At 39.7% G+C, this 135784-nt stretch overlaps 1 protein-coding gene across 1 annotated transcript; it reads left to right on the plus strand.

The window, feature by feature from the left end:
* Positions 1 to 37354: 37354 nt before the first annotated feature.
* NOX3 (NADPH oxidase 3) lies at positions 37355 to 114390 on the plus strand. The gene is made up of 13 exons (XM_060755074.2): positions 37355 to 37429; positions 77253 to 77348; positions 78394 to 78504; positions 79860 to 79944; positions 86596 to 86741; positions 88228 to 88409; positions 90937 to 91066; positions 96505 to 96597; positions 98593 to 98846; positions 102643 to 102805; positions 106357 to 106503; positions 110548 to 110672; positions 113032 to 114390. The coding sequence occupies exons 1-13, from the start codon at positions 37421 to 37423 to the stop codon at positions 113156 to 113158; spliced, it is 1668 nt and encodes a 555-aa protein (XP_060611057.2). The 5' UTR covers positions 37355 to 37420; the 3' UTR covers positions 113159 to 114390.
* The last annotated feature ends 21394 nt before the right edge of the window (positions 114391 to 135784 follow it).

Below are 135784 nucleotides of genomic sequence, written 5' to 3' on the forward strand. Positions count from 1 at the left end.
ACTCAATATATCCCAAATGCATGGGGGTATTGGGGGGACTCAGCCCCCCTGAAACTCAGCCCCCCCCCCCGAACCCACCCCCTGAAAAAAATTCACACACCCCCCAAATTAAATCCTGGTTACGGGCCTGCCTATCAGCATATCTAGAATTGTGTAATTCTACCATGCTCCAGTGGAGGCGTCTTTTATTCCAAAAATTAATTTAGTTTTCTACAGAAATCAAGAGAACATCCAAACAAGTCAAGAGAGGCCTGTGTTATCACTCCAGCCTGTGGTGGACTCTCCCAGCTGCCAGCATCATTGAGCTTATGGCCCAGGAAGTAATAGATTGCAAACCAGGTTGCCTGATGATTGAACTAATATTCTGTGCAAATCTAAAACTCTAGTCAATACCAGTTATGACCAATTTAACTAACTAAGGGTTAATTGTTTCTCCCTTCTGCTTGCAAAGAAAGTGAAAGTGCAAACTGAGATGTCTATCTGTACTCACTTTTTTCTCTTTCACCCCATTCTTCTCAGACGGTCTTTAACTGACTCACTGTCTTGGAATTTTCCTGTCAGTTACAAACACCTTCTCACCAACTTTCTAAGTCATTACATACACTGAAAATATCTTAAGCATACATTTTAAAACACAAAGAGGCCCTCATTTTTCTGGCTTTATTTCAGAGACCTGTTATATCCCCCCCCCCCCCCCCGCCGCCTTTGCATCAGATCAAGCTCATAGAATTTTAAAACTACTAATCCATCAGGGCATTTCTGACATATTCTTTCCTTCGATGAAACTAATTAGGAAAATTAAGCACCTGCATACTAAAAGCCCTGCTTCAATAAAATTGAAGTCTTATATTCCATCTCCTCCAGATGAATACTAAGGAAACCTTTAGCACAACGCTCTTGGAAATACGTCAGCTCCACTAACTACTTCAGTAAACTTGGAGCTACCAGCTCTGGTGATTAATCAGATGTTGCTCTAAATGAGATTAATTCAGGTGTATCCACCAGGAAAAAACGGGTTACAGCATACATCCCTCTTCTCATCTGTTACGGGCTCTTTTTTATTTTCATTTCTTTTTTCTTTGTGAATATAAAATGATGCTTCAGCTATAATCTTGCATGAAAATGGATGCCAGATATTGGATAATTCCTTTGATAAACATCTAAAATGCAAATGAAGCTGGGCTGTAGTTCTTAAACAGTGAAACAAATGGTTTGACAAAACCTCGAGTCTTTTCTTTAAAAGGGGAACCTTAGAATCTGAAACCATTGAAACAATATTATATTGGGGAAAGATTATATATATATATATATATATATATATATATATATATATATATATATATGCTGTGCCCAGAAGCAGGATGGGAAAAAATCCTACCACATCAAAATGCGAGAGCATGAAAAACTGATGAGCTTTCAAATTGTCCTCTTTTGCATGCAAATCATATCAGAGTTCTCATTAGCATAAATGCATGAGCAACTCTAAATGCTTTTAATTTCCAATCTCAGCCAGCAGAGGAGTAATTTGTCACTGTCAGGGTGAAAATCTAAAAAGAAAAAGAGGGAGAGAGAGAGAGGACTCCATGCTAAATTGGAATCATATAAATTTTTGATTTGCTAATTGACTGATGCTGCAGTTCAATCAACTGCCTTCAAGGTGTAAATAATTCAATGTACAGTCAAAAAAATAAAGGCATAATGTGCTACTGCTGAAGGCATATTAGTATTCTCTGCAGAAGGACATACCTGACCACATTTTCTCCCCTTCAACATCCCTTTAGACAAATTATAGTTTTAAGTTGGCAAGTGCATTTACACTAACAAACACAACAACTACTCAGCAAACTGTAACCTTTTAAATGAATATATATTTTGTCCTGGAAACAAGATTTATAATTTACTTTACATCAAACATTCTAGGAAAATGTGCATAGTATTCTGCTCCCCCACCCCGCCACACACACACACACCTCGCTTCACAAATGGTGTGTACTTGTAGCCATCTAATGCAATTAGAAAATCGAGAAAGTGCTCAAATTGAAATCTAACATTTATATTGAGTTTTAATTAGCCTTTTCCCGTAATCAACAGATTCAAATGTCATATGCAAAATGTATTTAATGCAAAAATGCTGCTCCTCAGTGTGCATATGCAAAAAGGGTGATCTTAGCAACTAGGTAAGTAAATGCAGTCATTTCACATACACAATGTTTGTATAGCAGGTAACAGTTTAAATTTTACTTTATGCATTTTACTTTGTTACCAATTCAGTGCTGTTTGATGGAAAGCTGGGACACAAATTTAGCAAAGATAATCAAGGGACTGGGATGAGGAAATATTACACTGTTAGGAAAATAGGTTAGCAATTAGAGGCATGATATAAACTAAAACATGATATCGAGAAAGCAGGTATTTATTTAGTGATCGTGACAAAAGCAAGTTGAGGGTACAGTTAAAATGCATTTAAAAACACAAGCAAAGTTTTTAAAACTTGGGAATTATGGTAAATGTCCTTTGACCAGAGGCTGGCCACTTGGAGTACTCTGGTGTCACTGTGAGAATGTCCTCCATTGTGCATGTGGCAGGGCTCAGGCTGCATTGTAGTAGGTGGTCTGTGGTTTGCTGTTCTCCATACTCACATGTTGTGAACTCCACTTTGTAGTTCCATTTCTTAAGGTTAGCTCTGCATCATGTGGTGCCAGAGCGCAGACTGCTGAGCACCTTCCAGGTCACCCAATCTTCTGTGTGCCCAGGAGGGAGTTTCTCATCCGGTCTCAGCCACTGAATAAGGTGCTAGGTTTTAGCCTGCCACTTTTGGATTCTCACTTGTTGAGGTGTTCCTGCAAGTATTTCTGTAGATCTTAGAAAACTATTTCTTGATTTAAGGCGTTGGCATGCTGGCTGATATCCGAACAGAGGATGGGCCAGAGATGTCACTGCCTTGGTCCTTTCATTATTGACGGATGTCAGGTGGTGCGATACCAGTTAAACAGTGTAATTTCTCCAGTAGTTTGGGGTGTAGACATCCTGTGATAATGCGGCATGTCTCATTAAGAGCCACATCCACTTTTTTAACATGATGCGATGTATTCCACACCAGGCATGTGTACTCAGCAGCAGAGTAGCAAAGTGCAAGGGCAGATGTCTTCACTTTATCTGGTTATGAGCCCCAAGTTGTGCCAGTCAGCATTTGTACGATATTACTTTTTGCTTGGTATTCAAGCAGTGCTTCTTATAAGTCAGAGCATGGTCCAGAGTGACTCCCAGGTATGTGGGTGTGCTGCAATGCTCCAGTGGGATTCCTTCCCAGAAAATCCTCAGAGCTCGAGGTGCTTGTCTGTTCGTAAGAGGAAAAGCACACGTCTGCATTTTAGACGGATTAGGAATCAGATGGTTTTCCTAAAATAGGCAGTAAGAGCACCTAAAGCTTCAGAGAGCTTCTGTTCCACCATTTCATGGAAGGGGTATTTAGATTTCTCTATCAAAGAACCACAAACTACAAATTCCAGGATGCCATAGGGCAGAATCATGGCAGTTCAGCGAACATTAGTGCTATAATCTTCTCTGCCAAAAGTGTTGGTGTCTCACCAAATGACAACTCCCAGATTCCAGGACACCTTCAGGGCCCAGGTCAATGTAAAATGGCTGGTGGCTGAATCTTCAAGAACTTTGGGATCTTTAAGAACTTTGAACTGGTCACTCAAGAGTTTTGTGGTCCCAAATCCATGAAGATCTACATTATCGATACCTTACTATTGGAACCACTCAGCCAAGTTATCCCTTTAATATATCCATAATTCAAAATGGTAGAAAGGCATTTTTAAAAGCTTAACAGTAAAGAGTACTGTATGGCACACATAATTCATTAAAAGACTCCTGCCCTCACCATGTGATCACTAACTTATTTCAATGAAAAAAATCTTTACCTCAAAATACAAGGTGCACCAAGAGGTTTGTAGTTCTTTTAAAAAAAACTCAAAGTGAACTTGTGGAACTCACTGCTAGAAGATAAATCAATAGCTGTCAGATTGGCATGCTTTAAGGGGGATTTGGTTGTGTAATCAATACTGCTAATCAGGTTGTCTAATCACAGGCATCCTGCATATCTGTTGCATAAGATCGAGTTGAAGTTCTGCTTTTGTTTTGCTGGCAGACTTCCCACAAAAAGCCAAATTAAGTAGGATCCTATTATTCCATGTGGCTCTTTTTATATTCTAAGAACATTTCATAATCATCCGAGGAAGGAGGATTCCTGCACTTCAGGGCTGGGCATGCTATGAGCTCAAAGGACCAGGGTGTCACATTTTGGGGCTCCTCTGTTGCTCCACAGAACCACACTGTACCAATACAGTGACAATTTGGAGTAACTGAAAGGGATGTCAAACTACTTGACTTTTGGGGCTCTGGGTTTTGTTTTTGCTTTTATTTACATTTTTTATTGTTTCAACTTTACAGTATCTTGCTTACAGTTAGTTTCCATTGGTGCTCATATTTATACACACTATTGCTTTTATCCGTACCATCTCTTTTTATACTTCCTTCTCTTTAAAAAAAGAGAAAAATAAAAATAGGGGGGAGGGGAAGGGGGAAGATAGGTGACCTCTGGTCTATTCCAATCTAGTCACAAAAAAGCTAATATCATATGCTTCACCCCTTAGACCTCTCTTTATTAACTCTTTTCTCTGGGTTTTTGTTTTGTTTTGTTTTTCTTTGTCAGAGCAGGAACATTAGAAATACATATTTCCAACAGACCTCACAACCTCTGAGGATGCCTGCCATAGAGGCAGGTGAAATATCAGGAGAAAATGCTTCTGGAACATGGGCATACAGCCTGGAAAACTCACAACAACCCATTTGAAATATACTCTTAAAAGTATTTTATATAAGCAAAAATAGAGACTTTTGGCACAATTTTGGGGAGACAGCAAAAAAAGTATACATATATAGAAGCAATGTGCAGGGGGGAAATAATGGAAAAGGCTGGATTGAAGTCCAAAGGGCCATCCTAGCTCTCCTGAAGAGCTGCTGAGAGTGTGGTGTAGTGGAGTGAGCATTAAATTGCTGAATTCAAGTACTCAAATCCACATTCAGCCACAGAAATTCCAGAAATAGAGGGAAAACATACAATTGATTATACAATGATTGTGCAGTTTATAGAATTTGAATGTGATTGGGTTTTTAAAAAAATAGGAATTGGACAATGAGGTTCTGAGAGCAATTGGACAATTGGAGGAAAATAGAAGACTCAGTTGGAAAAGTATTTTTTATGAAAGAGTTGTAAGAAATTTAAGAAAAAAAATATTCTTGTAACTCTTCAAACACTTTCTCTCTGTACACACCATTTTAAAGCATCAAATAGCTTTTCAAACCATTTGTCCAGGATCCCAGAAGTTACTTTAGCCATTAAGGCTGTCATTGAACAGTGAAGATGGAGTGGTTGGAAGTGTGAGATTTGCTATAAAGGAGCGATGTCACATTGAGGCTGTGTAGTCTGAAGGTGTAAAGTCTATTTATCCAGAAATCCTCTCTTGTTCTAAATGTTCTTGGATCAGATGGTATGTCTGCAGCAAGAAGTGACAAATCAGAAATGCTGTGGTTTTCTTAGTTGAAGTGTTTGACATCTAGTTTAGTGAGGAAAAGGTGGGATTGTGTGTTTATGGATACTAAAATATGGGCCGAGTTTAATTTTTTTAAAGCTATAATATTGGGCCCCCTGGTGGCGTAGAGAGTTTAAACTGCTGAGCTCCTGAACTTGCTGACTGAAAGGTTAGTGGTTTGAATCCAGGGAGCGGGGTGAGCTCTTGTTGTTAGCCCCAGCTTCTGACAAACTAGCAGTTCGAAAATATGTAAATGTGATTAGATCAATAGGTACCACTTCTGTGGGAAGGTAACAGCACTTCATGCAGTCATGCCAGCCATATGGCCTTGGAGGTGTCTACGGACAACGCTGGTTCTTCAGCTTAGAAATAGAGATAAGCACCAACCCCCAGAGTTGGACACCACTAAACTTAATGTCAGGGGAAACCTTTTTTAAAAAAACCTAATTATGAATATAATGTTTGAATTTAATGATACATCTTACACTGAATGCAATGAAGAATCAAAGCCTGCTGTTTTTTGTATTCTTGATCTGCAGGAGGTTGGACTGGATGGCACATGTGGTCTCTTCCAACTCTATCATTGGAATGCTATCTTTCTGATACTGCCTAATGGATTTTGCAATAGCTTTAAGCTATGGTTTAGTTTCAGCACAATGGAAATTACAGTCCTTGAAGCTATGCTTAGTTTCTTGAAAAGCTCTGAATACTTTCTATTATTTGTTCTGGGAACTCTGCCATGAAAATGTACTCACACTGATAAGAAGTAACATTTTTGAAACAATGCCTCGTAGGAGATTATTCAGCATGCAGTACACCAGCAAGGGAGGGATGAGGAAATGCGGCAGGCACTTCACCACTTTCTCTTCCTACCTATACAGGTGTTTTACGCCAACCAATTGTAGACAAAATAAAGTGCTTAAAGTTATAAAAGGTTTTTCATTTGTTTGTTTTGCAGGGTCTGCTGTCCTTTTGGTTTTGGTGCACCTAAATGCATATTTGTTCAAAATCAAAGTTCCTTGCTCATGAGATTTTCTGTCCATCTTACTTTCTCATGCCAAGAGGGAACTTCCCAACTACAAGTGATGTTTTCTTAGATACAGTAAGTTCTTCCAGTCACAGTGCGCTTGTCTTATCCCTAAAATAAACATAGGCAATCCTATGAGTTCAGTCCTGGGAGTTCAAACCCCCATTCAGTTGTAAAACCCATTTGTTTATTTTGGTAAAGCCACACTCTCTTAGCCTCAGAAGAAGGCAAAAGTAAACCATCTCTGGACAAATTTTGCCATGAAGAAATTGAGAATGTTTCACTTCACAGAGCCTCTACAGTAGCACAGAAACAAACTAACAACAGGTAATACCTGAGAACCTGGCATATATGGAGCTCAGGTATAGCAGCTTGTTGCTGGAAGCAATGCCAGTGTTTGGAGCTGTGACCTCAGACTTTTGATTATCTTGGATTCATAATCTCTGGATTTACTCAGATTTTGGATTGACCTTGGACTCCAGATTATCTTGGCTTCAAATTCTCTAGTGTGTTTACCTGTTTACCTGTTGTTGTTGCCTCTCCACTGGATTATTTGGCTTGAATTTGAACTGTTTGTTAACTTTCCACTTGTAAATAGTGTTTTTCTTCGTGGTCTCTGCGAATGCACACTTGTGGAGAGACTGCGCCTGCGCGGGCTCCAACGGAAACTTCTACATTTTAAACTTTTCAAGTTTTGGTGGTAACCCCGCCCAGCCCCAGCGCACACCGATCCAATTCCTTTTTTTCCCCCGCACGGCTCGCTTCGGTACTTCTATTGTTGGATAGAGATATTGTTGGATAGAGATTTTTTGATAGAACTTTCTTCGAGTTGTTCGACAGCATTATGTCAACAACTCGCTTCAAAAGATGCGCGAATTGTCCGAGGAAGATTCCTGATTCGGACAAGCACGCTCTTTGTCTTTTGTGTCTCGGAGAGGCACATATCACCTCCTCATGTCGTCATTGTCAATCGTTGACGGCACAGTCCCGTAAAAACCGGGTTCATCGGCTTCGATACCTCCTGTACCAGCAGACGTTGGCTCCGGTACCTTCAACATCGACATCGGCGTCGACGTCGGCTGTGGTATCCAGGCCTTCGACATCAACATCGACGTCGAAGGAGACATCAACATCAAAATCTGTCGATCCCTCGACGGAGGCCGAGCCTCGCCAGACAAGGGCAAAAAAGATAGCACAGAAGAGACCGAGAGCAACTATGTCGACGGCTTCCAAGACCTCGGTGTCGACAGCTTCCAAGGCCGCAAAGCCTACGAAGCAAAAAGCTCCATGCACGGTCACGACTGAGACCGTACGCATCCGACACTCCTCAACTAGCTCGGTGGCGTTGGTGAGATCGATGAGGTCCACGAGGTCGACATCGGCGACTCCGCCATCTTCCACGGCGGTTCACATTGCCTTTCGCCGATCTCAAGAAGAATCTCGACGTGCTTCCACCTCATCCTCTGTCCCACCCACCCCGGGCAAGTCTCTGTCGAAGACGGCTCAGCCACCGGCGAAAAAGAGGAAGACGATGCCGCCTCCATCCTCGCCTTCTTCTTCTTCCCGAAAGCAGACCACCGCCTCCTCGGCCACCTCGTCGACGAGGTCATCGCCTGTGCAATCTGCTCAGCCCCAGCCGGCCTCTCAACCTGCTCGGGAGCCACAGCCGTTGCCAGAGATTCCTTTGGAACAGCCCGCGTCCCCAGTGATCTCGGTGGACACGGTGATCGAGGCACCAGCTCGACATGTGACAGCCAGACAGGAGCTCTTCCCATCTGTGACAACCTTGACAACTGTGACGGCAAGACAGGAGACTTCTCCGGTGATGGAGACTCCAGAAAGGGGCAGGCAGACTATGAGACTGGCCCGTGCCATTCAGGCTTCGGCCTCCAAGGCCCCCCCCAGCGGCTCCACCTCAGCAACCGAGTCGGGATGTTTCCTCATCCCCTCCTCCCCAATCCGTGGCTGCCGATGACGAGGAGGAAGATGGCGAGTTACCGGGATCGGTACACTCAGGGTCCGTGTTATCTCTTGGGATCGAGAGATCACCCACTCATGACGCATATGAAGTGGACCCACCGTCTCCTACGGACAATGTCCGAGCGTTTGCGGATCAAATGGCTCGCATGGCTGACGCTCTAGGCTTAGAGGTCAAGCAGACTTCCAAGGCAGTACAGGACCCGGTGTTCAAGAGGGTGCAATCAGAGTCTCCACCTGCTCCTCTTCTACCCTTCCTCCCTTACCTCCTTGAAGTGATCCAGGGCTCTTGGAAAACCCCCTCCTCCATCCCTCCAACCTCAAAAAAGATTGAATCATGGTACAGAACGGACGATGAGGGCTTGGAATGGCTGAAACATCACCCCGATCCTAACTCGGTGGTCGTGAAGGTGGCTCAGGCGTTCGGGAGGCAATCGTCGGCGCCGTCTGACCGGGAGGGGAAGAGATTTGACACAGTAGGCAGGAAGCTCTACTCCGGTGCCCTTCTACTGGCCCGCATGGCCAACTATGGTGCTTGCATGGGCGCATACCAGAAAATTCTCTGGGAAAAAGCAACTCCATTCTTTCAGAGAATGTCTGATGAAGATCGCACTGCTCTTTCCACCCTGGCTCAAGAGGCAAATTCTCTGGCGCATCACCAGATGCAGATGGCCAAGCATACGGGGGACACTGCGGGCAAGATGATCGCCCACGCCGTGGCAATCAGGAGGCATGCCTGGCTCAGATCCTCTGGCCTCTCTACATCATCGAGGCAGGTGATCGAGGACCTCCCATTTGATGCCTTGGGGCTTTTCAACGCCGGGACGGACGACAAGTTGAAGTCAAACCACGACTTCAAGACTCTGGCTGCTAAGTGTGGGTTCGAAAATCAGAACCAGGCACAGAGAACCAGATGGTTCCAGTACAAGCGTCGGCACACGGTCCCGTACCGCACCATACAGTACCGCCAGCCAGCCCGTCCCCTGCATACCTCCCAGCAGACCCACACTCAACAACCCCAACAGCGACGGAGGCAGCACCAGCAGCAGCGTTCACGATCCCGCCAAGCTTCAGGAGGCAATCAGGCCAGGCGCCGCATTTGACGCCCTAATGGACGATACCGTTTACAGTTCCATTACAGATGTTGCTCCCATGTCCCTCCCAATGGTACCCGCCCTCATCCTTCCATCCGGCTCGACACCGTTCGGGGATCGCCTGACGAACTTTCTCCCTGCTTGGGAAAATATCACCTCAGATGCATGGGTTTTAAAGATTGTCGACGAAGGCTATGCACTGGAGTTCAAAGAGCTCCCACCAACGGGGCAAATTGTCGATACCGAACCATCTTCGGCAATTCTGACAGAAGTCGAGACCTTGCTTCTGAAAGGGGCCATTTCCCCTCTTCCGGACTCTCAAAACCATCGAGCCTTCTTCTCCAGATACTTTACTGTCCCAAAGCCGGATGGCTCCCTCCGCCCAATCCTCGATCTCAGAGACTTAAACTCCTTCATCGAACCCCAAAAGTTCCGGATGGTGACGGTATCGTCCATACTCCCTCTCCTCAGGTACGGAGACTACTTCGCGTCCGTCGATCTCCGGGACGCTTACTTCCATCTCTCAGTCAGAAAACACAACAGGCGCTTCCTGGCCTTCAGGGTAGCGGGACAGACGTATGCCTTCAACGTGCTTCCGTTCGGGCTCGTAACGGCACCGAGAACTTTCACAAAATGCATGTCGGTGGTCGCGGCAGCCCTCAGAAGAGAAAAAATCCGCATTTTCCCATACCTAGATGACTGGTTGTTGGCAGCACGTTCCCCGGACCTCCTGCGGATTCAGGAGGGACGCTTTCCCTCCTCGAGGACCTGGGCCTTCAGCTGAAAGAGGAGAAATCTCATCTCGAGCCCACCACTTACATAAAGTTCATAGGCGCCATGTTCGATTCTCTCTCCCAGTCGGTGTTCCTCCCGGAAGAGAGATTCAGGGCTCTTCGAACCGAGGCGCTCAAGGTTCGTCGATCCCGAGTAGTTCCAGCAAAGCAAATACAGATCCTCCTCGGGCATATGGCCTCCACGGTGATGGTGACCCCGTTGGCGAGGCTCCGCTTCCGTCCCCTCCAGAGATGGTTCTTGGACCATTTCAATCCCATGCGGGACAGTGCCGTGAAACGTCTGCTGGTGCCGAGGCCGGTGAAGGACTCTCTAAGCTGGTGGATGGACCACCAGCATGTCTGCAGGGGCATTCCGTTTCACTCAGAGCCCCCAGCCGTCACGATCACGACGGACGCCTCGATGTTTGCATGGGGATGCCATACAGGAGACCTCTCAGTTCACGACCTCTGGTCCCCACAAGAAAGACAGTGCCACATAAATTACTTGGAGTTGCTGGCGATCTTCAAAGCCCTGAGGGCATTTGCCCTCCTGGTCACCGGGAAGTCTGTCCAAATCCTTACGGACAACATGGTGGCAATGTTCTATGTGAATAAGCAGGGCGGAACGGGCTCGAGAAAACTTCTCAAGCTGTCACTGGAACTGTGGGAGTGGTGTGTAGCCAGGTCGGTGTTGATAACAGCTCTACACCTTCCGGGCGAGACCAATGTCGAGGCGGATGCACTCAGCAGAAACAAGTCAACCTCTCACGAATGGAGGTTGAACCCCGACGAATTAGCCAAGATCTTCAAGGATTGGGGCCTCCCAGTTGCAGACCTCTTTGCGTCACCGCAAAACGCTCAGCTCCCGCAGTTCGGTGCTCGGCTTGCTCCGAACACGGTACCGGGATGTCTCGGAGACGCATTCCTCCTAGATTGGTCGAGACATCTGCTCTACCTCTTCCCACCCTTCCCGCTCATCCCGAGGGTGATCGAGAGGATCCAGTCGGCGCAAACGAACTGCATCTTGATAGCGCCGGAATGGCCACGGCAACCGTGGTTCTCGGTCCTCCTCCAGTTGTCCGAGGGACGGATGAGACGCCTTCCACTTCGGCAGGATCTGCTTTCTCGGGAAGAGGGTCTACTGCTCCACCCCAACCTCGTTTCTCTTCATCTTTCGGCGTGGAGGATCCGGTTCTGAAGTCCCAGTGCCCGGAAGTTCTGCCGATCCTGGCTGCAGCTCATAAGCCTGCTACCAAGAGATGCTATTCGGCGTGCCTTAATCGTTTCCAGGCCTTCCTCTACGAGAAAGGGTTGGACGATTGTCGACCTTCGGTACCGTCGATCCTCCTGTTCTTGCTGCACCTTACAGAACGGGGCTTGTCGCTGTCGTCGCTCAAATCTCACCTGGCGGCCATCTCCTGGCAGCTGCAACGCGCAGGGGAAGCTTCCTTGTTCAAGGATATCTCCGTGAAGTCCTTCCTGCGGGGTTTCAATAACCTACATCCCCCAGTCCGCTCCCCAACTCCAAGTTGGGACCTCGACCTCGTGCTGGCTCGGCTCGCACAAGCTCCCTTCGAACCTTTGGCGTCGATTGATCTTCGGCTTCTGTCATGGAAGGTGGCCTTTCTGGTCGCGATCACCTCGGCCCGTAGGCCGTCGGAACTCGCAGCACTGCGTGTGGACGAACCATACTTTGTTGTCCACGAGGACAGGGCAGTTCTCCGCACAGATGTGACGTTCCTCCCTAAAGTTGTGTCCCCCTTCCATGTTTTGTCAATCCCCCTCTACCCCGATGGAGAAAAGACTCCATATGCTCGATGTGCAGAGAGCATTACTGTGTTACAGGGACAGAACTGCTCAGTATCGTAGGACTCAACGATTGTTTGTTGCATATGCCCATGATAAAGTGGGCTTGCCGATTACGGCGCAACCTTTGTCTCATTGGATCACCTCGACCATCGAGCTTTGTTACCAGCTGGCTCGACAACAACCCCCCTCGGTTGTCCGGGCTCGGTCAACCAGGGCTATGGCGACATCGACGGCCTTCCTTAAAGGGATTCCCTTGGACGCTATTTGTAAAGCGGCCATTTGGAAGAATCCACAGACATTTGTTGCACATTATAGACTAAACACCAGGTATACACCTGATATGGTCTTTGGGAGGGCGATTCTAGGATCGTGTCCGCCTTAGAACTTTGCAAGTTTTTTCTTGTGTGTTTATCGGTACCATGGATCTCTTCGGTACCGTATATGGTTGTGACTGTTATTTACCTGTTTTTTACTTAAATACAACTGTTTGCCGGTGATGGTGAATGTAATTGCACCTATATACTTGATACCCTTGCTGCCTGGGGCGCAGGCAACCTTGCACTATAGCCTCGTGGAGGCTCATTACGGGTACTATTTTGTGTCGCTATCGGCGACTTTGCATTACAAATGTGTTTTGCACTTGTTGACAAAACTGTTTTTGTGTAACTACTTAATGTGCCCTCATTGCAATGAGTGTCTTCAGCAATGTGTTTTTTTCCAAGGGTCAAAAGTTTATTTGATTGTTCAAGAATGCCCTCATTTGTTGAGTGTCTTTCACTGTAAATTGGTCACCTTCACGTGACCGGGAGGATCACGTACTCCCATAAGCTTTATGCACTGTGCCCTTCTTCGGAAGTGATTGCAACCTCTTGTTTGGTAACTGTTTGCACTTTATAAAATTGTTTGGCCTTTGACTTCAATAGTCAGTTTGCCTTCTTCCCACCTCCGGGACCTAAGCTTGCTAGTCTCCACAAGTGTGCATTCGCAGAGACCACGAAGAAAAATGGTAGGTTACATACCTGTGACCATCTTTCTTCGAGTAGTGCTCTGCGAATTCACACTAACCCGCCCAGCCTCCCCTCAAGCAAACCTCCAATTTCTCGCTACCGTAGCGGCGTAGGAATTGGATCGGTGTGCGCGGGGCACCCTTTTATCCCCTGCCGGGGCTGGGCGGAGTTACCGCCAAAACTTGAAAAGTTTAAAATGTAGAAGTTTCCGTTGGAGCCCGCGCAGGCGCAGTCTCTCCACAAGTGTGAATTCGCAGAGCACCACTCGAAGAAAGATGGTCACAGGTATGTAACCTACCATTAAGGCTGGTGACATAAACAGGTACAAGTAAAAGCTTTTATCAGTAAAAATAACCTTAGAAGGATACTATGGAGGCAACCAGATTAGTCTGTTTTGGAAACTACTGAAAAACCAATCTCTTCTATGTTTCTATTAGTGATCATGAAAGAAGGACTTCTCCTGAAGATTTCAAAACCCAGTCAGGTCCAGAGAATTTGGATTATCGTGTTCATAATGTTATAACCTATAAAGTCCTACATGGTTTGGGTTCATGTTACCAACAGGCTCACCTTCTCCTGCACAATCTACCTCGTAGGACAGTGAGGTGCTCTGGGGAATGGCTACTGCAACCAGAAAGAAGCCAACTGGCAACTGTACAATAATAGATTAAGAGAGGTGGAAAAGATCACATAAGCCATCTAGTCCAACCCCCTGCCATGCAGGAAAAACAGAATCAAAACACCACTGACAGAGGGCTATCCAGGTTCTGTTTAAAAACCTCCAAGGAAAGATCTTCCATCTCACACTAATGCAAAAGCCCATTTTCAGCAGCTTCCCCAAGATCATGGAATTACTTGCCAGAAGAGCTCCAACACCTTAATGAGCTGTCAGAATTTAAGACACAACTGAAGACCCATCTCTTCCAGCAGACCTATCCAGTCAACTTTGAATAGTGAGATTTGGATTTACATTCTATTACCGCTGTACGTTGATCTTTGTACTCTGTGTTTTTATGTGTGTATTTTGTTTTGTGTATTTTACATTTATTTGTTTTGACAGTGTTGTACCCCACCTTGAGCCATTAGGAGAGGCAGCTAATAAATTTTAAAAAGTATTAGTATTATTCAGTTAATTTGGATTTGAGTCATATAAATTGTATCTGGAATAATTATACATGGAGAGCTTTATATGTAGAGGTTTGTCTTGTGCTTTCAGTGCATGAGATGTTTTGAAAAGACTGCCATCTTCAGTGAAAAAAGATACAAGAATAAATGTAAAGATGTTCTCCAGTTGTAGAGTCCTCCCATTCTTTAATCTTCTCTCTCATCAAAATCAAGAAGTGCTAAAATGTGAATTAAAGATAAAAAAATGTATGTATTCAAATATATATCCTTTAAGTTTTTTTAACCAAATGATTCACACAAGGATACTAACTCTGTATAGATTTTTTCCCAAGGACCTCTTCACACATTGCTCCATTTCGCCAGCAATCGCCTTGCACGCCCTCCCTTCTTTCCCCATCAGACGGGACAACAAGGAGTATTGGCCCCCTATCCCCATCAGATGGGAGAAAGGGTGGCATTTTGTGTTTGTCAGACAGGGGATAAGCATGAAAAATGCAGGTAGCTCCATTGGAGCTACCCAAATCCTACTTACATCTCCATCATGGGCAAGGAAGCATATTGCAACACTTTTTCACCACTTCAGGTGGAATGGAGGCTGGGCCAAGCCAGTGTCGTCTGCTAGCACTCGGCAGGCCCCATCCTGAAGAGATAAAAGGGGCCAAAAACCCCAGTATGATGAGGTGGTATATTATTTGATTTCCTTAAAATATATTTACATATCCATACACCTGTTATCCATAGTTTTCTTTGAGCCAGTACCAATTTAGCTAGTTAGGCATGAATGTAAACAAGATTCAAACAAAATGATTTATTTTTGTTTATTTTGCTGTATTTCTTTGAAAAAAATAAGTGAAACCCCCCTCCCCCCCCCCCCCAGAAGGAAGGAAGGAAGGAAGGAAAGAAGGAAAGAAGGAAAGAAGGAAAGAAGGAAAGAAAAGAAAAGAAAAGAAAAGAAGTAATCCTGCAGTGCTAGCTGCCAAATGGCTTGAGATATTATTTAAACTGTGAAGAGACAATTAAAACCCTGCTATAGGAGATTAAAGCACAAAAGTACCAATATTTAAGGCTGTTTTTGAAAACATATCTCTCACGGCGTGGAATTTGTTCTCTCTTTTTAATCCCTTGTTATATAGCTGCTTCTGTTATTCATGTAGCTTATGTCTCACCCATGTAACAATTGTGAGCTAATCATTTAGACACAGTGAAAGTGAGCTTTTTTAATGGAAGAAATTAAAAACTCACTGAAACTAATTGTTGGTTAATTCTGCATTTTGTAACACACATGCAGAGAATAATGTCATTTCCCAAACTCATGCCATCTTACTCTGTAATGGTATGCCTAAATTGTACTTTAATGTTACCTAGTGATTTACAATACTTTAGAAAAATGAATGAGTGCTAAAAATACTCGGGGGGGGGGGGGCTCAGAATAAAATGTGTCCTGGAAATTAAAGACAATGGATGTGATCCAGCTAGAAAATGTTTTAAATCCGCAAGAAAACATGGAACATATATCCTAATCTTCCACTGAATGAATAACAGTTAGCATGCTTAATTTTGACAGAGCCATGTCAAATTTAAGAGTCAATGTACAAGGGGTCTCAATTAAGAGACCACTTATATTCCACTGAAATTAATAGTATCACCTCTGTACTCTCAGGATTGGTACCCACAGTTTCACTTACCTTTTACAACAAAATCTGTCTTCTCCAACAATTTTTACGTCCTCTGGGCAATTCTATGGTATGTTTCTGCTGGAAGTTGCCACAGAATAGTATTGGCAAACCTAGCAAATTCCTGGAGAAGATGCATTTCCAGGATTTTTTTTTAGGTTTTCCAGGGAAACTGTGATGGAAGTCATTCATTTCAAGAGTTCAGTGAAGCTTTCCCAAGGTATTTTACTTTTTTTGTTATTTCTTTCACTAGTTTGGTATTATCCATATGTTCCTGTTTCCATTGTAAGTTTAGAAAATATTCCTCAAAGATACAGGAGTTGTACCACATGATGTCCCATTGATTTCAAGGGTATTTGAGCATGATTAAGGTTTTCTGTATCAAAGACAGTTTTTATAAGGTTGAAAGAACATCTTTTTACCTCTGTGATAGAGCATCAATAGAATAACTATTGTCAAAGACCTATTTGCATAACAGCTTCTTCTATTAGTTTAATTCTGGAGTGCTGAACTGGAAACAAAGATGGAGCAGAGGAAGTCTGTGCTTGTTGTTATATTATTTAAAGTTATATTTGTAATTAAGTATTGTAAACCGACTTGAATCCTAAACTGGAATTATTATTAATAAAGCTGAAATGTTTGAAACGTTTGAGCAGCATGAACATAATGACATCTTGAAAACATCCATGACTGAACACTGGTGGGATAATGATCTGGGCTGTAGGTTACTTGCCCAGGGCTCCAAAACGTCATCCTACTACTGCTCAAACATGATTGGTTTAAATCTGTTATTACATTAATTTAATCTTATTATTTTGACTCTATAATTTTAATTTTAACTCTATAGAAAACAATTCTATTATTGTAGTATTAGATTATGTAGACATCAACACAAAACAGGAAAAAGTGGGATGGATGTAATTTAAACTGTTTAAGGTTCATTCACTGTAATTCCAAATTATTATTTTTTCTGTCATCCAACTGTCAAAACAACTGAACAGGTATATCATTTCTAAACAATTGAATAGTCTACTGTCATTCTGTTTTAAGGGAAAGGGCTAAATATTGGGTTTATGTATAGAAAATACTATCATCATCATCTATATATATATAAATGCTCTGTGCATAATGAGTACCTTACAAACAAAAGAACCAGTGAACTAAATCACACCAAATTTGGCAAGAAAAATTATGATTTTGTCATTTGGGAGTTGTAGTTGTTGGGATTTATAGTTCAGCTATAATCAAAGAGCATTCTGAACTCCACCAACGATGGAATAGAACCAAACTTGGCACACAGAACTCGCATGACCACCAGAAAATACTGAAAGGCTTTGGTGGGCATTGACCTTGAATTTTGGAATTGTAGTTCACCTACATCTTGAGAGCACTGTGGACTCAAACAATGATAGATCTGGACCAAACTTGGCACGAACACGCAATATGCCCAAATATGAACACGGAGTTTGGGGGAAATAGACCTTGACATTTGAGAGTTGTAGTTACCGGGATTTATAGTTCACCTACAATCAAAGAGCATTCTGAACCCCATGAACGACCAAATTGGGGCAAACTTCCCACACAGAACCCCCATGACCAACAGAAAATACTTAAGGCCATCCAGTTCAACTCCCTTCACCAGGGCAAGAAAACGTAATCAAAGCCCTTCTGAAAAAGAGCCATCCAGCCATAGATATAGATAGATATATATGATTCACACACACACAAATATAGTATCATAGATTTGAAAGGAACTCCTAAAGAAGGACAATTATATGTTGCATATCCCAGAGCAGGCAAAAAATCTCCACAGCAACACTGACAAAGAAACTACAAGAAATACTGTTTACCCACAAGCATAAAGAAATTATATATATTAGAAACTAACACTTTCTCATTACTTTATTTTCCAGATCACTAGACTGGGCCACAACAACGTGTGGCAGGGTATGACTAGTTTCATCATAAATACTCTCATATTTTCATAGAGGGTGATTTCATCATGTTTTTGGGATCTCTAAGGGCTCGTCCAGACAGGACCTTTATTGCGGTATCAACTGCAATAAAGGGGGGACTGTCCAGACGACATTCTGGACAGTCCAGAACTAATTCGCTACAAACCAGGAAAACCCTGGTTTGTAGTGAATTAACTTGATAGTGGATTTATTCCATGCCTTCTTGGAATCCACTATCCTCTGGTAAACTGTGGGAATACCCACCCCCTCCCCCCAACCCCCAGACCCTTCAGAAAGTAATAAAAGTTTACCCATCCTCCATTACAAGCCTCAGCCAGCTCTCCCGGCATGTAGAAATGACATTCTCTTGGGCTAGTCCCAAGAGACCATCTGGATACCCACCCCAGAAAGCACACACTTTCTGGAGTGGGTGTAGACAGGCCCCCAGAAACATCTGCATTTTTTTTAACGTGGATGCTTCTGGGATAAAGGCCTGTCTGGATCGAGCCTAAAATGATCTATTTTAAGCCATAGAAGAAAACTCAACTCAAAAGAGGATACAGGGCCAAAGAAATAGTGTGGAGGAAGAGCTTTTCATTTAATATTTTGCAAACAGAAAGTACAGAACAAAACATTACAAGGCCTTAGGAGTCTGTAGGACTGTTGGATGTTTCATTGGTGGGCTGCAAGAGGCTGCTTCCTGATTTACACAGAACTTTGGGTGAATAAATGTGCATCAAGCAGGCTGCTAAAACATTCATTCTGAAACATTAGATTATGTAAGTCAGCCATTCAAGGGCCAGTGAGGCAAATGGGAAAATTGGGTTGTGAAGGTCTAGAATTAAATTTTTACTCATTGGATGGCTAAGAACAAACAACAATTTCTGTCTAGCTTTTCTCATTCTGTTGCTGTGACAAAAAAGTTGGGAAAAGGATTGACTGTACGTTTTGCTCAGAAATATAGGCATTGGGAGCAGGGGGAGTAATAAATTCAGCCCAGCTTCCGATTTTGTCTTTTGAATAATTTTCATGCAGAAGAAATCAACAACAAAACTAGTCATGAATTATTATTTTTTGTTTGTTTATAGGTATAGGTTCTGAGAAAACACCTTATGGGAAGAAAAGAAACATGACAAGAAACAAAGTACAAAATGTAAGTGACAATAAATGGGACTGGGTTAACTCTTACTAGGGTAAAATGAAAAACATAAAGATTGTTCACTCCAATGAAGCTGATTGCATGTTCACAGGAAGTGAATCCCTCTTGAAAAGTTGTGGTCAGCCATCTGGAGGCAAAGAAACAGCCTGATACATTTCTATTCATATCTCATTCTTTTCTCAGCTGCTGATTTCCTTCCCGCCAAGGAAGTGCTATGTGTCCAGTGCCAATTGAAATGATGCCAATCTACCAGTGTTTCAAAGCAGGACTACATCTAAGGACTACATTTCCCAAGAGCTTCTGCTGTGCCTTACAACTCAAACCTAGAAAAGAGAGCTTTGTGTTTCTTGAGAAACAGAAGATGAAAAAAGAAAGCCTAAGAGCAGATTTGTGAAGAGCAAGGACATACCAGTCGGCAGCTGATATTGCTACAGCCGTCAAACACTGAAATGTTTAAGCTTGTTACATGGACTACTAGGAATGATTGGGAAAGATTTCTGGAAAAAACAACAACAACCTATACAAGCTACTGATGAACTCTTAAGTAGGAAGTACCTGGTTAAAAGATTTGAATGATTACACTCAAAATCCAATCACTATACGTAGGACATCATAATAAAGTGTTGCCATGTGCCTAGCTATGTTTGTTTTATCTGACCTTCTGGCTGAAAGTGCAGCTTGTTTTGAGATACACACCACTGAGCGAGTGGCCAAAAACTCATCATATTATTATTATTATTTATTTACTTCATTTATATACTGCTTTTCTCAGCCCTTGGGTGACTCAAAGTGGTTATCATAGATGACAACAAGAGATGCAAGCATGTTTATTGGGACGTTTATGATTCAATATGTCCTGGAATCAAATGGGGGAAATCCACTAGAAGATACAGTTGTTGCCAGGAATCGCCAGGATATTGTCCAGTCTAAGATAAACAAAAATGTTGTGTGTGTGCATATATAATATATGTATAACACAATTTTTTTGTTTATCTTGGACTGGACTCTATATACACTGGGAGAAAGCCGACCAACATATATTGCTGTAGATCATGATACAATTCTCCTTTTCATTCATTCATACACACACACACACACACATATATAGGAGAATTTTGTGTGTATGAAAAAGAATTGTGTGTGTGTGTGTGTGTGAAAAGGAGAATTGTATCATGACCTACAGTAATATAGGTTGGTCTATTTTCTCCCAGTGTTAATGTTTAAGGTTCTCCCATTTATTTTGTTCCCCAGGCAGATGCAAACCTTTCTGTTTTACCCACCCTGCTAAACTATATGCTCATTAACTCATGCCAGGATGATTGCAGTAATGGTAACTCATTAGGATTAATATAGAGGTGGCTAACTCTACAGTGATTTTAGCATTTGCCTCCAATCTAGGCCGCTCAGACATATTGCTAATTATGTTTGACAGCCAGGGGCAGCAAGCAGACAATATTTAAAGGTGCATTCATGCTTTCTTGTCAGCAATTTCTTCTCTCTCTCTGTGTGTGTATGTATATCTCTCAAAATCTTAAAATGCTTGCAATGCTGTTTTGTTTCACCAGAAATCACTACAAGCTGTTTATTCAATACAGGGTCACAAAGTGATAAACTGGGATATGCTAGAATAATGTATGTATGATTAAAATAGGTCATAGCACTTCTTTTTCAATCTGATTTTTGTCCAGTACATGGTATTTTTTCTTATAGATGGTAAAAAATCTTTTTAATAATATAATGCTTTGAGCACCTTCTTTCTTTACCAAATTCTTTTGTTCATTCCTTTAGACATATATGTAAATTAAGTTCTTAAATTTTTTAAAATAGGTCAGAAATAAAGCATTACACTTCTCTTGCAAAAAATAATTTTAATTAACAATCGCCAAAAGCAACAAGCCAGAGTTCTTAGCAGCATACTAGTTATTAGGTTTTTCTTTGGGTCTTGAAACATGGTGGCTAACATACTGAGCTACAGGTCTGGAAGCCTCCAGTTAAAATAGCTTTTGCCATGAACTCATTAGTTGTTTCTCACACACACTACTGTATCAATCAATGTAGGGAGACCAGGCTTATTACACATTTCCTATATAAAGATAATATCAGTTATTTGACTTATCTGTCATTCTCTAAAGATTCTAGCACATATGTGATACACTGACTCAGACCTACCGTCATCAGGAGCAGATTTGGTGAGGACATGGAAGAGAGCCTGAAAGTCTCAGGTAGGGTTATATGAGAGCTAAATAGGATGAAAAAGTTTGCCCTCCTTCCCAATGAACACTGTTTTCTTCACACAGGAAGTTCAACAAGGCCTTCTGTCCAATATTCTGTATGTGATCCTCTGTACAACTTGGCAAGATAATGTGTCTGGCCAACCAAAGCCCATAAAAGCAACAATCTGTGTCTGTTCCCAGTCTTCCATTTAGCTGGCAAGTATCCTAACTAGAAAGTTGCACTTAGACAAATGTCTATAATAAAAACATATGGTGCAGTTCATTATCACATACCAGAAGGGGATAATAAATGGATGTAATGGGCATATGGGTTGAGTTCCCTTAATTTCAAAAAATCCCATCATGTTCATTTGGTAGAATCTGTCTGGTGTCATTTTATGCTCATTTGGTGGAATCTGTCTGTATGCATGGTAAACTGATGATGAATTAGTTGCAACTGCACATCCAAATATGCTGTTCTGGTGTTTGCCAGAATATAATGCCAAAAACCAGTGTCCAGCGTGTTGTCTAGTTCAATGGCCCATTTGTTTTGCAGATCATCCAACCTGGAGTCTACTTCACATAGTTATATAGAAGCATATGTGGCCATGGGCAATTCTCCACCATGGATCAAGATATCCTAGGAATCTTAAATGCTACCTGGATTGGCCTTTGCATACTCATTTATTTCATCAGATAGAAAGACAGACAATCCCAACTATTTTTTTACAGAGAGAGAGGAAGAGAGAAAGAAAATACATATTTATCTTTAAAGGTGTTTTATGAACTTGACAGAAACATTCTTTATAATTTTCTTTGGTTTGTGAAGAGTTAACCCATTTCATAATAAAAGATTGACCTTCAATCAGACATTTGATACTCAAGCAATTTCATGGGCATTTGCTGGCTGTGTATGATATAAAAAACCTGTTACAAATTTATTATAATAATAAGCAATGGAAGATATTGAATAATGCAAACATAAGAGATTCGACCGATCTGTAATTGTGAATTGGGGAGGGATAAGAATGATGGGTTTGTTTGTAATTGAGGCAGTAACTTGTTACAATAGAGTTAAGAAAATTGGTAAAATAAGAAGGGAGTGGGATGTACTGGAGGAGCTTGCTGCTAGGGCTGCCAGAGCAGAAACCAGGGATGGTGCCTGTACCTTAGTTGAGTAGAAGAGAGGATTTCAGCCACTGTTTCAAGGAGATCACAAGCAACACCTACTGAATTTCTGACTTTCCCATGAATACTAAAAGTGCAAGAACCTCTCCAACTTTCACCCTGGCATTCCTAATTGCTGCTTTCCTTTAGAGTTACCAGAGTGAAAACAGAAGTGGGTTTCTGTGCCTTTAATAGTTATGCAGCAGTTGTGGCATGACAAGCAATGCGTACTTTCCTCTTCTATACAACTTTTAAAGGTACAGGTCAGGAGCTCTCTCCAGTTTTCATTCTAGCAGCTCTATGAAGAAAACACCTCCTACCTTGATGTGAAATAAGTGTGTTTTTAAAATTGCTACCCACTTGCTTTGCAAGTACTCCTAAATGGGAAAGAAGAGGAAATTTCACTTCTGTTGTCTCACAAAAGGTACAAACACAGAAGAAAACTGTCAGCCTCTGTCTCTTTTACATTTTAAAGGTTGCCATGATATTGATTGTTGTTTTAGCCATTTAGTTGCTATTTGTTTTCTTTTTCTCTTGCTTTTATTGTGTTGATTTCTAAAATGGGATTGTGTTCAATATGTAATTGAACTATAAATTACTTTGAGTACAGTAACCTGCTGGGATAGAAATATACACTTGTGGGGCTCTTTTATGCATTGTACCAAATGTGAAAATGTTGAGGGTATTAGTGGAATATAGTACATTGCTGTTGCCTCTACAAATTCAATAAAATAGAAATAGATGCACTGGCATACTTCAAATTCTTGGAAGTTTATGTCTATAATATTCTGGATTTTTGTAAAAAAAAAAAAAGGGTAGTATTTAGTAGAGAAATTAAGATAAGGTTTGGTTATGTATGTGGTTTTTACAGGCAGTTCCCAAGTTACAAAGAACAAGATAGGTTCTGTAGGTTTGCTCTTATAGTTGAATTTGTATGTAAGTCGAAACAGGTACATTTTTAAAATGGAACTCCAGGTATATATATATGGAAAATGTGGCTAAATTACTAGAGTGACAATATGATGTCAGTGATAGTTTTTGGGATTCCAGACATTTTTGGCTCATTGATTATTTTCTTTTCCAAAATATGTACTATGTATGCCACCTTCACATTTCCTCTCATGCTATTTGTTACAATCTCTCCTGCCCTATGCTTGCATGTATGTATGTATTTACTCTATTTGTATCCCACCTTTCTCTACCTCGAAGGGGACTCAAGGTGGATTTACATGTGGCAACTATTAAATGCCTTTGGGCAACAAACAGTAAAAATACATTAAGTTAAAAATTTAAAAATTAAAATTAAATGCACATTAAAACATATTGCAATTACTATTAAAATCACGCCATCCACAATCGTAATCTGGGGTGAATGTAATAAAGCTTTTTCAAGTCCTAGAACTCTTTTGCTTTTTTTCTTTAAATTTCCCTTATTTCTCTTTCAACTTTTTTCAATTCTTAAACTATGTAGAGCCTTTAGTATGAGTTCTGTGAGAAATTTCCCAAAAGTGTCAATGCAACTTTGAGCTGCCTTTGGATGATAGTGGCTAAGACCTGTCCATTTATTTGATATTTCACCTTTCACCCCATATTAAACCTGTACATTGATAGCCTATGCTATGTACACTTATTGCACACCCTTCTGTCTATTGTTCGATTTGTAGCTCACCTTTGACTATTACCCCAGAGGTTGTACATCTGCATTTGGAAAAGTTGGCAGAGCTAAAGGCCATTCTGACAAAATCCCAAAGAAAGCACAATTGTAAAACTGTTTTGACCCAGAATATTGCCCTAGCTTATAGAATTATTAAGGAAAACTGATTTAATTATAACTACATTGCCCACTATAAACCACAGAACTATAATAGAAATTGACAAGTACTGCTATAATCTCAGGGGTGAAATGTTGCAATTAGAAAACATACTAGTGCTTTGTTTAAACATATATTAGTACATCTGGTTTGGGGTGGCTTTCCAGGTCATTACTACTATGCATAACACATGGGATAAGAATAATAAAAAAAGAAAGAAAAATCCTGGGGAAGAAAAAGAATTTGGCTAGAAAGGCAAAAGATAACCTTATATTTTTTAAATAATAATAGTAGTAGTAGTAGTAGTAGTAGTAATAATAATAATAATAATAATAATAATAATGCAGTTTTCTGGCATTGTATATTTCTGCCGATTCTGTGATTGCTCATTTGTATTTTGATTCTGTTGCCCACTTGTCAATGGATGTCCAGAATCAGCAGCATCCACCATGGTCCTTTTTCTCCTGGGAGTCGACCAATCCAGTATACACTTCATTTTGGTTTGCTTCTCCATAGTGCTAATTGGTTAAGTTCTCTTAGTTCCACTCCTCAGCTGAGACCTCTCTAGCTTGGTTGGACCGGCTGGTAGTTACACTACCACCAGCACAGCTCTCAGCATCCTTGGAGCAGTTAAGCCCCTCACAAGGTGGCATCCATCGGATGACAGTCGCATTGAGGAAAAACAACAGAAGAAACTCAGCCATTATCAGGACCTCAAAATCGAACTGCAAAGACTCTGGCATAAGCCAGTACAGGTGGTCCCAGTGGTCATCAGCACACTGGGTGCTGTGCCAAAAGATCTCAGCAAAATCATGATTAGTCAACTACAAAAGGGCACCTTACTTGGATCTGCACACATCATTTGAAAATACATCACACAGTCCTAGACGCTTGGGAAGTATTCAATTTGTGATTTTGTGATACGAAATCCAGCATGTATATCTCGTTTGCAGTGACATACTGTGTTTTTGTGTCAGTAAAATAATAATACTAATAATACTAATAATAATAATAATAATAATAATAATAATGTTTATTTATTTCCTGCCCCCTCTCCAAAGGGACTCGGGGTGGCTTACAACATAATTATAATAAATTAAATACAATAAAATACATAAAATGGAATAAACATATCCAATTGATAAAAAACACAAAATACAGCACAATCAAGTAACAAAATTAACAATAAAATTATGAACATTAGATTAAAATCACAGTTGTTCCTATGAGCTGGAAGAGATTACTACACCATCAAGGTAAATCCATATCCTAGAAACTGACTAATCACTGTCAAGAAACAAATAAAGGGTTTTAAATAAAAAATGTTACTCCTCAGAATCTGGGGGCGGGTTTAAACAGAGACTGGATGGCCATCTGTTGGAGAGCTTAGATTTTGTGTTCCTGCGTGAAAGTGGTTTGGATTGGATGGCTCTTCTAACTGAATGATCCTAAAAGTGGCATAAAAGTTCTAGAGCTCCTGCTAATGATGGTAATTAGAACATGCTGTCCCTGGGCAGTCATGAGTAACAGAACAAAACACTTTCCCTTGCAAACACTTCAGATCCTTGCCAGAACCTGTGTATAGAATGGACCCTTGGTATCCAGGTGTCCCACCAATGCAACAATTTGTGGGTGCTCAAGTCCTATTTTATACAGTGATGTAATAAAATGGTCCCCTTTATATAAATGGCAAAATCAATGTTTGCTTTTTGAATTAAAAAAATATTTTAAAGCTGTGGATATAGTAGTCAGTTGCAATAAGTTTTTTGTGACCTGAGGAGCCCCCAGGAGATTCTAACTTGCCAGAAAAAAAATTAGCTGATTTTGCTGTCCACAAGGCAAATAAAAAAACCTGTTAATTTAGCACATTTATATCTCACCTTTCTTTCACAGCAAAACTCAAGAAGGCATGTGTACTACTACTAGTAGTATTCCCATTTGGTCTCTAGACCAAAGCCCCAAAGCTGGGCTTCCAGTATCTATCTTCAGATCACTCCCAGTTTCCACAGTTTCCCCTCTGTGCATGTTGTTTGATTCACTTTCTTCATGTACTGTAGACTCTGCAGGCATCTTATTTTCTTCATCTCCCTGGGGCACTCTGTGCTTGAGGTTATGTGTATTTATAAGTGTAGATGGGATGATGTGTGTAGGATATTGCCTGAGGACAAGTGGGGTTGGTGGATCAGATTATCACCTTGCATAATTACAGATACCATGCCAGGAGAATAATGTTCCTTTCTTCCAATTTTAAACTGACCTCTGATTCCCGCAACGTTCTGGGAAAGAAGACGAAAGAGCAAGCACTATTTTTTGAACTTATTTTACAGAACTTCAAAGAATGCCGTGAGAAGACTTGAGGCAGATTTAATTGTAATATTAACTGCTTCACTAACTAATTAATCTGCTCTCCCCTCAGTGCACATCAACATGCCTTAGAAGAAGAAGGAAAGAAAATCTAATAAAAGAGTCTGTATAGCTATAGAGAATAGTAGTGTGCTGATTAGGAGAAGTGTGTGTGCATGTATGTGTGTGCAGAATCACTAGGATAATAAAATATTTTAATTTGACTTTTATCTTTTTGCTAGTATTTATTTATTTGCTAGTATTGGGTATTTTAATTTAGTTAAATAACAAGATGCAATTCTAGCAGAAAGCCTATAATTTTAAAGAACCAGTCAGAGCTCTTTCCACAGTTCGGGTTCTCTTTGGGTGCATCTACATTGTTATGTGACACCATTTTAACTGCCATGGCTCATTGCTGTGAAATTGTAGGATTTGTAACTTGGTGAGGCACCAGCACTAGTTGGCAGAGATGGCGGAATAGTACCTTGCAAAACTACAAGTCCCATGATTCGATTGCATCAAGCCATGGCAGTGAAAATGTCAAACTGAATTAATTCTATGGTGTAGATTAGTGGTTCTTAATCTGTGAGCCGTGGACCACCAGTGGGCTGCAACGACAAAAATCTGGTCTGCAAGCCTCCTTCCTCTTTATTTATTTTATTTATTTTGTTTCTGCTCCTTTTGCACCGCCTGCTACTTCTTCCCTGTAGCCGACCATGGCATATGTTCTGTATCAGAAACTAGATCTTATGTGGTCTATCCAATACAATTTTCTGAATCAGCACGCCAACCCAAATCTAAAGTTGACCAAAAACGGATTTCTAACCCTTTTGGTACTAATGTTGGAGAGTGTTTCCTGGTCAAAATGGTCCCTGGTCAAGTGGCCCCTGGTCAAAGTGGTCCCTGGTTAAAGTCATTACTGGTCAAAAAAAAGGTTGGGAACCACAGGTGTAGATGCACTCTTGGAGCAAGGGATTCAAGCTGTAGGAAAAGAGATTCCACCTGAATATTAGGAAGAACCTCTTACTTAACAGTAAGGGTGGCTTGATAGCAGAATATGCTGCCTTGGAATGAGGTGAAGTCTCTTTCTCTGGAGGTTGTTAAGCAGAGGCTGGACGGCTGTCTCTCCAGAGTGTTTTGCTTGTGCATTCTTGCATGGCAAGTGGCTCGAATGGGTGGCCCTTGTGGTCTCTTCCAAATCTATCATTTAAGGATTCTGTGATTCTAAGATCTTTAGCCTTCTCTGAAAAAGAGTGCCAGGACCTCACCAAACTAAAACTCCCCTGATGATAGCCATAGCATTGAGCTGATAGTTAAAGTAGTGTTGAACTCCATTAATTCTACATTGTTGATGCACCCAAGGTATCTCATTACTCATAACAAGCAGCACAAAGAATACCAAAATACCAGTAAGTCTCATTTGCAGTCTTTGGGACTTTGGGTAACCTCTCCATGGTTGTAGAACAGCCGTCCAAAGCATTTAAATCTTTATTTCCCATTTTATCTTCATGTACTTTTATCTCACTTGCCTGAGCAGATAAAGACACAAATCAGCCTATGTTATTAATCATAGCTAATCTATTTCACGTTGATAAGTAACTGTTTGATTTCAGATTTTGCTCCAAGGGCTCATTTCGGGATTATACTTCTAACAGGAACAATGCAATCACTTCTCATCCTTTAAAGGACTCATCTGTAGCAATGTAGTAAAGTTAAATCACTTGACACTATTTTCTTCTAAAACAAGGTTTTCTAAAAAAAAAAAAAAACCCCTGAATAAAAATGGGTTTCAATGTACAGATGATAGCATTAAAAACTGGGAAATTTCTGAATGTGATAAGGTGGAGAAAAACCTTTTTGGTCATTCAAGTCAATGGCATACTTCTGATGAATATGTTTCGCCCTATGATAGATTTAAGATCATTATAAGTTAGAAATGACATGGAAGCACACAATGTACACGCACAATCTATGAACATGATAAAACTGAAAAATGTGTATTTGTGTATGAAGCAGAGGTGTTCATTGTTCACTTACACAGACAGCCTCCCGCCTCCATGAACAGGCTATAGTTCCAAGTGTTAAGAAGCCTCCAAAGGCACTCCCTCCACTGACAGTGCAGGTTATAGCGAGCGCCATGAAGATGCAGCCCAAATGCTGCCAATGTCCTCCCCAAACACTATACTGCTCACCACCCAATGAATGCTTTCATTTGGGGAGAATTTCATCCTAAATTTGACTGTTTCCTTCACCACAGGCAGGCATCCCAGGGATCCTTGTGTGGAATTTGCATGACCCCACCACTGCTTATTCCTTAAGCCTTTCCTACTCTTTCCTATGGCACACAGCAAACACAGAAGAATTGATCAGAAACTGAACAGACTGAAGGGGTTTGGGGGACTGACTCCACAGGATGGAAGTTGTAGTTCACCCTGCATCAAGGCAGAGCACTGTGACCCCCTTCAATAATGGAGCTGGACCACATTTGGCACGCAGAACCCCCATGACCAGGTTTGGGGGGAGTTATCTTGATTTATAGGAGTTGTAGTTCACCTACATCCAGTGAGCACTGTGAACCCAGCCAACAATTGATATGGACCAAACTTGGCACACAGACCCAACATGGCCAACTGTACATAAGGAAAGGGTTTAGGCATGATTGCCCTGAGAATTTGGGAGTGGTAGTTCACCCTTATCCAGAGAGCACTGAACCCAGCCAATGATGGATCTGGACCAAACTTTGCACACAGCACCAACATGGGCAACTGTGATTACTGGTTGGGTTTGTGAGTGATTGCCCTGGGAATCTGGGAGTTGTATTTCACTCTTATTTAGACATCACTGAAGCCAGCTGATATAGGATCTGGACCACACTTGGCACACAGACCCAGTGTGGCCAGCTTTGAATAATGGCAGAGTTTGGGAAGGATTGACTCACGATTCTGGGGATTGTAGTTTGCCCACATCCTTATGCATTTTCTAATGGGAGGATTCATGAAAAACAAAAGGAAAGACTGGCTTTTTTCTAATAAATAGCATTAGACATTACTAAACTGATATTACCAAACTTCAAAAAACAAACAATGCCTTTCTCAAATAACCTGGGCACTGCCAGGTCCTCAAGGAGATAAATTTAAAAAGGGCACTGTAACTGATAATGCCATATGTCAAATGGCAAATGTTAAATTCCTCTTCAGTCACTGGAGAGAAAATCCATAATATAAATAGCAACAAATTAGCTTTCTCAGTAACATAAGACAAGTTTTCTTTCTTTAAAAAAGTTCCAAACAATATGACTTGTACATTGTTAGTTTGCCTGCCTTATTTTTGCATTTAAAACTTCCAAAAATGTGTGTGTGTGTGTGTAGTATTTCCCTGTTTTATATTTATGACAATCCTATCAGGCAGGTTAGGCTGAGAAAGAGGATAATCCCAGTGACTTTTTGTGTTCTGCATACAATGTGTTGTTCCACATGACTGTGTTTGGATTTGAAACCAGGCTTGTAAGAACAGGTCACATTTCAAATTTTGCATATGTATATTTGAAACAGCATCTTGCAGCACCTATTAGTTTTGGAGCTGCTGTTGTGGAAACATGTCTGCCACTGTTTCATTGACTAAAATCTGACTTTCAGTCCTAATAGGTGTCTGGAAGCCAGTCTTTCTAAACAAATAGGATTGTTTCTTTATCCCTGTACCCAATTCTGATGTGTATTTCCAGACAGTTTTTCTTTCTTGTGTCAGTTGCACCATGAATTTAACCGTATTTGCATTAACTTTTACAGAACAGGAACACTGCCTTTTCACATGATTGTTAGGACATCTTCAAACCACAAGATGGCAATGTGGGTTATCTGGTGTATATTTTTCATTTTCCTGTCTGAGCACAGCATCTTATTTTTCTGGTTGTCCAAAAAGAGGAATTTAATTTTTAAGAATTATCTTTAGATTACCAAGAAAAGTTCAATATGTAATTAAGCAATTTTAAAAGAACTATCAGGAACGAGGTTTAAAGTCTTTTCCCTAGCAGATAATTTCAAGGCAAATCAGAACCTAAATTAGAAGCAAAGTTGTGGGAAGGGAAGCATATCTTGAGATGATTTATAAAAGACTGCAGCTGTTCACTTCAAGGATACTTAAACATAGGCCAACTTAGGTTAGAAGGAGATGATACGTTGTGCTCAGGAGCAGAAATGTTCAAATGATAAATAACAGAATGCATCTTGTAGAATAAGAACTCTTACTTTTATTTATTTTTAGTTTGGCTTAAATCATTTGTTTAGATGGTCCCCAGTTTTAACATTTAAATATGTGATTACATTCAGATTTTTAAAAAAAATCAAAATTCCATTTTTCTTAGCCTTTTACATACATTCTCCAGATTGTCTTTCAATATGCTGTTGATGGAATTAATTTCCAATCTTTCACAAAATAAGCAAAATCTGAGTTAGAACCACAGATGAAAGAACACTAAACCTTCTCTGGTTCACTTACCCCACTCCCACCCCAATTTGTGCATTCAGGCATATAACAAAATGTAAGGTTTTATATATCTATTTTAGAGTAAGTTTATTAGGATTGCTAAAATGTCAAATATGTGGTGAATCATGGGTGTTGAAGGGACATCAAGGACTATCTAGTTGAGGGCTTCTCAAACTTTTAAAGTCACTGAGCCCTTTATGAAGCAAAAGTTTCTCATGGAGTCCATGAAAGTTTATATATTTTTATACTATACTATACTATACTATACTATACTATAAAGGTTATCCCTCGTTGGACAAGAAGGATAATCTTCCAGGGTCAGTATTCTTGTGGGTCCATAGGTGACTGTGGAGCCCTATTCTTGATCTGCATCTTCTTCCGCAGTGAGGGCATTAGTTTCCAGGTAGAAGGTGGTCTCGGTCGGGGTTGGCTTGACACACCTTCCTCTTGGCATGTTTCTCTTTCACCCTCCATTCATGTCTCTTCAAATTCTGCAGCACTGCTGGTCACAGCTGACCTCCAGCTGGAGCGCTCAAGGGCCAGGGCTTCCCAGTTCTCAGTGTCTATGCCAGAGTTTTTAAGGTTGGTTTTGAGCCCATCTTTAAATCTCTTTTCCTGTCCACCAACATTCCGTTTTCTGTTCTTGAGTGCGGAGTAAAGCAACTGCTTTGGGAGACGGTGGTTGGGCATCCGGACAATGTGCTGGTCCAGCGGAGTTGATGGCAGAGGACCATCGCTTCAATGCTGGTGGTCTTTGCTACTTCCAGCATGCTGACATTTGTCCACTTGTCTTCCCAAAAGATTTGCAGGATTTTCCGGAGGCAGCGCTGATGGAATCATTCCAGGAGTTGCATGTGATGTCTGTAGACAGTCCACGTTTCGCAGGCATATAGCAGGGTTGGGAGGACAATAGCTTTATAAACAAGCACCTTGGTATCCCTACGGATGTCCTGGTCCTCAAACACTTTCTGCTTCATTCGGAAAAATGCTGCACTCGCAGAGCTCAGGCGGTGTTGTATTTCAATGTTGATGTTGACTTTGGTGGAGAGGTGGTTGCCAAGGTAGTGGAAATGGTCAACATTTTCTAATGTTACACCATTAAGCTGTATCTCTGGCATTGGAGAGGGGTTGGCTGGTGACTGCTGGAACAGCACTTTGGTTTTCTCGATGTTTAGTGACAGGCCGAGCTTCTCGTATACTTCTGCGAAGGTGTTTAGAGTGGTTTGTAGATCTTTTTCTGAATGCGCACAGATGACATTGTCATCAGTATACTGGAATATATTTTTTTACTATACTATATTATACATCAGACATGGGCAAGTAACAGATGGATGGTGAGTGTTTGTGTGAACTAATTCACACAGTGCAAAAGGAAAGAAAAGAAAAGAAAGAACAATACAATATTTAAAATGAATAACACTTTTAACCAACATAAACTTGACAGAATTTCAGTGGAAGACCCCCCGGGGCCATCCAGTCCAACCCCCTTCTGCCATGCATAATCAAAACACACACCCCTCCCAACATATGGCCACCCAGCCTTTGTAATAATAATATTAGCAGAAATCCCAGAGGCCATCCAGTCCAACCCCTTATGCCATGCAGGAAAAACACAATCAAACTGCACCCAACAGATAGCCATTCATACTTTCTAATAATAATAATAATAATAATAATAATAATAATAGAAACCCCAGAGGGCATCCTGTTCCCAACCCCCTTCTGCCATGCAGGAAAAACACAATCAAACCACCTTCTGAGTGGTGGGAGGGAAATAGGATTTTGGAAGCAAAGAAAGCAGGGGGGGGGGGAGGGTCTGGACCATGAGAACAAGAGTCTGGCAGCAAGGGAGGCCAGAGAGAAAGGGTCTGTGCCCTGGGAAGATGCTACTGCTGCTGTTATTGTTTCCAGCAGCTCAAAACTTTAATTTCTCTACATGGCGCAGCAGAGCCCCTCATTATAATGATAATAATAATGATGATAACAGTAGGTTGGAAAGGTGAATTTTTGAAGTCACATCATACCAAAAGGCAGAGGACTCAAGGGACAGAGGAATGTGGTAATAACTGGCTTTCTATATAAATATGGGTATACATTGACTATACCCATATTCTTGCCCACCATTTTTTGGTCTAATATTTTCCATGAGGCAAATAGTCCACAGAGTGAGGAAGATGCTTTGGTACTACATACTTCAGCTATCTACCTTTGGCAGAAATATCAGAAACAATAACATTTTTTTTCAGCAAAGCATCTGACCTCTTTTAATGTCTGGGAGTTCTTGAGATGACATTTCATCTAATAATTTTTCTGAGTCTTGGGGAAAAAACTGAAAGAAAAAAAAATAAAGGGAGAGACCTAAGCACTAAAGTCTTTATTTGTACTTCACTTTCTTCTCTCAATTTCTCTCCCTTTTCGCTATCTATATTTGATCTATAAATATTTTTTTTCTCAGTAAATTCAAGTGCAGCTTACTCCCAGGGAGATAAGATTAAAATTACAACCAAATTAATAATTTATTCATGTAATATCTTATTTTTCTTTTTACACCCCTACCTGAACAATATGTATATTATTAATGTTAATAAAATATATGATAGTTACCATTACTACTCGAGGGCTAGTCTTTTTTTAAGAATGAAAATTGCAAAATGAGTTGTAAAGTTATATTTTTTGTTTTTTATAATTAACTTTATTAAGAAGTTTTTAAAGTTATATTAAAAGTCAAAAATATGAATCAAGAACAGAAATATAGGGTATAAACTCAAAAAATGGCAAGGAAAAAGGGAAACAAAAAGATTCCAGTTGCACATTTGATAAGGTTGTTAGAAAACTTTTCAGGAGTCAAATACCATCAATACATCATTTTATAAAAATTCTCTTTCAAGTTATAACATAATGTAAATTTTAACCCCTTGTTCCACATTGTCTCCCATTAGTTCAAAATTATATGAAGTCCAACATTTTGTGCCCACTTAGTCATACGTTCTTTCACTTGACTTGGTCATCTGCCATTTCCCATTTCAATAACATATTTTACGTTTTACCAGTTAAATGTTTATCATCAGCACACAACTGCAACTCAAATTCTGATTTACTCAGTTCAAAACCAACTCATTTCTTGTCTTTCCTAAACTTCTCAATTAACTGTAAACACCTCAGCAAGCGAGAGTCCAAAAGTGGCAGGCTCAAACCCAGAACCTCAACCAATGGCTGATACCAAATGAGAGACTCCCCCCCCCCCCCCCCGGGCACACAGAAGACTGGGCAACTTGGAAGGCGCTGAACAGACTGCGCTCTGGCACCACGAGATGCAGAGCCAACCTTCAAATGGGGCTACAATGTGGAATCCTCGACATGCGAGTGCGGAGAGGAGCAAACCACTGACCACCTGCTGCAATGCAACCTGAGCCCAGCCACATTCACCATGGAGGACCTTCTTGTGGCAACACCAGAAGCACTCCAAGTGGCCAGATACTGGTCAAAGGACATTTAACCAACTACCAAACCCACACATTTTGTATTTTCTCTGTTTGTTTGCTTTGTTCTGTTAGAAATGTAATATAACTGACTGGCTGCCCTGACACGAAAAAAAAAACTGTAAATAAATAAGAAAACCACTGAAAATTAAATTTTCAGTTAGAAGGGAATAAAGTGAAGATTTGGGGGATGGGGATCTAATGTCCACTACTGGTATTTTATGATTTTGGTGAAAATTAATGTCCCATGGAAAATTCAATTTTTCTCAAATAGAGCCAACCTGCTGACCACCAAAACACTTCTTCCAGTTAAGGCTTTCATTCCCACAAGACGCTCTACATATTCACAGAGACCTCTAGGAATCTCTAGGTCCTTTGGTACAGTTGTGTGGTTAACATCTGATGGATATTGACTCCAATCATGTTTTATTTTATGTTTGACATTGTCACCAGCTAGTTTTTACATTTATTGCATAAAAATGTTTTGCATTACTCACACTGTGAATCGTACAAATGTTATTTTTAAACTGCACATTTCAGCTGCACCTCTTATTGGTCCAGGGAACAGCTTTGCCATATCTGAAAGATCAGCAGATCTAGACTGAAAAATCTATACTAGGTTTACTGCTCTGTTGTTTCTCAGCTAGTACCACTGACATCTGCAGCTGTTACCCTCCGTTTTTCCTAGTTCTCCTCACCCCACATAATGGCTTTAATAAATTGCACTGGTACTATAATATTTCCAGAGGTCTGGCACTTCACTGCACCACAAAATGTCAGTGCACCAGATAACTGGATAACAACACTAGATTACACTATAGGGTTGTTTACAGAACATTTTACAATCCCACAACAAAGTAGATGCAACATTTTGTGGAGCTGACATTGACACTCAACCATCACCCTACTGCAGAGGTTTCCAAACATTTCATGTTGGTGACACACTTTTTAGACATGCATCATTTCGGGACACAGTAATTCAGTTTTAATACCAAACCGGAGATTAAACCAACCCCTTATAAGATATATAGATACATACATAATAACGAAGTGTATAGGGATACAACATATCTTATGAAAATCTTCCATTTACATTGTTTAGAATATGTAATTTGTAAGATAATAGCATACATTTCCAAGATTTTTGTCATCTCTCATTACAGTTGTGTGAGCTCTGCTCCACCACCTCAGCCATATGTATTCTGGTTTAGAATGACTATTTTATCATAAGATCATATTTTGGCAAACTTATACTCAGCCAGGGTTGGCACTCTGTTCGTGATTTAATGAGAGCATCAGTATAGCTTACACCTACGTAACACACTTCTTTGGTCATTGCAGGGTTGGAATTCTCTACCAACCATGAAATCACAAATCCTTTCCACCCATTCCCACCCCACCCCTTGCAAAAGTACCTTTTAGGTTTTGCATCTTTCCCTAATAGAGATCTGGGAATAGTGGAGAAGCAACCAGCTATGTTCATATAGTTGCGATAACAAGGGTATGATCTTCTGAGACCTTGTATGGACATTTGGAACGTCTTAAGGGGTGTCTGTCATTGTGTGTCCAGCTGTAACAACACAATTAAACATTTCTGCCCTTCAACTAGCAATAATTGGCCATATTGTGAGGTGGCTACAGCAGCTTAAAAAGTGGAGGTTTGGGTAGGGTTCACAGGAAGCACATTGTAATTTATAAAAATTGTATTATATGTTTCCTGATTCAAAATCTCAGACCAATTTATATTGCCTTGTATTTTTAGTGTGCCAAAACAAAAATTGAAACAATGCAGCATTCATCTCAGCTGCCTGCTGGCCCAGGAAGGCTCTCCTTCAGAATAATGCACAGAGTCCAAGTCTGACAGCCGGACTCTCAATAGGAGTGGTCACTCTAAGCTGATGAGTTGGATTTGGATCTCTCTGTATACATAACAAAAATAAAGGCATTCAAGATTCATGAGGAGCAGATGCCCATGCTCGAAACTCCTGTAGATACCAGAGATGCCTTTTGTCTGCTCATTTGGATTGTATATGAGGAAATTTTAGATGAGAAAGGCCATAGGTGCTGTTTCTGTAATCGGGTTTCTTTGCAACTAGGTGGAAAGGGGAAGATCTAGTGACAAAATAAGCATAATTTATGGGACTGCAGCAGGTGTTGTGAAATTTCTTCATTTGTTTTTATGGGACATAGAATCAGGGGTTTCTAGAGATATATTTGGATAGAACCAGAAAAAAAACATATACTTGACATTATCACTGTGGTGTCTTGGACAATTGAAATGCTTTCTTGTTTGTAAAAAAAAAAACAGTTTAAAGACCCCAGAAAGAAGTAGTATAAGTAATATGAAGTTATCCACTGTCATTAGATGAGCATTGGGTGAATGAATTTTAATTTGACCCTTAAGAGTCTGCCTGGCCAAATAATAACAATGAAAAATGCATGAGAACAGAAATTTCAGAGTGGCGATTTTACAGACAAGCTTATTTTATGCATCGGTAGCAAATTAATTGGAATGTCATTCGCTTTTCGATGTAAGCCCTTTTAAGGTATTGTAACCAGCAGTTCTGAAGTGTGCTAGCAGCAGAAGGATTATTGATGGATTGCTTTTTATTCAGGATGGAATTCTTAACATTGCTTTTGCAAGGAGTTTAGCAGAGAGATGTAAAGTATGCTTTCTCAGCACTGCAACCTTCTCAGCATGACCTATCAGTCATTCGAGCCTGGAGTTTATGGATTCGGTAAGTAGAAAGAGCCTCTGAAGGGAAACAGCTCCCTCTGCACAGCATTCAAATTCACGTAAATGTAGTGACCCAACAAATGACAACTGACCATGGGCAAGTTAAAACTCATAATGTTGAGATATTCTGCAGCTTTGTGAGATGAAGTTGTAAATGGGTACCTATAAAAAGACAATAAAGGGGAGGAAAGCTAAACAAAAATCTCTTATTTAGAGGTGAGGTGTATTTGAAAGTCGCTGAGTATTTTATATAGTTGCTTAATATTAGCCACTGAAATAAAAGACTGGCTGAATCTACCCCGGGAAGCTAGATATTTTCAGAACCATAATAAAGAGTAGCCTATTTTCAATGGGAGCAAAAAAGTATTTATCTTGAGTTGAGTTACTTGAGAGTAATAATCTGCTTTGAAACAGTCTTGAGTCCTTCATATTTTTAATCAATTAGTCTCACTGTTTCCATAATCATAGGTCACAGAGCCATAGATTCTCACATGTAATATACCTGTAATATCAATCCTATAGGTGAAATTCATTTTACCATGACCTAAGACAGTTTTGGTTTTATGTAAGACTCCACTTCTTTGCTCTGAGTGGACTACATATGGGAAAGAAAAAAATGCTTATGCTGAAGTGGAATTTGTTCCATAAATCTGTGGTGCATTTTCATATATGTCCTTGGCAGCTTGTATTACATGCTGGATATATTCTACCAGATCTTTCTGGCTTAGCTGGTAGGAAGCTATACTATTTGTTTTTTTAAGAAATGTAACAAGTTTGTTTTCCATTCAAGATAAGATGTTTAAGAACACCATATCTATAGAAAGCAAGGCTAGCTCCTAATGTTTTGGAGCATGAAATGGAGTAGCAAATGGCCACTTGATATTTACCAAGTTATTTTTTGAATAGAAGGTCAAAACCACTTTAGCCACCTCTTCTTACCTTGTGCTTTAAATATAAATATTGACAAAGACCAAAATCTTGTTGCACAGTAATGAATGCATAAGCACTACTGTTATGGTGCAACAAAATGATTCCTTCCTGATCCCCCCAGTACCAACTAACCAATCAGTAGCTGCCTTGATCCAAGGGAGTAAATTCCTCTAACAGTTGGTAAGCAACTGACAATCCTGTGAGAGATCTCTAGTGCGATGAACAGAAGTGGGATCCCTGAGAAAATTTCCCTTTGTACCTGAGATTGTTTGTGGAAGGGGTGGGGACCATCAGACAGTTGCTTCACAGGTCTCAGTGAAATGGCATCCCATTGATCACACTGGCTGCTGCTGATAGGGGGAATTTTAGTGTTTTCACTAGCCCTATGTAGCTCTTAGGAGCCCCCGGTGGCGCAGTGGGTTAAAGCACTGAGCTGCTGAGCTTGTTGATCGAAAGGTCACCGGTTCGATTCTGGGGAGCGGCGTGAGCTTCCGCTGTCAGCCCTAGCTTCTGCCAACCTAACAGTTCAAAAACATGCCAGCCACATGACCTTGGAGGTGTCTACGGACAACGCTGGCTCTTCGACTTAGAAATGGAGATGAGCACCACACCCCAGAGTCAGACATGACTGGACTTAATGTCAGGGGACAACCTTTACCTATGTAGCTCTTAAATTAAGCCAGATCTCTCTGAATTAGTTGGTAGTTTTTTATTTCTAATAAAATGTAACAGCTTAGCTTTGAACCATGCAGGAATCCTGGAAACAGTTGCGAATCCACAACATTAGGTTGCACATTTGTAATTGCCCAATTGAATTTTGGCCAAATTGGACAATTATTTTCTTCCATGAGACCCCAAACTCTCTTCTCACAGTGGCTGTCTTGCTCTGCCTAGATCTGGTAATTAAAAAATAAACGTTTGCAAGCTCTGAATGTAATTGTCACATCCAGCTTTATAGGAAGCAAGTACTGAACATGAGAAGAAAAAAATGCAATCTCAGTATATGTGGTAAAGTGAATATTTGAATCGAAAAGCTAACATTCTGCAGTTACCCAAAATAACTTTGTAGTAAACGTAAATATTTGAGCTAAGAGAAGAAGCTCAAACTTAGAAGAACAAGACTGTTACAAAAAGGAGAGCCGCAAAGCATGATGGCATGGAGATTTTGGCAGTCGAAGCAAGGAACAGATAAACCATGAACTGAACTCTGCAACTGATAAATGAAGGACATCAGGGATGCCTCCTTACTGACACAACTAAAGGAGGTTGCTCTTTCAATATGATGGATTGAGTGTGAACTCAAGAAAAGGTGCTCTAAGGTGTACACAGACCAGTACACAAAAAGAACTGTGATAGTACATGAAAAAGACAGTTTGTTATTACCATGAAACAAAGAAGCCATAGACTAGAATTGCTACAAAAATGATATTAAAAGAGTGCCTTTTCAGATGTAGCATCATTGTCAGCTGTAGTGCTACATCTGCATCCCATCAGTTCTACAAAGGAATTGATCAATCCTTTGTGAGAACATTGGTGAGTGTGTGTGTGAACCCACTTGCTACCAATGCAATGTATGATTTTAAATGCTTAATAAAAGTTACATGCAAAGTGTTGAAACTCGGATCTGATGTCTCCGGTACATTCTTCAGATTATACAGTCTCAGAGATGCAGATTATTCAGTTTCCCCTTATAAAGAATTAAAGTATATCCGGGCAGGGTGGACACCAAGATCACACCTCCGCCCTTAAAATATATAGCGTGGAACAAAAGGCTGAGCCTAAATGACCGAAACACTTGTTAGAAATATAGCTGCCACCACCTCAGAATTGCCGGCCTGAGGAACCAAAAGGGTGTGATTGTATTTTAACTAAAAGGATGTTTGAGCTCTTGAATTTCAATGGCTGACTGGAGAATAAAAGCTGTGTTGAGAGAATGATTACTGAGGGCAACGAATGGATTGAGGCGAACAACAGTTGAGAGTAAACTAATAAAGAATTTATTTTTAACTTGAGACTAACAACAACTCGATGGAATGAGTGGTACAAAATCTTGATGCAGTTGCAGTAACTTGGTTGCGTGAACACAAACAGTTCTCCTGACAGAATAGCTTTCTCAGCTTGAGTCTCTATAACCAACTGGTCTATTATTAGACACAGTTTAACTTGGAGCACAGACCCCTGTCTGCCTCCCTCAACTGGCTATAAGGTATCTTTGAAACCTCTCCCAGGCTCAATAAGACACAGCTCTCCTTTACTAGACTCTCTAGTAAAGCTCTAGCCTAATGTCTTCACCATATACCTTAAACCTAGAAACTAGCCAAAGCTTTTCCCTTTCTGTCAGTTCCCTGCTCTAAAAATCTCCATCCTACTCTGTCTCAATCTCAGATTCTTCTCCCTCCTGTCAGATAAGACAGCTCCTTTCCCTCCATTCAGCTGACTCCACCCCTGATTGTTCCACCCAATCAGGAGTCAGCCTGACTCCTCCTCCTTCTCTGTACAACAGCCAGGAGGCAAGCCACTGCCAAGCAGGCTTCGGCCTAGCCAGCTAACAGGTAGATTCATTACATACCTCCCCACCTTAAGTCCTTTCTGGAAGATTTCCAATTTCTAATTGAAATCTGTAAGAAAGGGTTTCTCATGAAGAGAGCTCTTTCTTACCTAACTAACCTTCCTAAGCTAACCTAACTTAAGGCAAAGGCATTCTACCTATCCTGCATGCTAACTATCCTATCTAACATATCTAACCTTCCTATCTAACAGGTTCACAGTCCTAACTAACATTACATTGCATACTAAACAACAATTGTAAACAATACAATCCTATGCATGTTATACAAGCAATCCTGTAATGCAAAATAAAACAGTCAATATAATATATAACCTGCAAAGGAAAAAGCATGCTAGATAAAATACATTACCTTATACACCATACTCTATAAATGCAATATTACCTGTAAGATCACTCTATCATTCCCAATAATGCATTAAATAACATCTTTACGCAATCAAGGTATCATTTTAACTTGCAATCAATTGTTTTACCTATACAACTAAGAAACTTTTTAAAGTTACCCTGGGGTTTATTCCTGGTTAGCTGGTACACATCAATTTAAACTGGGAAACAACTTTGGCATGGCAAATATAAAGGGGCTTAACCTTTTCCTATTTTAACCAATGCCACAAATTCTATTCCCTACTCTTGAATTAGCATTACCAACGGCTAACTCAAACCCCATATCACTATCTTCGGATGTTTCCTCCCAGGCTGAAGCTGAGACAGTGCTATCGCCATACAGCACTCTCTGGACCTTGCGCTCTAGCTCCATCTGCTGTTCTGGATCAACATTGCAATCATTACATTTTCCCTCCAAATTTGTCTTAACTGAATACACTCTTCCTCCCCTACACAGAGTCACTTTCTCCTCAGGTTCTGGTAAAATTTTTACAACAAAGTTGGACCTAGGAAAATAAGGCTTAAGTCTATTGATGTGCAGCTTCTTGCACCTCTGGTCTCCTCCATCTTCTTGGACTACGTAAGTCACCTCAGAGTCTTTGGAAACAACGGAAAATGGTCCTTCCCAAGCCACATCTAGCTTCTTCTTGGCTCTGGGCTTTAAGACCAACACTTTGTCTCCGACGGCAAAGCTTCTGTGCCTAGCCTTAGCATCAGCATAGTCCTTCTGTCGGCTTTGAGCTGCTGACAAGCTCTCAGCGGCACAGTCCCGGATCAAAGTCAAATGTCTTTGAAGGTCCTCGATGTACTCGACCACGTCCTTCTCAGGAATCTCCTCACGTCCGATCCACGCCTCTCTCACGATGTCCAGAGGTCCACGCGGGGTTCGGCCATACAGCAGTTGGAACGGGCTGTATCCGGTACTCTCTTGTGGTACCTCACGATAGGCAAACAGGAAATGCTGGATTCTTCTGTCCCAATCGTTGGGGTTGCGATGTACGTAGGTTCTCAGCATGTGGTTCAACGTCGCATTGAACCTCTCCGTCAGGCCATTCGACTGTGGATGGTATGGAGTCGTCGTCACGTGTTGAATCCCACAGGAACGCAGCATCTCTTTCATGAGGACAGACATGAAAGATGTTCCCAAATCAGTTACGATAGATTTAGGGAACCCCACACGCGCAAACAACGTCAGGAGTGCGTGTGTTACTGTCTTGGCGTCAATTTCCTTCAGGGGAATCGCCTCAGGGTATCTGGTCGCGAAGTCCACCGCTGTGAGGATGTATCGATGTCCATCCTTGGTCACAGGCGACATCGGGCCAAGAATATCTATTCCCACTTTTTCAAAAGGAATCGACACAACAGGAATGGGTTGCAGCAGTCCTTTGGTTTTGTCTTTCGCTTTGCCCACAAACTGACAGGACTGACAAGATCTGCAGTAGGCGGCAATGTCTTGTGCCATTCTGGGCCAAAAGAACCGGCTCTGCACCCTATCCTTAGTCTTCTTGATCCCTAGATGACCACTAAACGAAGTGTCATGGGCCATTTTTAGGATCTTTTCCCTGTACTTTGGAGGTATTACTAGCTGTGTAACTACCTCATACAGCCCTGGGCCCTTTTGATCTCTCACTAATCTGAACAGCTTGTTATCTATATTTCTAAAGATAACTGGTTCTATTTCATTGGGTTCAGTTCCTTCGGTTTGAACTGATTCCCACAGGCCCTTTAAATCTTCAGCCTGTCGCTGTTCCCTCAGGAACTCAGCTGGCTGACTAGATGGCAACATCACAGGGAATTCTTCCGCGTTGTTACATTCAGAGCTATGAGCCATTTCTGAGGCGATTTCTTCCTCCTCAGAAATTCCCGCTCTTTCTGCCTGGCTTCTAGTTACAGCATTGATCTTCAGTGTATGTTCTGACAGATCATTTCCTATTAACACAGGGACCTCCAGGTCCGATAGAATTCCTACACTCCATTTACCACAAAAATCTTTGTATTTGACAGGGATTTCTGCCACATCCACTTCAAAGCTGGGACCAGTTATTCCCTTCAGTGTCCATTTCTTTCCTGGCACTACCTGGTCCTTCTCAACTATATGAGGGCGCACCAGAGACACGTCAGCGCCTGTGTCCCTCAGTCCCATTAGCGTTTGGTCATTAACTTTGACCTCTTCTAAGTATTCTTTATTTACCCCACGCTCTATACTCCAAACCCTCATTATTCTGATGGGCTCTCCCTCAGGAGTATGCTCTTCATCTTGTGGTTCAGTCTTCTTGACCACTTTACCAAATTTTGGCGGGCTTCCAGCTCTCTCCTTAGATAGCTTTGGGCATGAGGCTTTCACATGTCCTTCTTGGTTGCAAAAGTAACATACAATCCTACGTGGCACAACCTTAGAGATGGCATCCCCTTGCTTGGCTCCCTGACTCTCCTTGTCAGTTCTACCCTTCGGGACCCACTCTTTCTGCTTTTTGAACATGGGGGGGACCAACTCAAAATCTCCCTCCATCTCGTCCAAAATCGTCGCACACTCGGCCACCGTCCGGATCTTTTTGTCTTTAATGAACCAAAGCCACTGTACTGGAACCAATTTATAAAACTGCTCCAGACAGATCAGGTCTCTTAAAGCCTCAAAGGTGTTCACCTTACTACCCTCCAGCCATCTTACTAGAGCTTTTTCAATCCTAGCCCCCACTTGGGAAAATGTCTCCCCAGGCTTCCTCTTAATTTTTCTGAAGGTCTTTCGGCTTTGCTCTGGGGTCAGCCCAAACCGAACCTTCACTCTTTCTTTGAAGACAGAGTAGTTAGACCATTCTGTAGTTGTCATGTTGGCATAAACCTCACTCAGTTCGCCACATATTAATGGTCTCAAGTGTGCCATTCTTTTTTCCTCTGGCACCCCAAAATCTGCACACGCTCGCTCAAAACTTAAGAGAAAACTCTCGGCACAATCCCCCTTTGTGTACTTGGGAAAGTGTTTTAGATAGGAAGCTACGGGTTCAGCAGGGATGGCACTTGGGTTGGATGTGGGTTGACTATCTCTGACTTGTAACTCCATCATCCTCTCCTCATGTTTCATCCTCTCTCTTTCTACCTCAAACAGCCTTTCTTTCTCTCTTTCTCTAGCCTCAAACTCCATTCTCTCTCGTTCTTTCTCAGCCTCAAACTGCATTCTCTCTTTTTCTTTCTCAAGCTCAAGCTGCATCTTTTCTCTTTCTTTCTCAAGCTGTCTTTCTTTCTCTCTTTCCTCAGCTTCACGTTGTCTTTCTCTTTCCCTAGCCTCAAACTCCATTCTTTCTCTCTTGGCCTCACGTTGTCTTTCTCTTTCTCTAGCCTCTAACTGTACTTTTTCCCTCTCTTTCTCAGCTTCAAGCTGCATCTTTTCTCTTTCCCTTTCTCTCTCATTCTCTCTGGCTTGAAACTCCATCTTTCTCAACTCCATCTCAAGCCTTAACTTCTCAATTTCTAAAGATGTTGCCACTGTCTCTGGGCTTTCTCCTCTTTCTACAATCTCAGGCTCCATTTCAGTTCCCTCCTGTTCCTCTGATTGTGTGTGGACCACAGGAGCTTTTTTCTGCTTTGGAGGTGCCATACTGCTGTACAATGGTGTATTTAGGCAGTTTCTGAGGTAAAACTTCCACAGAAACGCTTTGGCTCAAACTTTTACCTCACAAAATCACACCACCCCACTGGATTTAGGCTTATAGTTGCGAATCCCACCGCTGGTCACCAATATAAAGGAATTAAAGGCTTATCGAGGCAGGGTGGACACCAAGATCACACCTCCGCCCTTAAAATATATAGCGTGGAACAAAAGGCTGAGCCTAAATGACCGAAACACTTGTTAGAAATATAGCTGCCACCACCTCAGAATTGCTGGCCTGAGGAACCAAAAGGGTGTGATTGTATTTTAACTAAAAGGATGTTTGAGCTCTTGAATTTCAATGGCTGACTGGAGAATAAAAGCTGTGTTGAGAGAATGATTACTGAGGGCAACGAATGGATTGAGGCGAACAACAGTTGAGAGTAAACTAATAAAGAATTTATTTTTAACTTGAGACTAACAACAACTCGATGGAATGAGTGGTACAAAATCTTGATGCAGTTGCAGTAACTTGGTTGCGTGAACACAAACAGTTCTCCTGACAGAATAGCTTTCTCAGCTTGAGTCTCTATAACCAACTGATCTATTATTAGACACAGTTTAACTTGGAGCACAGACCCCTGTCTGCCTCCCTCAACTGGCTATAAGGTATCTTTGAAACCTCTCCCAGGCTCAATAAGACACAGCTCTCCTTTACTAGACTCTCTAGTAAAGCTCTAGCCTAATGTCTTCACCATATACCTTAAACCTAGAGACTAGCCAAAGCTTTTCCCTTTCTGTCAGTTCCCTGCTCTAAAAATCTCCATCCTACTCTGTCTCAATCTCAGATTCTTCTCCCTCCTGTCAGATAAGACAGCTCCTTTCCCTCCATTCAGCTGACTCCACCCCTGATTGTTCCACCCAATCAGGAGTCAGCCTGACTCCTCCTCCTTCTCTGTACAACAGCCAGGAGGCAAGCCACTGCCAAGCAGGCTTCGGCCTAGCCAGCTAACAGGTAGATTCATTACACCCCTCTTCTCTAAAATAGAACACAAAATGCATTTTGTTACATATGTTCCATGATTATAGTTCTCTAAACTAGCTCTCATAAGATTTCTAGTTTTACAAGGTCTTTAGCCTTCTTTGCTGAGGAGTTTTAGTGTCTCACCAAATTACTAATAGCAGGATTTCATAGCATTGTAAATTATAACTCCGGTAATCCTTGATCCACTGAACCATTGGTGTCAAACTGTATTAATTCTACATTGTAGAGACACCCAAAGAAGATAGAGATTTTTTTTTTGTTGGTGGCATTGTCAAAAGCAAAAAACACCAGTCTATCTCAGGTTTCCCAAATTATACTGCCTATGAGTACTCTACACATCTTGCACATTTTGGAAAGGAGAGACATTCTAGAAACAGGGGGTTGGACTGGATGGCCCACAAGGTCTTGTTCAACTCTATGATTCTATAGTGTTTATCTAGGTTTGGTTCCATTTGGAACAAGGAACCAGGAGAGTTCATCACTTTTTTTGCAATAATTATGTTTATTTATAAATCTACTGGTTGATTATAAGAGAAGACGAGAGGCTGTGATCCTGTTGGATGACAGCAATGTTGGTCACAGTGACAGTGTATGTAGGCAGCAGGAATGAAATGATTTTAGAGATCACAGCAGGAAGAGGAGGTTGGCATAGGAAGTTGCCCTTGTCAAGAAGTAAAGCTGTCTGCCAGCTCCTTAGAAGCTTGAGCTGCCAGGCTGGCTTTTTCTAGTAAGAAAAACAATATTCTTACCTGTTCCTCTGGTAGTACACACCACTCTACTTACATTGTCAAAGAAGGCATGAGGATGGGCAAATGAAGATACAGTACATGAGGAAAGGAACTGGGTAGGTAGTCTAACTCCCACCCTCCCTCCTTTACATTAGTCATGCCATGCTTAGTGTCACTTTTATTGTCCTCAACCATTGGAGACCAGCAAACAGATCTCTCCCAACTAACGTAAGCTATGGATTGCGGGATTCTCCAATATCAAAGTCATAAATGCAAAAACTATGTATTGTGTGCCTTTCAATCATTTTTTTTACTTATGATGACCTTGTGGTTTAGCTATCATAAGTGTTCTCTTGGCAAAAGTGTGTTCAGAGGGGTTTGCATAATGTAGAAAATACTGTACTTAAGCATCATCATGGTGAAATAGATAAGACGGATGTTGGGCATCCAAATACAAAGCACTACTCAAATGTGAAACCTTCCAGTCTGAATTCTATAACTGTGAAATGGAAATATCAGAAGCTACCTTCATAAAGCTACAGGAAGAGTGAGAAAAGAGGATCTGAAAAATGAAGACACTAGGTCAGTGCATCCAAGTGGAAGACATGCTTTGTTTTCCTTGAGTAGCAGCACCTCTGACAAATTGTACTTGCAGTTGACTGGAATTTAAAATGCAATTTGTAACATGGCAGGGAAATTGGCTCTTAAATTCCATTTATCTACCACATAACTGTGTGGGTCTTTGGATCTAAGCAAGGGTTTCAAAATAGCATGTACACCAGCCTTTTAAAAAATTGATAACATCATTCTATTCTCTATAATAATCTATAAATGAAATACATACTTTGATCTGCACCATGCATGCCAATGCAGAGGAGGGTATGCTTTTGACGGCCTCAATGGGGAGAAGCCAAAGGGGACTATGTAATGATACATAAGCCAGAATGTTGCCCATGATTAGAGCAGAGTTGAAGACATTTAATTCCTAGCCATACTCTCTCCTGAATCTCATGAATCTTGAGGCTGAAACTGGGAATTTGATTTTCATTTGCTTTCCTGTTGAGAGGAGTACCCTAAATTTACCATACAGTAAAGGCCAGTAAAGGGGGGCAACACAACTATTGAATTGCCTTTGCAGCTCAAGTGCTTTACCCAAGGAAAGGTTGAAGGTTGACACCTGGACTCAGCAGAATCTGCATTAGTTCGTGTTACCTACCAGGTTTAATTCCAATTTAATAGGTCAAATAAAGCAGCCTTTATTATCCAACTTTGTGTGTGTGTGGTCTCATTGTTTTTAACTGACTTGTTTTTAATACAAATTATATTTAATTCGGTTTTAATATTTGTATATTTTAAAACTGTATTGAAATGTTTTTAATGCAAGCTGCTTTGAGTCCTGATGGAGATAATAATAATAATAATAATAATAATAATAATAATAATTTATTTATACCCCGCTACCATCTCCCCAAGGGACTCTAATAATAATAATAATAATAATAATAATAATAATAGACCTTAATAAAGACCCTGGCCTGCACTTAAAAATAATTGGCACTGACAAAATTACCATCTGTCAGCTGCAAAAGGCTACCCTACTCAGATCTGTATGTGTTATTCACCAATACATCACACAGTCCTAGACACTTGGTGTCCGACATGTAATCAAATACAAAAGCCAGCATAGTGATCTTGTTGCTGTGTATTAATCTCGCTGTGTATCAAATAATACATCTGCTTCCTTGCAGAGTAGACTCTGCAAGGAAGCAGATGAAACAATAGATCACATCCTCAGTTGCTGCAAGAAGATTGCACATACAAACTCCAAGCAGAGGCATAACATAGTTGCTCAGATGATTCATTGGAACTTGTGCCACAAATACCATCTGCCTGTGAAAAAAGAGCTGGTGGGATCACAAGCCTAAAAAAGTTACAGAAAATGAACACATCAAGCTACTCTGGGACTTAATAATTCAGACTGACAGAGTTTTGGAGCACAATACTCCTGACCTCACAATCATGTTAAAAAACCAAGTATGGATTGTCGATGTTGCAATCCCAGGTGACAGCAGGATTGAAGAGAAACAACTGGAAAGGCTGACATGATACGAGGGTTTAAAGATCAGATGGCAAAGACCCTGGCACAAGCCAGTAAAGGTGGTCCCAGTGGTGATCAGCACACTGGGTGCAGTGCCTAAAGATCTTGGCCTGCACTTAAACACAATCAGCGCTGACAAAATTACCATGTCAGCTGCAAAAGGCCACCCTACTGGGATCTGCATGCATTATTCACCAATACATAACACAGTCCTAGACACTTGGGAAGTGTTTGATGTGTGATCCAATGCAACAGACAGCATAGTGATCTTATTTGCTATAGACTAATTTTCTTGAGTTTCAATAATAATCATCATAATCAATGGTAGTAATCAGATCCATCCCAGATCCTGATTTTCACAGAGGCAGCCCTGTCCTATTGGGAAAGGATAGACTCACATCATGTAATAATTAATTATAATAATTAATTGCTATTGTTTTAACTCTGTATGTATTTATGGTTTTATACTGTGTTATTGTTTTGTGGCATCGAATTGCTGCCTTTATTAGCCACTCTGAGCCCCCCCCCCCCCAAGGGTTGAGAAGGGCGGGGAGTAAAAATGCTGTAAATAAATAAAAGAATGCTTCCATTATTCCTTAAGCTTTCTTCTATGCTGAGAATGGTGAATGGGAAGTTCTGCTGACAACTGTTCCATCCCTCCTAGCCAATGATGAGAGATTATGGGAGTGGCACTCCAGCAACATGTCGAGGAACACGTGTTCCCTATATCAAACTTCAAAGACATATATTAGAAGAAACAGGATAATTTTTTTCAAGACCGTAATAACAGCCTTTACATCCTATTGTTCCTCTTGCCATAAATCCATAAACTCTAGCCTCTGTTCTGTTAGATTAATGGTTACCAGTGTATATAATATTTATTAAACTTCCTTTTATGCTGCTTTGCAATCTGTGCTGCTATCAAGCACGCTGAAATAATTGACATTTAGTGCGTTGACTTCTTTTGACTAAAAACCATGACATTCATCTAGATAGTAAACATTTGGCAGTTGCTGTAAATGTCTCCAAATTTAACACTATGACCTTTTCTCAGGTAAATGTTTTGGGATAAAATGTAAATAGTGATTCACTGGATGTCAAATACCACTGGATGTCAAATACTAAGCAATGCTAAGTTCACTGCCTTGTTATTTTGAGAGGCTAGCAATTTGGCCTCCTTGTTATTTTGAGAGGCTAGCAATTTGGCCTAGAGCGCCAAGTTTTTAAACATAAGTATCCGAAAATGTATTTACTTGTAATACTTTTTTTTAGTTCTGTACTTCCATTTTTAAAACTGCCTTTTTGATTAATTGCACTTAGAGGAAACTTCTATGATGCCATAATTAAATAGTGCACTATATTTAAACTAAAAGTGCCTACCATTTAAGCAGGTGCAACAATGCTGAACAGTGACAGCATTTAGAAAGATTGTGTGGTATCTTGATTGAATATTCACATGCTCACCTGAAAATATTCTAATGTGTTTTGGAAAACCACGTGCACAAGGCTTTATTCATCTTAGCTCATAAGTAGTACTACAGAACTATTAGCTACTTAAGCTTATTCCACACAAGGACTACATGAGACAATAACTCCAAATCTTGATTGTATCATTTCAGATTTCTGGGAAGGGGGAGTATTATATGATCCCAAATTTCTCTGCTATGAGTGTAGATTATCTTTTACAATTAAATAATTCATATCCATAGAAAACTAGGTAAAAGGGAGGAATGTTCTATGTATCATCTCTTGGAGAAGGTCCATTTTTTGTGTGCACAACCCTTTTCCTCTTTAGCCATGCAAGCATATTGTTATGCATTAATTTACATTGTGTCTTTTCCTCAATTTTGGGGCTTAAGGCAGCTTGAAACCAACACCGATTAAAATTTATACAAAAATGTTAGGAAATATATATGTTAATTTACAATGCAATCAAGCAATCCACAAAATTATAACTATTTATAGCATATATATATATATATATATATATATATATATATATTCTGCCAACCTAGCAGTTCGAAAACATGCAAATGTGAGTAGATAAATAGGTACTGCTCCGGCGGGAAGGTAGCGGTGCTCCTTGCAGTCACACCGGCCACATGACCTAGGAGGTGTCTACGGACAACGCCAGCACTTCAGCTTAGAAATGGAGCTCAGCACCACACTCCAGAGGTGGACATGACTGAACTTAATGTCAGGGGAAAACCTTTACCTGTACCTATAGCCTATTTAAAAATAGGATAGAGAGCTAGTATGGTGTAGTGGTTTCAAGGTTCAAATTCCCACTTAGCCATAGAAATCCACTGGGTGACCCTCTCAGTCCCACTCCCAGCCTCAGAAGAAGGCAAAGGCAAACACTTTTAAATGAATCTTGCCAATAAACACTTATGATAGGTTTGCCTTAGAGCAGTGGTTCTCAACCTGTGGGTCCCCAAATGCTTTGGCCTTCAACTCCCAAAAATCCTAACAGCTGGTGAACTGGCTGGGATTTCTGTGAGTTGTAGGCCAAAACACCTGGAGACTCACAGGTTGAGAACCAATGCCTTAGAGCCACCATAACCCATAAATAACTTGAAGGCACACAAAAACAACAACAACAACAACGAAACAACAAAAAAGAATAGGATAACCACCAACACAATAATACATCATTACAAGATGCCTGTAGTCTATTCTGAAAAGTCTGCCAGAATAGAAAGAGTTTTCACCTGTGAGTAGGAGAGCAATGACTAGTCACCCCAGGGAACTCCATAGTCTGGAAATAGCAACCCAGGTGGCATTGTTACTGGTTCTCACCAAATGTGCGTGGTGAGATTGAAAAATATTTCCCTTCAAATATCTTAAAGCTTATCTCATAGAAGACATTATAGTCCTTCAAATTGTCTGGACCCTAGCAATTCATAGGGCTTTGAAAGAAACACATTTACCATACTGTCTGTTTATGCATAGATCAAGTGACTTTTGTCATCCCACTGTTTCAAGTCCAGATACAAATATCTGGGAGAGCACATATTCCTGTGTTGACTTTAAATTCTGCTGAAGTCCTTCTCAGAGTTCCTTTTTAATGAACGGGGGCATCTTAGAAGTGGTCTGATTATGGAACAACTTTACTGAAGATACTCTTATGGCACCTAAAATTGCAACCTTCTAGGACTTTTCTAGGTCATCCAAAGTGACTCTATGGTAATGACTTCATTTTAATAAGCTATGATATTATTCATAGTCTCCTGTTTCCATAGTAAGTTCAGAAACATATCCCCTACAGATACAGTGGTTGTACAATAGCTACGTTATTTTCATAAAGTCACACTACTGATACATGGATACATATTTATCTTTGTTGCTTCTTCATTTTTAATTCTTTTGAACTCTCTTCAAGCTATCTAAAATAATTTAAGTCTATATTTGTACCTATAAATTATCCAAAAAAGAATAAGGCTTGGGATATCAAAGCTCACACCTGAGAAAACATTAGAAATATGAAACACATGGAAAAATACAGTATAATAAGTTTACTTTAATCAGTTCAAAGAAACGATAACAAACAGAACTTAAGTAAATGGAAGAGTAGACATGGTAGTTTCTCATCTAGTGATTACAATACAGTGAGCATGACCAAATGTACAATCTATACTGGAAAGATAGAAGGTTCCACCACAAAATCTAGATATATAAATGTATCTAGAATTTGGTTATTATTATTCTAAACTTACTCATATGAGACAATGTGTATCCATGGTTGAAAAGGCCAAAATATCAGATCATCTGAAGCAATCAGTAAGCAGGGTGGAAGATTTGGCCACGTTTTGTGAATGGAATGCTAAATTTCAAGACACTTTATTACAGCCAATAAATGCTGTGAAGTCAATAATGTGTCTAAAATATATCAAAAAATTACAGAGGCTTAATTGTCTTAGATTTCTATTAGATGCTTTTATGTATCACTTTCAGAGTTTTGACCTTCCCTATTGATTAAGTGGCAGTTTTGTCTGGCCAGTGATTGAATTATTTAATCAGAGCTGCCTAAAGTGATCAAGAGTGTATGGAATAAAGAGTAGACATTATGTGATTTACAACTCAAATTAGTTACCTTGCTGTAGTTTTGATTAAATAATACAAAAAATAAATTTAATTAAGTAGTGGCCAAATTGCAAGCAAAGAACTACAGTATAACAATTATAATGCCTTCCATGACTACAGCATAATCCCTTTATCCATGGATTCACTATCTACAGTTCAATATACTCACAGTCCAGAACCCACCCTCTCCCACCCCAATTTGTGTGCTCCTCTCTAGGTCTTCCAGTGCAATTTTACGGTATGTTTCTGGCTTACATTATCTTCAAAATACAGGATTCATTATTATCCATGTTTTCAGATCCACGGGGAGGTCTTGGAACATTTCCCCATAGATATGTGGGTGGTATTGTCGTTTAGTTTCAGGTTGCATGCAAACACATTGCAATCTTTTTCAGATATATCTCAAATGTCTTGGGACTCCGTCTGTGTTTATAATCTAGAACCCCAAGCCTAAAACTCATAGTATTTTTGTTTGTATATTTTTGGTTTATTACTATACACTCCAAGTACAAATATCTGTAAAAGATTCTCAGTGCTGAAGAAAATGTTTTCATATACAAATATCCTATTTGTGAATTACCCACCTCTAGCAATTCATAGCATCAGCATTTCTTGTAGAAGTTGCTTCCAAGAAGGTCAGACTGGCTCTATCCTGTTTGATCTAGCAGCCATGCCTATATTTTCTTGTATGGCCTTTGATCTCTTAAGTCAGGCTTAGGCTTTAGACCAGCATTTCTCAACCTGGGGGTTGGGACCCTAGGGGAGTCATGAGGGGGTATCAGAGGGGTCCCCAAAGACCATCAGAAAACATAGTTTTTTCTGTTGGTCATGGGGGTTCTGTGTGGGAAGTTTAGCCCAATGCTATCGTTGGTGGGGTTCAGAATGCTATTTGACTGTAGGTGAATTATAAATTGCAGCAACTACAACTCCCAAATATCAAGGGTTTTTTTTCCTCCAAACTCCTCCAGTGTTCACATTTGGGCATATTGAGTATCCATGCCAAGTTTGGTCCAGGTTGTTAGAGTCCACAGTTCTCTCTGGATGTAGGTGAACTATAACTCCAAAACTCAAGCTCAAGGCTTCCAAACCCTTCCAGCATTTTCTGTTGGTCATTGGGGTTCTGTGTGCCAAGTTTGATTCAATTCCATCATTGATGGAGTTCAGAATGGTCTTTGATTGTCGGTGAACTATAAATCCCACTAACTACAACTCCCAAATTACAAAATTAATCCCATCCCCTAACCACACCAGTATTGAAATTTGGGCATATCGGGTATTTGTGCCAAATTTGGTCCAGTGAATGAAAATACATACTGCATATCAGATATTTACAGTTATGAAATAGCTATAAAAATAATTTTATGGTTGGGGGTCACCACAACATGAGGAACTGTAGTAAGGGGTCAGGACATTATGAAGATTGGGTACCACTTCTTTAGACTAAATTAACTGTGTATCTGCTTTTGTGTGTTATGCAACCCTGAGGACACTAGTAGGCTAGGAGAAGAGAAAAAAATCTTGAATTAATAAATAATTATAATTAAAAAGACTATGCCTGTAATGTTAAGAAATCATGCCAGTAGTGCTCAACTGATAGATGGCTAAGTATGTCAATGGTTTGCATTGTTCCATACAAGCATGTTGGTGCCAGTGAACTATGTGTTGACTATCAAATTCTTGAGCATCAAATACATTCATTCTCATTCATTTTAGTAGTACCTACCTATCAATACAATCAAGCATATTGGTCATATTGCAGTCTTTGGAAGTTCCAAAAGTCCTTGGACATGGAGATTATAGATTCTGTGGTGCAACAGAATTCAACGGGTGTAAGGGGCTCTGAAGATCCACACAAATGTCAAATATCTGCATTTCATTGATGTTTTTCAAATTTTGTCATGGAGTAATGTACCCAGGGAGAACTGGAGAGATCTTCTTAGCACAATTCTGTTTACATGTTTCTACACATGAACATTCAGAACTCTCTAGAGCAGCATTTCTCAACCTGGCGGTCGGGACCCCTAGAGGGGTCGCAAGGGGGTGTCAGAGGAGTCACCACAGACAATCAGGAAACACAGTATTTTCTGTTGGCCATGGGGTTCTGTGTGGGAAGTTTGGCCCAATTCCATCCTTGGTGGAGTTCAGAATGTTCTTTGATTGTAAGTGAAATATAAATCCCAGCAAGTACAACTCCCAAAATTCAAGGTTCATGTTCCCCAAACTCCACCAGTGTTTACATTTGGGAATATTGAGTGTTTGTGCCAAGTTTGGTCCTAATCCATCATTGTTTGAGTCCACAGTGCTCTCTGGATGTAGGTGAACTACAACTCCAAAGCTCAAGGTCAATGCCCACCAAACCCTTCCAATATTTTCTGTTGATCATGGGAGTTCTGTGTACCAAGTTAAGTTCAGTTCCATCATTGGTGGAGTTCAAAATGCTCTTTGATTGTAGGTTAACTATAAATCCCAGTAACTACAACTCCCAAATGATAAAATCAATCCCCACAACCCCATCAGTATTCAGATTTGGGCATATCAGATATTTGTTCCAAATTTGGGCCAGTGAATGAAAATACATCCTGCATATCAGATATTTACATTACAATTCATAAGAGTAGTAAAATGACAGCTAGGAAGTAGCAATGGAAATAATGTTATGGTTGGGGGTCTCCACAACATAAGGAACTGTATTAAGGGGTTGCGGCATTAGAAAGGTTGAGAACCACTGTTCTAGAGGAAAATGTAGTTCAAGAAGCGGTACCAAAAAATCCTTTCTTGGAATTCTTCATCAGGTAGGATGAAGGAGGAAAGGAGAATGCAGCAGAAATTAAATATATTCCAGGAAGATGTTATAGTTATGGGTTCTCTAGTTGCTACACTGAGTCCCTTCATAGAGATAGGGCAGGTTACAAATAAAGTATTATTATTACACCCCAAAATTAAGATGCTATGTTTCTAGTCTCAGATTAAGGTGTGTTCAGGCCCGTAGCCAGGATTTTGATTCGGGAGAGGGGTTGAGTTTGAGTGAAGGAGAGTCTACCCTAGCAAACCTTTTGTATTGTTACCCCAATACCCCCATGCATATGGGATATATTGAGTACGGTGATCAGATCATGATATGAATAAACATACCAGTTTAAATAATGCACTAGTAAGGCCTTCTCGCGGACCACCATGAGAATTTCCCTGGCTACATGCCTGGGTGTGGTGATGTCTGCTTTCACCTTAAGAGAATCAGTTGTTGATAGAATCAATTGGCAGTTTCCATCACCATGTAGTTCATAAGTTCTTTTCTCCTTATTTTTGGCTTTGAGTAAAACACTTGTGACTTAATCACGTGGGCGAAATTGACAGTTCTATGACAGTTCGACCTCACTTCAAGCACAGAGCCCATCACACAACATAGATCTACTTCTGTTGTGCCTCTGTGCCTGAAGTGAGGTTAAATTGTCATAAGAAGCAGTGCCAGGTTAAATTGTCATAAGAAGCTAGTAGAAGAACATAGGCAATCTGCATCATTCAGAATACTCTGACAAATACCATTTTCAGAAAGGCTTCCTGTTGCATTGAGAAGAATGGGGGAAAGCCAAATGGTGATGCTTCCCCCCATGGGATGAGGTAAGGGACAATGCAGGGCGATGGGTTCACCTCAACAGATTTGCCACAATTCATGGTGAATCCCCACACTATTACCCTGCTTACTGACCTCAGTGTGATGAGGTCTTCATCCCAGTAATTTGCCATTTATTTCTGATTTCATTTAGGCCAATTATAATTAATTTCATCTAGACTTAAAGTTATGATCTAAAGCAATGTTTTCTAAATGTGGGCCTCCAGATGATGTTAATCTTCAACTCCAAGAACTCTCAGCCAGCATGGCTAATTGGCAGAGATTCTGCAAATTGAAGTCCAACAATATCTGGGAACTTAAAGTAGGGTAACACTTCACTACAGTAACTTGATACTGGATTCTGTCCTCTAACCTTTGAATATATGAAACATTTCATTTCAGAAACATATGAAAAATGGCACTCAAAATGCTTTTAAAATCCTGATGTGACATGGATAGATTGGCAAAGGAAGGGTGATGAGTGCTAAGAAACATAGAATCCTCACATAAATTTTAAAATTGCAAATTGCTTTTAATGGCATTCATTTCTAATGGGAGCTCATTATGCAATAAAAGAGATTAGTATAATTAATCTATTTGTTACAAAAGGAGCCAGTATTGCTGTTCCATTGCATCTAAGTAGTCATGAGTAAAGATCACAGAAATGAATAGAAATATGCTTAAGTGTGAGCTCCATTAGCATACCTTAACCACATGCTAAGCCCATGGCATTTATAAGTGATAATGGGTGACATTTGTGATTCTAGCTAGTAGAAGAACATAGGCAATCTGCATCATTCAGAATACTCTGACAAATACCATTTTCAGAAATATCTACAAATTTACCTAAGATAAAATATTAGCAATAATTTGTATTGTGCTGGAAATAGATGGTTTGGATCTCATGATGATCTAATTGAGTTGCCCGTGGGCTGAGAAAGGCAGTATACAAATACTGTAAATAAATAAATAAATAATTTGAAGGAAAGCACTACTTTTGCAGTCTCTGATTTTTACTACCTTTCTCATAGCTGCAGTCCCATAGCTTCACTGAAAGCAGTACTAAAAGGGGCTGCACTGAGAAGTCCATGAATGTGTACAGTGCTTATACATCTTTTTAAAATAGAGAACAGTTCTTTCCTTGAAAGTATCCTATGTTTTAAATTTTTCTCCTTAAATATGGTTTAAATATAAAGAACCAGCAGAGGATGGGAGACTGGAAGAGCTGAGATCTTAAACCTGTCAATGAGCAGTTACCACAGGGAGAGCTGTCTGAGAGGCACATGGGTCACCATATTGGATTTCCTCCCACTGCGTGGAGTTGTATTGTATTTCTAATAAAAATTTAAAATATTATTTTGATAATTCCCTCAAATCATGGGTACGGTATTGGCTTATGAAAATGTTATGCAAATCGCTGTCTTTTTCCAGGTAATGTGTAACCTCTATTTTGGCATTGTGTAAGCAATCAACTTTGCTTAGTTCCATGAGTGGGATAAATTGGGATGTTGTTATGATAGTAGTGGTAGTGATACAAAGCAAAACAGAACAGAATGCTGCAGCCACTATGGATAATAGTGGCACTTCTGAATTAACTATAGTCTATTTCCATCCTATGGCTAAACTATTCAACCTATTGAATAGTTTAGCCTCAAATTAGATACCTCAAATGTTAAATGTTAGACCTGTTTTTGAATAGACCTGCTGATTCCAAAAATGGCACCGGTTTTCCCCCATCAGCTTTTGTTTTTTGAACATATGCCTTATACCAGTCACCACCTGTTCACCCAAAGGAAACTAAGATAACCATACCTAAGAAACTAGAGAAATTGATGGAAGTCTATCCAATGCAATTTTCTGAGCTAGCACCCCAAATAACCCCTGATACAGGCCTAAAAACAAGACACCCAAGAAAAAAATGCTGTTGGGCTGTGCTATATGAAAGTGACAGGATTTGGTTTCAAGTTCAGTGAGAAGGACTGCTGAAAAAACTCTAAATTGCTTGAATTAAGTGAGAAAAGGTGGGTGTCATTTTGAGCATTCCCTTTGGGCATTAGCACATAAAAGATTTATATGATTAACTTTTGAGCAGTCATAAAAGGGCACGCATGTTTCTAAGTGCTTTTAAGTTAGTTTGGCCTTTTGTAGCTGAATCAAAAACACAGAAAGCTGATAGGTGTGCTATACAAGAGGTTTGACGATGGAGTCATAAAGTTTCCATGTTGATTGTTGTCCTTTCACAATTTCCATGGTGATAAAAGACTCTTGAGTGGAACATTATATAGCTGATAATGATGATGATGATGATGATGATGATAATAATAACAACAACAACAACAACAACAACTTGGGAAGTGTTTGACTTGTGATATGAAATCCAGCATATATATCTCGTTTGATATGATATAGTGTGTTTTTGTGTCAATAACAACAATAACAACAGCAGCAGTCCTAGAAACTTGGGAAATATCCGATGCATGATCCAATACAACAGCCAGCAGACTTGTTTGCTGTGTACTAATCTTTTTGTGTTTCAAATAATAAAACTTTATTTCTATCCTGCCCCTCTCCCTGAGGGGATTCGGGACGGCTTACAACATATAATAACAATAATGATGGTGATTAGACTAGTCATTTCCCAAATGTATCACCTAAAGCAAAAGACAGATATGTACATTTAATTGTTTCTGATCAGCCCTAGTGATATTAGTCTAAGGCATAACTTTTGAAAGTGATAAGGCAGATGGCACATGTGTAGTAAAACCATACAGCATCAGCCACTGCTGTCATACTACTACTCCAGCCATTTTTTAAAACTTCTAGATGTGGTCATCTCACTTTGAACAAGGATACTTCCAGCAAAAGGCCATAGTATGACTTCTAAATTAAATTCTATAAACACTTAAATAAAGAGTATATTCCAGTGGGGCTTACTTTTCAATAGAGTAGACAGGCAAAGGATTTATGAATTTGAACCATTTTGTTTTACTACAGCTCTCAATAATTCTGGGATTCAGGTAGTCCAAAAAATAACTTACAATGCCCTGACAGACTCATTTCATCACTGAACACTCTTTTTTGTGGCCAGTAAAAAGTAGATTGAGTGTAGTTTAATGGACAAGATTTCCAGAACTAAGACAAGTATTAATTGTGTCCAATGCACTTTTTTGTGTATGCAAATGCGCAAAGGATTGTTTAACCACCTGGATAATCCCATGCGTAAACATTTGGACAACTCTGTAATTCAGTGCAAGTGCTCTAACAAGGATTTGTGCATAGGTAGCATTAAATCATATGTAGGCCTTTAGTAATGTAATTATTGGTCTGTGAATCTGAATTTCAGCTTTTCTATCTACTGAACAAAGTCTAAATAGGCCATAAACCAATCCAGTTTTTAAGATTCTAGAAACATTTGGTAAAATGTCCATTATATGCACTGTCTGGAACATCAAGCACCACAAAAGTGAAGGTTACCTCACATATTGTGTACAGATGTTGCCCACTGACCTTAACTGAAAGGACATTAAAGCTACAGAAAAGCTTTTATCCTGGTTCATTTGAAGTGAAATGCAGTTTTGTTTTGTCCCTTAAGGAAATGTGAGAGAAATGAAAGATACTCTAATCATTTCATCTAATTGCAAATTATAATGACAAACTCTAAATCAAAACATTCATACGCACATGCACACACACATATTCTTGGCAATTCAATAAAAATAAATTGTTCTTCTCAAACAGAACAAATTAGCTATAGTTTTGTGAGGTTCATACAGTTAGGTTCACAGGATCAGACTGTATTATTCCCAGCTTGTGATCATCTTTGTAACAACGTTTTGGTCATTGTTAGACAGAAAATGATATTCTAACTGCAATAGCCATTGACTTGATAACAGAAAAGCCAAAGGCAGCTGCTCCCTCTGCAGAGTTCATTGAGGCTCATTCACAAGTAAATGTTTATTTGACTGCAATCTTAAACATCTAATCTCTGACTTTCTAAATAATTGGTTTAATTTATTTTATTTGGCTGTAGGCTATAACAAAAAGTCTACAGTAGAAATAGTACAAAAAACAATGGCAAATGTTTATAATCAGAGAACTAATATTTCATATTTAAACTCCTAAACTACAACTATCCATATCAGCTGTCAAATTATATACCCCTGGTAGCACAATGGGTTACACCCTTGTGCTGGCAGGACTGCTGACTGAAAGGTCAGCAGTTTGAATCCGGGGAATGGAGTGAGCTCCCATCTATCAGCTCCAGCTTCCCATGCAGGAACATGAGAGAAGCCTCCCACAGGATGGTAAAACATCTGAGGAGGCAACATCCTTGCAGACTGCCAATTCTCTCGCACCAGAAGCAGCTTCTCAAATCACTCCTGACATGGAAAAAATAAAAGCTGTCAAACTTATAATCAGATGCATATGGTAGCAAGATTTCACAGCTGTCAAATCAAACTTGACTACATTCAATATGACCTCTTTGTTTCTTTTGGGTTTTGAAAGACATACCAATAATTATGTCTGTGCACGCACACACACGCGCACACACACAAATAAGGGGGAAATAAACATCTGCCTTACATTTCCATTTTAGAGCAATAGTGAGAAATGTCATCAGTTCCACATATCTAGAAACTTGAATTATAGAGTAGGTTGTTATAATGTCTGTCAACAGTCTGATGGTATTGATTTGAACCAGTTGTCGTCCTAGATAGCTCTGAATTATTGTTGCTTTTGAAATATGTAAAATATGTTGGATTTAAATGCAGTGAACACTTTAAATATGTTGGATCTAAATGTAGTGAACACTTTGCCAGCATCAACTTTGACAATCCAGAAAATATTCTGAACTCAGCTGATCATGATTTTAACTTTGAGGCCTGTGAAATTTGTTTTATAGAATTTATTTCCCACCGCTCAGCTCATTGTACATAGTCTTTCTTCAAGCACTGATTGTACATTCGGGATATGCATTTGATTTGATATAAATCATGCTTCTCTGAAACAATTCTGATGCTTTCTGAGGTAAAGCAATCTTCCCAGTGAAGCAACCAGAATTAAAGATAGACTCTCTACAACCTTCAAATGGACTTCAGAAAATATGACAGACCTAAAAATAAGGGTGACACAGATGTAAGATCAACTTCTCCTTCATAACTCACTTTGTTGCTTGCAGAGGCCAGAATGCTCTACCTGACTTGTACAATGCCTCAACCCCCATGTAAATCTACATGTTGAATGCTGCCTACTCACAACATGACCACATGGTAGCCAGGTGAAAATTGTAGTTATCTAGATAGATTCTGGTTATGTCCCAATGATGACATTGCAGACTTCTAAGAACTCCAGGAGATTTCAGAAGATGCTTTCAGCATTGTGCATCTGACTTTAAGGGGCTAGCCAGTTGCTTCTAAACGGTTCCACATTCTTTATGCTTTGCTTTGTAGCTGTGTTGGGGACAGGCAGCATGTGAAAGAGAGGATTTACAGGGATAGGAAGCAGTAAACATCACACAGTTCTCTCATGCAGAATTATTATACTTCATCGCCACATAGATTGTACGATCTTAATAACTGTTAAGATTTTTCTCCTCTGAAAATGCTGGGGTCGAGGCAGGCACAAACAGGAGGAAGTAAAATCACGCAAATGGCAGACCCACTTTTCTAACCATAGACAGTAGGGCTGGGCGGTTTCGTTTCGTTAATTCGTAATTTGTTAATAATTCATTAATTTTGTTGATTACGAAGCGATAACGAACCATTCTGGAGCAATTTTTTTAAAAAACGAATTTTTAAAGACGTTTTGTAAATGCTTCGTATTTCGTTATTGTATTCGTTTCGTTATTGTTCTGAGGTCGTTTCGTTATTATTTCCGCATGTCTGGGCCAGTTTTATGGTTTAATTAGTGAAAAAAAAATTATAATATCACACCAACAGTCAACAACAGAGGGAGAAGGAAGCTTCAGAAGTTTTTGGAGGTTTTTTAGCGTATTTCGTTATTGTTTCGGAAATCGATTCGTTATTTTTTTACCATTTACGAAATTTCGTAAATATTGAACTTTTTAAAAGGAAGATTTTGTAATTATTTTAAATATCGAAACGCAAAAACCCCCAAAAAACGAATCGATTTTAGAAACACATTTTTCCGTTGTTACCCAGGCCTACTAGACAGCATCTAAATGGGCAGCAGAAGCAGGCTGTGGCCTAAACATATTGATGGTTCTTACTAAAGGAGATCCAGTCAATAAATTGGTAAAATGCAATCACCCTTTTTATAGATGAGTTTATTCTAGTTGAGTTGGATTTAGGCTATACTAAAGACCTCATCACCTCATACTAAGGACCTCATCATGGAGGAAAATTCTGAGAGTGCCTTGGACCATGAGAAGATCCATCCAGTCCAGAAAATAAAGCCTGACTGCTCATTGGAGGGAAGGATATTAGAGGCAAAGATGAAGTACTTTGGCCACATAATGAGAAGACAGGAAAGCTTGGAGGAGACAAGGATGCTGGGGAAAAGGAAGAGGGGCTGACCAAAGGCAAGATGGATGGATGGTATCCTTGAAGTTACTGGCTTGACTCTGAAGGAGCTGGGGATGGCGACGGCCGACAGGGAGCTCTGGAGTGGGCTGGTCCATAAGGTCACAAAGAGTCGGAAGTGACTGAATGAATAAACAACAACATCATGCTGTATGAAGGTATTCTGAGGTATTTTCCTCTTAAATTATTTTGAAAACACATTAAATAAAAGGACTAAAAACTTCAAATTAGCCATTACAGAGGTCTTCTCTTGTCATGTAGTTAGAGACAAATGGCGACAGCTTCACAGCACAGGGGACAAAATGCTTACTGTTTTACCAATCACACATAAATGCAGCACAATTCATGCACTTTTTATTTAAAAACACGATAGGAACCACATGTCCAAATGCATAGTTTCTGCCACCTTTTGCACACGTTTCCAATGGGTGGATAATGACAGGGGACAAACATATACAAAAATTGTATATAATAATAATAACTTGTTATAAAATATTTTTTCTTCAGTTACAATATTTGTCTATATAAATTGCTCTGTTATTTGATGGGACCTGTAAAGATTCATATGCAAATGAGCACAGAAACATACTATCACTTAATATGGTCAGGTCCTAATGGTAAAGAAGGAGCTTGTTCAGGTATTGTTTTGTTGTGTGTCTTCAAATCATTTCAAATTTATGATGATTCTATCATGACATTGTCTTGGCAAAATGTACTCAGAGCATGTTTACCTCTGCCTTTGCTGAGGCTGAGAGACTGTGGCTTTCCCCAAGCCATGCAATGGGTTTCCATGGCTGACTAAAGATTTGAGCTCTGGTCATTTCCAGGGCTCAAACCACTACACCAGTGTTTCTCAAAATGTGCTTCTCTGGGTGTTTTGTACTTCAGCTCTCAAAAATCCCAGCTAGTTTACCAGCTGTTAGGTATTGTGGAGCACGCATGTAGCCGGGGGGGGGGGGGGGACTTCAGCCCCCCCCCCCCGAAATTCTCAGGGTGGTCTGCGAAAAGGCCTTACTGGTATATTATTTAAACTATTATGTTTATTCATATCATGATCTGATCACCATGCTCAATATATTTATTTATTATTATTTACTTCATTTGTATGCCGCTCTTCTCAGCCCTTAGGCGACTCAGAGCGGTTTACAGCAAATCAATATACAAAGTGCACAACATTAGCATTTAAAAACGGTAACCATGGCAACTACATCAATATAACATTAATACATCAATATAACTAATCCATCACGTCTCATCAGTAAAGTCATAATCCAATCTCATTGTCCATTATTCCATGTTCCAATAATCAATCAATTAATTGCACTGCTTAATTAAATGCCTGTTCAAAGAGCCAGGTCTCACTCTCCTCCTGAATGCCAGTAGGGAGGGGGCCAATCTAATGTCTGCGGGAAGGGCGTTCCACAGCCGAGGGGCCACCACAGAGAAGACCCTGTCTCTCATCCCCGCCAGCCGTGCTTGTGAGACTGGCGGGATCGAGAGCAAGGCCTCCCCGGACGATCTTAATGTCCTAACTGGTTCATATGGGGGCAATGCGTTCGGACAGATAGGTCGGGCCAGAACTGTTTAGGGCTTTAAAGGCTAAAGCCAGCACTTTGAATTGTGCCCGGTAGCAGATTGGCAGCCAGTGGAGCTGGCGCAGCAGAGGAGTGGTATGCTCCCTGAGTGCCGCTCCTGTTAACAACCTGGCTGCCGATCGTTGGACCATTTGTAGCTTCTGAGCAGTCTTCAGAGGCAACCCCACGTAGAGAGCGTTGCAGTAGTCCAGGGGTCCTCAAACTAAGGCCCGAGGGCCGAATCTGGCCCTCCAAGGTCATTTACCTGGCCCTCGCTCAGGGTCAACCTAAGTCTGAAAGACTTGAAAGTGCACAACAACAACAACAACAACAATCCTATCTCATCATCCAAAAGCAGGCCCACGCTTCCTATTGAAATACTAAGAGTATATTTATTAAAATTGTTCTTCATTTTACTTATTGTATTGTTTTTAAGTGTTTTTTGCACTACAAATAAGATCTGCGCAATGTTCTTAGGAATTCATTCATTTTTTTTTCAAAATATAATCCGGCCCTCCAACGGTTTGAGGGACTGTGACCTGGCCCTCTGTTTAAAAAGTTTGAGGACCCCTGCAGTAGTCTATACGGGATGTAACCAGCGCGTGGACTACCGTGGCCAAGTCAGACTTCCCAAGGTACGGGTGCAGCTGGCACACAAGTTTTAACTGTGCGAATGCTCCCCTGCTCACCGCCAAAATCTGGGGTTCCAGGCTCAGCGATGAGTCCAAGATCACACCCAAGCTGCGAACCTGCGTCTTCAGGGGGAGTGTAACCCCGTCCAACACAGGCTGTAACCCTATGCCCTGTTCGGCCTTACGACTGACCAGGAGTACCTCTGTCTTGCCTGGATTCAATTTCAATTTGTTCGCCCTCATCCAGACCGTTACAGCGGCCAAGCACCGGTTCAGGACCTGAACAGCCTCCTTAGAAGTAGGTGGGAAGGAGTGACAGAGTACAGATGAGTACAGATGACACCGTACCCCAAAACTCCGGATGATCTCCCCCAGTGGCTTCATGTAGAGGTTAAACAACATAGAAGACAAGATTGAACCCAGAGGAACCCCACAAGACAATGGTTGTGGGGTAGAACAGGTGTCTCCCAATAACACCTTCTGAGATCAACCCTCTAGGAAGGACCGGAGCCACTGCAGAACAGCGCCCCCAAGGCCCATTTCCGCGAGGCATCCCAGAAGGATACCGTGGTCGACGGTATCAAAGGCCGCTGAGAGGTCCAGCAAAACCAACAGGGACACACTCCCCCTGTCGAGCTCCCGGCGTAGATCATCCACTAAGGCGACCAAGACTGTCTCGGTTCCATGTCCCGGTCTAAAGCCAGACTGTGCCGAATCCAGATAATCCGTGTCTTCCAAGAACACCTGGAGTTGTGAAGCCACCACACGTTCCAGGACTTTGCCCAAAAAGGGGAGATTGGAAACTAATTGTTGAATTGAGTGGGGTCCAGTCCAACCTCAATATATCCCATATGCATGGGGGGATTGGGGTAATGATACAAAATGTTTGCTAGGGTAGACCCTCTTTCACTCAGACTCAGCCCCCCCCCCCTCGAATCAAACTCAGCTCCCCCCGAAACAAAATCCTGGCTACGGGCCTGACCTGGAGGAGCACAGTTTGAGAAACTCTGCAATACACCACAGGGACTCTCCATGTGTTACCCAGTTGAATTAATACACCAGTGTTGTTGTTGCTGCTGCATTTATTTACATCTATCTTTTTTCAAGTCTGGCATTCAAAGCAGCTTACAACGGTAAAAATAATCTTAGCTTTAAAACCAAACTTATACAGGCAGGATTTGCTGTTGTATTTGTTATGTTTATTTATACCCCGCTTTCTCTCTCCAAAAGGAGACTCAAAGTGGCTTACATTAAAAGCATTTCAATACAATTGAATCTTGCATTGTGGACAAATAAATACAGGTGCTAGATTTCAGAGGAAGGATCTAGCAAAACTACTGTTAAGTATTACTGTACTTGCCTAGGGGCCCTTCCACACAACCATATCACTCAGAATATCATGGGAAATAATTCACAATATCTGCTTTGAACTGGATTATCTGAGTCCACACTACCATATAATCAAGTTCAATGTGGATTTTGTACAGTTGTGTGGAAGGGGCCTAAGAAAACTGTATGAAATTCATGGAGTTCTCATAAGTCAACAGGTAACTTGAAGATACATACATAAAAGCACACAGATGTACCCCATAGTTTAGGAGAAATATAGGGATTGTGAAATCAGCCCACTGCTCACTTACTGGCCAGCAACTGCCAGATCCACAAGGGCCTGTTTCCTTCTTGTAGAGGAAGCAGTTGACTCCCCTTTTTCCAGGAACAATCTCCAGCACAAGGGCGAAGTGCACCAGGGCTCCTGCTCTTCTGCCTGTTGCAATGGGGATCACCCACAGGAGGGAAGAGTTGTTAGTTTCTAGTCAACAGAGGAGCAGACTGCCTTTGTTTGCAGTAGTTGCTGCCTGATAAATGGGGAGTAAGGGAATCAGAATAGGAGTCACTGTGTAACTTCCCAACAGGATTTCAGCCACAAAATTAAAAACAACATTAAACAATTCAAAAAATTAAAACCAGTTTAACAAAAACCTTAGTTATTAAGTAGGATAGCATAGACCCCAATGCCCCCTTCACTCTTCCCTTCTTGGGGAATGTGATGAATATGAAAAAGAGAAATTTGTTTGTGTTCAATTTTTACATGGTCCATATAAGAACTGTAAAAAATAGGGCAGTGGGAAAAATGATAAAATATTAAATATTCCACAGAAAAAAATATCCTACTGACTTGAAAACAGGTCATCAACCTTGAAAGTGTCTGAATAAGAGCCAGGAATGAGATCATCTTAATCCAATAATCTAGATTTTAAACAAACAAAGCAAAATTAATTTTGTAAAATTAAGTGTCTGTCTGGGGAAGTTAAAGTATGATTATTGCATAATTCCCTGGACTTTAACAAAATAAATAGAGATTGGAGGTTATCTCAATGTAGGAACAGAGTAATTTATATAGACAAATATTGTAACTGAAGAAAAATATTTTATAACAATGTATTATTATATACAATTTTATGATCTGTTTGACTACAATGGTTTGTGTTCTTATGAAAAAAAACTGATATTTCAAGAAGGCACATTAATTATTATAGTAAAAAAGGAAAGTGATTTTTAGGAACTTCTGGTCAAAATATTGTAGAGCAGTGGCTCTCAACTTTGGGTGCCCAGATGCCTACAGTGTACGTCCTCTTGTTCCACTCTATAAAGCAGTGGCTCTCATCCTGTGGGTCCCCAGATGTTTTGGCCTTCAACTCCCAGAAATCCTAACAGCTGGTAAACTGGGTGGGATTTCTGGGAGTTGTAGACCAAAACACCTGGGGACCCACAGGTTGAGAACCACTGTTCTAGAGGAAACAAATATTTTACCCTCTTGTCTTACTTATTATTTAGTGTGTGTATATAGTTTAATTAAACAATTGTCTATTGATATGTATTTTTAACTGGATTAGGCCATCTTGTATCAGTGTATTTCCTCAAAATACTCCCCATCTGTAGAGTCAACTATTCTGAATATTTTAAATAGAACAAAAGACAAAGCTACCGTTATAAAGATGGCAGAGGAAGCTGTTTTTGATGAGCTTGCAAGTCTTTCCCAGCAATTGCATTAGGAGAAACACAGACATCTGTTTGAATCTACAGATTTTAGTTTCTTCATAAGATTAGTATTAGAAGAGCAGATCTGATTATCTTTGCTTTCCAGGCATTTTCAGCCCTGAGAGCAAGAATGGCTCTCAAAGTAAACTTAAGCGTGCCCAATAGATCAGGTATCTTGCACAAAGGCCCATCTCCGAAACTGCCTGGAGCCCAGAAACTCCTAAAGGATTAATATGAGTTGCCAAGCCCGAAAAGCCTCAGGCAGGTGGAAGGGAAATGTTCCTCAGACAATAAGATAACCCCAAATCTCATCTCCTGAAGAGTTTTACCATAATTTTGTGGTTTCTCCTGTGTTTGGATCAATAGATATGATTTATTGAAAATAGATTGGGGGGGAGGGGCACTCATAAATGTATTGAGGTGCACTGGCCAGCACAGCAATATATATGACCCAGTGTGCCCCGGGGAATCTAAGATCTTATGGTGACATGTTTATGCTCGTGAAACTGTTGGGGTTTGTACATCTGGGAAGCAGAGCATACCAGGCAGTGAGTCCAAACTGCTCCTTAAGCATCTAACTAATTTTGGCATCAGGATGGACAGTTTAAAAAGTGAATTCATAATTATCAGCTGAAGAACTCTTCCAGTGCCTCACCAAAATAAATAAATAAATAAATAAATAAATAAATAAATGTTTAATAATGTTTGACACTGCTGGTGGATTCTGGGGAGGGGGTGGATTATTCATGACATAGTACAATCAGTGCAATACTTTCCCCACCCTGTTGTCCCCATGGGGATATTGAGACTCCCTATGTGCTTTAATGGCTCTTTGCAAGCTTCTAATAACATTTTGAACAAGAGGAGAAACATTTTATGCCTGCCTATTACACTGCAGTTTAAGGCCTTTAAATATATTTTTCTAAAGCACTAAAAGCCTCAGGCTAGCCTAAAGCTTATAGCTCAAGGTGTGCGGAAGGAAAGAATCACCAGTTTTCCTCGTTTTTTCAAATAACCTGGTCTTCTGTCTGAGGTACACTTTAATTTAGTGTAATTGAAATGACTAGAACTTTGGCTCATCTGCAGTTATCAAAAATGGGCCTGTTTGCATAGTGTTGAGGGAGTCTACAGAGAGAAAATGAGCACATCAGAGAAAAGGTTACATGCTACTCTTCTATGTGCAAGAATTTTTTTTCTTAAGTAAGGAAGATTGATCTGATGTAATATTGCATATTATGCCTGTCGTGATTTGCAAGGTGTCACCCTCTGTGGTCCTACTTTTTCAGCATCTTTTAAAAGGCCCATATTTGTTTCACCTCTTCCCACTTTCCTATTTTGTCTTTATCTTACTTACATTAATTGAGCAGGTTATTAACACTCTGCATGTGAGGCATAATTTGAGAAAAATGTACATCAGCTGGTGGATTAGAAAAGAAGATATGAGAAATTAGGATCCCAGGTGAACAAAACAAAGACTTTGGGAATTACTGGAAATGATGAAACGAGGAACTTTTTGGGTGCATTTGCACTGCAGAATTAATGCGGTTTGACATTATTTACACTTCCATGACTCGAAGCTATTGAATTCTGGGATTTATATTTTGTTGAGATTCCAGCACTCTTTAGCAGAGAAATCTAAATACTTTGTAAAACTGTGACTCAAATGATTCCATAGCACTAAGCCATATTGTGGTGCCAAACTGCATTGATTCTGCAACATAGATGCACCCTTCGGACCTTCAACTTGTTTGACAGCAGCATTCCCAGTTTATCCTTGGGTATTTTTAAAATCTCTTCCCACTTTCCTTGACTTATTTACTGAGCTCAAAGTGCAAGAGTAGCTTGCACTTAAATAACTCAATAAAGGAAAAGCAGGAAGAGGGAGAAGAATGATACATTTCCCTTTAGTCTGAGGATATGTCTACACTGGCACAGTAATGCATCTTCGAAATGACTTGAAAGCATGGCAACCCCAAAATGCATGCCATAGTGCAGGTTTAAGGGTATACAGAATATTAAAGAAAATTGCAAGAAAGTCCAACTTCAACCCTTTAATGCGCTTCAGCAAATCCCAGTGTATCCCAGATTCCTGGGTGAAATCAGTTCCACAAAATGTGGAGCACATTGTGAACACCTGCTCTTGCTGATGTGCTTTGTAGACTTCAGAATGCAGGGACCAGGGGGCTGCCAAAAATGCTCCAAGGGCATGGCTGCCTAGCAGTATGCTAACTGACCCCTGGAGAAGTACAATGGATGACCTCCAGTCCCCCTTTTTATTTTTTACTTCCAATGCCCCTGTAGCACTGATGCATACTTAATTAGTACTTTTTTGCCTCTGTGACCATAGTCAAATGCTGTTTGGCTACTCATTTTATATTTTCACAATAAAGACACACAAAAGCATGTGAATGTGCATCAGTGCTCTGTGGATTTTTGTAATCACCTACCATGCCTCAAATTAGTTCCAGAGTTTCCAGTGTAATCATCTGCACAACAAAACCACTCTCTTCAATATTAGTTTGAAATTGCATTAAATGGTTAGTGTAAGGGAAAGGGAAATATTTCCCTTTGACATCAAATATAGTCATGTCCCACTCTGGGGGTGGTGGTGCTCAGCTCAATTTCTAAGACGAAGAGCCAGCATTGTCCGTAGACGCCTCCTAGGTCTTGTGGCTGGCATGACTGCATGGAGCGCCATTACCTTCCCGCCGGAGCAGTACCTACTGAACTTCTCACATTTGCATGTTTTCAAACTGCTAGGTTGGCAGAAGCTGGGGCTAACAGTGGGAGCTCACCCCACTCCCTAAATCTGAACCACTGACTTTTCGGTCAGCAAGTTCAGCAGCTCAGCGGTTTAACCTGCTGCACCACAGAGGGCTCCAAATGGTTAGTGTAGATGACACCAAAGTAGTGACAAACTGTGTTCATTCTATAGTGTAGATGCACCCTAAGAGATCTAAATGCCCCTCCTTCAACTACAAATCCCAGTAGTCTATGCATGGAATCACTGAGATTTTCATGGAATAACAGCAATACACCATATTTTATCACATAATAATCACTACCAGATATACGCTGCACCCCCATTTTTGGGGTCCCCAAATAATTTTTTTTTTTTTGCTGTTCCTGAGGGAAGCCCCGTAGCTGCTAAGGGGACAGGTGTGCATGGGGTGAGGCTTCACATGCCCACACTCCTATCCCCTCTGAGCTATGGAGCTTCCCTCGGCTTACAGCCAAGGAAGGCCCCATAACTGTGCACATTTTTTCACCACATAAAGTCACACACCCTTTTTGCAATAAAAAAGGGGGTGAAGCAAAACGATTATGTGGTGAAATGTGATAATTCTGTAGTGTGAGAGGGAATTGAAGTCCAAACATCTGAAGATTCACTGGCACCCACTGCTATAGAGGTAAGATTTATCTGCCTAATCTCCCCCATCCCCAAATATATTACATTTCTAAAAATAAAAAATGGAGCAAGAGTTGAAATGTGAAAAATGGTTGCCTTAGTAACATCTGCTAATTAATTTTTTTTAAAAAAAAATCTTCCATCCCTTAAACTATTTTATAAATATTTTCTCTTACAGTTTTACCTGGTATTTTCCTCTATTTGGACAATCCTGTGTGCATGCTGTTCCTTTACTCCTCGTGTACCTTCTGTTTCCTTTAAATAGCTTAAAGATGTAGCTAAACTGCAAAATTATAATAGCTTTATTATCCATCCTATGGAATCCTGGCATCAGTAGCCCTCTGCCATGCCCTCTCTAGACTGCAGCACTAGAGTCTGGCAAAGAATTCTGAGTATTTCTTACAGAAGTACACATCCCAAGATTTATTTTATTTAATGTATATGTCCCCTTTCTCCCTAAACAGAACATTTATGATTTCATTGCATGGAGCTATTCCAGTTAAAGTACAGGTTCAACCCCGCCCTCCAATCCAGAATCCCCAAATCTCTATCCCAATATTAGGCTACTGCCTCTATCCAGCCCAGAGACTCATCCCTTTCTGCTTACTTTGCTAAAATGTTGGGAAAACTGTGCTGACAGTCTGAGAACCATATCAGATGTCTTTTTTTTTAACAGGGCCTTGTGACTTTCCCCTCTTTTCTTTCCCCCATCAGAATTCCTTGGGGAAAAACTCAACAGATGCTAGATGGTATACCCTCCTTTAATATGTACTGTATATGTAGATAAAAGTAAAGGTTTTCCCTTGACAGTTTGAAATTGCATTAAATGGTTAGTGTAAGGGAAAGGAAAAGGTTTCCCCTGACATTAAGTCCAGTTGTGTTCAACTCTAGGGGTTGGTGCTCATCTCCACTTCTAAGCGGAAGAGCCGGCGTTGTCTGTAGACACCTCCAAGGTCATGTGGCCGGCATGACTGCATGGAGCACCATTAGCTTCCCGCTGGAGCTGTTACCTATTGATCTACTCACATTTGCATGTTTTCAAAATTCTAGGTTGGCAGAAGCTGGGGCTAACAGCGGGAGCTCACCCCACTCCCTGAATTTGTACCACTGACTTTTCGGTCAACAAGTTTAGCAGCTCAGCAGTTTAACCCACTACACCACCGAGGGCTCCATAATGTATATGTAACTGCAGGTATTCCAAAATCCTGAAATCCAAAAAACAATCTGGTTTCAAGCATTTTGGATAAGGCAAATCAAAGTACTCTAATTGTGTAAGAGGTAACTTGCTTCTCGAAGGATAGCATTGGCAAGGCATGTACCACTCATCTGTCGCAATTTCTATTCGTTTATTTCATTTAAGAAAGTATGCTCAATTACTTGCCAAAGAATAATTTAGAGGAGCCCTGTCAGAATATCGACAAGTACTAGATTCTTTCAGAAAACCAGCATCTGGATCAGACATACTTCAAAGCAGATTGCTACATGGAGCTTTTTTTCTTTGAAGTATAGCTATAAGCAGACAAATTTAGGAACCCAAATCAGTTTCTGACTCTGCTGTGCTTGGAAAAATCCCAGTCAGATCTCTCTCTCTCTTTTGCTCACTCACTTGCTCTTGCTCTCACTCTCTCATTCTTTTAAAAAAGCTCATTTTAGAAAATTGGTGTCTAGATCAGCTGTACTTCAAAGCAGAATGTCTCATACCGTTTTTCCTTCCTTTGAAGTATGGCTAATTCAGATGCTGGCTTTCTTTAAAAAGGAAAAAAGAAGAGGAAGAACTGGCATCTGACCTTAGTCATGCTCAGGCCATTCATCTTTGCTGCTTTTTCATGTTCATATCCTTTCAACCAGAATGAAAAAGTTTTATACTCTCTGCTGTGTTGCATGAGGATGATGATGATACATATGCCATCTACATGACACTTTGCAAATAACATCTTTGACAAGTTCCAACTCCAAGATAAGTAAAATATGAGGACCTCTTCACATGGCCCACGGGAGCCATGCCGTTGCACCGGCAGTCATTGGCAAAAAGGAAGGTGTGTGGGGCGCCTTGTGGAGCCCTGCACACAACCACTCCTTTCCCATCACATGGTGGGGATAGGACAGGGAAGGTTGGCACCCTGTCTCCACCAAATGTGAGGAAGGGCAGTAATGTGCATTGTCCCACCGCCCTTTCCCACATCATATGGGGAAAAGGGCAGGTACCTGAAAAACACTTTCCTCCCTGTGTTGGAGGAGGAAGCACCTTTTGACGCTTCACCTCTATTTCTTGAAGAATGAGGGCAGGGCCTGCCATGCATTGTGCAAAACTGGGCTATTTTGCCCTAAGTGAAGAGGTCCTAAGAGAGAAACAATAGCATTAGCGGAAGAGAACAGAAACATCTACTCAGGTGAACTGAGGAAATACATTTGATTATTCATTTAATTAGGGCTTCTCTACACTGTCAACAACAACAACAACAACTCTGTACTACCCACAAATGTATTGCCTGTCCCTTCAATGCACAACATCTTCCAGTGAGTATTGCAAGGGAATTGCTTTAAACCAACTTTATCCCACCACCATTTCTTACTGGAGGGAATAAGACCCCTTTGTGAAATACACAAAAGCACCAACAACAGCAAGGCATTTGGACAAAGCTATGCGGCAAATAGGAGCAGCAGCAACATGGAAGAGGTGAGATGCAAGAATGGTCGCAGAGTGTCAGTACAAATGTTCCAGGGGCTGTTCTAGAGCACATTGAGGTTAGGCTAAACTGCCCAGTGTAGATGAGCCCTATCTCACAGATTGCTGGCCTCCCAGATATGGGCAACTTTCTTGCATCTATGATCTGATCTCCTGTGCCCAACCTCATACTGGCATGGGCCCCACCATGGTGCCAATGAAATTTGGCTACAAACCATGAAGTTCAGTGGCAAACAAGAAAGATCATCTTATAGTAAGTTGGAAAAGCTTTTTAACAAGTATTTTTGTTTGTGCTTTACGTGAAAGCTGTAAGAGTATTTTTAAATGAGCATTTCTGACTTACTTAAAACTCCTATTTCCACCCAAATTCAGTTGAGCCTGGTATTTTTGTGAAGGAGATGGGAGGAAGGAGGGAGAGAAAGAAGGTGAGAGGGAGTGTTGTGGGGACCACTTGTGCCTTATAGGCCAAGTATTGCCTTTTTTCCTCTCCTCCAGTTACTTTGGACTGCAGCTCCCATTACAGCCTGCTAATATTGTCCAGTCAGGACTTATGGAGTCAGTAATCCAAAACCCCTGCAAAACATCAGGCTCGGGAAGAATGGAGCAGGGCATAGAACCAAAGATCTCCTGGAACAACTGAGTTTGGGGTACACACCTGAAGCAAATAAGGTTGATGACTACATAGTGAAATTATGGGTGAAGGTTTCAAGCATAAGAAGCAATGTCTCAATTTACTCTTGCTTTCATCTGCATCCTAATAAAGGGCTGGACTAAGCCACAATCAAGGCAAGGAGGAACTATCAGAAGAAGTGCTATGTCTAAAGCACAAGTCAGCAGTGAGACAGTCATCACCATCTCTCATCTCCAGAAAATACACCTCCCCACCAGCATTTTTCCACTCCTGGTGTCAGCTCTTTGCAAATGTTCATTCGTGGTGTCAGCCACAAGCACCACAGCAGCCAGAAACTTGTATGGGTGCAGGAATGGCTACATAAAAACAAAAGGACATGTTGGTATCTCCAGCAACACCAGTCTCCTGGTTCAGATAAAACTAAAAACAAGGTGTGTGCACAGTTATATCAGTTTGGTAGCATTTTACCCATCCTGTGAAATCCTGGGGATTGTTTCTTGCTGAGGCTCTCAGACAGAGAGCTTTATTCTACTCTTTTAAATCCAATCTAAGAAAATAATGGAATTTGAGGTCTTTATTTGAGCCCTTGATAAGCCATTCCAACATGGCTTCAGGGCCTTAGGGGCTGGTTTTTGCTAGGAATGACACCATGAAGTCGATTACCCTCTCACATACCAAGTCTTACTTCATTCCCTCATTTTCAGCTTGGACATTTAGGAGCTTCCTCACACAGTCAAACTAAGTGTGTACACAGTCCTTTTGGAAGTTGCTCTCAAAATTTCAAGCTGCTGAGAACATCATAGAGAACTACAGAATACTGAGGAAGACTGAGGAAGTACTCACTCTTAATTAATCATAGAATGATAGATTAGCCTTAGAGAGTAGTGCCCCACCTGTGATAATATACTTGTAGCCAGAGCTCTGTGATAGATATTTCTAAGTTCTTGCCTAAAATATAAATCCTAGGATTCTTTAACATGACATTTAAAGTAATACTAACAATAATAACTTTATTTTTGTACTCTGCCTCCATCTTCCCGAAGGGACTCAGGGTGGCTTACATTGGGTCAAGCCCGATGAAAACAGTTAAAATATAACACAATTAAAATACATAACACCAATGTAGAAGAACCCATTATAACAGTATAAAACAGGCATCAAAATCAATAAGCAATAACAAAATTCAGTTTATTGTCACAGGTGTGTGGACTGGTGCAACAATAACTTAAAGGATAGGTCTAATAGATAAGTTGCTTGGGTCATAAGGCAGCAGCAAAAATAGCAGCAATGGTAAAGTAGTATCAAACTATTATATTTGTGTAGCATAGATACAGTTTTGGCCTCATTGCCAATGCTGATGCCAGTTCAGTGGCATTAACTTCATTAGATTTTGCATATAAAAAGCAGAAATATTTCTTGGATGGAAACTTCAGTATAAAAAGATCCAAGATACAGATTTCATCTGGCATGCTGATGAAAGCTGTACTTGTCACTTTTTAAATATATTGACGATATTGTCTATTCATATTCTGTACATATATGCTAAGCACTGCATTACCTTTGCTTTATGGTCTAAAATAGACAAAAGAATATGGCTTCTATTGTTAAGCTGTTGTTTGAATTTTGGTGAATGACAGAGTTTATGAGGGGTAAGAGGGAGTCAGTGATTAAAAGAAACCTTTCGTTTCTTCCAAAACAATTTGGGCAGCAACTGCCTATTAGTTTCTCATAGCATAAACCATGGCTCCTTGGAGATTGACATCTGGTAGGAAGTCCTTAATTAGAATATTCCTAGGCTGCTACTCCAGAGAGTTGATTATGCAGCAAGGGGGTGATCCAGAGAACTCAATTTGTATTACAAGGAAAGAGTGAACTGTTACTAGCACAGAACAGAGACAATCAAGATGGTGTGTTGGATTTTGAATAAAAGCTTGACAGTTCTGTTATTTGTAAGTATCTCTTTCATAATCAGGCTACTGAATCTGATTAATTTTTTGATATTTTATTGGAATTCTTGTTATTCTTAAGTCTTTCAGTTGTGACATTTCAATCTACAACCATTGCACATTATAAACTCTTTCTTCCATGCGTCTGTGAGACTTCTCCTTGTTAAATACAATATGATTGAAAGATTTTTTAAAAAAGCTTATATCTCTTCTGCAGTCTATTTTAGGGTGGTGTTTGTGAATTTCTAATCTTTAAGGGAGGAAATACACATTTGACTAATCTTTAAACGAAACTGAGGGAGGAGACACTCATTGGCAATCCATTACTATTGTAGGTAATGTGGCTGGGAATGAATTTATACCTGTTTATTGACACATTTACCTGGTATGAAGATGAAGATGCCTATCTCTACACACGGGTTATGCTAGGTGTAAGTAGCCATTTATTAAATGCCTCCACAGTGAAATTTCAAATTTGTGGTAGATCCTTATTGTGTATACTCAAATCTCACTGATTTGCATGCTGTCATTACATTCTGATATTTTAAATTGAATCTTATCTATTTACTTATTTATTTATTCATGCATGCATTCATTTAATGTATATCCTGTTCCTCTCCCATATGCAACCCAAGGCAGCATTCAAATGCCACATAACTCTTCAACTATGTTTAGCCAAATTAGATTTAACTAGATTTGCCAGGTGATTTGTTTATCTTTATGATTGAACAAAGAACTGATTCATACATTTTTGGTAATCATAATTTATTTATTTATTTGCTTCATTTATATCCCGCCCTTCTCAACTCCGAAGGGGACTCAGACCAGCCTTACAAATTAGGCAGTAATTAGATGCCAAAATTAAACATAAAATAAAAATTTACATTGAAACCAAAACATTAAAACAGTACAATTTAAATAAACCAAAATGCTCTTTTTTTTAAAAAAATGGTATCTATTGTATATTGAACTTGCCTTACCCAAAGAGTCTTAAATGAAATATACCTCACCTAGCCGTAACCTTACTGCAAAAACATCATGCCTCTCTGCTGCACCAGAATCTCATGATTTGGTATGTCCTCACCTATTTGCTGGTGCCTTCAGATCAAGACATAAGTAAATCCTAAGACAGTTTGCTGCTTAAAGAGAACACAGCTGTGCTCCTTCATTGACTAGGAATGTCATCTTTTGCTATTTTGTTCAAACACAAAGTCCTAGACTTTGAAAAAGTAACTTGCTGGACTACAGTTTTCACAATCATCTAGCTAGCATTTTGGGACCTTAGTCCAACAAAATTAATGTTTCTATGTTCTGAGAATTCTTCTGTATTCATTCTCTGTTCTCTCCCCTGTAAATCATTTCACACAAAAGAGCTAATTTTGGACACCGAGATTTGACAGTTTTGAAGTTCTGGGAATATTTCTTTTGCTTTTTATTCTTCTCAAATAGCTAAAGCCTTTGTCATTCTGTGTACAGACCACACTTGCCTGGGCAAGAGCTTCGGCCACTTGTCTCAACTTTAACTGCCTGCTAATCCTCTTACCAGTCAGCAGAAACCTTATTTCGTTTATAAGGGGAACAAGTTTTGTAAGTACTTTTCTCTGTTCAGTAGGTATTATCCTTTTACTATACTTCTTGACATAATTTATCAGTATAATCTCATTTGGGACTGTATTAACAACTAGAGCTTGGAAGTATTACTTTTTAAGACCACCAGCCAATGCCATTTGAGGGATCTGATAATTCTAGTTCAAAAATAGCTTTCTTGGTTCTGATAGAAAATGTCCCCCCATCCCATTCCTGTTTTGCAGTTTAGAAGTACCAAAGAAACTGTGGTACTTTCTGTCATAGTCAGAAAGTCAAAAATCACTTGAGTGCTGCAGATATAATAATAATTTTGTCAAAACATTGACTATAATGTTGGCTTTAGATTGAGACAGCTCATGCAATTCATGGGATGGCCCTACTAGAAGAAAAGGAAAGGTGATTTTCCTTTAATCCACTTCTGCGCAGACCCTGCAGCCTTTTACTTTTACATTTTTTCTCCTCAAAATTATTTCAGGAGTCATGTTATCCTTCTCCTCCTGTGACATAATTTCAAATAGAGTAAAAGAAATTGCTTTCGTTTTGAACTAACCACAGTTTAGCCTTATGTACAAAGTTGCGCAAAACCTGATGGTTTAAAAGAAAACAACTTTTCATTAAGCTGATCTGTCTCACCACACCATAGCTAATCTTCATAACATATTACAGTTTGGGTGTAATGCTAATTTGGGCTTTAGAGGGTTGTGAACACACACTATGTTTTAGTCTAAACTGAAAAGGAATTATCCAAGGTGCTGAATACAATCCCTGGAATAGGTTTACCATCTCGGAAAGCTCCTTTAAAGTTTGTAGCAAACCCAGAGTGGATTTAGCACTCCACTGACACAGAAGCCATCACCCACCTCTGGGCTTATTCTTTTAATAATGTGTCATATTTTAAGTTTGAGAGCCATATGACATAGGGATTGATAGCCTAACTAGTTTGGGAAACCAGAGTTTGAATCTCTGTTTGGCTTGGAAGCCCACTGGCTGTCCTTGAGCAAGTCATGCTCTCTCAGGCCCCTTCCGCACAGCTGAATAAAATCCCACATTTTCTGCTTTGAACTAGGATATATGGCAGTTTGGACTCAGATAACACCATTCAAAGCAAGTATTGTGGATTATTCTGCCTTGATATTCTGAGTTATATGGCTGTGTGGAAGGGCCCTTGGATTGAGAAGAAGGCAGTAGTAAAGCTAATCTGAACATTTTTTGCTAAGGAAACTTTATGATAAGATCTCCATTGATTGAAGTTGGCATGAAGATATGCAACAACAATTTTAAAATTATAACCGGGACTTGGTCTGAAAACAATGACATTGGATAGGATTTGAAAATAGATTTCTCTTTTCATTAAGTGTTACAGAGGCATGCTAAGGAGACAGCTGGATAAAAACATCACATTTCACAAGACTATTGCCTATGGAGTAGCTGTAAATGCAAGTAAGTTTAAGCCTTATGCTTGCAGTGTCCGTCCTCTAGTTCCACTCTATGGGTCATATGTTTTTAGTTTTTTGTTTCCCCTGGGGTTCCCATATCCCAAGTGCATATTATGCACTTGCTATACAGTGGGATCTTGGTAGTCCCCCATGGAAACCAAAATCTGTGAATGTTTGAGTCCCATCCTATACACTAGCATGCTAAAATGGTGTCCATTATATAAAATAGTCAAATCCAGGTTTACTTTCTTGATTTATTTTGAAAAGGTTTGAAGTCATGGATTGTTGAATCCATGGATACAGAATCCATAGATATTAAGGGTTGACAATGAGATGGGAAATGAGTGACCCTTCAGGTGCTATTGGATTGTAACTCTCATAAGATGTAGTCTGTTTTATACAGTGAGAAAGACATTGCCTCCTGTTCCAAGCGTTTGCGACCAGTTTGTTGAAAGTTAGCCCCAAATCAGCACAAAAATGAAATGGAGGAGGGAGGAGTTGGTGGCTCCAGGAGGAAGACTTTGTTCAATTTAAGCAACTTTTCAATTTTAGGAGAGATCTTTAGCACAATCATGTCATAAAGCTCATTCTCCTGTACCTGGGACCATTTCTGCTGTGTTGCCCAGTTTTAATGGATAACAGGGCAAATGGGAGTTTTGGAGAAAGAGGGTTCCAATTCCACTAAGTAACCTTTGCAGTATCTCTATGACTGGATTGCCATCTACATACACCTTTACAGCAGTCAAAGCAGAAATGTGAATGTTTGCTGCTCTTTGGACTGGTAGCAACATATTGTTCCCTTCACCCTTTCCAGGAAAAACCACAAATCTTGCTGCAATGGAGATCTAATGTACAAGGTATATTGAAATGACAGATGAATTCCAACTTTCTGGTTAATAGTTGTGGGTGTTTTAGTATGGTTTAAGTAGATTGTAGTAGCTGTGTTTGCATAGGTTAATTGTATTTTGTATTTGATCATTTTGTGTAGTCTTACCTCATGTGCTGTTTTATATTATGTGAAATTTGTTTGTTAATAAAGATATTTTAAAGAAAGAAATAACAGAACAAGCAGCTCACAATTTCTACCTACGAGTATCAGGTTATTGTTGAGTATGGCATGATTCCCACCAAGATCAATCAACTCCAGTTTTGCTCTTTGTTTTGGCTTTTAAAAATTCTAAAAAGGTACGGAATGCAGACCACGCAGTGTCGTGGTATGCTCATCTATCATGCCCAGCAATTTATCAATGTAGTTTCATCATAAGAATGCACACTTTTTAAAACCTTTTAATTAAAAAGGCATTCCAGGAATAGAAATCAAGTCATTCAGCTATGTTTTTTCATGAACCAAACTTGAAAAGAGCTTCAAAGTAAAAAAGGACCAAAGTGAAATATCTTCCCTATTGGTAGAAGAGCAGGACATTTTCACAGAACAATCAGGAAATAAATGCTTAAATTTTCTCTCCCCACCTCCTGTGATCTTAATATTTACCCCCCCCCCCCCAACAACACTCATTATGGAAAAAGTGTCTGTCTAGTTTGGCAAGAGAGAAGGGAAAGTTGAGTTGATGTATTTGTAACAAAGCAAGGGCATAATTCAGCAAGACTGTAGGTTTAAATCATATGATTCAGATTAAGGGCACTGCCCGTCTTGGGCAGGTCCATTGTTTGGAGGTCTTTGGCACCCATTGACCCAGCAGCCCTGTTGAATGTGCACATGATACTGGTGGTAGAGATGATGTTTGGGAGATGGCCCAACATCCATGCTTTTTACTTGATGAAAGAGAATCCCATCACAATAATTCATATGGTAATGATTACCAGGATATAGTGCTGTGACATATTCTATGAAAGGCTGCTCTTGGAACCTGTTCAGAAAGCTCCACTATTGCAATACAGTAGAGTCTCACTTATCCAACCTTCGCTCATCCAATGTTCTGTATTATCCAACACAGTCTGCCTCCTCCCCGGATCTACTACTGTTTCAATACACTGTGATGTTTTGGTGCTAAATTCATAAATGCAGTAATTACTACTTAATGTTACTGTGTATTGAACTGCTTTTTCTGTCTGTTTGTTGTAAAACAATGATTTTTTTGGTGCTTAAATTGTAAAATCATAACTTTTTATGTCAGGAGCGACTTGAGAAACTGCATCATAATCATAATGTAATTTGATGTTTTATAGGCGTTTTCCTCCTTATTATCCAACATTTTCACTTATCCAACGTTATGCCAGCCAGTTTATGTTGGATATGCGAGACTCTACTGTATATCTCTTTTGATATTGACTGGGAAAAGGAAGCATGATATCTTAACTGAGATTCTGCATTGCATGGGGCAGAATGTAATGGTCGACTCCCTGAATTTTTATCTAGCTGAGAATGCAAACCCAAGTGATCACTGGTGTGCTGCTAGCTACCCAACCAGTAACTATAGCTAAGAGTTCAAGTACATGCTGCAGCTATAATTTAAGACCCTATCCAGTCCTTTTGCTTTTCATAGCCTATTTTATCTATTGTGCATCATATTTAAACTAACATTACCCATAATTTATCCTAAACTTTCCAGTTCTAATCTGTCATTTCAAACATCCGGAGCTGTATACAAAAGATGAGATAGTAATAAGTACTGCTTGTTTTTTCAGTCATATACTCATCTTTGGTATGATATAACAATTGGTGATCAATCAGTTGTAATGAGAATACTAATCTGGTTAATTAGAAGAAAAGTGACACCAATGCAACTGTTATTCCAGCCAGGCATGCAGGGAGATTGAGGAGTGAGTTTTACTCTTGAATAAGTACAAGCACTAGTTCAATAACAGCTGTATATGCTTCAGTGAGAACAAACAAGGATTAATACATCAAGACTTAGCTCTTTGGTCCTTTCTTTGCTTACTGAACAGATAATGACCTGTAATTGCTGCTCATTTACTACACCCTCCTTAAAGAAGAACAGAGCAATGAGATGGATGGGAAAATATAGAAGAGTGTGCCGCAGAGTAATATTAGGGCATGTCAGCAATTCACATATCATATCAGGGGATGGGGAATTGAAATTTATGACTATTGAACTGATTACTAGTCATGAAAATTGATGTCCAGCTGCCATACTGGGATTCGTACCCAGGCTTTTCATAGCATCTCTGAAAAATGCTCCACTCACCTTCTTAACTTTTATTGGAAAATGTTCTTCTATCATACTGAGAAGTAAAGCCAATCTAAAATTGGTTGAATAATCTTTCTTCTTATGTGGTTCAAAACTCTTGGGTCTATTCTAGATTTTTGAATTTCAGTCCCTTTGAAATACTGTTTTTTAAAATTCCACATAACTTCCCCAATCTGAGAAAACCTTGTTTATAGTGTGTAGAGGGGAGGTCTTTTAACACACGAGGATGGGCCCTTCCACACAGTCCTATATTCCATAATATCAAGGCAGAAAATCCCACAATATTTGCTTTGAACTTGGTTCTCTGAATCCACACTCAGATAATGTGTGATTTTCTGCCTTGATATTCTGGGATGTAGGACTCTATAGAAGGGCCCTAAGTTTCTGGGTTTCCTTACAACAATGGGAACTAGCCAGGAGAATCCACTGTGTCTGAATCAGAATGTCTTCTATATTTCAGATTCTATCTCATGAAGATGATGGCTTAAGTTTTGAATGAGATCTGAATGAGATCCAAAGCATTTCCCCACATTTAGTTCTGCCACTTTTCCTGTATTCTCCTTGATTTTTTGTTAAAACTGAAATTAAACCACAAGTAAAGACAAAACTTCAAATAGGCTAAGAAAGGGAGGGTTGTTTGAAATGAACAAATTTCAAGTAAGTAAAACTTTATTGCTCTCCCTCCTCATCTCCACCAGGAGACTCAGGGTGGCTCACAACATAAAAGCCAAACATTCAATGCCATAAAAATACAATAATAAATGAAACAAATACAGATAAGCAATACAACACATTTGACAATAAGACAGTCACATGAAAAGCAATAATAACAAATTACGCAAGGACTACAATTTGTATAAAGAGCGCATATTTCAGAAAGTATCTCGTTCTCACTAATGTTATGTGCACATTCTTTTGCTTCCCAACAAAGTTAAGGAGAGAGGTAGTGCTATGTTTTGAATCTATCTAGCTCAAACTAAGGAAACTGTAAGCATGCACAAATTAGTATACAGAAAGGGTTCTATAGAAAATGTGAGGAGCGTTATAGTGAAACACTCAGGCAGTAACTTTTATTTGAAGGTGCTTATCCAAATGGGGAGAATTGTCTGTCATAGCACATTATTTTCTTCACCTTAGTAACTTGCATGTAGTGTGCTTTAGTTTGTCATTGGAAGGAATATTAGATTGCTGTTATGCACATTCTGAGGAACTGATCTTTGAGAAAATTCATAGTGGTAAGAAAAACAAATTGAATGTAAGGTGCATTATTGGGTTTCTGAGGAAATCTATTGTGGGAGGAAAAGCAGGCTAATTATGCAGTATGCAAATTCCATTTGATATCTATTTTCATTCTGAATAATTGTGCAAATGTTAAAATATGTCATATCACAAATGAGCTGAGTTTTATTTTGCTATGTACACCAGTTCATTCTAGAAAATGAATGATAACCTACTGATTGTTTTCAAGGTGTACATAACAATATATTATTGTCAAGTTAGATGTGTTTTCTTTATGAAACAGAAAAAATAAAGATTTATCATCCGAATTAAAAGTATATGTTATTGATATTTGTAAACCCAAATGTTGGTTCCAATATTTTTAATGAAAGCAAAGGGTAAATCAGTCTATGGTCCCATCCACACTATTAAAATAATTCATTTCCATTTTGCATGATTTTGAACTGATTTATTTATTTATTTAAAGCATTTATATTCCGCCCTTCTCACCCCAAAGGGGACTCAGGGCAGAGCACAATATATAAACGGCAAACATTTACTGCCGGGACATGACTAGATTATACACATACATAAACATTAAAATTGCTTCTCTTGACGTTAAAATACTCTGTTTAAAACTGTCTCCAACATCCAAATCGAATCTGGTTCACATAATAAGAATTCCTATAGCTGCCTCATTGCACAGTTGGTTCCACAGCCAAGATTTTGTCATCCTTATAGGCCAAAGCCAGCACTTTGAATTGTGCTCGGTAGCAAACTGGCAGCCAGTGGAGCTGGCGTAACATGGGAGTTGTGTACTCCCTGTATGCCGCTCCAGTAATTAACCCACCTGCCTCTTGCTGGACTATTTGAAGCTTCTGAGCAGTCTTCAAAGGCAACCCCACATACAGCATGTTGCAGTAATCTAACCTAGATGTGGCCAGAGCATGGACCACCATGGCTAAGTCCGACTTCCCAAGGTACGGGCGCAACTGGCGCAAAAGTTTTGATTGTGCAAAAGCCCCCCCAAGCCACTGCTGCAACCTAAGATTCCAGACTTAGTGATGAGTCCAGGAGGACTCCCAAGCTGTGAACTTGTGCCTTCAAAGGGAGTGTAACCCCATCCAGCACAGGCTGTAACCCTATACCCTGTTTGGCCTTGTGACTGACCAGGAGGAATTCTGCCTTGTCTGAATTCAACTTCAATTTGCTTGCCCTCATCCAGACCCTTCGGGTCACTATTAACTGTTATAATCTACACCAAATGTGTGTTGACAGCCACAACATTTCTGCCTCAGAACTCATTTTGAGATAAAAGACAGTATCTTATTTCCACATCATACTTACTCACACTAATCATCTTTCTTGTTTTCCTGTCAATCTTACCATAAAAGTATCTGACTGTTGGGGATAGAAAACACTCCTCCCACATGAAATTCACAGCATTTTCTAAAGGAAGGGATACTCAGAGGTACCTTCAGTGCCCAGAATTCATTGGCCATCCAAATACCAACCAGGGCTAACCCTGCCTAGTTTCCAAAATCAGACATCATCCCAAGTTTAGGACATTTTTGGCAAACATGTCATACTGACCAACTTTAGAAATGCATTAGTTAATATATGTGAACACACATATCTTTTTTTCTGCAGCAGAAATAGCCTTTGGGTTAAATTTTGGGAAGTGGCCTCTTCAAAGAAGCAGCTATCAAACTCCAGGGCTGGAGGAACTTGGCAAGGACTATGACAAATTACCAAACAGTGGAGCAATAGCAGTTCCTGGGGGAAGAGGCAAAATGGGTGGAGCAAGTTTGTTTTTGTAGTTCTCAAAGAAATCGGTCTGTCGAGTTTGGGAGAGTGATAAAGCACTACATATTTCTGGCTGGAGTCTTTCTTGTACATGTCTCTCTTTAAGAAGAAGCCACATGGAAATTAATGGGTTTAAATTCTTTGTCATACCTACTAAGTTTTGAAGGTGATTTTGCCTGTCTCTATGCAGGGAATTAAAAAATAAGTCTATTGCCAACCGGCTTAGGAATCATTTTAAAAACCAACACTTTAGAAACCTCAAAATACCTCAGTCCCACAGTTGAAGCTTGCTTCGGGTGAAGGGCACCGTGGGTTGCCATTTCTTAAATGTGTAGAAATGCTTATTTTACTGCATGTGATGAAGTCATAAACCCACCATTTAAGTAATTGTGTATTAACTGAAGGAACACTAATTTTATTCCCAATAATGGCATATTATAATCTTCACTTTCTTTTTACAGTTATCCATATCATTGCACACTTGGTCAATATAGAACGATTTCACTACAGCCAGTCCAAACAAGCAGGTGTTTTAAGTCACACACTATCTGACATTGGCAAGAGCCCCAATGAAAGTTATTTGAACCCAATCAGGAGCTATGAAACAGTAAGTTGCCTATATTCTTATTGTTAGTGATTGATCTTTCTCAGTGGGTCTCTTCCCCCACCTCCAAAACGACACATACTAATCCTGTGCTCATATGTTTATGTGAAAGTGAAAGACCTGCAGAGCAAACTAGTGAAAGCTTCTGAGTATTCAAAATACTTTTAGTTTTCCCCTAACAGTACTCCTTTATTTTACCAAGTACAAACACACTTTGTACCACATGTTAGCAAAGTATTTTTGAAACAACCATGATTTTAAAACAAAAAGACTTGTGATGATTCACAGAGTTCTACATTTCATACATAGTTCTACATTTCATTCAATTGTTATGCCCAACTAGGGCAGATGAATTGAATCAATAAAAAAAATGGTAAGCAAAGTGTCTTTAAAGTTCTATTGGTTTAATGGGTCTACTCAAGTGAAAATAATAACCTGCCTCTCCTAAAAGCTTGAAGCAGGGTACAACATTGTTAAAACAAAGAGATAAAAAACGACTAAAATAAAACAGTTACATTTAGATAATAGTTTTTTACAAAATGTTTCCATGCTTCAAAACAGGTAGGGAACACCTATTGGAAAAGGGAGCTGCAGAGTGACAGAAGATTGACTTGTGTAGCTGGTTGTAGGATAGGTCATGTCAAGAACTGGCAATGCAAAATGAATGCCTACAATACAAGCAAGCTTAGGTAGAGAATATAAGAGATGAGGTACTATTATTGTGATCCCGTGTTTATTTCAGATCAATAGCTTAGTGTAAAGCTCTTTCATTCCCAGTCCCATCAATAATACTTATTTTCTAGTGTCCACAAGGTAATTTAGACTGCAGCTCTCTACCTCTTATCACTTACTTGAGAGTAAGAGTCATTGATCTCAGTGCAACTTCCTTTTGAAAAGATAAATATAGGCTTTGCATGGTTAAATCCTCCATTATATTGCACAGTTGCATGATTCAACCTCATTTTGTTTTTTAACCTGCTGAAGATAGGTGGTCTTTTAGACAATTGAATTTGATCTGTTTTCTGCAGAGCCAAAATAGCTTCAAAACAACCTGCATGATATAATTCTGCATATGCACACTTTTTACTGGAAAAACAATGTGGCAATATGTGCATAACTCATTACATGACATTCCCTTTTAAGAAACTGACTTTTACATTATTCCATTCTACCTTTCTATTGTTACCTTTCTGCTTCAACAAATCTTGCTGTAACAATTTAATTCTTTCAGAAAGACTTGGTTATAATAAAATGGGTATTGTTGAGAATATGCAATTTTCTTTTATAATTTCAAGGAAGCAAACAAATTGCAGTTAATATTACTTATACAATGTTCTGGAACAAATTTAATGAGAAAACAGCTGTTTTTAAAATCAGTGTGTATCTGTGTGATTTGTAAAGTTTTTTTCCATCATCTCTTTATTGTTATGCTGAAGCTATAGTTCCAATTCAGTCTTCTCATAAACTATTCTTTTCTTCTCTCATTAAGAACACAATAAGCGAAATACTGACATCAATTGCTGGAATAACTGGCCTCTTGATTACAGTGTCGTTAATTCTGATTATGACTTCATCAACAGAAATCATAACAAGATCCTTTTATGAGGTGTTCTGGTACACCCATCACCTATTCACTGTGTTTTTTATTGGTCTGGCTATCCACGGTATGGGGTGAGTATAAACGTATGTTACATAATATACTTCTTTCACCCATATGACGTGATCACTCAGCTTGAGTAGAGGGAAATTAAAAGATCCAGCATAGAAACAGCCTAAGACAAAATAAGGCAGCTGCCACCACAGCAAACTTTCAGATTTTCTCAGATTGCCATCATTAGCACTCTCCTGTAGGGGAAGAGTGCTAAAAGTAGAGTATAGAGATCCAGTTTGCTCTAGAGTGCCTACATAGTCACCACATGAACCAGCTGAAAGAAGCAAGGGATTCCAGACAGATTTGCCAGATCTAAACTTAATTAATCTCTCCAATCAAAACCAGATGTTTTCCCATACCTCCTTGCAGAAATCCTTTGAACAAACATTTTCCCAGTAATTGCCTCACAACACAAGAAAGTAAGGCAGTGAAATCAAACATTTCCATTTGCTGCCAAGGGGATCCATTTGTTTACCTTCCCACTGGGCTGTGGCCCCATCTATAAAGTCAGTATAATCCATTTTGAAACCGACCCAAGGTTGGGTTGTTTACACAACCTACACTTCCAATGTGACTTCCAATTTGCATCCAGCTGGAAATGCCATGTTTTAAAAGCTCACTGGGTATTCCAGATCAAGCCCATCACTATGTAAACAAAGCAGGAATGCAAATTGGAAGATGTATACTGAGCACTTGTCAGGACAGGGTTAATGCCTCAAGTGTTGCAGAGAGAACTCAGATAAACAGCTCTGAAGGAAGGTAAAGAAACTTGATTTCAGTGCCTTGCTTTTGTCAAGCACTAATCAGCTGTTTACAAGCAGTGTTTCTCACTAGAGGAGCAAAGAAAAAAAGGAAGTAGCGTTTTCATAGTGTAATCATTGAAATAAGAAATGCACCCTTGCCTTGAGAATGTGCACATCTGTAGAAAAATGAAACACACACTTTTTCACACATTTTAAAATGCAAATTTATTTATTTATTTATTTCTGTTACTTATACCCCGCCCTTCTCACCCCCGAGGGGGGACTCAGGGCGGCTTACAAAAAAGGCAGAAATTCGATGCCCATATCAAATACATACATATATAAACAATTAGAATAATTAGCAATTAACAGATTAAAACATCAGAATAAACACAAGGCACAATAGTAACAGTCTCATGGTCAGTGTTTCGAGTTCCATAGGTCCATTACGTTTCGTCATTATTTGCCCATCATTGTGGTCTTTCTTCTAGCTGCCAGAGTTTCCAAACGCCTGGTCCCACATCCAAGTTTTCAGCTTTTTCCTGAATGAGAGAAGGGAAGTCGCTGATCTGATCTCCCCGGGGAGTGAGTTCCACAGGTGGGGGGCCACTACCGAGAAGGCCCTGCTCCTCGTCCCCGCCAGTCTCACTTGTGATAAAGGCGGGGTCGAGAGCAGGGCCTCCCCAGAAGATCTTAGGTTCCGAGGTGGGACGTAGAGGGAGATCCGTTCGGACAGATACACTGGGCCGGAACCGTATAGGGCTTTATAGGTCAAAACCAGCACCTTGAATTGTGCTCGGAATTGGATCGGCAGCCAGTGGAGCTGGCATAACAGGGGGGTGGTATGCTCCCTGTATGCCGCTCCGGTGAGCAATCTGGCTGCCTCCCGCTGGACTAGTTGAAGTTTCCGAGCAGTCTTCAAGGGCAACCCCACGTAGAGTGCGTTGCAGTAGTCCAGTCGGGATGTGACAAGAGCATGGACCACCGTGGCCAGATCCGACTTCCCAAGGTACGGGCGCAACTGGCGCACAAGTTTTAGTTGTGCAAAAGCTCTCCCGGCCACCGCTGAGACCTGGGGATCCAGGCTCAGCGATGAGTCCAGGATCACTCCCAAGCTGCGAACCTGCGTCTTCAGGGGGAGTGTAACCCCGTCTAACACAGGCTGTAACCCTATACCCTGTTCGGCCTTCCGACTGACCAGTAGGACCTCTGTCTTGTCTGGATTCAATTTCAATTTGTTAGCTCTCATCCAGTCCGACACAGCAGCCAAGCACCGGTTCAAATAACTGAATAATTAAAATATATATCATTTAAATATGCACAACATGCCAATAGGGACTAATTTGTATATTAGGAGAAAAGAGAAAGGGCCAGGCAGGCAGGATCAGGAGCAGTGGTGACAGAAGTACCCAAGCACCAGCTGGTCAACTCTTCAGCACAGTAATTTTCCCAACATCAACTCCAATGACACATTTGATGTATCTTAGGGTTTTAAATCTTGAATTAGGTTTGTGTGTTCCCTGGTAAAGAAAAGGTTAAGAAATACAATTAGGGAAAATGCCAAAAAATGAATATTTCAGTATCTGAAAATATGAAACAAGGATGGAAAATGTAAGTGATGTCTGGAGAAGCAATGAAAATGAAAAAGAATTGTATATCCTTATTTGTTTTAAAATAAGTTTAGATTCATTTTCTTAAGTTTTGATTTTTAGATAGCCTTCATGAAAATTATAATAATGGAAATTAAATATAAAAGACTGTTTAGGTTCAAAACTCACATCATCCTTTGGGTTCTTCTGTTTAGTCAGCTCATTCGTGGTCAGACCCATCAGAGTCTTTTGATGCACAATGTCACGTACTGTAAAGATCACTATCTGGAGTGGGAAGCATCTGCTCAGTGTCCCCTTCCTCAGTTCTCTGGCAATGACCCTGTGGTAAGTTTATGTTATCAAAATTGTAGAGACATAACTTCCTGTATAGAATTCCAGTTTGGTGCCTGAAAAAAAATCCAGGTAATAGACCTAATTTGCTAATGATGCTTTCCATACTGTTCAATGATTTTACTATATGGTGCATTGCTTCTTCTTGCAGTAGATTAAGTTTGCCAGCCTTGTCACATGAGGAAAAAAAACAACATTTGATGTGAACATTTTTAAGAACCAAGAAGAGAAAACTCAAGTAAAGGGTCTAATAGACTGGAGAGGTAGTTTTTCTTTCCTTAAAAATAGTAAACAATACTGAAAATCTATAGTGAGTAATAATGTAAATTTTTATATATTATCCCAAATATCTAAGTGACAACGAACCAACCAACTTTTAATATCATTTATTTCTAGGCAACCGCTCTCAAGATTAGTAGTGGGGAGGAAGAGAGTAGGCATAAAATATATAAAATAAGGAAGGGAGGAAAAGGTCAATGTCATATAAGTATGTTAATGGTTGACCTAGATTAGTTCCTATAAAACCTATTACAGTATTTGCTCCTGCCTTGCTTGCATATTATGAAACCAAACAATATATCTACAAACTTCAGATAAGTTAGTGTCTGCAAAAATCAATACTGTGATAGCAGTTTGCTTCCAATATCATATACTGTGACTGCAAGAAGATCCAACCAGTCCATACTTCAGGAAATAAAGTCCGACTGCTCATTGGAGGAAAGGATATTAGAGGCAAAGATGAAGTACTTTGGCCACATCATGAGAAGACAGGAAAGTTTAGAGAAAACAATGATGCTAGGGGCAGAGGCGGCCCTAGGTAATTTTGAACGGTAAGCAAACAGTATTTTGGCACCCCCCCCCCCCCCAAAACCAATCACTGATATATATTTTCTGTTTGTTGTGGGAGTTCTGTGTGCCATATTTGGTTCAATTCCATCATTGGTGAAGTTCAGAATGCTCTTTGATTGTAGGTGAACTATACATCCCAGTAACTATAACTCGCATATGTCAAGGTCTATTTTCCCCCAAGAGCGCTTCAAGAGCGCCCCTGGGCAAAATCAACTATACTTCAAATGCTTACTTTGCATAATGGGTTGAGCCTCCCCTGGCTAGGGGAAATGGAAAGAAAAAGGAAGAGGGGCCGACCAAGGTCAAGATGGCTGGATGGTATCCTTGAAGTGACTGGCTTGACACTGAAGGAGCTGGGGGTGGTGACGGATGACAGGGAGCTCTGACGTGGGCTGATCCATGAGGTCACAAAGTGTTGGAAGTGATTAAATGAATAAACAACAACAAACTAATAAACATAACATGAGCTGCTCACCATCTATATACACACCCAAAGAAATGTAGTGAAGGTCTTGTTAGATTAATTTTCAATCATCCAGAGTTATATGGCACATAAAATGAAAATCCATACTATAATAACAGATATCTAATCATATTGTTAAATAGAAATTGTATTTCAAATAGACAAGGATTTATTTTAGTGCAAACCATTCATTAATGCATATTAGATTAGAGCAATTGGTCTCAGACCATGGTTTGGAGAGCATGGTAAACTTGTGGATGGGTGAAGTTCTAAGGAGGGATAAGATTTTAACAAATGAGTCTTCTTCCTTTCTCTTTAATTAAAACCTATGTGGTGTAATGGTTTCAGCACTAGACTGATTTGGAGATCTGAGTATGAATCCCTTCTCAGCTATAAAAATGCATTAAGTGGTCACTGGCAAATTACATATTTTCAGCTTAAAGCAAGGGGGGAAAAAACTTCTGAACAAATTTTGCCAAGAAAACCCCAGTATAGGTTTGCTTTAGGGCTGCCATACCTCGGAAAAGACTTGAAAGCACACAACAATAGATTGAATACAGTTGTAATGTGGTATAGAGGCTTGAGTCTGGGCTCGAACTCCATAGACCACCCTCAGCTATGAAAGCCTACTAGTTGACCTTGGACAGGACACATTCTTTCAGTTTTGGAGGAAGACAGTGGTAAATCTTTTCTGAAGAAATGTTGCCAATAAAACCTATGATAGAGTTGTCATAAGTTAAAGTTGACTTGAAGGCACATTTTTTAAAAACCCATCAACAACAATAGATTTAGTAAATAAATCCTCACTGATGTCGATTAAGGTGGGGAGATTACTGTTCCTTTATTGACCTTCTTTTAGAAGAAGGCTGTACAGAAAAAGTTGACGCTTTGCACATATGTATCCCTATACTTGACTCTAGGAGGGATTCTGATGGTATATAATCTAATGCCAAAGCTAGTTTTCTATACCTGTAAAATGAACCTGGCACTAACGTGGCTTAATACCTCTATATATTCATTAGTGGAACAGAATGCTGGTACTTGGTTGTACATCTATCTATTTGTCTGTGTACCTATCGTCATATTTCCCCGTGTCCTGCACAACTTGTATTGCCCCCCTCCCCCCCGGTTTCTATATACGTTGAATTAAAAACAATACAGGGATTCGGCTACATGATAATAATGTTTTCAAAAGTTTTAAATGTATTTTAATCTAATGTTTTATCTTTTGTATAATGTTGTACGTAATGTGTTGTATGTTGTCGGCATCAAAATGCTTCCATTGTAAACTGCCCTGAGTCCTCCTTTGGGGGTTGAGAAGGATGGGGTAGAAATATTGAAAATAAAATAAATAAACAAACAAACAAAAGCAAAAAGAGAAACAACCTTAATACAACAACACTTAACACACAGTCAATGAGTGTATTCCCAATCAATCAGGCCAATTAGCTGGCTAGTCCAGCAGCACCACAGCTATAAGGTAGTCCACCAGGGGACTGCCTTATAGCCAACTAAATGGTCCTTCAGCTGGCTCTCTCACCACTGGCTGGTGTAATGGTCCCAGAGTGATCAGTATCCATCCAGTGAGCTGACAAATACAACATATAACACATTAAAATAGAAGTCTTCCCGGTCCTTGTGAACTCAGCTCTACAGTTGCTCCCTTCTTGGAGGCTGCTGAGTCACACCCAGCTGGAATGGCCCTGGAGCTGCCATCTACTCACAAGAATTACACAAAGCTGGATGGAGATGTTTCAGGCCTCTTGTAGAACAGCAGAAGCAGCCTCAAAAGCCATGTTTTGTGGACTCAGCTCTACAGTTGCTCCCCCCTTGGAGGTAGCTGAGTCTCACCCAGCTGGAATGGGCCTGGGGCTGCCTACTCACAAGTTGTCCAGAAAACAGCAAAGCTGGATAGAAATGTTTCAAGCCTCAGCAGCAGACGCAAGTCTTGCCAGAAATAGAAATAAGGCAGTAAAAATATAAACTATGAAACAGATTTGCACTTGTTTAAAAGTTTACAGACTCACTAAAATGAAATGGAAAATGCAACATGCTAGGCAAGGAAGAAAGTCAGACACTTCTTTGCAGAATCTATCTAGTGCTTTTTTCAATTTTCATTGGTGTGCAACATAAATAAAAAAAGACCCACACCTTGTAGATTTGATTAAGTTGCCTTGCCAATGTTGCAAATGATTACTAAATTGTCATTACTAACCCATCACTCAGACTAAACCTTAAGAAATCTACCTCAGTGCCTTATCCCTTGTCTTTAGCCTGTCCAAAATCATTTAATGTCAATATTAATGAATTTGTCACCTTGAAAAAAGGCAAATGTTTTAAATACAAGGGACAAAGCTTTGGTCACTCAACAAGCCATCAAAGACTATTCATTACCAGCAAAAAAGACACTTTAAAGATAACACTTTCCACAGCTGCTTGCTAAAGGATCAAAGGAACATATTTGAAAGCCTTGGCTGAATTCTTAGGGTGGATATCAAATAGTTTAAAAATTCCTCACTGGGTTTTTTATGTCTGTACAATACAAACAGAATAAAGAAAGTCACTTGCCTTTCCCTTTTCTTTAGCAAGTAATTAGACCAATGATTTATTTTCTGACTGCACACAAATTTGTGACCCTTTGGTTGGCCTACTAAAGGTATTATGGAGTTTGGACTGTTATTACAGCCATGTCTTCTCCCTCTGCTTTTCACAGGTAACATTTTATGCCAACTATTATATTTTACACCAAGCACCATCACAATTCCTGAAGCCAATGTGTTTTTTTTTACTTATGGCATTTCTGCTTAGATGAATCATAACTTGGTCAGCTGGGTTTCTATGCGGGAGAATGTAGATTTAAACAAGTTTGGGGAAGTTTTTCCCTGTTGGGATCCATATCACCTCAATAGAAACCTGACATAGTCTGAATTTCAGTGGTGAGCAAGGCTGGGAGCAAAAGTAGATAGAACTACGGATTGGATTTGCTTTTTTTCTTCAGAAGGCATTAGCAGAGGTGGGAGGAGATATCCACACCTAATCAATTTGTTTCCCAACTTACACAAGGTCCCACTCATCAGCTTTGTAAAGAACAAGCAGGTTGAATTATGATTATTATATTTATTTATACTCTGCTTTATCTCTCCCAAAGGAGATTCAGAGCAGTTGAAGTAAATAGTAATTCAAAAGAGGGCCATTGCAGGGTAGTAGCCTTCAAAAACTGAGACTGTTGAAAATCCAGAGGTCTAGATTAAGTGCACTGGGAATCTACCTTTAGAACAGAATTTTACTGCTCTTTTAAAGAGATCCATAGCATTATCATGCATTGTTTCATCTAAACATTTTCAAAGAGTTAATAAGTCACATACATATGTATACACACATGTGCAAACACACACACATATAAGCATACACAAACATACAAAGAGCATTGTGGCTACATTAATACTCTAATTTGTGAAAGCTTATGTCATAATAAACCATATTTATTCATTTTTAAAGTGCCACAAGCTTTTTCTAGGGAATGTGTGAAAAAGTGAAACTGGTCAGATTCATCAAACGCTAGCATTTTGAATGCATGTTACTGAACCATTGCATACTCAAACCAAACGAGGGGGTGCTGTGTTGTATGTATTTTATTTTATAGATTTGTTTAATGGTTTCATTGTCTCAACATTATTTGGAAAATGAAACTTAAAATGGGGAACATATGAGTGGCAAATGCTGAAAGATATATATAAAGAGAGAGAGAGAGAGAGTGCTATGGAAAGCTATTAAATGACTTTGGACAAGTCACACATTCTTGCAACCTCAGAGGAAGGCAAAGCCAAAGCCCCTCTGAACAAATTCTGCCACAAAAATCTTATGATAGGGTCACCTTAGGGTCACCATGTCAGAAATGTCTTAAGGCAGAGAACAACAACTGATTGAAGAATCTTATCTCCCAAAAGCATCTTTCTTTTTCTTTGGAGTTTCCAAAATTCAAAGTATAAGCATTTGAATCAGTGAAATAGTGGCATGACAGCCAAAAAATTGGTATATGGTCAGTCATAATTTTGTGATTGCTGAGGGTTGCATTATATATTTTTTAATTTTAAAATTATCAATGTATTATTCCCAACAGGCATGGAAATGGTTATTAGGTCCTGTAATATTGTACATTTGTGAAAGGATGATCAGGCTCTGGAGATTTCAGCAAGAGGTTGTCGTTACAAAGGTGTGTGTATATACTTCATTATTTTGATTAATATCAAAATGTATTGTTACTTTCCTTCACTTATTATGTTTATGAACACCATGTTTATGAACTCATTTTAATTACCATATTCATGAGATCTCATAACACTAGATTTTTAAAAAAAATATCCTGCGGCAGCAAGTCTTAAATTGATCTATGAGGTAGGCAATATAACCCTGGGAAAATAAAGAGGACATTGAGGTCTATAAAGTTGGTTATACATTCTAGAGAAAACTGTACTAGGTACTTACACAATTGACAAATGTGTCACTTGATCCTGATCTGTTGGTTTGCCTGATTAGCTGGTGTTAAATTGTAGTCTCCAACAGGAACACAGATGATTCTGGAGTACCTATAACTCTTCCCCATCTGTATTATTACTGATACTTTTCTGTTATCTGGGTGATAGACAAAGAAGGGTAGTCCATTGGGGGGGGGGGTAAGGGGGTTGAAGGAGTTAAACCATTTCCCCCTATTTTCCTGTTGTTCTTCCTACCCATGTCCCTGTCATGGAAACAATCTTTGTTTATGACATGGGAAGTGGGAGAAAGAATAACAGCAAAAATGGGGGGAATTGTTTTCCTCCTTCAACCCCTCCCCCTGCCCCCAAAATGGACTAGCCTTCTCTGTCTAGGCCCCCTTTTGGAGTCCACCCAGATAATGGAAGAAGACCTTATTGCCTAAAGAAGCAGCTATGAGTGCTTATTTTAAATCCAAATTGATTGTTTTGTTATTATGGTGATAGTGCTTGATGTCCATGTCAATGGGGCAGAGAACCCATCATGGAGAGATCTTTCAAAATCTTCCTAAATCTTGGAGTGGATATTTTTCTGGTGTGGAAGCTACACCTGTGTTTATCTAATCATATCTGACAAACTTGACTTTAATGAAAAGTGTTGTTCAAATAACAGCCAAGGTAGTTTTGACCAGAAAGGCAGAATGGAAAGGAAAAATATTGGCGGGGACTGCATCACAATAGCAGAAAAGAGAAATGTTTCCTTCCTTATGTTTTATGACTATGAAGATGTCTGACATTTCCGCTAACACCATGAAAGAACATCAGGTTGAGGTCAACTTGATAAGCTCAATGGGATGACTATCCACTCCCACAGTTTTTGCCACTTCTCCCTTATGATAATCTCTTTTCCATTTATCATAACACAAGAATCATAGCTAGTTTCAGCTAGCCCATTGCCTCACCAACAACTTCTGAGTTAAACCAAACCTTAGAAGTGTTGGCTGTCATTTGCTACATTATGCAACTTTACATATACTTATCTATATAGCAGAAGCATTAAGAAACCCTGTTAGTGAATTGCAAAGATGGATATTGGGACAGTGGCAAGAGTATCCTGATACACATTGGTATGCAGTAGTCACTTTACTGGTTTCCCTGTGTACATAGTAATAAAGCAGCAGCTGTTTACTAGATAGAAACTTTATGGAATTGCCCAATTCTAGTTCCTACAGATATAAATCTATTTACAGAGAGAAAAGTCTTTAACTGGACTCCTTTGGTCTCTAACTAGATGTGGCAGAAGTGTCTTTTCATGGAGTATATGTCATCTTTAACTTATGTTATCTTATGTTTAACATATTTTAAACTGTCTTAAATATTTTAATATGAGTGCCTGTGTAATAGCTTTTAACATTTGTTCTGTAAACTGTTTTAATTGTGTTTTGTTTGATTTCTCTACACTGCAAGTCATTTTGACCCCCAAATTGGAAATCATAGGAGTTGTAATTTTACAAAGTCATTAGCCTTCCCTGCCAAATAGTGCCCTGCCAAACTACAACTCCTAGGATTCCCTAGCATTGAGACATGACAGTTAAAAAGTAATGTCAAACTGTATGAATTCTCCAGTGTATATATACCCAAAGTCAAAGTTAAGTAAGGGGCCTTTTGCTGGATAGTCACCTATTTTTACGTGGCCAGTTAGTGAACATAAGTGTTGTGTGTAATTTGTTGCTTAGGTGGTGTCTCATTCCTCTGGAGTTCTGGAGCTTCATATGAAAAAGCGTGGCTTTCAAATGGAGGCCGGTCAGTATATCTTTCTCCAGTGCCCTGCTATTTCACAGCTGGAGTGGCATCCTTTCACCCTCACATCAGCCCCTGAAGATGATTTTTTCAGTGTACATATAAGGTCAGTTGGGGATTGGACTAAGGCCCTTTGCAATGCCTTTGGAGCTGAGGAAAAAACCTTCAAGGAGCCCTGGAAGCTGCCAAGGTTTGAAAATTAATTGCAGAGCTGCAGAGGTGTCATTTTGGTTTTGATTAACTTGAGATTTGTGGAGCTTTTTTGCATAGCAAAAACACAGTATAAATTATAATTATAGATGTGATAAAATACACAGCTTTAAGTGGCAGAAGGAAAAACAAATCTTATTTTAATGTTTTCTTTCAGGAAAGCTAGTTAAATTATGCAACTAAAAAAAAAGGTTTTACATATACTTCGACATGGACATGATCCAGCCGAAATCAAACACTTTAATGTTTTCAAAGTAAAAGTGAAGCATTGTTTAAAACTGTAGCTTAAAGGTTCCTGCAGTGCTTATCCATGCCATTTTATGAAAACGATAAAGAAGATACAAAACACCGTTCTGTCATAATTGAGTGTATTATCCTTTGAACCACAAAATTCAAGCTGAAAATATGTCCCATTGAATTCAGTAACATTTACTTCTGTTAACCTGTGTTTTCCCTGATGCTTCAGTTGGGCAGGGGAGCATTTGAAAATCAGAAATGTTTATTTCTTCTGTGGTGGCTGTAAATATATCCCGATTAAAAGATAGAAATGAAGATGATTTCAAGTCTGAAAACATCTCTTTTTGCCTATTCTGTTGTTCCGTGACAAATTCTCCTTTGCTCATTAGCATCCTTCTTTTTCTTGTTCTGTTATGAACCCACTTTTTTCTTTGTAAATGTTATAACATAATGCTTAAGAGAATACCTGACATAAGGCAACCTTTATGGAGGAGGGGAAGAGGGTTTACAGGATATTGACACTGAGTTTTAAGGAAATTCATCATCCTGTTTTTTCATGGCTGCTTGGAGTTTGAAAAGTTAGCAAAAGAGGGTTAGTGAGATCAGGTTATCATTAATGAACCATAACATCTAATTTGTTACATTAGCAGGAAGAACATTTAAGTTTGTGTTGAAATGCCATTTTAACTAAGTACCTGCCCTAAAAGCTTTACCTGAATGAAACTGGGGAATGGCCTGCATCTCTATGACTGATTTACTACTTTATTATGCATTCTCCAATGCATCCCAGCAAAGCTTCTAGAGCTGAGCTTTAAAATGAGTTCCCCAGGAGAGGTGAAGAGCTTCTATAAGGCATGCATAATTGGGCAGTTCTGCATAGACCCTATAATGCAGTCCAAAGCTGGTTCGAGGGTGGAATGTCTATAAATCGTCCACCCAACACGATACATTAGGCCAGAAACAGCATGTTAAGAAAACTCATCAGAAAGTCCAGAATAAGCCAGAAAACCCCCTGCAGCTGATCCAAGTATACCCCATGCAAGGCTCAAAACTAGAGTGACTGTGAATGCACATCAGCATATCTCAGTGGAGTAAAAAAATCCCTGCATTTTCAACGGTTATCTAACCACAGATACCATGGTTCCTGGATTTGGTTCTGATCTGCTATCAATTGATACTGTGAACAACTTAGACATGACACAGCAAAAAACAATTGTTTTGATCCATGTCCAAATTGGATTGTGGTATCTGTGTAAAACAAGCCATAAAAGACTACTTGGATGCATTTTTAAAACCTTGGAATTATGTAAAGTGTAGTATTGTTGTTTGAGTATTGGATTAGGACTCTAAAAACCAGGGTTTGGAACCTGCTTAGCCATGGAAATCCCATGAGTGATCTTGGGCAAGTCACACACTCTCATCATCACAGGAAGGCAATGGCAGTCCCCATGATGTTTGCCTTAGAATCACCATAAACTGGAAATAATTTGAAGGCACACAACAACAATAATCATAAAAGTTGTGGCGTTGCTCTCTCACTTAATTCATTACTTACATAATTATAGAATTAATTTAAAGCTGAAATTACAACCAAGGGTAAAAATGAAGTTAATCCAGTTGCCTCTTTTTTGCTAGAAATGTTATAACTTAATTGACTTTAGCTAATTAGGTTATCTTTCTATAGCTTTTAGTTTTTAAGTTATAAGCGTTAAACTGATATAAACTAATAGTAGTCTATGTACGAGGGTTGAATGAAAAGTAATGCCTCTACCTTCGTAACTCCTCAACAGATGGCAGTACTGGTATGCAGCAGGTACTGGCTTGTTCACTAGACTCTCCTCTACAGTTCCATTTTGGCAGGAAGCCTTAGCATTGAATGGTTGTGTTGTTAAAGTGTGAAGTAAGGAACCTTGCACAGACGGTCGGTCAATGCGACTTAAGCAATGTGCAGTCATTGAATTCTTGACAGCAGAAGGTGTCACCCCAAAGGAGATTAATCAGAGATTACAAGCTGTTTATGGTGATTGTGTTGATATGAGTACTGTGCATCATTGGGCAAGTAAGTTTAAGGTGGGAACATCTGACTTGTGTGACAGACGAAGAGTTGGATGTCCTACGACAGCAACCACCAAATTTAACAAGCAAAAGGTTGACAGATTGATTCAGGATGATCGTCATATCACTCAGAGGGAAATTTCATGCATAATTGGCATTTCACAAGAATGTGTGGGTCACATTATTGCTTTGCTTGGCTATCGGAAGATCTGTGCACGATGGGTTGTGGAAACAGTGTCGACTTCTTCTGTGATGGCTTCAGAAAACTTGTTCATCATTGGCAGAAATGTATCCAATTGTCTGGTGATTTTGTCAAAAAGTGAATAGTGGTAGTTAAAGAGCACATTCTAAGGATTATTTCTGCATTTGATTTATTAAAATATTCCCATCCAAACCTAAGTAATGAAGGTGGAGGCATTACTTTTCATTCAACCCTCGTATCTTGTTGACCATGGGATGCTTCTAAACTGGGATATGAGTTTAAAAGTAACTATAACATTATAGTTATTTTTAAATACTGTTGAAATTAACTGAGCTTAAATGCAGGAGAAGGGACTCTAGCTCAGAAGTAGACCATATGCTTAACAGATTCAGTCCTTAGTGTGTTTTTTTTTAAATGATCTGATCACAGGAAGTTGAAAAAAAATAATTGGATGAGATCCTGAAAAACCGGATGGATAAACAGGCAGAGAATAGATTGGTAGATCTGCCAGAAGAGAAAAGCTTTCAATAACATCTTGAATTCGGACAGCTGATTTAGCTGTCAGATCTCTTCCGGCAGGATGGCCAGGTAGAATAAGGAACAGATCTATCTCCAATGGCTGTGTAGAAGAGTAAATTGGAGCAGATGTTGTTTGTGTGGCAAGGACCTTCAGCTAAAATGCTCTCTTCTATACAAACATTTATGACACAATTGTCCTGTCCCTTATGTCACTTGGCAATTCTACACTCTGCATATTCAGACTAACTTCATTAAAACATTTTAAAATTAGATCAGTTCCCCTGTATACTTTGATTTGTGATAAAAAAAAGAAGACCTTAAAATTCAGGATTCTTTTTAGTAAATCATAATTAACTATGCAAATGCTCTCACTAAATTTGGCCATGAAATTAAGTGACTAATCAGATTTCCAAAATCCTTAAAATTGCAATTGCATACTTAAATGGCCAGATCGCTCATTCATGAGGCCTTCGTGTGCTCATGTGCTAAGATAAAAAAGTCTTAATATCAAACTCGCTGAAAAATATGCCCTCCCCCATTTTCTGTAACAAAGGCAATGGAGTCCACATGTGAGAAAGTGAGTGTCTCATCCTTTTCATTTTATTTATTTAAAACATTGATTTTCTACCAATTTTCCACTTATCCTCAGCCTGTGTCACAAAGTGGAATTGCACAAATGCAACAAAAATCCAGTTCACATTCACATAAACATGAATGCACTGCTTTTTATAAACTAATAATACTTCTTTAAATCTCATTGTAGACTAGCTGTGGATGGCCCCTTTGGAGCTGTAGCAACAGATGTGTTTCAGTACCAAATCAGTGTGTGCATTGCAACAGGAATAGGAGTCACTCCTTTTGCTTCAATTCTGAAATCAATTTGGTACAAGTGCTGTAAACAACATACAGAACTGAGACTGGAAAAGGTAGGTCATATTTTGCTTACAAATTTAATTTATGTAGATGTTTTTGTATACTTTTTTACAGGGGTATTTTTTTTAGTTTAGTCCTTTAAAAAATCTTAATGTGCTTAGCTTTATAGCAGTCACTTGACTTCCAGCTGAGGTTCTATTAATCTGTGCCACCCTGCGCCTTCTAAAAGACACATCGCTGAGCCTGGAACCCCAGGTCTCGGTGGTGGCCAGGAGAGCTTTTGCACAATTAAAACTTGTGCGCCAGCTGCGCCCGCACCTTGGGAAGTCAGATCTGGCCATGGTGGTCCATGCTCTTGTTACATCCCGAATAGATTACTGCAACGCGCTCTACATGGGGTTGCCTTTGAAGCTGTTCAGAAACTTCAACTAGTGCAACAGGCGGTGGCTAGATTACTCACCGGAGCATCATACAGGGAGCATACCACCCCCCTGTTATGTGTGCTCCACTGGCTGCCGATCCAGTTCCGAGCACAATTCAAAGTGCTGGTTTTGACCTACAAACCCTATACGGCTCCAGCCCAGCGTACCTGTCCGAACGTATCTCTTTCTACATCCCACCTCGGAGTTTAAGATCTTCTGGAGAGGCCCTGCTCTTGGCCCCACCTTTATCACAAGTGAGACTGGTGGGGAGGAGGGACAGGGCCTTCTCAGTGGTGGCCCCTCGCTTGTGGAATGCACTCCTCGGGGAAATTAGGTCATCAACATCCCTCCTCTCTTTCAGAAGGAAGTTAAAAACCTGGATATGGGACCAGGCCTCTGGGTAAGCTGGCGGATGGATAAAAGACAATGACGACCAGAGTAGGAAAGGACAATGACAATGCTGGACGGATTATGGATTTATGAATTGACGAACGTTGACCACAAGATGATTTTATTGCTGCTATTGTATTAATTTGATTGTTTTAATTAGTTATAACTGTTGTCATTATATTGTATTTGGTATATTGTATTTTGTGAACTGTTGGGCATCGAATTGTGCCTTTTGTAAGCCGCCCTGAGTCCCCCCTAGGGGGTTGAGAAGGGCGGGGTAGAACCACTCCAAATAAATAAATAATAAATAAGCACAGCTGCCCAGGCAAACTCTACATCTAGATGGTTATTTTTAACATTACTAACATAATGTTGGTTCTTTGGTCTCTAATATGGCTGAAAACTAAGTACGCACTACAGCTAAGTTAATATTTACTCCCTGTAGAACTCTGGAGGGTGATGGTGATCAATCCATGTTGCTCTCCTAGTGGCTGTTTTGACAGGGATAGAAATAAAAATCATTGTCAAAAGGCAGTTGCTGCATAGGCTGAAAACAAAAACTGCTGAACAAGGAGGTATGTTATCATATGTCATCAAGAGAATTCAGACCATTATAAGTTTCCAGCTACTTATGTTATGGACCACAGTGGACTGGCAACAGATCATTGGAGTGTGTTGTCGAAGGCCTTCTACAGCCAGAATCACTAGGGTTTATGTGGTTTCTGGGCTGTATGATCATGTTCTAGCAGTATTTTCTCCTGAGGTTTTGCTTGCATCAGTGGCTGGCATCTTCAAAGGATCTAATGGTAGTTTTTGTTTGAGAAACTGCAAGTCACTTCTGTTGTCAGAGAACAGAACATCTGCAAGGACGTTGCCCAGGGGATGCCTGGATGTTTGACCATCCTTGTGGGAGGCGTCTCTCATGTCCCTGCATGGGAAACTAGAGCTTGACAAATGGGAGCTTACCCCGTTCCTGGGATTCGAATGGCCAATCTTTTGGTTGACCAGTTCAGCCGGCACAAGTGTTTAACCCATTGAGCCACCGGGGGTTCCTATCTAATGGTAGTAAAGTATGTGCAGTATATAGACCTGTGGAATGTCCAGGATGGGAGAAAAGAACCAGTATCTGTTGAACAAGTGTAAAGGGCACAATTAGTGAGCTAGATTTGTATCATTGGAATGCTATGCATTGGGTAAGCATGATGCAAAAGTGCTGGTGTAAGCTCTTCCTCTAGCTTTCAGAAACCTGAATTTAATTTTTAAAGAAAATGAATCAATCATGAAATGCTGAACAGCAACACTTCTTTGAAAAAGCTAAACCAGAAACTGAAATATGTCTTCAGTTCTAAGTGTTTGCATTTGAATGTTAAGTCCATCAAAATCAATAGAACTTATTCAGGCTATTCTATGTTTAGAACTGGAATGCTAATGTGGAATACATTTTAATTTCTTTTTTACAAATCTAAACACTCCTCCTGATGTAAAATGCATTTTGTCTCAATCCCTAGCAATGAGACATTAACATTAATCCTAATTATTAGTCCTGACAACAGTAGACCTAGGAGCCAGCACAGTGTAATAGCTTGAGCTGTGGACTACAACTCTTGAGATCAGGGTTCACTAAAATCTTATTGTTCTGCTTAAGCATTTTTTTCTTTTTCTTTTTTTCCCACCATTGTGCTCCCCTCCCCCCACAACTTTTACATATCGTCTGTCCAAAATCTCAATTTTTCTTGTGGTGGTAACTTTCCTTCTTTATTTTTTAAACCATTTACAACAAATTTTCCCCATACATCATCAAAATCACTTTGTTTCCATATACCTTTTTTAACTTTTAATATACATGCCAGCTTATTATTTATTGCCAGTTTCCATGCTTCCTTGTACCACTCCTCTATTTGTATATTTATTTCTTTTTTCCAGTTCCTTGCTATAAGCAATCTTGCTATTGTTAATAAATTTGTTATCGCTTCTTTATCCTCCTTTTTCAATTGTTTGTTGTTATATAATGATAATAAAACTGTACTAGGACTTTTCTCAATTTTCATATTCATTATATCTTCTATTTCTCTAAATACTTTCCCCCCAAAATTATTTACATATTTACATTGCCACCACATATGTATATATGTTTCTTCTTTTCTTGAGACTCGTGTAATCACATTCCGTAACATGTTCAATGACAAGCACCTCTGTAAATTAGGGGGAAAACTTCATTTTCAGAAAAACACATTACTTTACTATTTGTGCTTGTAAAAATTGTTTTACACAGGGAAAACATTACCTTGAGAGAAGATGTCTTGTCATAAGTGTGAGGAGTGTCATTAGCAGGACAATGCTATATTGAGGTGTGCATTAGATTTGATGGTGTATTAGACTCAAGTAGATTTTGGTATATATCAGGGGTGGTGTAAAAATGTCTCAGGCAGAAAGAGATCAGAAGTAGGAAAAATTTAAGAAGCCCTGGTCTAAGCCATTCGAGTATCCATATTACTGGAATCTATTTAACATTAAAGATCATCTCCATCTTATAATAGTTGCAAAATGACAGCCATAGTGTTGTTTAAAAAAACCCCGTCAAAACTGCATAAGAATGAGAGCTGAAGTATGTTTCAAAAGAAGGAAACTTTGCACTGTCAATGCTGGATAGAAAATCAAGTATAAATTTACACCTGAGTACCACAGCCCGCCATAAGATTAGCCACTTATCTCCAAATAAATAATTTAAGAGCCATACAGGACACTTGATGAAAGCTTGCACTTTGTTGAATTGTTTTACTTTCCCTTGACAGGTTTATTTCTATTGGATTTGCCGAGATTCGTCTGCCTTTGAGTGGTTTGCTGATCTCCTGTGTTTGCTGGAAGCACAAATGACTAAGAAAGGGAAAGCCCATTTTCTAAGCTATCACATATTTCTTACCGGCTGGGATGAAAGTCAGGTATAAATGAAATCTTATGGGACTGAGTTACTGAATTTTACTTTTCCAGGACTGCAGCCTGAGGAACAGTAATCAAATGACTACTTAATCGCATAAAACATAGCTTCCTTAAAGCAAATAGTAGTTACATTTGTCTTTTGAAAGTATTCGTTCCAAGCATAGTGCCTCCAGGTCCCAGGTAAAACATTTCATGCCAAGGTCCTTTATAGCTGTAGGAACACCACGATCTGTAACGGCTCCCAAACCTATTTCTCTCTTGCTTATTTCTTGCATTCACATCTTGCTCCTTCCAACCCTTTTCTAGTATTATGTGGGTCAGCAAAACTGGCCTTAGCATTAGCTGGGTGGGGTCAGCTATGTCACTTTATCAGACAGCAGATGCTGAGGCATACAAACTGGCAGTGAGTTGTGAGAGAACGTATGGTTTTTGCTTGGTTTTAATTTTTATAATATAATAATAATGTGAACATTATATAAAATATTATAATACGGTATCCCATTCACCCTCCCTTCTCTCCCTAGGTCACCAATGTTTACAACTACTTCCCTGCCATTCCTCTTGCTAATAAATTATCCCCTACTAGTCTACTCTATTTTCTAATTTTCTTAATAGTAGACATATCTTCCCCATGTCATTTAACCAAAATCTCACTTGATCTGAGGGTGATTTACATTTGCTATTACTCTTACACAGAGATTTCCAAATTGTGTGTCATGAGACATTACTGTCTCAACTGCAGTGTGTAGTTGTGTCATGTGGATGTATTAAGAAATGACAAAAATTGTGGAAATGTTGTGTACCCATACATTTCATTATCACAATTTGTTTATGTGTCCATATCTCTTATAACAGGTTGATTTAACCTCTGTTTTGCGCCATGCAAACCATATAGTCATGCTGGCCACATGACCTTGGAGGTGTCTAAAGACAACACTGGCTCTTTGGCTTAGAAATGGAGATGAGCACCACACCCCAGAGTCGGATACAACTAGGCTTAATGTCAGGGGAAACCTTTACCTTTTACCTTGCTAGTAAAACTGAATTACTGTTTCCACAAAATGATGTGTGTCTAAAAAGTATGTCACCAACATGAAATGTTTAGAAAGTTCTGCTCTAAAACATATAGCTAATAAATGGTTTCCATATCACCCTAAATAAACACTTTTATTTTTCCTCTTACTAGTGTTACTTTGTATGTTAATTTTTCAGATATAGTTATGGCCCACATTATGTTTATCTAATTTTGTATTGATACATTTTCTAGTTTTTTCCATACTTTGACGATCTCCATGGTTGTGCATGCTGTGTGTCTAACCTGCTAGTCATAGATGCACAGGGATATGGGGCATCATTGCCTGTGTTAAAATAAGACTGAGATCTCATCTACACTGCCATATAATGCAGTTCATAATGCAGTTTAACTGCATTGAACTGTATTATATGAGTCTCTACTACCTCAAAGTTAAAGTGCATTATGAAACTGCCTTATATGGCAGTGTAATGTGGCCTTAGCCACTAATCCAGTTGGTTTCCCTTTCTGGAGATGAACCACTATCATATATTTCATCCTATGCAGCAAATCTTCTGGGCTACTTCTGGTACCACCTTCTCTTTGTGGTAATATATATTTCTGCATATATGTACTAGCTATTTTATTGAACAGACTTTGCATAGAGAGTCAACCCAATATTGCTAGGAAACCAGGAGATATTGGGACCTAAACATTTAGCTGGGTATCCTCCAATTGTACATTTCCACCAGAGTCCAATGTGTTGATTGCTACAAACCGAGGGAGAAAAGATTTTTTAAAGTAATGTAAGGTTGAAGCACAGCAGGGGGGGGGGGGATTTGCCTCAGGGAGACAGGAAGAGAGTTAAGAAAGGAGGAGATAATGCAGAGGAAGAGAGCCAAGGAAAGAAGGGCTTAGTGTAGGAATGCACTGGGCATTGTATTTCATCAACTGTTGCTGACTCTGTGCCCAGTCACAGCCCACATCTATAATGCCGTTGTTGCATTTTAGGGGCCATTGTTCCATATCATCAGATCCTGGGTTTTTAAATTTAGAAGTATGAGAGCATTCTGTCTATTCATTCCAAATGGCCAGTGCCTAAATTGCAAGTGTGAGAGCCAGTGAGGTGTGTAGTAGTCTCACATTTCTCAAATGATTCTTTGCACAAAGCCTAGTTCTGGTAATTTTTTCAAAAGCCACTGTTTGCATGCTGTGAATCTTTGAGAGCTGAAGAATGACAGCCTTTGGGTCAGAAGATCCAAACAATTTTGTTTAATTCATGATTGGATGTGATAATGTAGTTAGGGCACCTTGTATAGGGTGTGTGATATATATATATATATATATATATATATATATATATATATATATATCACATTATGATATATATATATATATATATCACCATATATATATATATATATATATATATATATATATATATATATAGTTAAAACTTGATAGTAAAAAAGTTAAAACACAACTCCTGGGATCTATGTGGAAATCGATAAGCTAAACAAGGGGCCAATGTAAGGAGAGCAGGAAAGCAAAAGAAGGTCTTTTGATTATATTTATTTATTTATTTATTTATTTATTTGCAACATTTAGATGCCATTCTTCTCACCCTGAAGGGGACTCAGAGCGGCTTACTATATATACACAATATATTATATTATCAGCATAGCACAATATCAGTATTATATATTACTATATTGTACTGTAATATTATACTGTAATATTATTAGTAATATTATATTTATTTTTATTTAATTTACCGTTTTTGTATACCACTTTTCTCAGCCAGAGGCAACTCAAGGTGGTTCAGTCATAACAATTATAAAGATACAATTAAAACAACTATAAAAACAATTTAAACATTTAATGTCAAGACCCAGGCAGACCAGCAAAGCAAACGACACTGTAAGAGTTAAATGAAGGTCTTTAATGTCTATTAACAAAACAAAAGGAGGCTCTTAAAGTCAGAGTTGTAAACACAAAAGGCTTGCGGTCAGCAGGAATGTAAACAAACTGGTCTCAGTCAGTCTTTGCTGGCAAAAGGAAAGCAAGTCTAAACAGAAGCAGGCAGCTTGGATTCAGCAGTAAAACTCAGTTCGTTTCAAAGGCAAACAAAACAGCAAACAGCAATCCGCATGAAGAGCGGTCCAACGAAGTTTCCAGGGATTAGCAGAGGCGTAGTCAGGCAGTCTGAGGGTCAAGGCAAGGAAGACTCACGAGTCTGGTTCCGGCAGGGTTGTTCACACGATCAGGAAACACGAAGCTGCAAACAAGAGCTCAGGGCAGGAGTTAAACACAAGGCACACGGTAACGCGACACTTTGAACTCTGCGATCAGTTTGTCCCCAAACTGCTCCTTAAATCTCGTCAGAGTCACTGGAGTCACTTTCAGCTGCGTCTAATTCCACAGGTGAATCCCGGCTGCGCCATTGTTGCCAGTCAGTACTTCGGGCTCCATCCTGCAAAGTATTATCTGCAACCCAAGTATCATTAAAACCCTGGAATTCATCACTAGACGTGGGAGCATTAATCACATCCATTACTTCCTGAACTTTAGTCCAGTCCAGCTCTTCCTCTTCGCTGTCAAACTCCCCACAATCAGCTATATCTCTAAGTCGTTTAGCAACAGATCCCACATCGCTATTCGAGCTGCTGGCTTCTCTCTTTACACCTCTGTAATCTTCCAGCTCCATTTCCTCGCGAGTAAAACCCTCAAAATCCCCCTCATCCGTAGTCTCTAAGAACAAGTCTCTAATCCGTTTCAGCTGTTGCTGAGCTTCATCATCTTCTAAACCACGTTTCCTTCTACTACTAGTAGTAGGTGCATGAGACAAACGCTGAGTCTCAACATTTAAAATGTGATATAAAAACAATACAGCATGTAAAAACAAAATCCTCGGCGTCTCCTTACATGTAATATAAAATATATAATTATATTATACCTTCTCCTTTTTGACTGTAATGAGGCATTACAACTTGTTGATGTTAATATATTTGCCTTTTGGTTCACTGAAATATAGGCCACCCATATTGCCTTGCATTCTGATGAAAAGGTGGATGTAATTACTGGCCTGAGACAAAAGACCTATTATGGAAGACCAAACTGGGACAAGGAATTCAAACAGATAGCAGAAAATCATCCTAGGTAAGGCAAATAAGGAAATAATATCCCTATGCTGTAGTATAAGGCAATGAAGGGGATGGTACCACTCTTACGGTGACCCTTTTAAAATAATGTAAGTTGCTTTCTTATGCTGAAAGCATCTTTATGTGAACTAAAGCTTTGAATGAAGAAATCTTGCATAGCCGATGCCAATCAAATCTAATTTTTGGACAAGAAAATCTAATATTTAGAAGCATTTCAATATCTTGGCATTTGTCCAGCTATAATTGAAAGACACAATCCAATTATTGTTCAGCACAAAGGACAAAGTAACATTAATTTCCCTTGAAAATGGTTATTAAAGAGATAAACAGTCAGGCCTTTTTCTTATGATGTCAAGGATGTGTTTGTTCTCCTCCAACATAATTGGTTGTGGATGTAAAGACAATGCTCTTATGTTATTACTTCATCTCAGCTTGAAAGTCTAAACTGAACTTCAAAAGTTTGGGTTAGAAAAGGCTTTGAAAAGCTTCTTTGTTCCCTCAAACCTCTGAAGGAATCATTGCAGTTTATATTTGTCTTCGTCAGCCATAAGAATAAGGACAAACTTTATGATTTCTTAGTAGTGCCTAATATTTATCTACCTCACTCCCACGTATAAATGCAAGTGGGAAAGAAAAGAATTTAATGCTTTAATCCTGTGATTCCTCACTGGAGATAAGACCATACAAGTCAGTGGCTGCATGCGTCTGAGTAGAAATAAAAAATATACCATTGCCATCATTTTTGAATACAAAATATGATACAATCCCAAGTCTGTTTATTTGGAAGTAAGTCACATTGGAAGAAAGTAGGACATGCTTCCTTTGAAGTGTGTATAGGTTTGCACCTAAAGGGAGTTTATGTACCAGGTTATAAAAGCAGACTATCCATGTTAACTTGAGCCAGAGAGGAGGAGGAAGAGACATAAATATCCTAATGGAATGAGATCCTATCTGACCTTTTAGATGTTAAGCAGGGTCAGCCAACTTGAATTGGAAACACCAATGAATATCAAGTGTTGTGGGCTAAATACTTTAGAGGAAGGAACTAGGAAAACTACCTGTATTCCTTCCCTGAGGAAATCCTATTATTATTATTTGAAACACAACAAGATGAGTCCACAGCAGACACTCTGCTGGTTGTTGTATTGGATCACATGTCGGACATTTCCCAAGTGTCTAGGACTATATGATGTATCGGCAAATAATGCGTGCAGATCCCAGTAAGGTGGCCTTCTGCAGCTGGCAGATGGTAATTCTGTCAGTGCCTATTGTGTTTAAGTGCAGGCCAAAGTCTTTAGGCACTGCACCCAGTGTGCCAATCACCACTGGGACCACCTTGGCTGGCATGTGCCAAAGTCTTTGCAGTTCAGTCTTTAAATCCTTATATCATGTCAGCTTTTCCAGATGATGATTATGATGATGTTGTTGACGATGATGATGATGATTATTATTATTATTATTTGAAACACAACAAGATGAGTCCACAGCAGACAATCAGCTAGCTGTTGAATTGGATCACACATTGGACATTTCCAAGTGTCTAGGACTGTGTGATGTATTGGCAAATGATGCGTGGAGATCCCAGTAAGGTGGCCTTCTGCAGCTGGCAGATGGTAATTTTGTCAGCGCCGATTGTGTTTAAGTGCAGGCCAATGCTGCCTTTCCAGGCAATGACCTCCTAAAACAAATCCCATAAATACCCAAGGCAGAAACAGAAAACTTCATTGTTGTTGTTGTTGTTTTGTGTGTGTGTGTGTGTGTCAGGAGTGATGAAAAATTCTGGCCTTCATGGCCACCTACAAGGCGGGCTACAGAGCCAAGCTTAAGCCACACAGAGTAGTCACCATCCTTATACTTGTTCTGCCCACTGAGGAAAATATAGAATCATAGAGTTGAAAGAGACTCCAAAGGCCACCCAGTTCCTGCCATGCAGGAACATATGATCAAAGCACTCCCATTTGGTGGCCATCCAGCTTCCACTCAAAATGTCCAGAGATGGGGTCTCCACCACATTCTAAGGTAGCCTATTCCACTGCAGAATAGTTCTTACCATCAGGACGTTTCTTTAAATCAGAAGCTGGTTGCTGACACTTTGTTCTCCACTGCTTCTGTCATACACCGGCTGTTTCCTCTTACCTCCTGAGGTCTGTGGTTCCTAGTGTAATCCAATCTTTGCCCATGTTGCAAGATTTAGCTTTTTTGACTTATACATTATGACACAATGTGCAAACTCATCCCTAATGAAATACCACAGAGTTGCTAGCTTTTTGAGAAATTTATGAACATGGGATTGGGGGTATTGCTTTTTTAAGGAGAAGCTTTTAAACTTAATTTTTCTGTTTTGATTTTCTTGGCAGTGATAGCATTGGTGTTTTCTTTTGTGGACCTAAAATTATTTCTAGAAGGCTTCAAAAAGTGTGCAACTGCTATTCATCTGCTGATCCAAGAGGTGTTCAATTTTACTACAACAAAGAAAATTTCTAGGTCTTCATCTTCATTTAGAAATGGCAATTGACTTTTGAATGCCTGGAGTGTTTTTTTCTTCCTTGTTTCCCATGCCTCTGGAGAAATTATAATATTTTAAAGAATAATATTTGGCATTAACTTATCATAATTTACTAGTATATTGCTATCTGACATAGTTTAGCAAAAAAAGAAACTTCTCACCTATTTCAATCATCTAATGAACCTTGTTGGTTAAATTAAACATATATTCAGTGTGAATTTAGAAGACGTGTTGGCTTAAATATTGGAAGGTGTCTATCCTCATAGCTCATGACCGACCTCTACAGCATTTCATTTGCTTTGTTTCCTGGCTGGCCATAGGAAGATAAACACAGGCTTAATTTGCAAATCCTATTGCTGAGATATGTGATCTCTGACTAAACCATGTTGTTAAGAAACAAAACATGTTAATCACAGGACATACACAGTCCACTTGATACCTAGGGCCCTTCTAAAGAGGCCCTATATCCCAGGTTTTCTGTTTATCCTAGATTGTCAGCTCACAGTAGCTGCTCCCAAACGAAGACACAGGACAACGCTCTGGTATCACTGATAACTTTAGTACAGGAAAAATAGACACGCAAAAAGCCGAGAGTGCCTGGCGCCGGTTGGCACTCCCTTATATACCTTCCCCCACATTCAAAAATGTAACTCCCGCCAAGACAAAACCCTGTGTAATTCACCCACCAAAACTGCTAAACGTTCCCTCTCAGGGTCAACCGCCGCAGGTGTCTTATCAGAGTACTACGTCGGGGGCCCTGATTTCTGGTGCCAAAATCAAGGCCCTGAAAACTGGGTCCTGACACTAGATTATCTGGCAGTGTGAACTCATATAATCTGGTTTGAAGCAGAAAACCTGGGATCAGGTCCTGGCATATAGGGCCTGTCTGGAAGGGCCCAAAGCTTGATCCCAGTTGATATCATAGCTATATATTTAGGACTCACACCACCTCCGCAAGTACTGAGAAGTCCTGGAGTGCAGTTCTGTGAAAATTGTAGCTGGGAAAATTGGTTAGTTGCTGCTAACCAAGAACAGGAAATGTAGTAAATGGGGACCTACAGTGGAGAAAAGATCCAAAACTAAGATACAATATTGTGATACAAGGCAAATAGTTTTCCGTAATAGACTAGAACAGAAGGTTGGGAGAAAAACTTAATAAAGTTTTGGAGAGCTGTGAATGATTCAACAGTTCAGGAATTAAGGTGTGATTTCAAGGTATATTAATAAACTTATAATTTTAAAATAAAACTGTATCTGACACTTACTACAGTGAACTCAGAGAACACATTCACCTGTTCATATAGGGATCTTCATAAGGCCCATGTTCCCAATCCAGGGAGAGATCTTGAGGGGGGGGGAGGAAAAGGTGAGTGACAGAGGTTGGAACTGCAGGGCCAGCCTGGAGTGGGAGTCCACCAGAAACATTTACGGCAGGCTCTTTGTATCTTCTGGGGTTTGGTTCCAAGACTCCCTATAGATTCCAAAATCCCATTATATACAATGGCATAGTAAAATGGAATCCCTTCTATAAAATGGCAAACAACTCAAACAAGTGCCTGAGGATCTGTGAAATAGCAGAAGGTTACAGTAGGGTACACCTACACACCCATCTAGCGCTCAGTGCATAGCAAATTAAACATTTACTTTCTTGATTTCTAACTCCAAATATTTTCAAAATGGTTGGATGAATCTGTGGATGCAGAGCCTATGGATACATGATTGCACTCACATTTATTTTCCATTGTAATGTGGATGAAGACTTATAACAGAAACCATGCAATGCCTTTTCTTTAGAATGCCATCTTAAATAGAGGTGAGAAAAGACAGCTTACATACGTTTAACAGCAAATCCAATGGGCCATATTGGGTTTCTAAAGAGAGAAATACTGTAGAAGACATTTTCCAGAACTCAGAGCATTTTGTGTTTGTTTTTTTTTGTTTTTTGTCACTATCCCCTCATTCTTTTAAAGCTTGTTTTCCTGCTCACACAGATTGTGCTACAACATTCTTAGCTGAAGTGCAAAATTGGGGACAAGGAAGACAGCATACCTGTGTCAAAATGACCCCAATCTTCCATAAGTATCTTCAGGTGGATTTTGAAGTGCAGGAGGTTATCATCCATTTTCCAGAGTCCTCATGCTCCCAAACCACAATGATTCAGAAAACTGTGTTGATTCGTGATTTTTTAAAAAAACTCATAATTTTAGCAGTTTCCATCTTGCACACATATAAACTTAGGTCACCTCAAAATACCTAAGTATTACAACAGAGATAGTTCACAATATATTATATGTAAACAAAAATGATGATGCATCCCAATAATGCTGAGAAAACCCAGCAAAAATATATTTTGCAAGGGAAAAAAATCAATTCTCGCTCTTACAACGCAAGAGGATTCTGAGCTCCAAGGGAACAGAGAAACCTGAGGTGAACAGCAAATATTACTGTGTGCCTTCAAGTTGTGTCTGACTTATGGCTACTTTAAGGCCAACTTATCTTGGAGTTTTCTGAGGCTGAGAATATGTCGGCATTCCAAAGTCATCCAGTGGGTTTTCATAACCAAATGGGAAATCAGACTCTGGTTTTTAAAATCATAATCCAATGCTCACTCAAACCAACACACCATGGTGTCTCTTAGATGACATTGTAGTCATTTCTGATTAAAAGATCCTTGTGCTCTTGCCTCCAGTACACCACAGTTTCCTAGTCATGGAGGTATTTACTGGTGATTTCCACAAGAAATGCTGAGGCATACTTTTGGCAGGTGTGGCCGAAGGAGTGAGAAAAATCCCCACTCCTTTGCACCAATGCTGCTACAGCTGCCATCCATCCATCCATCCAAACATGAAGAAAGCAGTATGTATCCCACAAAGTAGTCAGTGAAGTTCTACAAAGATCCAGCCAGGACCCAGATGTTTAAGAACATTCAAGAATATTTGAATCACAGATGAAAAATAGGTCTCTGGTTGTTGAGAAAACCTGATGAGGATAATCCTCAATGGACAAGTGATTTTATTTGTAGAAAAAAAATGATATAACTGTACAAAAGAAAATAATGACCCCACCCCCATACAATTTTCTGCACAAAATCCCACTTTTTCAGTATAATAAATCCTGAAATGTAAATGGTCCTGGAAAAAGGGTATAGTTTTCAGGGATGTTCTTGTAATAGGGGGAAATGGTGGCCAAAATCCTCTATGTACCACATTGCTAAGTTACCACAGTAGCTATGCCTGACTTTCCATCCCATCCCCACTTTCTGGTCAGCTACTGCTGTGATAAATGTGGGTCTATTACATGTTGCTCAGGAAGAGGCTGAATAGTGACCCTTCCCCACAGCACAAGCAATTTCCCTTGCAATAGGGGGAGTCTCTGTTGCAATCTTCCCTCACAGTGCAGATAACTCACACAAAGAGGAATGAGAATTTCCCCTTTCTTTGCAAATGCTATTTTTCTTCAGTGTGTTTATTGGCAAATTATGTATATGTTGTTTAGAGAACAGAACACTAAAGATTTTTTATTGTTAAAAAGGAAATTAATTTATTTATTTCCTGCTTTTATGATTGAGATGGCTCACAACATTCTAAAAAAATGAAATATTCAAAATGATGGGGAAAATGAAAAGAAAAATAACTTAAGGAAATTCTATATAATTAAAATCTAACAGCAGTTTTGTTCAGTAACAGAGAGAAGTATTATAGCTGCACTGTGGTGTAAACCACTGATCAAGGTGATAAGATAATGAATTTATTGAGCCACAGAATAAAATCTCAAACAGAGCACATCCCATGTATGTCACCAGAGAATCAAGACAAATGACAACATCATTTTATATACACAGAGAAGGCAGCGGGCACCAGAAAAGACAAAGGGAGTATGTATGGCAGAGGGGAACAAATCACAAAATGATAACACTGATTGTTAAATGCTACACCTATAGTAACTTTCTGGGATGAAATTTGTAAGGAAGCCTTGTTTTTAAAAGACCTTGTTTTAAAAGATTTAGTTTAAGAATGGGCATCTTTATTTCCAAACATTTCTTTGTGAAGTGATTAATGTGAAACATAGGTACCATAAAGCAAGTGATGAATGAACTTACACTGCTATGCCTAGAGACATCCCTGCCTTCCTTGGTATTTGCACTGAGCCTTGGAGAAAGTTGACACATTTTAAATATATATTTAGGCAGAAGGGAAGGGTGTTTGTTGTGTGAGCAAAGGAACAATGTTGTGCAGAAACTCATATCAGCTGCTACTGTATGAAAGAAGGAGGTGATAATTTCCTGCAGATCCAGGATGATTGTTTTATGGGAAGGCAGAAAGACCAAGGCCCTTTGCTACTGCATCCTCCCCCACCGCCAAGCTGTACTTAGCTATCCTCCAGCAACATAATGTAATATTTTGCTTTCAGCTCAACATGGCATTTCTTCACCACTTTGATTTATTCTCACTTTTGCAAATCGCTGTGGTATGCTACAGAAGATGCATTTGGAGCCCTTGCTGTAGTTCACTGAGTAGAAAAACTGTTATCGCTGTGAGAGGCAAATTTCACTAGTATCAGGGTGAGTGCCTTAGTATAAAAGGGGAAAAAGACAGAAAGGAAAGCCTGGTGGGGCTTGTTAAACTTGAATGAAATTGTATTTACACTGAATGAAGGGGTTTTTTTATTAGGCTTTCTGTGTATGGATGTAGCTGAAATCAAAATGGATAATAGAAAGACTACATGTAGAAAGCTCCTTCAAAAAGTGGCTTCACAAAATGCCTTATCCATTGGATATATAGGTTTGGTATGAAACAAAATAAGGCATATGGGGGAAGACAGCTGTGTCTCAACAGTGCAGTAAATTCACATGAGAATTCCATTATTTTGTGTCTCCTGCTTTTATGTTTTGTTGAAGCAGGGGCTTCACTCCAGATGTGGAGATAGTCCCAGACTGGAGTTTATCTGGTTCTGTCAGGGAAAATTCCTGAAAAACCACATCACTCCAGATGTACTACAGGCATATTTCAATTGACAAAGCCTCTAACAATGAAATGCCTTTTAAAAAAGAATTTTACAGCTACCCTTCCCCATTTTCTTCCTTAACCTCTAGTTTTTTCCTTTCCTCCCTCTGTGTGTGTGCGAGTGTGTGTGCGTGTGAACAGTCTTTGTGTGGGAAGATCAGTCAAGGGCTTTTTGTTTGGCCTTTCCTGCATGGTAGGGTTTGGACTAGACGGTCCATGTGGTCTCTTCCAACTCTATGATTATTCTAAGGTGGTGAAGGAGAGTGGGTAAACACAAGCATTCAGTCTTGGGTTGCAGCAGTATATCTGCAGTGAGTTATAGTATGCAATATTCAGAGCTTGAGCTGGGAAAGACCAGGATTTTACTTGAGCCCAGTGGTTCTCAATCTTTGGTCTTCAACTCCCAGAACTACCAGCTAACTTACAAGCTTACCTACAGGACATCTGGAGGACCAAAAGTTGAGAATCACTGTTGAGAACCAGGTTGAGAAACACTGCTTTAGATAATCCCACTGTGGCTCAGTGTGCCTGCCTTCAACTGGCAAACTAAAACAGCAGCTGCCTCTAGAATCCATTGTCAAGTCTGTATGAACGGGAAAGGAAAGAGGAAAACAGGTAAACTTGCCTCGACAGTTAATTTAAAATCATAGAAGTTTGACCAATGGTGGACTGGGTCTAAAAATATTTGTTGCCAAGAGACAAGGTGGGCCCATTCACAATTATAAGGCTTTCATTTAATTTTTATAATAAATAATAAATAATATCCAAGTCTAGATAACATATGTGTCAGCCTCACATAACCTGAATCAGAAGACTAATAAAAGACAAAAAATGGACAGGTTGCTCAGTTCTTGTGGGTTTTTTCGGGCTATATGGCCATGTTCTAGAGGCATTTCTCCTGACGTTTCGCCTGCATCTATGGCAAGCATCCTCAGAGGTGAGGTCAGGTTGCATTTTCCAGGTGGCCACTGGAATGTTGAAAATATTCTTGTCTGCTTATGCAAACCTTATCTGACCCAGTTATTTCATTTATTCTAAATGTGTTATGTTGTTCATTCTGAATTTTGAAACCGCTGAAGGATATTTAATTTATTGTTTGCAGTGTAGGAAGGAACCACAATATTTCTTCCTCTAGTATCACATTCTCCACAGAAGAAGTAATGCCAAAGAAAACAGCTATCTTGTAAACAGAGGTATGGTTCCTGCTTTCTTCATTTCTTATAATCCCCAAAGTCTTTAATTTGTCCATTTGGAATCCTCATTGCCTCATTCCCTTTTATCATCTAGCAGTCAATATTCTTGTTCTCAAAACCATGCCTTGGATTTCAGAGTGTCACCATCTGACCTCTACATAGCTCAGACCTTCAGCTATAGACAATAGGACAACAAATTTCTATATATAGAAGTAACGCCATATAATAGATCTACCATTTCTGAGAAGTGACGATGACAGAGTACCAGGTATCTCAGAGTGGTTAGACTGGGCATCTTAAAAGTTTGTGTTCTATTCACATGACACCATTCAGACTTAGGTTGAAATGTTCAGGTTTCTGAATGTTTTTGTCCTTTTCCCACTTAATCAATTGTACTGCATTCAATTTCATTGCCTCTATCCCAGCATCTCTCCAGTACAACAGAAACAACGAAAATTTAGTTCTGACCCTTACATAAAAAGGATTCTCTAGCTGTGTCCAATGAGCTATGGCTGCACATGTCATGAACAGAATGTAAGAAGGCTAATATTTTAATTTAGTTTTTAATGCATCTGAACAGATGAGAAGAATTGCTGAACATCTGCAACATCAAATTGCCTTTTAAAATTTATTAGTTTTTTTAATGAAACATTTCATTTTCTTTTTGTAATACATGTCAAACTAACAAACAGCTCCTTTCCAAATAGTGGTGGTGGGCAAAATATAGGAGGAAATTAAACAAAGAAGAGACAGGCAACGATTCAGAAAACAGAGGCATCTGCAAATGCAGATCAAATATTTAAGCATGTCCCTTTTATGCTGGTCTCATCAAAATCATGTAAAGTTCAGAAAGAAATAAAAAGTGAAGGTCCATGTTCCATTTGCAATCCAATCTGTACTTGATAATTTTGATATAAGAAGGCTGTTTCCTGCTCCCCTCGGCCTCTAAATTGAGTTATTGCAACTACAAATATAAAGTTTTCGTATAGAGCAGTGGTTTTCAACTTGTGGGTCCCCAGGTGTTTTGGCCTACAACTCCCAGAAATCCCAGCCAGTTTACCAGCTGTTAGGATTTCTGGGAGTTGAAGGCCAAAACATCTGGGGACCCATAGGTTGAGAACCACTGGTATAGAGTTTGTCCATTCCAATGAGGCCCAACCATGTGGACTATTTATCCCAAATATTCATTAGTATTATAGTTGCATTTTTCAAAAAGATGAAATGTCAGGATGTCAGTGTTCTATGTATCATACCATACCATCTTTTAAGTAAGAGAAATTACAAAATTGTGTTCAATGATTAATTGATTTTTATTAGGGTATCACATTGAACAAACAGATTCAAAACAGTCACCCATCCCAATTTTCCAGACAGAGTTGCTGAAAAATATTTTGTTTCGGAGTTTCTAGTAAATGCAGTTACACACTTAAGTCTGAGAAGAACACTTTTCAACTGAACAAATTGCTATCAGTTAGGAGAGATAGTTACCCCATGCTTGATTCATGAGCCAGAGAACGGATGCCCTTAAGGTTTGAGCCCAAACCATCACAATGACAGTAGCTAGCTACACACTGTCCCTTTCTTCCAATTAATCACATGCTCAGTTTCATCTGAATGGATTGGATGAGTATTAAGGGAAACGCATTTGGTTCACCATAGCATTAAAACGATTTAGCATTTGCAGGTAGGGACACATATACTTTTCCATATTGTTAACTTTTGGGATCAGCTCTTGGGGACTCCTACAAATACACGTTTCTCCTCCATCTGAGCCTAATGAAACAGCAAAATCAAAGTCACAGCTTCCTTAAATCCATTTATTTTTGAGCTCCCTGATTGGGTTTCATGGTACTTCTGTGAAATGCCTTCTGGCTTGCAGCATAAGTGCCTTAACACTAATTGAAATATAGGCCAAAGGAACTTGAGTGCTGCAAATAACACAGAAAAATGTTGTGATGTCTATTCACTATGATAATGGATCTTATTGGCGGAAGTGATTTCTCCAATGAATAGTCCCACACAGTTCAAACTGGATGGTTGAGGCGCTTCCCGGAGCAGTTTGAGTCTATGAGGAGTGGTGATAAGCCCCAAGTTTGGTAATGCACCAACATTCTTTGGTAGAGAAGACTAAAGACCTTGTAAAACTACAAATTTCATGATTGCATAGCACTGAAATATGGCAGTTCAAGTGGTGTTAAACTGCTTTAAATCTACAATGTAGAGGCATCCAAAATGTGGCAGCAGAGACACTTCTTGCCCAGTAGAGGTGGAAGTTGCATAATGTCTTGCTCAATCATTGAGAGGATCTAGTAGGTTCCCATAGTTGGTGGCCATAACAGTGAAATAATGGAAATAGCCTTTAATCAGTGGGGATAACAAAGTTTTTACTCTTGATGATTGCAGTAAGGTTTTGGGAAGCCCTTGCATTTGGCAGTGGTGGAGGTTGAGGCACATCCTCATGTGTGGTGTAAAGTAGTGGGATAAATTGATTAATTGCCTATATGTAAGCCGTCTTGAGTTCCCTTCGGGGTAGAGAAAGATGGGGTATAAATAGGGTAAATAATAAATAAATAAATAAATAAACAATAATACCAAATTCCATGTGGTATGTTTGCTGATGACTTCTAATTAACAGCAGACATGTATGTCATAAATGCGACAAATATGTTTGTTCTCATTTTGAAAATAAATGTAATCACAGTAACTTGGAAATAAGTCAGGAGCTGGACCATAAGTACTGCCCATAGCTGTAGAAAGGTCTACAAAGATTTAATTCAAAAGTAAAGTGACATATGTCAGACCCTTGTGGCTATTACACACTCAAAAACAAAGTAGTATCTATAATAATAATGTTCAAGGAAGATCTGGAATGAGATTATTTTAAAACATTTGAAGGAGGAAATGCCAGCTAGTTTTGTAGCTCCCTGAAAGACTGAGGGGAAAGTCCATTTTCTATGTGTTTTTCTTCATTCAAGCAGTGAACTCAGATTTAATACATCTTGATGAAACTAGTTTTGAAAACATTGACCCATTGATCATGGCAGGTCAGGGCAGACAGCAGTGCACATAACTGAGTGTTAGAAAAGTTTGGGGGAATAAAAAAATGTTACTTCAAGAACTAGAAAGCAAAAAACTTGCAAAAAAAAATTAAAGTGAAACTGCTCTTTGTGATGGGCAGGTGCTTCCAACTGTATAATAGTTTTTGTTGTATTTATGGTAAGGAATTCCAAGCTGTGTATCCAGTCTAGAAATATTTAACAGAAACAATATTATTTTTAGTTGCTAAATAAATCTATGAGGCTTAAACTTAATTTCATTAAATAAGCCACGGCCCAAAGATACTCCCATAATTTTGAAACAGAAGTGGTAGCAGAGGAATGAGCTCTCTTGTGAAAGCTCCAAAAAGATGTCATGGGAGCCCTTTTCCTGTGTGATGGTGGTCTTAGTACAATACCTAAATGATGATCTCTGAATCTTCATTTAAAAGTCTATCTTACAAAGATCTAGGAAATGCACTGCATAGGCATCTTTTGGGAGTTGTAAGAAACAGGATGCTAAACTAGACAGGCTTCGGGGTGATCTTACAAGGCTCTTCTTCCATTCTTCAGTTTATTGTATTTTTAAAAATGCTACTCATGAAATATTGTCTTTCACAAAATATGGCATGTTCTCTGCCCTCATGTTACAGACTGAAAAGGGAAGATACATAGAGACTGAATAGGGAAAGGGAAAGAGAAGGAAATTTAGAGTCATAGAATCATTGAGCTGGAGGGACCTAATGGGATATGAATTCCACCTCTCTATTCAATACAGGATCTCCAACTAAAACATCTCCAGCGAGTAGCTGCCCAGCCTTATTTTCAAAATGCCCAATGAAGGTGAATTCACTCACCTATCCAGGCAATTGATTCCATTGCTAAACCACTTTTGATGTCAATAAGTTGTTTATAATGTTATATTGAAATCTACTCTCCTTTGCTGTCAAAGCATCACAACTGGTCCTACCCTTTGGCCAACAGAGAACAGAGAGCCTGTCCCCTCTGCCTTTGACAGTCCTTATAGGATTTCAATAATGCAACCATGTTATCCATCAGTCTTTTTTTCATCATACTGAACATGCCCAACTTCTTCAACCGTTCCTCATATATTTTATTCTCTTTCCCTGTTATAATTCTCTTTGCCATACCCTGAATCTGTTCTATTTGTTTATATCCTTCCTAAAATGAGGCACACAGAACTAAATGCAATACTCCAGATTAAGTTTGGCTTGTGCAGAATATAGTGGGATTAATATGTCCTTTAACTTAGAAACCATGTTTATATTAATGCATTCATCATTCATCTTCTTTGTTGCAGAGTTACACTGCTGGTTCATCTCACAACAGCAGTCTGGAACAAAAAGAAATAAAAGGAAGATTGAATAGACAAATAGCTAAAATCAAATATATCCACAAATTCTAGTCCATTGATAGTGAATTGAACAGAGAAAATGATTTCCTGGCACAATACACATACGGCAAAACGTTAAAACCCAGCCTCATGACAACTTTCTCTGCCAGTTTATCACATATTATTTCTGGTTCCCAGCCAGCATTACACTACATTCTATTGCTATGTACTGATGATTTTAATTTGTTAACTGTTTAAGTGCTGTATGTATGTATATTTGATACAGGCTTCAAATTGTGCCTTCCTATGTAAGTCGCCCTGAGTCCCCCCTCGGGGGTGAGAAGGGCGGAGTAAAAGTAACTGAAATAAAATAAATAATAATAATACTTTCCTCCACCATTAATTTGATTTTCTACTTATCTTGGCTTTAGTCAACATCTTTCTTTCTTCCTTTGTCCCCCAGTGCCTGGATCAACCATATCAGACACGTTTTGCATTTCTATTGCTGTTTACACATATTACTTGCTCATTTATAAGCTATAAAGGTCTGTTCCTAGGCACTTCACTCCATGTATCTAATGGAAGTACTCTTAAGTACTCGTACAGAAATTTATACTACAATGTCCTTCCATTGTAGTCCTGATATTGCAAAGTGGGGGAAGGTCTCATGAGAATGCCAAAACTGTGTGACTGTGCAGTTGCAACAAGACAAGAGCAGAAAGGAAAAATAAGGAGAAAAGCACACTGTGTATTTGCTGGTTAGGGCAAATATGGGTAGGAAGTATGGCTGTGCAGAAGTCTGATTATGGGAATTCAGCAAAGTATTAGCAGGCGAAAGCAATTGTTCCAGTAACTGTGTGTTTCTGTTTGCTTCAAGAATGCAATCATGATGAGACAACAGGCTAGTGTGATAAAATCCATTGATGTTTGAAGAGCAAGACCCGTAGAACAGAACTTGAACAGAGGTGAACAGGCAGCCATAGCTACAGTATTTATGTACTGAGTTATTTCTTGCCACTGCTCTTGCTTCCATGAAAATAGTGAAGTTTCTAGAAGCTGTTGTCCTTCTGGCTGGTGGGAAACACCAATGAATTCCCCTTCTTCTTGAACAAAACCATTTGAATCCATTAATCTATATAAGAATCATGTTCACTTAATGATGTTGCCTTGTAGGCATGGGGCAAGGTGTTATCAGTATACTGATCACACCCAAATATATTTCTCCATACCTTCCAAAACACCTACAGCTAAGGACAGTGTGTCTCCTCTGAATGAATACTTGAATGAGGTAATGGGCTGAATGAGGAAATACAAATTGAAACTGAATCCAGACAAAACAGAGGTGCTTGCTACAACAGTCGATCCCACCCGCCGACCGTTAATTACATGACGATATAACTTCCTTACCACTAATCTAAATGTACTGGTCTATGACCACACCATTCACTCTTCCCTGTCCCTCTGGCCCACCGACCACTGGAGTCAGTTCACAGAGCCACTCAAAAATGGAAGGAAGCGCCAACTTGAAGAGTGATGGCTGTTATCCAGACAGGCCCCCTTCTTATATTGGTGCACAAAAAGACACACAGAATACTTGTGGTGAAGTACAAACAGATTTGTGAAGTTTATTTGAACTAGAACAAGAAGGCTTCTCAGATATTAGGAGAGGTTTGGACGCTTGGTGGTTTCAGAAGATTATCAAGCTGTTTCCTTAAAAGAACATGGTTCCTTAACTTGTCTTCCACAGAACTATGCTCACTCACAGGTGAACTAACCGGGCTTTTCAAAAAAACCCAGTCCTCCCTTCCAGAGTCTCCTAATATAAGCACTATGTCCCTTAGAGGCTCCCTAAAAATGTAGCACTTCTCCCCGAAGGCTATTTTTAATTCCCCGACCTACAAACACTTCTTTTCTCCTCCTCAGACTTCTCCCCATTTCCTAGATTACTGCTCTCTCTGGCGCCCTCTACCTTCTGTAGCTAGACAACACTCTCTAACTCCCCTAACAATCAGGCACCACTACCATAAAAGGAGCAGGTTTAGTTTGGATTGGGCCTTTTCTCCCAGGACCTAGAAATTTTCCTACGCACTAGCCTGGTAAGGTAGGCATATTCCGTTACACTTGCCATGAAGGGTCCTAATCTGGAGATGGAGGTGTGTCATCCAGTTCTGGATGAGGTTACGCTCCCCCTGAAAGACTGTTTGCAGCTTGGGAGTGCTACTGGATCCATCCCTCCAAATGTCAGCCCAGATAAATGCAACGGTCAGGAGTGCTTACTATCAGCTTTGGCTGATCCACCTGTTGCACCCCTTCCTAGATTTGGAGGACCTGAAGATGGTAGATCACATGCTGGTAACCTAAAGATTGGACTTCTGCAATGTGCTGTACATTGGGCTACCTTTGTACCAAGTTTGGAAACTCCAGCTGGTTCAAAATATGACAGCTAGATTAGTTATGGGAACATTCAGGAGAGAGAATATCATACCTATCCTAAAGTCACTCCACTAGCTTCCAGTTAGTTTAAGGGCAAAGTATAAGGTGTTGGTTTACCTTTAAAGCCCTACATGGTTTGGGTTCAGGTTACCTACAGGATCGCCTTCTCCCATATAATCTGCCCTGAACACTTAGGTCCTTTGGGGGGAGGACCTAAGTGTTCAGGCTCCAGCCTACCGGAACCTGATTGGCAACCATCAGCCAGAGGACCTTTTCATCATCCACCCCAAGGCTCTGGAATGGCCTGCCGGTAGAGCTCTGACAGCGGAATCAACCGTTGTCACTTCCAGCAAGCCTACCTAGACACTTCTAATGAGAAATTTTAAACTTCAATTTTATGTCTCATTTTGTTTGTGTGTTTTAATACGTATTGTATGTAAATATGTTTTAATATGTGTATTTTATAGAGTGTTTTCAAATGATTATGTGTTTTGATTGTGTTTTTTAACAATGTTGTAACCCTCCTCAAGTCATGAGGAGAGGCAGGTAAGAAATAAAACTATTATTATTACTGTCGAAGGCTTTCATGGCTGGAATCACTGGGTTCTTGTGGGTTTTTTCGGGCTATAGAGCCATGTTCTAGAGGCATTTCTCCTGACGTTTCCACCCAGGGGAAAAGTGTTCCTGCCATACATCAAGGGAACCACTGACCGCATAGGGAAACTGATGAGGAAACACAACATACAAACAATCTACAAACCCACCAAGAAAATCCAACAAATGCTACGTTCAGCAAAGGACAAGAGGGATCCTCTCACCTCTGCAGGAGTCTACCGTATACCATGCAGCTGTGGACAAGCCTACATAGGGACCACCAAACGCAGCGCCCAGACACGCATCAAGGAACATGAAAGGCACTGTAGACTACTTCAACCAGAGAAGTCAGCCATAGCAGAGCACCTGATGAACCAGCCTGGACACAGCATATTATTTGAGAACACAGAAATGCTGGACCACACCAACAACCACCATGTCAGACTACACAGTGAAGCCACTGAAATCCACAAGCATGTGGACAATTTCAACAGAAAGGAAGAGACCATGAAAATGAACAAAATCTGGCTACCAGTATTAAAAAAACCTCTAAAATTATAACAGCAAAACAACAGAGAGGAAACAACCAGGCACAGATTAACACCTCCCAGCAAGAGATTTTCCCAGGCTCAGGCAGGCCTTCAAATGCTAATGAAGGTGATCAGCTAAACATTCACACCTAACTGCAGCAGGGAAGAGCTCCTTGCCCCACCCCAGCCATTCCACAGATATATTAAACCCATTGTCCTAATTCCAACAGACCTCACTACCTCTGAGGATGCTTGCCATAGATGCAGGCGAAACATCAGGAGAAATGCCTCTAGAACATGGCTCTATAGCCCGAAAAAACCCACAAGAACCTATTATTATTACTATTATTATTGTCCCTGTACATTTATTTATGATATTTAAAAATATGGAAATGCAATAATAAATTATAACCAAATCTAACAATCAGTAGCATAAAATACTGCTGGCAACAAGAAAACTGTACAGGGTTATACAGAATCAGTTTCATAAAAATGCAAGAGACCAAAATGGTGGAACAAAATGTGTCTCCTTGACATTGCATTTTTGAAATGGATAGAACAAAAAAACCCTACAATAAATAAAAAGGTCTTCATCAGACTTCAAATGTGTGTATCTAATTTTGCCATTGTGCTCATATAAGACCTACTGTGCCACTAGTTTCCATATTTTCAGAGTTAATGTAAGGATAACAAGAAATACAGATTTTATTGTGAAAGTGTTTGGCCATCACTTACAATTATAGTACAACTGAAATGTTCGGGTTTTATTGTGGAAGTGTTTGACTGCCTCTTGCACAACTTTGGACAGTTGTTTATTTAAAAGTCTTATCCAAAACAACTAGCTAGTGGGATTTTCTATTTTGCTAGCATTGTGTGAGCCACTATGTACAAAAAGAAGATTCCAGGAAAGTTTTTTCAGAGAAAGCATTCCTCAATTGTGTTGCAAAAGTCAACAGTTGTGTAATATTTAGTACAACATATTTTTTTGTGGAGTCACAATGCTTTCCTTGCTCTTGCCATCAGTCACTCGTCTGGTAGGTTCTCAAAATCTAGAGATTTGCCATTTTGAAGATTTTTTTCTGGGTAAATGAACAACTAGAGTACATTTAGTACATACAGAATTATCTGTTACATGTATGTGCATGTCCTCAAATAATTGCTAATGCCACCAGAAAAAAAGAAATTATGTGATTATACTCTCATTAGTTAGCATCCAAATTTACCAGATGCAATTTTATATTTCATGGCAAAATACGGCAAAAAGAAATACAATATTCATGTTCTAGCAGCCAGACTCCATCTACTGCATTTAGCTATTTAAACATTTTCAATACCAATGTAGTTAAGAGTCTACCTAGCACGGAACAAGAGTGGCACCTAGTGGTCACACCAGTCAATCTATTTACATGTTTTCTATTTATTTATTTTTTCTCTCTGAGTTGTGAAGGCAATCCTTATTGTTGTTACTTCATTACATTGGATTTATGCAGAAGAAGATAAGATTATAGATGTGATTGTTTGAATTGTTCTATTACGTAAACTACTTGAAAAAGGCAAGTTTAAAATGTCCTAGTTTCTCTCTACTTCTGATTTCTCTCCTTTGCCCTCATCTTATTTCTTCTACAGCAAACTGAGTTCAAATGCAAATGTACTTTGTCCTCAATTAATTCAGCAGAGAGAGGAGAAAAAGAAAGGACAGCTACCTATTGACTCAGACAAAAACAAGCTGCTGTAGCCTCACTTACGTTTTCTGTTCTTTCACATTAATACATTTTCCCTTCTTGCCCGTATTCCGAAAATGCTTGGCCACATTTATCCCAAGTTTTATTTTTGAAAAGTTGGCAGGTATATCACTGTCAAATAAAAAACTATTGTCTTTTTCAAGTAGTTTATGTAATAGAACAATTCAAATGAAAAGACACCTCTAAGATCTTGTTTTCTTCTACATAAATCCAATGTAATGAAGTGAAAATAATCTGGATTGCCATCACAACTCAGAGAGGAAAAAAACAACAAATAGTAAAACCCTGTTTTGTTCTGAAACAATTTGTCAACTGGGAAGATCAGGGTCGTTTTGAAAGATCTGGGTCTTTCTAGGTGTGGGTGGTGTCTGAACTGGGACTTTTGAGGGGACCGTCCACACAGTCCTCTTGCATTTTCCAGGCTCCATTAGCCTGGAATATCAAAGAGGGCTCTAGCACACATACCCCAGAAAAGTCTTACCCGGCCGCCATTCCCTCTTCTCTGGAGCTCTTTTGGCACGTAGAAATGGTGTGTCAGTAGAAGTGGGGGATGGATCACTCCTGGCTCCCTTTTCTCCTGGTACATCATTTCTACATGCCAGGAGAACTCCAGAAAAAGGGGAATGACAGCCAGGTAAGGTATTTTCCTTTTTAAATGCTTTTCTGGGGAAGTGGGGTAGTTTTGTGTCCCAGTGTCCTGCCAGAAAGTCTGGCAGAGCATCTGGACACCCCCCTCCAGGAAAGCACAGATGTTTTGGGCCGGGAAGATGTCTGTACTTCAACCCAGTTGCAACCGCATTTATGAAATGCGATTGTGCTCAGGTTAAAGTGCTGTCTGGAACCACCCTGAGAGATGATAGGGTTAGATTTAATCCCAAGAAATATGACAATTTACAGTCGATGAAATTTAAAAAATAATGTAAATAACAAGTTAAAGGTCTGATTTAAAACAGTAATTTTTAAAAGAAAAGAAAATATAGTATTTTGCCTAAATTTGAGATTACTGAAAGTGAGTTATACACTTTCTGGTATCATGTTTGTGACAATTCAAATGGCCAAGGATGGTGACTACTAGCTAGCTGTGAGTTTTCCAGGCTGTATGGCCATGTTCCAGAAGAATTCTCTCCTGATGTTTCACCCACAGCTATGGCAGGCATTCTCAGAGATTGTGAGGTCAGACTTCCAATATTGTGAGAATGGTAGGTTGTAAATCATTTTTGTCGGCATCATCATCAAAGTAAAAAGTATTTTTGTTCCATTCAGAACAGCACATGTCTATAAGAGGGATTGCCAAATGGGAAATGGGTTCGTTACTAAAACTGTTTCACTTTGCGCTTAGGTTTCTGTCCTCTGTTGGAACCTCCAGGCTGTCTCGCTACACTTTTATTAAACATTTCGCTACCGCAAAACAGTATCCCACCATTCATTCACACTTACAGTGAACAGCAAGGGAGAAAATGAAAACAGGCAAAATCATAAGGAAATCCTTGAAACCTGTCATTAGTTATACAATACCACTGAGAGAGGAACATTTTTCTCTGCTGTGCAGAACACTCACACAAATGGTCTGCCAAAAATCACTTCTCTTGCCAGCAGGGCCCCTCTGACAATCAGCTCTCGAAACCATACTGCAAAGGTACGTATATTTTTAGCAGCAATATGTCTGGCACTTGGAAGGCTAACAAGTGACATTTCAATTGTGTTCAATAACTTGTGCTTGAGAGCAATTTGACATAAAGGAGACCAGAAGGGAAGCAACCTTTAGCTTAATCTTAAGTGACCCCCCCCCCCCCCCCAACGTAGTGCAAGACATTGTTATTGAACTGACTGGAAACAGTGGCTGCAATATGATCAAATCCAACACAGTCATATTTGAATTCAAAAGAAGAAACTTTTTTAAAAAAAATGAAAAAAGTGGTAAAAAGGAGGCTGAAAAGGAAAGCCAAAAAGACCACATTTCTATAGAAAACATTGGGATGAAAAACCACATTTAGAATGCATGCTTTCTATTTAAAAAGTTAAAGAAAGACTTCAAAGATCTCAGTACTGTGAATGAACAAAGACAAAGTTAACGATAAGAGCAGCACACTGGATTTACTGGTTTGGAAAACAGACGGATTGGGGCCCATGTCACTGACACTGTCATTGCCAGATGGGTGCAGGGTTCTGTCAGATCCCCATTGCAGGCCCCCTGTGCTGACATCAGAGGCACTTGCATGACCATGGAAAAGAAGGTGGATTGCTCTCAACTGGCACCTTTCCATAGGCAAGTATGCATTCACACTCAGGACTCCTGAGTCCTACTCCAATACCCAATTGGTTAAACCAGTGGTTCTCAGACTGTGCTCCATGGAGCCCTTAGAACTCTGTAAAGCATACTGAGGGGCTCCACAGTTTCCTCCTCCCCCTGCTCCTCTTCGCTATCAAAAAGCCTTTTCAACCTGCCCCCTTGTCTTCAAAAGCCTTTCCCTCTTCTTTCTTGCTCTTCCCCCTGCCTCCCTTGCCACCACAAGCCTTTTCAACATGCCTCCCTCGCTTCCAAAAGCCTTTTCCCTTCACCTTCCTTGCCACCCAGATCCTTTCTCCTGCCTTGCTTGCTTCCAAAATCCTTCTTCCCTCCTACTGCTCAGGGGATGCTTTGATTGTGCTTTTCCTGCATGGCAGAAGGGAGTTGGGCTGTATGGCCCCTGGTGTCTTCCACTGAAATACTGTTAAATTTATGTTAGTCAAAAAGTTTGCCCATACCTGATATACACACACACATATTTGTTGGGGCTCCATGAGAAAAGTGCTCTGCAGCTGAAAAAAAATTGAAAAGCCCTGGGTTAAACCATGGTGTCATCTAGGAATGGTCTGTGTGAGACTATAGTGCAATAGGTAGCCAAGTAGAAACTAAGAGATGTTGGGACAACCTTTCCCAATATTCTCTCACAGGCAAAAATTTGCATCCAGGCAACATCCAAAACAAATTGACATGACACCAATTGATCTCTCCCTAAACTTAGTATATATCGCTGTAGTTATGCTGGTGATGGTGGTGGAACATATTGTTGTGTTCATGTTGTTACAGATTGGCCTGGTGAACAAAGAACTACAAATTCTTTGGGTCAATTCATCTGCAGCAGGCATCATTTTGTATGATGGGGGTGATGACAGGGGCAGTGACCATTGTAATTCTTGTGTAACTTGAAAAATTGGGCCCTGAGACATTTAAACTTTGTCCTAAATTGTTATTGAAGTCTTGCTCAAATCCCATTGTTGTAGGGCATGGGCAGCAGCCACAAAAAACTGCTGTCTCCCCCAACAAGCAGTCCAGAAGGATGGTTGTCTCCTCAGCCTGCCAGTATGCTATCTTCATCACCCACAGGGACCAACAGCTACAGGCATTCCCACCAGAACAGTTGTACATATATTTGAATGAGCAGAAATGTGGTAGACTAACCAACAATCAATCCTCAGGTAGTTGTGCCCCTTCTTCCCCCAAATGTGGACATCTAAAATCTACTAACTTCAAATGGAGCCAGAATACTCAACAATGGAGGCAAATTTTTCCCGTAGCACCAGTTCGTTTATGGGGATATTTAATGAATTGAAAATTGTTATTTTATATCCTCCCTCTATGAGAAGCAGAAAATTGTAAGCACAGGCAAGACACCTTTCAGATTAGAATTTGTATTTTAATACTTTTAGAAGTAATAAATAGAAATGGAGGCTATTTTGCACTGCACCCCCATCCAACAGGAGCAAATGCACAATACACCTACAACTGCTAGCTCTTTGTACTGTATATAAGGAGAGAACAGCCACAAGGCACCACCACCACACATGCAAGCAGTAGGAGAAAGATGCCTATAACACACACAAGCTAGCCAGATGGAGGAGAACCAATGGGAATAACACCAGTGTGATCTCCATTTCAATCCCATAAAAAGAGATTGTGAATGTGTATAATGATATTCAGTACAATTATATCTACTTTTACAGGGGACAAAAGGAATTGTGAAAACTAATGACAAGGGATTTGCCATGCAGCAACATCTGCTCTCAAGCTAAATCTAACTGTTATTGTTCACAGCGCTCTTGAGTATCATACTATCTGTTCTAACATAATGTTTTTTCTATCTAATAATTTTCTGTAAACTGTATTAACGAAGTTTGCTGCTGAGTGTCATGCTGTTTTGCATTAAGTCAAGACTAATTAAATTGTTTCACCTCTTTTACACTGAATTTATATTTACTACATCTACTCGTGTATAAGTCAACTTCATGTATAAGTTGAGGACAGGTTTGGGGGGCAGATTTATAGATTTTGATAGCTAAGTGAAGAGTTATTCCATCAAGAGGGGAAAGGAGGCCAGTTGCTTTCATCCTTTGCTACTCTATGCAGAGAAGAAGATTTTCATTTAAACAAAAAGAGTTAAGACACAATATTTCACAAATGTGGTTGTTGGGGATGAGAGACAGGGCCTTCTCAGTGGTGGCCCCTCGGTTGTAGCACTCCCTCTCTAGCGATATCAGGGCAGCCCCCTCCCTCCTAGTGTTTAGAAAGAGAGTCAAAACCTGGCTCTGGGAGCAGGCGTTTGAAAAATAGAGCAGAACAGGAATGTTAGTATGGAATATGTACAATTTGGCTATGGATTGGCCTTTAGACTATGACTCTGGATGATGTGATTCATTGAAATGTATTTTTATTATGCCTATTATGTTTTAGTTTTTTACTTATGCTTTAACTGATGTTGTATGTTTGAAGGCACCACGGAGGTGTGATTGTAAGCTGCCTTGAGTCCACTTCGGGGTAAAGAAAGGTGGGATGTAAAGAAGGTAAATAAATAAATAAATAAATTTACATTGACCCATAGTTAAGCGGACCCAGTTTGTAGGGAGTTGTGAAAGTCCTGAGTCATTGGTTATGGGTGAATAAACAGGGCTCAATCCAGGCAAGACGTAAGTATTGTTTGTCAGTAGGAAAATGTATAACTTGGAGCCCCCGGTGGCGCAGTGGGTTAAACCCCTGTGCCAGCAGGACTGAAGACCAACAGGTCACAGGTTCAAATCCAGGGAGAGACGGATGAGCTCCCTCTATCAGCTCCAGCTCCTCATGCGGGGACATGAAAGAAGCCTCCCACAAGGATGATAAAAGCATCAAATCGTCCCCTGGGCAACGTCCTTGCAGACGACCAATTCTCTCACACCAGAAGCGACTTGCAGTTTCTCGTCACTCCTGACACGACAAAAAAAAAGTAGGAAAATTAACTTGGGACTGTGATCACAACCTGTTAGTCTGAAAGATGAGAAGGGCACAATTTAGGTGTACTACTGTACCCAGCACGGATCCTGGAAGACCAGGTGGCTGCTACGGCCAGAAGGGCCTTTGCTACTGTTGGTGTGCCAAGACCACAGCCTTTCCTCAGGAGGGCAGATCTGATCACAGTAGTTCATCTTATTTACAGTAAGACTACAGTAATTATCGAAGCCATATCTGCAGTTACTTTTATCGGTGCCTGGCAGAAAATGGTCTCTATAGGAATTGTAAGGTACCCAGGCAATTCTGTAGTATGCTTCCCCAAGACATTACTGTAGACTTACTGACTGGATCAGAATCTGGTCCCAGATTATCTGCTTTAAACTGGATTATATGAGTCCACACTGCCAGATAATCTGGAATAAGCAGATAATCTGGGATCAGATCCTGGTATATAGGGAAGTGTAGATTCAACCACACTAGAGGACTTGGCAAATTCCTAGGTAATATACCTCTCTAGAGGGGCAGAAGCATGTTACACTGAATTCTATACTGACCATTTAATGCAGTCTTAAGTTAGCTTCGAACTGCAGCGGCCAGGCAACAAACTCCTTCACAAGAGCATAAAAGCCCTTAATGTGCATCAATGCTCTCTGGTTTGTGTCATCATCATCAGAGCCTCAAACTGGTTCCAGGATTTTCTATGAAAATAGTTCAGTGAAACTAGGCACAAAGATTACTGCAGATGCAGACCGCAGCCAGGAAATCAGAAGACATTTACTTCTTAAGAGAACAGCAATGACCAATCTCGATAAAATAGTGAAGAGTAGAGACATCACACTGGCAACAAAGATCCACATAGTTAAAGCAATGGTATTCCCGGTAGCAACCTATGGATGTGAGAGCTGGACCATAAGGAAGGCTGAGCAAAGGAAGATAGACGCTTTTGAACTGTGGTGTTGGAGGAAAATCCTGAGAGTGCCTTAGACCACAAGAAGATCAAACCAGACCATACTCCAAGAAATAAAGCCCGGCTGCTCACTGAAGGGAAGGATATTAGAGGCAAAAATGAAGTACTTTGGCCACATAATGAGAAGACAGGAAAGCTTGGAGAAGACAGTGATGTTGGGGAAAATGGAAGGAAAAAGGAAGAGGGTCAGACCAAGGGCAAGATGGAGGGATGGTATCCTTGAAGTAACTGGCCTGACTTTGAAGAAGCCCAGGGGGTGGCCACAGCCGACAGGGAGCTCTGGTGTGGGCTGGCCCAGGAGGTCATAAAGAGTCAGAAACAAATGAATAAATAAACAATAACAACAAAAACAGTGAAACTACTTTCTTAATTTGAAGCCGCCCTGAGTCCCTCTTTGGGAGAGAGAAGGAAGGGATATACATGCTATAAATAAATAAATAAATAAATAAACTGTTTTACATGGCCAATGCAGATGAGACCCAGGATTTACTTTTGAATGCACATGTAT

Source organism: Anolis sagrei, chromosome 1 (genome assembly GCF_037176765.1).
Source record: "Anolis sagrei isolate rAnoSag1 chromosome 1, rAnoSag1.mat, whole genome shotgun sequence".
Taxonomy (NCBI): domain Eukaryota; kingdom Metazoa; phylum Chordata; class Lepidosauria; order Squamata; family Dactyloidae; genus Anolis; species Anolis sagrei.

Bases quoted from the DNA above. Each gene is read 5' to 3' on its own strand.
- NOX3 (XM_060755074.2), top strand. The intron at 86,742-88,227 runs GTAAGTTGCCTA...TCTCTCATTAAG, and splicing joins CAATCAGGAGCTATGAAACA to AACACAATAAGCGAAATACT. The intron at 88,410-90,936 runs GTGAGTATAAAC...TCTTCTGTTTAG, and splicing joins CTGGCTATCCACGGTATGGG to TCAGCTCATTCGTGGTCAGA.